The sequence below is a fragment of the Siniperca chuatsi genome, linkage group LG21 (assembly GCF_020085105.1).
Source record: "Siniperca chuatsi isolate FFG_IHB_CAS linkage group LG21, ASM2008510v1, whole genome shotgun sequence".
Taxonomy (NCBI): Eukaryota; Metazoa; Chordata; class Actinopteri; order Centrarchiformes; family Sinipercidae; genus Siniperca; species Siniperca chuatsi.
The window spans coordinates 24,487,867-24,632,045 of NC_058062.1; the positions used below are offsets into that span (position 1 = coordinate 24,487,867).

Sequence of the window (144,179 nt, forward strand, 5' to 3'; positions counted from 1 at the left end):
AGAGACGCGGAAAGACTCTCTCTCTCTCTCTCTCTCTCTCTCTCTCCACACACACACACACACACACACACACACACACACACTGAGCCGCGTGCTACCGCAGCCGCCTGTTCTGATGCGTTTCAGTGCCGATGGAAAAGAATCCCACCAGGAGAAAAACCGTTTTATCTGAGGTTTCTGTTGAAATAGAATGTGGTTGCTCCTATAGGCTAAATATTTCTAAAGCAAATTAGCAAATAATTAGATTTTACAATAAATTGAACATGGTTAACCACAAACATAAATACACCTGGTAAATGTGATTTACAGTGTAATACATGTGGTCACAAAATTGACATTTGACGGTAATCTTACAGTCTTAGTAGTTTTGATATGTTTAGTATAGGCTTATTTCTTTGACGTTACAAAAAAATCAGGTTTTCAGAGAAACTGGGGGTTCACAAATGAAAGCGTATGGATGAAATATAAATGTTACTGTGAATGATGTGAACGCACACAGCAAGCATGAACAATGGTTTCACAGCTTGTAGCCTACTTTTACGAATTTTATCATGGTACCTGAATGCAGCTCGAGCTAGTCCCGGCGCGCGCTAAAGCACAAGTGTACACCGGGCACGCGGCTGAGATTAACAGGTTTATTCCAGTTGAGAGGCAGCATCCCGTTCCACCCTGTTGTGTCACTGAAGAGTTCTGTGTGTGTGTGTGCGTGCGCGTGCGCGTGTGGTGTTTCATAACTGGATCCGAGAACACAAATTAATAATGATTTGGAAGGACTGAAGAGAGGCAAAAGAAGAAAAAAGGCACTTGATGTAACACTTGATGTTTCCTCTTTTCCTCGAAGTCCTTGTTCCCATTTCTTTTTCCCCCCTTTTTCTGTCTTTTTCCCCTTCAAGCATGTGAGCATTTGTAGCCCAGCTCTACCACATTAAGTTGGAAGGTTGGGTCGGGTAAAGAGTTGGGCTACCTTTTGCCAAACTCACCCAGATGTTAGTCACCACCATTAATTAAAGGGAAATGTGAGCACAATGTAAGCCAACAGCATGCTATCACAGACACAATGAACAGCTACTAGAGTGCAGATGGGATAACTGTGAAATGTTTTTAACATCTGGCAGTGATGAAAATGATCCTTAACAGTTTTTCATTTTATTTCTATGAACACAAGGTTGATTATTCCTCAACACCAAAGAAAGCACTCAAGTCTATGTATCTATTAAATCAAATGTGATCAACCTATGACTCACATTTGGCTGTTGGACACTCTTTTGGAGAAGAAAGAAGCTGTAACAGTCGGTCTCTTTATTCACTGTGGCAACAGGAGAAGTATTAGTATATAATATTAAGTTATTTAAATTGTTGCAACCTCTCAGCCATGCTTTCACATAGTATTGTGCTGTGGCTAAATACTGGAGGGAGCATGAAAACATCATGACATGGTTTAGATGGCTCTCAGTTTAACTATTTATGTTCTTACATGAATGGAATTTGACCAAAAACGTGCAAGAATGTCATTGTAAAACTGCCTTCCTCTTTCAGAAAAAACACACTGAATCTTTGTTTAAATATAGTTTAACTTAGCACATTTTAAAGAATGTTGATGAATGTCATGACTCAGTTAGCCAGTATTTAGCGCTGTATAATTTATAAATGACTCACCTGTCTCTCAGCTGTTACTGATCCTTTGACTGTTCAGTGCTCAGTCGTGCCCTGATCTGGAATACGTTTCAGTTGGATGCAGTGGTGTATTTAAGGGGTGGCCACACAAGGTCCAGCCCTGAAATCTGATTGGACCACCCAGGTGCCACCTCAAAACTTGAATTTCCAAATAGGTAACTGTATTTGGTGGTTAAATCTGAGCACTTTGCCATTTAAATTTAATATGTAACAATGTTTAATGTATTACCATTCAACACTGCTGATGTTAGAACAAAATTTCTAACAAAAACATTTGTCATATCCAGGCGGCTGTTTCATGTGTGGGTCATTGTGGAGAGGTGTTCCACATCCTTTTGTTATGTATTCTTGATAAGGACAGGATGTCAACATGCAGTCGTTGTTGCTGAAACAGTAAACATGTTTAAAAGAATCTCTCCTGGTCTGCATATGTGGCTTCACCTTTCCTTTGCAAGTTTTGTTTCAGTTCATACGCTTTTGTTCCCGTCAGCTATTTATTTTTCATGCTAGAAGCTGGACTATCACAAAAAAACATGTTCTTTTCCCCTAACTGAAGGCCAAACCGACAGAAGATCTAAGACTTTGTGGGATTGGTTTCCTCACACAGTCTTCTCTGTCAGCTTGTGCTTCTGAGATTCCAGTAAAATCAAACTGTTTTGTCTTTCAAATGAGATTTCATTGTATTAGAGGTTTGTCTCAGTGATCAAATTCCCTGGAGTGACATGCAAAAAAAAAAAAAGAAGAAAAAAAGCATTCTTGTACGCACGTATCTGGTTTCTTACACTTGCCCATTGCCTCAGAGACCTGGGTTCTTCTACCCTTTACGTTTAACTGTCAGAGATTGTTTTCTATTGTTTGTCTTCTGCTTCTCCTCTTCTTCTCTTTCCTCTGGGATCATTTGTCTTTGTCTTCCCTCAGCAGTGCGTTGTCCCACTGACTGTGAGGTTACAGCTGGTTATAGGTTTCTTAACTCCTGAGTTGCATAAGGTTTGGCAACTACAAGGCTGTACTGATAAAGGAAATACATAGTGAGAAGAGCTACAGCACAATAACCTGTAACTGCAGTATTTGTTGTACACACTGGTCTTTTCAGGGTTAATTACACAAGTGCCTCAGGATGTTGGTTCATGTAGTAGTTTGCATTTTAAATCAAAAAGCAGAAATGAGAACATGTAAGCCATAAAAGTGTTGGGCTGGTGCACTTTAGAGTGGTTGAAGTGCTGATAAAAGGATAAGAAGCCTTAATCTTAGAGCTCCATACTGCAAACAGCTTAACAGTCAAAAATAGGCCAACAATGGCACCAGGTTTAGCCTCTTTGTAACAATCCTATGTGTTATGGTTAAACACATGAATAACTTGATGTAGTCACCATAAGGTAATGAGACCATGTAGTCCAGAACCTGGATATGTCAGTTGAAAATACAAACTTACGTGGTGTCCTGGCGGCCTAGGCAGTGGTTCCCAACCTTTTTGGTCTAAGGTACCCCCACAACACTGTCAATTGAACTCACATCCCCCTTCATCGATTCCCACCTATCATGTACCAAATGTATAACACTATTGATTATATAAAAGTGGATATTGTTACAATATCTTTTTCATACAATTGAAGTGTCAATGTTAAAGGGATAGTTCGGGTTTTTTGAAGTGGGGCTGTACGAGGTAGGCTACTATCCATAGTCAGTGTATTACCTGACCCCAAATTGGAGAAGTAGAGAGTTGCCGGAGATCAGCTGTTTGGGTCAGACTTTTAGCGGTTTATGGAAGAGACAACGAATGAAAGAAAAGTTTGATTTCAGTCTCGCAGATCTCCCAACAGAACTTTCTGACCCAAACAGCTGATCTCCGCTAGCATTATATAGTGTGTGGCAAAGTTGCGCTCATGTAGGAATACGAAGTTCTACGGTGGGGAAAATGTAGTTCCAAAGGCAGTCAGGTAGACACAGTGTCACTGTCCAATGGCTGTCTGACGGCAAGGTAAAATGCTGAAAATATTGAAAATATCTCGTACACTTGAACTGATGTTGATTTCTTTTGGTGGGCCTTCTTTTAGGTGGCTAAAATAAGTTTTGCTGCTGATCCCATCCACAGCAGTATATTGCTTATCTTAAAAGCGTGCATCCAACCGCCATTTACTGCACAGATACACTGCATATGGATGAGTACCTCATACAGCCCCACTTCAAAGAACCCGAACTATCCCTTTAAGGTAGGTTTGGTCAACAATCATACTACAACCACTTGGAATTAAGCTGAATGGTCCAACATTTATTTACCTGTAGCTAACTATTTCAACCGTTGATCCAATACTTTAAGCTAACTATTTTAACTGTTTAGTCATTACTTCTAGCTATTTCAACCATTTATTCACTACTTTTAGCCAACTATTTTAACTGTTTAGTCATTACTTTTAGCTAACTATTTCAACCATTTATCCATACTTTTAACTATTTGAACTGTTTATCCAATACTTCTAGCTAATCATTTGAATCCTTTGTTCCTGTCAGCTGTTTACTGCAAACGTCAAATAAAAGCATAAAAAATGCCCCAAAAGATATTTTATAAATATTTACTCAGCAGCAGTGCTGCCACTGGCAGTTGGAAGATATACAGTAGAAAGGAGACTACAGTTTTATTCAATACTCTAATATATCTTCCAGGCCACCAGTGACAGCACTGAGCACACTGCTGCTAAGTAGAACTCCAGTCCGTGAGCGAAAAAGAAATCTGTACACGTTTTGTATGGACTTTTTTGTTACTTTACATCTGATGTTGTTTTTACTACCATAAATCCAAGTTGCTTACCATCCAGTTTTTAACATTCTTCCCGTAACATTGTAATATGACCTTTACATAATGGTGATAATGATCCACTTTTCCTATACACCCAGTAGCTGTTCTCTGCATTACTCCTGGAAGATTATAAACACCATTTAAGAGGTTTCCAAGATGGTCTACAGGCTAAACTCCTGGTAGGTTGGTACCAGGAGCCATCTTAGCAGCTTTGGTGCAGGAGAGCTATACTGCAACCACAAGGAAGTGCATTTATATAGCACCTTTCAAAAACAAAGTTACAAAGTGCTTTACAATAAAAACTAATAATGAAAGTCAAAAAGATACAAAAAAAACAGGATGAAATAATTTAAATAATTGCAACAAATACCATCAGTTAAGAAAAAGCCATAAGATAAAAGTGAGTGTTAAGAAGAGATTTAAAGGAGCATGCCGAGTTTCCATAGCTGAGGGGCCCGGACAGCAAAGGCCCTGCCGGACGATCTCAAGCAGGAATCAGGCTCATAGGGAGTCAGCAGATCATAGATACAGACAGGAGCCAGAGAATTCATGGCTTTGAAAATAAGCAGTAAAATCTTAAAGTCAGTTCCAAAACTCACAGGTGACCTGTGAAGGGCAGCAAGGATCAGTGTGATGTGGTCGCTTCTCTTAGTACGTGTTAAAAGCCTGGCAGCAGCGTTTTGAACAGGTTGCAGTCTTTGGATGTTTCGCCTGCTGATACCAGAATAAAGTGCTTGACATACTTGTAAGTGAAGGGACAGTCAATGAGAGAGAGATTTTGCGTGATTATTGTGAATGTTGTATATAAATAATACTTTGTTTGTGATGACAGTTTAGTTTAGTTTTAGCAGCTAGCAGCTAGGTGTTGTCCAGTGTGCTCCAGGTACTGTGGATTTTTGATGTGTTCCGTTCCTTTTTCTCTCCCCCTGACCCGCCGAACAGCACCTTCTCTGTGTTCCGGGACCTTATTTTCTGAACTTGTCTTAAATGGGCTTAAATGCTTGTAAATTGAAAACCAGCACCATTCTACAATTCCTACACTTCCTTGTGTGGGTACTGTTAAAGTTAGTTAGTCGATTTAAGACTTAGAAAGTCTCTGGTTATAGTTCCATGGTGTTATAATGCCAAGTCAGCTACTGTTGTGCCCACATTCATAGCAGTAGACTCCACAATGATTTCACATTACTAAGCAGTGTAAGGGAAAGGTTCCCGTTTGTCGGTGAAAATGACAAGGTATTGTCAAAATTGTGTTTGTACATTTGGGAAACCGCGGTGACAAACTGGAACATTGTTGAATATTACTGTTATTAATGTCCATATGGAAATATATATTGACAAATGGGGACATTTTGTCGATTTTCCTCCAAATCTGACATTTGGCATACCTTTGAATGGAGTGGTCAGCTGACCCATTTGGCCACCGCCATGTCAAAAATGTTCACACACTATCACAGTGACTTTTGACAACCGAGTTGAGGATCAGGTTGCGGTTGCAAAATGTAATTTGCCGTCAACGCAAAAGTATGAAATTCAAATATGTTCCATAAAACGGGCAGCTCTTTAAGTCTGACTCATTTCCGACTCCAAAGGATGCTCCCGAAAGAAGACAGCTAACCAAAGGGCCTACATAGTCAGCCCTGCACATGCTAAAAGAAGGTTCTGAGACAAGGTGCTTGGTGCAATTTCCAAGTCAATAGGGCCATTATTTATGAAAATATGGCCATATGAATATTACCATTTTGGAACATTCCTGACGTTCAAAAACAAATCTCACCTAACTTTCGCAGAGGGTGTAAAAACAGTCATGTCTCACCCCGTCCTCACTTGATTTTTCAAATATACTAGATATTTTTTCTAGATGCCTTGTTCTAGGCCCTGCCCACACTCTGTGTGCAAAATTTGGGGTCTCTGGGACGTTTCTATGACAAAATATGAATATTTGTAATATAAATCATAATAAAACATTAGGGAACTCTTAACCTTTGTGCAGGTCTTTAGGCACCTTAGCATCCACCCAGAACCATCAAATTGACGTCAGCACTAACTTTCATCTGGAAAAGGTTACAACTTTCCAGCTGAATGATAAAATATTAAATTTAAGTGGACTGACCCAAATGTCAAAATTGACACAAGGGACACCTGGCAACCTTTTGACCTTTGTGCAGGTCTTTAGGCACCTTAGCATGCACCCAGGACCACCAAATTCATGTCAGCTCTTCACTGCAACACCTACTTTCAGTGGGAAAAAGTTTCTAGCTCGAGTATAAAGGGTCAAGATCCAGTGGAATGCACTCAAAGAGGCCTTTTGAGGCCTAAGGTTCCCTTCGGTCCCTTCGGAACATTTTTGATGTGTCGGATGAACCATGGGGATGTTCCCATTTGTCAGAGTGACATTCTGAGGTATGCCAAATGTCAAAATATAAGGGTATATTCACAGAAAGGGGCAAGACACGATGAATCGTACAAATGGGGATAACGTACACACCCTCAAAAAAAATCTTCTCAAAGGCATTACTATGTGACAGTAGAAAAAGCTCAGGTGTAAATAATAATGAATGATGGCTGAATTCCATTTAGCTGCTTCAGTTTCAGGGTCCTGGTATCACACTGTCATGGCTTACGGGGACACTTGAATAGAACTGAGCCATTGTTAATGTTATTAGTAACACCTGTACTTTTCCCATTATGACAAGTCAAAATGTCTGCTGGGGAAAGGCCTTTGGTGTTGCACTCGGTTTATACACACAAAATGTGATGGAAGTAGATCTGTGAGAAATGGAAAAAGAGAGGTTGAGAGAGAAGTTCAAACCCTGCTTACTTTCTCACCTCTGCACACCTGGCCAGTCATGGTGTACAGAGAGTGACAGTCACATTATCTGTTATGCAAAGTTACAAAAAATTGTCAAAAGTAGCTCCCCTCTGATTCTGCTGTTGGAAAGGGGGTTTTAGAACCTGTTAGACAATCTGACAAGCACCTAGTTTGAAGCATATTGCGGCCTTCAGGTTGCCATGTTGGCTCAGTGACTATACTGGCCTACTAGCGCTAAGAGTAGTGTTCAAAAGTGACACTTTGACACGTAATAAAAGCAACAATAAAAGCACAGTGTCCTGTGCTGTAATAATTAATCACAGCTTAGAATGGTCATACATCAATCATCAAAATCTTATCTATAAGCTTATTTATCAAGTGAAATATGAAATACATAAAATAAAATAAAACAAGACAAAATCTTTGCTTTGCATAGGTTCATTCTTACTCCAATCTATGTGTTTATTTCTTTGTTTCTTTCACTTGTTTTGGTCTTGTGCAATTAGCAAAATACTTTTACAAATGATAATAGGCACACACAAACCGTACATACACACCTTCTGAAATGCATTCAGGATGCATACACAGAAACATTTCATACATGTCAATGCAGTAAATTACAATACACAATAAAAATTAAAATAATTAAATTTTTTTATCATGGATGTAAACTAAGATATTATTAATGAGAAAAATAAAAATATTGCTACAATAATGCAAATTATGTCAAGTAATAAAGCTATAAAAATTGTGGTTATATATTTCTGCTCCAGCATGCACCTCATACTTTCATAAAACACTCCTTAAAGATAAACTCCCTGATTTTTTGTGGCCAACAGCATCTACAAGTTCAGAAATTTCCTCTCACTTCACAGTCGATGTTTTGAAACTCAACAGTGAACTGGAAGGACGTTTAGAGGTACTACTGGTGCTGTGACAAAATCAGAAGTGTACCTTTAACACAATTATTATGTAACATGAGGACCAGATTATGGTTCTCTCTGAAATTACTACATGACCTCTACTTCTTGGTCAGTGTTTTTTTTCCCAAGTCAACTTGAATGTTAATGTTAATTCATGTTATTTTCTCTCTAACTGAAAAAATAACTTGGCACCCTGAAAGACTTTTTTTGCTGTTCATCTCACTTGCCAGCGCCTGTCTGTCTGTTTGTCCATCTGTCCTTCTACTCACTCATGAGCGCCTCGCCTGGCCACCTCCAGTCCCGTCGCGGCACCAATTAATCTACCAAAACACATGAACACACCCGTTAGTTTTATCCACAGGATTTGTCAAATGCAGCTCACGCCCCAGTCTCTGGTACACAGTTAAAGGCAAATTCCGGTACAAAAGCAAAGCAATCAAAACCTTTCAAGATATTTTTTGTAATATATGTTTACCTCTGCTGACATAGAATCATCCTACATATGTGAAGCAATAAGTAATAAATATTTTGTTATTATTGCAGATGCATAGGAAGCTAGTTTGGTTAGCCGGAAAGTTGCCCCAGAAGCAAAGCCCAGACGTATTTAGCTGTAATAGCTAATCAAGGAGCTCATTTCTGTGTTTACTTCAGTTGGACTCAGAGACAAGTTGTTAAAATGATTTGTGTAAAATTAAAGTACATTTGGAAAGCTTTAGGAGGCACATACTTTCCCTGATGCACATCTTTTTGCCGGATTCTTCATTTCCTGAATCTCTACAAAGAGGTGGCAAGTGTAAAGTTAGCATGGCCCTCGTAGACAGAATGGCCACAATTATGAGAGTAAGACCCAGGTTGAAAAATACCGGAATTTTCCTTTAATGCAAGGCAGGCATGTAATCTGGTAATGTCCACAGTACTCACTCTGCTCATATAGTAAGGTAGTTACATAGTGTGGAGCCATAGAACCTGAGTGGGATGTTTAAAATGGCTGATGAAGAGGAAATCACAAAAGGTCCTGCAGATGGCAAACAATCAAAGGCCACATCAGTGCTACATCACTGGAATTGCTACACAGTTTTTCAATTAAGCCCTTTTCAGACATGCAATATGTAACACTGCTGGCTTTAGGTGTCTGTTAAAGTGCTGGCATTTTGTCATTCAGACAGAGGGGACTTATACATTAATGTTCCTTATGGCTTTATTCAGATGTTATGGAAAGATCCACAATGCTCATGCAATATTTGCCATCTGGTGCACAAGAGGGAGCAGTGTCACTGTTGGAGAACAGATGTGACAGTCATATGAAGGTAGAAGAGTGTTCTGTTCTCTCACAGGCTGCATCAAAGGTGAATTTAAACTGATTTAGCTGTTGAAGCTTTATGACCATCGTGAGCTCGCTCTCTACTCAGTGAATCACTGTTTCATCATCATCTGAGTCAGTTAGCTTGCAATCTCAGTCTTTCTGTTTGCATGAATACTCTGCCATGCCTTTAAGTTACACCTGTTGTGGGAGCGCTAACTATAGCTGACAGTTAGCACTTCTGGATGCTCACAGGAGGAAACTCGTTCTCGTCGTCCAGACACACAGGTCCAGCAGCGAACTCGTGTTCTGGAATGACTTCGCCTTTCTTTGCTCCACCATCTTCAGAGTAGCCTAGGTAGAAAGAGGTGAAGGAGTCAGACAAATCATTAGAGCAGCCTGATCTATACTTTACACAGGCAGAACTCATGTTCTCCAAATAACTTGTGTGAACATTTAAGGAGTTCCCATCAGATCTGTTCAGTTTCAACAGCATTAAGGCTTAAGTATGCTCCAAACAAACACCGAAGGGCAAAAGTGTAAATGTGTACACGTTGAGATGGAAGTTCAAACCCTGTATACTTTCACACCTCCACACACCTGGAGAGTTGCTCCATAGAGTGGGCGTGATCGGATTGTCCATTTCAGTATGTTTTTAAGATATAGTCCAAACACACCTGAGGATAATTAGACCCGATACAACATGTGTCCGGTCTTGGTTTAGGAACCCATAGTGGACCCATAAAGACCTCTATTGACTGGTAAGAGTGCTAACTCTCACTGCTTCTGTCTTCAAAAATATGTTGTCCACCACATACATCGCAGTCCTCCTTAGATCAAGCTATCGCAGCCATAAGTTGAATAAAAAGCCCTTGCTTGTTAAACACTTCTGTTTAGATGGGGAAGCTATTTCAGTGATACAGTTTTTTAAGAAAACCCACATCTTGAATGAGCTGAACGTAAAGCGAAGTCAAACTCGTCCTGTTACACACAGATGGAGAAATGACTGCGACTACTAACCAGTGAGGGTTGCAGTGATGGGACCAGAGGCTGGTAAGGCAGCGGTCGCAGCGTAGGATGGACAAGCCTGTGCTGGCCCTGTGACCTCCGACCCTTCTGACACTGTTCCTTCACTCTGGTCATCATCAACACCAAAAAGCCTAAGACAGTAGGAGAAAGAAGGAAGCAAGAACACAGGAGTAAATTAACTTTACAGTTGACTTGTTTCTCTTGACTCATTTAGCACTGTGAACGATGAAGCAAAGTTTTGAGTTTTACAACCTTCCCTAATCCTCTGTCACATCACAGTATGCAGCTGCCACCCACAAATGTATGATGCAGAGGTAAAACAGTAAAACACAAGAAGTTGTGTTGGTTTCAATGGCTTCTAGAGGATCCGTAAGTTGTAGCTTTTGGATTCAGGGGCTTCAAAACCTACAGGCAAAATAGTAATGCAATCTGTATCTGGGTAATAATCATCATCATCATTTTTTCTATGTAGATCCTCGGAAAACACATTGAGGGAGAATGGTGCCGAGGTACAGACATACAATAAGAGCAGACAACTAAAATCAATCAAGGAAAGCTAGGAGGTAGCAGTGAAAGTGTGGTAGTTTTGGGGTTGTCACTTCCTGGTTTATTTTGTAGTATTCTCTTTCCCTTGTATGTCTTGTGTTTTTACTTCCTGTCTGTTTTCCCTCCAGTTTTGATTGTTGGTCCTCCCTTGATTGTTTGCACCTGTGTCTCGTTGTCTCACCTCCCCTAGGGTATTTAGTCTGGGTCTTTTCTTTGTTCAGTGTTGGATCATCATTGTACACCGTAAGTTTGTATTGGATTCTTTGTTCTCCCCTGGACCTTGTTTGGATTTTGTCTGCTCACCTCTGCCTGTTCTTGCCTGCATTCCACCCCAAAATATGCTTTTGGATCCACATACCTCCATACAACACCCCTTACGACAGAAGGTTGGATCATTCTGTCATAAGGGGTGCTGTATGGAGGTATGTGGACCCAAAAGCAGATGACGAGGAAGCGGTCTCGGGGTGAAGTAGCCGGATGACTACCGTGTTTATTGTGGGGTGGAATGCAGGCAAGAACAGGCAGAGGTGAGCAGACAGGTAATGAGCAGACAAAATCCAAACAAGGTCCACGGGAGAACAAAGAATCCAATACAAACTTACTGTAAACACGCTTGGCAGGAACAATACGATGTGTACAACAATGATCCAACACTGAACAAAGAAAAGACCCAGACTAACTACCCTAGGGGAGGTGAGACAACGAGACACAGGTGCAAACAATCAAGGGAGGACCAACAATCAAAACTGGAGGGAAAACACAGACAGGAAGTAAAAACACAAGACATACAAGGGAAGAAGAATACCACCAAAATAAACCAGGAAGAGACAACCCCAAAACTACCACAGTAAGGGGCTAAAAACAAGGTAAAATGAACAATGTTAGAAGGTAAAGGTGCATGAATTGACAACCAGACAAATAACAAAACAATAACAATTAAAGATTAAAAGCAGTAAGAATTACAATTCAATAAAATTAGCAATTAAACCTTGGAATTGTGTATGGTATGAATGAGGTCATCTTAAAGTGTCTTTAAAGCACATTCCATCTCCTCGTTGACAGCACAGGAATGCCAGTTTTTTGGTAAAGTAGACAATGGTGTGTCCCATAACTATCTGCATCTAGAGGTTTGGGAGTGGAACCATAAATAACATCCCCGTAGTCTAATGCAGAGAGGAAAACTGCTTCAACAATTTGTTTTCTTGTAAATAAAGGCAAACAAGATTGATTTCTATAAAGAAAGCCAAGTTTCAATCTCCGCTTAGATAACAGCATGTCAATATGGACTTTAAAAGTAAGTTTTTCATCAATCCAAATGCCTAGATATTTATAGTATTGCACTCTTTGTATTATGGTGTTATCAGCAGAACGGATTTCAACACTATCATAATCAGTTTTTCTTGCATTGGAAAACATCCATTTTGTCTTTGCACAGTTTAGGAGCAGTTTCAAATTATGGAGGTGTTTTTGAAGGAGGTTAAAGGTCCAGTGTGTAACATTTAGGAGCAGCTATTGACAGAAATGGAATATAATATTCATAAGTATGTTTTCATTAATGTATAATCACCTGAAAATAAGAATTGTTGTGTTTTCGTTACCTTAGAATAAGCCGTTTTTATCTACTGAGGGAGCGGGTTCCCTTCCACAGAGGCCGCCATGTTGCACCGCCATGTTTCTACAGTAGCCCAGAACGGACAAACCAAACACCGGATCTAGACAGGGCCTTTTGTGTTTTCCACCATAGTTTCTCCTACACGCTTGGAAGGGGAGGGTGAGGCGAGCGGTATTCAAATGGTTGCAAACTATGATTTCACTGCTAGATGCCACTAAATCCTCCACACTGGACCTTTAAATGATAGAAGCAGATTTAGAGTGGTAAAGTAGAATCTGCACATGAGTAAAGGACAGTGTCATAAGTGAAAAGATGGAAATTGCAACTGTACAAAGAAGAGGTGATGTTGTTTATATATAAATAAGATGAGGAACTCCCTTTGTAATGGGGAGAAAAACAAGAAAGTCGGTGTAAGCGCAGAGAGTGGTCAACTGTGTCAAAAGCTTTAGTTAAATCAACAAAATGAGCAACACAGTGTTTTTTGTTATCTAAAGCTGAGACTATATTGTTAATACCTAATGAAGCATAAATAGTGCTATGCTTAGGCCTGAAACCAGACTGAAATGGAGTTAGTATGGAATGCGTGTACTTAAGTATTTTTGCAAGACAAGATAGTTTTGAGATTGAATTGAATTAGATTAGATTTGAATTGCTACCACCTTTATGGAGAGGAAGAACATAGGCAGTCTTTCAAGATGTAGGAATGACGCCAGAGGTAATGCTGAGGTTGAAAATACGAGTTATATATTCAGAAACAAGCTGTGCTGAGAATTTCAGAGCTAATGGTTCCAGTTTGTCATCACCTGTTGCTTTTCATGCATCAATATTCAATATATACTTTGCATTCACACATGGTATCAATAACTGAACTTATCTAAATCTTGCCGACACTGTTATGTGATCTCAACATGTCAACAAACATGCCGTGTCCCTGGCTGCTGTGTGGGCTTTACTTTTTCCTTTGCTGAAGAAGAGGTCATTTGTAGCTTTTTGCCAGGTTTGATTGAGATAGCAGAAAGAGGTGGAGTTAGGTGACCAGGCTATTTTTCTTCAAAATGTGGCCAAACTGTCATTTACAACTGGTTGAGATTCCATCACGAGAGATGTTGGCCAGACCAGCTCCTGATGTGGTCTGGTCAATCTGATTGCATTCCTATTGCAGTGCATTCTGCATACATTTACAGTAGGGCTCATACTGCAATTATTTTAACAGATATTACGATTACGATATGATTCATGATTAGTGGGAATGATCATTTTTGCATCAATATAACTCCACACATTCATTGCAGTGGACTCCACAATGATTTCACATCATCATTTCACAAGTGGTGTATTGATATACTCTTATCAAATGTGGAGTCTCCCCAACCTCCTCTTACATTTATTTACATCATAAATACTCTGTTTGTTTGCTTTACTTATTATCAGATTATATGTCGTTTTCTAGCTGCAGACAATATGTTTGTGGGTGATTGTCAGTGCAAAGAGGGAGAGAGGAGGATGGAGAGAAAGAGGAGAGAGAGAGCGAGCGAGTGCAGGAAGAACCAGGTGAGCAAGTGGACAGTTATATGTCACATTCTCATTAGGGTCTGAGCCCCCCCTTCAGGTTTGATCCTAGAATCGCCCCTGCTGTATCACCTTCTGTAGTATTATGGATTCATTTAAAGCGGAGTCAATGTACTTGGAGGAATGTGCTGGAAATAAAACAACTTTCAGCCAAAAGAAAAAAGCTGCATGGCTCCTCAGCCTTAATGTAGAAACGGATGTCAGACCTTTTCTATAACTTTGCTTTTTTTTGGAGGTTTACACATTACCACTTCCCTTTGATTTTAAATTCATATGCCTATTGTTATATGTTTCCTTAAAGGACATTAAAAACAAAACCATTTTTTCCTCTTTTGTTATTCAGCTGTTAAATATAACATGCAAGGTTGGTAACACTTCATTATATCTATATCTATAGATAGATATTGGACGTCACCTTGAGCATAACTTAGGCTCTTTATCAGTCTTGTGGAGCAGAGAGAGAGCAACATGAATATCTCTATGAAAGCTCCCTCCCTGAAGTATTCTTCAAACCTAACACGGCAGCAGCGGATGGCCGACCACCATTGAGTCTGGTTCTGCCCAAGGTTTCTGCCTGTTAAAGGAAGTTTTTCCTTGCCACTGTGGCCAAGTGCTTGCTCATGGTGGGATCTGTTGGGTCTCTGTAAATAATATTATAAAGAGTACGGTCTAGACCTGCTCTATAGGAAAAGTGCAATGAGATAACTTCTGTCATGAATTGGCGCAATATAAATAAAACTGAATTGAATTGAATTGAATTCAGTAGTTAGAGAATCATAACACAACATAACATCATAACATCGCAGACAGAGAGTTTTGGAAGATTTAAACCTTCAAAGAAATGATCCAGCTTATTCCTTGTAAAGTTTACTTCGGTAAAGTATACAACTTTGGGTAAAACTGTTAAAATTCATGATTTATTAATAATGGATAGTGTTACAAATCTCCATTTGCAATCTTGATTGAAGATATGTCTGCCAATCGATCATTATTTCTTATTTTACTGGCAAGTAAAAAACTAGGCCTACTTCCATCCAAGTAATCTGACTGTCTAACTATGAACTAAAAATTCTGCTCTTTGAGTGAGTAGAGCTTTGACTTTGTAAATTTATCTTGAATAAGACCATGTGTGTTAAAACGTTGATTTATGATAAAAAGATTAAATCAGAGTGCAGGGCTTTCTCCCCCCTCTGTCTTGTTAACCCTAATGCTTAACATCCACCCCACCCCTGTGAAATCAGTTGTAGCCTCACCTGTGTTTGTGGGCCAGCATGCACTCGCCTCCATCCAGTGGATCCACATTGTAGATGAACAGCTGGCCGTCAGCTGTGGCCACCAGCAGCCGCAGGAGTTTCTGGATCCTGAAACACCAGATTGAATATCCATTTCAGTTGTTTTGGAACTTATGTCCAACCCAACAATGAGAGGAACAAGGGTGTGATTAATTTATACTTAATCACCCTAAAATTAGTTTGTAGTCAACCCCATTAGTGTGAGTCTTTTGTGGATTGAGGACTGGTCAAAATCACTTCTCTGTCAAGGTCTAAAAACACTAGTTCTGTCAAGGATACACTTACAAGAACACACACAAACACAGAATGACTGTAATTTAAAGGTGATTCCTAAAGACCACAGAGACGCTCACATGGCCAGGGTGCAGACGTTCCTCTGGCCAGACGTGAGGAGGTGAACGGTGGCGAAGGCCCGGTCCTGGCTCATCATGCCGGATACCTGAGCAGGGAAGTAGCTGCTGGCTGCTGAGAACATCTTCCCCATGTAGGCTGTCCAGGTGGCAGCCTCGTCCCCTCCACTACGGACAGGGTAACAAGCTTCCTTTAGAACAGGTTCATCCTCACTTTGCTTCCTGCTTTCTTAAAGTGCAGACGCTTTGCTGCTTGTTCACTGCTTTGCTTACATTGTTTGATGATATCCTTGTTTTTTCTACTAAAAGTTATGGACAGTGGATCCTGGATACTTATATATCACTGGGACTTTCATTTATGAAAGACACAGAATGCTACCACCATCATTTTGATCACTTTTATTACTTCTCCAGTACTGCACGAGCGTGGCCAAAAAAACATCACAAGCCTTTTACTGTCTCACTGTACTGTACTACACTGACTGGAAACCTGGGACTCGCTGAAGCTAGTTAGCAGCAAGATGCCCCCCTTCTCCACAGACGACTTCCACAAACTTCTTCAGAAAATTACAGTGCTTGAAACTAAGATACTGTACACCGATTAGAAGTGAATGTGAAGGTCAATGGACCGTGTGGGAATGATACCACTTTACCATGGACTCAAAACACTGGGCAAGAGAATGCTAACACACAGCTAACTAACACCAACAAGACTACCAAGAAACAGGAGGGCTGTCTGTCTGGCAATAAATCTGCTCCTCAAACACTGATTGTGGGTGATTTTGCTGTAAAAAATGCAAGAAGCATGTGCAGTAAGAACACCAAAACACTGTGCTTTCCCAAGGATATGGTCTCTGACTTGACAGAAAGAATCCTGCATATCGTGACTGCACACCCAAATGTGGAAAATATCATACTGCACATAGAGACCGATGATGTTGTGAAACGACAGTCTGAAGTGCTTTAACGGGACTTTATTGATCTGTTGAACACAGTCAGCTCTCTGAATGCTGAGGTGTTTATCAGTGGCCCTCTACCAGTCAGAAGAGGAGCTGAGAGATTCAGCAGATTGTTGGCACTGAACACATGGCTCTCAGCTGCATGCACCGTCCATTCAGTGCACTTTATTGACAATTTCAACTTTTTCTGGGACCGCAGACATCTTTTTAAGGCAGATGGACTTTGCCTTAACAAGTCAGCAGTAAAATTGTTCACCTCTAACCTATTTTGCTTCCTGCATCACCAATCTGTTCCCTCTGCCAAGGACAAGAGACACGAGGAATCAAAACAACAAGACATAACACAACATGCCAGAAACCTTGAAGGGGAGCCATCTCAGCCCCCGCCTGAAGAGAGGGACATCAGAGCCAAGAGAGAGTCTCCACCCAACATGCCAACTACCACCTGTGAGGATTCACTTTCTTCACCCCCTGAACCCCATCCAGTTCCACCACTACTCTAGTCACCCTCTCCACAGTACAACGCATATGGTGTACTGTATTCTGGCAAGCAGAAAGCACCATGGAGAAGCACCCCAGCTGTCACAAGTCAGAAAAGAGAATGCAGGAAAGCTGAGTGCCCCAACCCTAGCCACTTTCAATTCTAAATGAAAAACTCTGTTCTCCTGTGCCTTCGATTAATTGGTTTCTCTCCTGCACTTTTATTTCCTTTGTTGCATTTGGAGCAACTTACAACTTATTATTGCACTGTAACTGTATTTTATTTCATTTTACGTATTTTATTTCATTTTAAAATTTCATTTTATTCTATCTTAATTGACTTTATTCTGGTTTTTATTGCCTTTTGTTTGAATGTCATTTAAATGGTTTTCTTTGTGTTTGTACAGCACTTTATAAATAAAGCTGCCTTGCCTACAATTACTTTGGTGAGTACAATGTTATCAAAACTGATACAACCAGTGGCCAGAGCTCCAAAAAATAAAAGCCAGGTTGTAATAAATTCTAGTTTTCCATGTTTGTTGCCACATGGTTAAATTAGCTTACAGTGTGTGTGTGTGTGTGTGTGTGTGTGTACCTTGGTCCCAGTTGCTCCAGTTTAAAGATATGCACCGTTTCTGTATTGCTGGATGCACAGAGGAACTGGCCATCAGGGCTGAAGGATAAGGAGCTTATATTGACGTACCTGCAGACAGGCAGACAGGCAAACACACACACACACACACACACACACACACAGAAAAGTGCAAACTCTTGAGGAATAATCATTTCATTTAGTGGAACATTTTCAAGGTTCAAGTGGATAATAAACTTTGACCATTAGTAGGCTATTAGCTGAAACCTCTGACCTCATCAGTCTACTCAGCTCTTGAGGATCTCAGCAAACCAGATAATGTGCCATTTAATAACTACAAATCAGTCATCAGCGTGTAATAAAGTCTCCAGGCACAAGTCCAATGTGCCTGCAATGCAGCACGGCAAGAATAACTCCATATGTATTTGGAATCATGATCTAGGCTATTTAGTGAGGTTTAGCTGTGCTCATACATTGGACAGTGTATTTCCGTTATAGAGTGCAGATCTTATATGATGTGTTTGAACTCTGACCTCTTCATACCCCGGCGGAACTCAAACAGACGCAGGCCCTCAGGAATGGAGAACACTCGGATGACGGTGCCCTGTAAAGCCAGACAGCCAGTGAGGTGCTAGCTTTACAATGGTTTACAAGAGCTACATATCTTCCAGCAGATGCTTCCTTTTCATGAAAAAATAGGGATTTCTGAGATTTCTGTTAGGAGCTTGGTGGTGTATAGCAACTGTTCTTCCCTTGTGACGATCTTCAGTGTCCTCGAGGCTACATTGCTCTTGTGTCCAACAATAGAAAAGCTTTGAAAGAAACAAACAATGTACTGATGATTTTGCTATCACTAACAGCTGCCATAAAAGTAGTTTGGCTAAAGATGTAAAGTCTGCTGTCAGGATTGCACTAGAGGAAAGGTCAGGAGGTCATTTTAATCAAAATAATAAATTCTGTTTGGGGCCAGAATGTGCTCAGTAACTGTCATGGTAACCTGCCCAACATTCACAGCTTGGCTTAAAGATGGAGCTTGTGAAAAGCGAAAGAGTGTTCAAAACGCCAGGGTTTGTTCCCTCTGGAACACATTTCATGGTAATCTGCCCATTAGATTTTCCTAGTACAAGTGAATATTAAGGCCAAAATCACCAGAAATTATATTTGAATTCATCCTTATATCCAATATCCAGAGCAAATTTAAGCCTTAGCTTTTGAACTCCCTTGCTGGTCAAAGAAAAATTATGGCCTGACAGTGGGTAAAGGGAAAGGTCAAGAAGGCATCACACTAACAAGCATTCATTCTCTGGGGACCAGGAACATCCATAAAAGGACCAAAGTGTTGGACGGACAGACTGCCAGCCTAGGACTAACTCTTGTCTCATCTTTGGAGCTAAATGTATAGTGAGCCTATCTCAGAGTGTCTGAGACTTGAAAGGCCTTTCTTACCCTCTCTGAGGCACTGGCAAGTTTGGTGGACGAGGCATTGAAGGTGAGAGCTGCCAGAGGACTGTCATGAGCCGCGATCATTGTCACTGTGTTCTGAAATGACCAAGAGGATGATACAGGAGACAGAAAGAAACAGTGTTATTCGACATTGATTTAATGTTCATGTCAATAAGACTAGCTGCATTTCCATCTAGTTGCAATATGTTTATTGCTATAAAGAGGCATCGAATTAAATAAAATCCATAAATTCAAAATTTTTCAACATTGCAATGATTTACACTCTCTTAAAAGGAACTGTTTGTTGATGAAGAATTATGTGATATAATAGTTGTGGAAACCATTTGTCAAATAAATAATATTACAGTCTTGGCCTGATTAGCAAGTCCATTGTTTAAAGGATCTGTTTAATGGCATCATTTGTAAATTTGCTTTACAAACTGATCCTTGGGCATGGTGTCCTCTTTATATGTTGCTGGTCACAAGGTTGAGCCAAATGTTTTTTTTGTTGAGGCTGTAACAGGTGTTACGGCATATTTTTCTCCTTTTTAACAAATCCCATGTGCAGAGCCAAACCAACAATGAACTGATCCAACTAATAAGTATTGTGTGTGTATCACAGCCTAATGGATCTTCTTCCTCTGAGCCACAGAGCTCCATTGTTGTCCAGAATCTATTAAAACACATCAGCGAGCCACACTGTTGCACTGGGTGACATGTTCCTTCATCACCATGAACACACACACTGTAGTTTATTCTGGTTCAGTCCCACGTACACCATCCTGCTGCCCCAAAGACTCACTAGAGCACCAAATGTGGATTCATCCACTGCTGAAAATAGTCCCCCAGCACTAACACATCTGACCACTGTTGGTTTTGGTCTTTGCAATATTATCAGACAATATTAGTTTCTTAACACGGAAATGTCGCCCACCATTGAGTCTGGTTCTGTCCAAGGTTTCTGCCTCATAAAAGGAAGTTTTTTCTTGCCACTGTCGTCAAATGCTTGCTCATGGTGGGATTTGTTGGGTAAATAATATTATAAAGAGTACGGTCTAGACCTGCTCTGTAGGAAAAGTGCAATGAGATAACTTCTGTTATGAATTGATGCTATATAAATAAAATTGAATTGAATAGATACCGGCTCCTGCTCATCTCCCCTCTAACTCAGCTGCTGTCTGCCCTCAGACTCCTCTGAGTCCACTGCTCCCCCCTCCTCCATCTTCCTGGGAGAGTCCTACTCCCCCCTCAACTGGCTCTCGGGCTAACGGCCCTCTCCAGACTGACGACTCCCCCCCTCCCCTGCCTGTAACCTCTGCTGTGTGCCTGACTACTGACCGGGTGAGAGGACAGCTGATGAAACTCCACTAAAACAAGGCTGCAGGCCCTGATGGAGTTAGCCCCGGGGTGCTAAAAGCCTGTACCCCCCAGCTAGATGGAGTCCTTCACCATGTCTTCAACATGAGCCTGAGTCTTCAAAGGGTCCCTGTTCTGTGGAAGACATCTTGCCTTGTTCCTGTGCCGAAGACGCCACGTCCCAGTGGCTCCAAAACATACACACCGGTGGCACTGACCTCCCACAAAATGAAGACCCTGGAGAGACTGGTGCTGGAACAGCTGCAGCCCATGGTCAGACCCCTCCTGGACCCCCGTCAGTTCGCCTACCAGCCCCGGCCGGGAGTTGAGGACGCCATCATCTTCCTGCTGAACCGCATCCACATTCACCTGGACAAGCCGGCAAGCACGGTGAGGATCATGTTTTTTGACTTCTCCAGTGCTTTCAACACCATCTGGCCTGCCCTGCTGGGTGAGAAGCTGTCAGTGATGCAGGTGGATGCCCTCCTCGTGTCCTGGATTGTTGACTACCTGACCTGGCAGACCACAGCATGTGTGTCTGCAGCACTGTGTGTTGGACAGCGTGTTCAGCCACACTGGGGCCCCCCTCCTTCAACATCTGATGGACAATGCTGAAGATGTTTTATGAGTCTGTGGTGGCCAGTGCTATCCTGTATGCTGTTGCATGCTGGGGCAGCAGGTTGAGGGTAGCGGACGCTAACAGACTCAACAAACTGATCCGTAAGGCCAGTGACATTGTGGGGGTGGAGCTGGACTCTCTGGCGGTGGTGTCAGAGAGGAGGATGCTCTACATGCCATCTTGGACAGCGTCTCCCACCCGCTCCATGACGAGCTGGTCAAACAAAGGAGTACCTTCAGCGGAAGACTCCCCTCAAAAAGCACCACAGAGCGCCACAGGAAGTCATTCCTGCCTGTGGCCATCAAACTCTTTAACTCCTCCCTCTAGGTGTCAGTCTATATGACCAAGTAACTAAACTGGACGTTGAAACTGAGAGTTTAATATTCCCTGTTTATTGATATTTATTCATACTTATATTACTGCTGTGCAATATCCACTGTCTCATAATCTGCTTAATAAGCTACACTTAACTTGACAGTACTCATTATTGCACTATTACTTATTACTTATATTATTACATTGTATTATACCGTACATACTCATCAACTGGTAAATCCACTTTTGTACTTTACACTTATTTTAGCTTTATAATTTATATCCACTTAATTTATCTTAGCTGTATTATAGTGTATTATATTTTGATTTGCACATCTCTTATTTCTTACTAGAAATAATTGACTTGTTGCGGACTTATTTTATTATTATTTCTATTTCTATTCTATTAGTACTTCTATTCCTGTGTGCATTGATGTGATAGTAAGCAGCTGTAATGAAAGAGTTTCCCCTCGGGGATCAATAAAGTATTTCTGATTCTGATTCTGATATATCAGTATTGGTGTATGAAGTGGGTATGGGTATAAGAAAGTTGCAGTACATAAATGCAAAAGGTCGACCAGTAAAGTTTAACTCAACTTGGCATTGGCCTCAAAAATCCAGTATCTGTCAGGCTCTAATTTTCAAGGTCCAGTGTGTAGGATTTAGTGGTATCTAGCGGTGAAATCATAGTTTGCAACCAATGTCCATTCTGGGCTAGTGTAGAAACATGGCGGTGCAACATGGCGGCCTCCATGGAAGGGAACCCGCTCCCTCTGTAGATAAAAACGGCTTATTTTAAGGCTAACAAAAACACAAAGATTCTTATTTTCAGGTGATTATACACTAATGAAAACATACTTATAAATATTATATTCCATTTCTGCCAATAGCTCCTCCTAAATGTTACACAGTGGACCTTTAATTGCAATTTTGCTCTTACAGTAAGTTGTATCAGTATACATATCTGTATCCTATCTTAGCAGTTAAAAACTGAGTCAGACAAAGAGAAGAAAGAGCCGTTTCGGCCCTGTTGGCCCAATCCCCGTTGCTCTGCTGTATGAAGCAACACAGAGTGGAGGGAGATGTTTTCTGTCCTGCTGAGTTCACATGAACAGCCAGCATGTGGCAGAGATCAGCGGACGTGTTTCCAGGTAAGAAGAAACCTGAGGCAGTCTGAGTTAGATCAGTTAGTTAGATCAACCAATCTGGCAATGGAGGAACAATAAAAGCTGGTTGCTGTGAGCAAACATGACATACTGGAACAAAGTGAGAAACTTTAAACGTGTGTACAAAGAGATAAGCACAACTGATTACTTAAAAATAAAGTTCTCTCACTCCAGAGTTAAGTAGGCTTTCCAAACCTGGAAAGATGACCTTTTCTTGGCATCACATGTGCTAACTTACAGTATCACAACTACTTCCCGACAACATTTGTCAGATCTTGTATGCTATGTGGGTCCAAAGTCCCTTCCTACCTGTGTCACATCACTAGCTCAGAGATACCCTCCCTGGTGTGTGTTCAATAGTGCCCCCAAATCCCAAATGTCCCTCCCAGTTCACTGACACAGTATACTGTATATTTTAGGACACCCTGAAACCTCAGCATCAGATCTCGGACATCATACAAAATGGCACCATTCCCAAGTCCAAAAGGCTTCAGGTCACAGGAAAAATATCTTGAAGTCTAAGATGTTGTGCGAACAGACACCAGGGAAGGTGTCATCAGAGCGAACAGTGTCAGACAAACAAGTATCAGAACACTGAGAGGAGAAGATGACCTAACATAAAACGGCTTCAGAGAAAATGCTATCAGAGAAAACAGTATCACTACCGTCCCCCGAGTCAACTTGCGTTCTGACAGTAACTGCAGTTTCGGGTGTGAGACCTGAGATTTGTGCAGACAAGTGTTGAAAGAGTTTTGACTCACTGTATTTTATATTTAAAGGATGGGTCTAGTTTATTACAACTTGAGTCTTATTTTTAAGGTTTTTCCCCACAAATTACATTTTTCAATAACAGCATACTTGATAAATAAGAAAGTGAGGTGGTCACTAATTATCGCAAATATGCTTTTGTCTAGATTAGAAACTATATTTAAAATGATATGTAACTATATGTAAAACTAAAATATATGTAAAACTAAATATAAAATTAAACTGTATGTAAACTACATGTAAAACTACATAAAAAGACAGTGATGGATTTTTTTTCTTGTTTTAAAAAGATATGTTAGCATTGTGTAATACCAAGAATGTTTCTTGATATAACAAGATAAAGTCATATGTTATGTTATAACCAGAACAGTTTTTTGTTAAAACAGTGTAGGGGAAGCTGAACAGAGTCTTTGGTAATGGTGGTTTCAATATGTGTGTTTTATTTCAAAAATTAAGTTTTAAATTACAATTCTGGCTGATGCTGAGGCATGTTTTTATGTTTTAGACTCTATATGAAAAGTCTACAGACACAGAATGAAATAAGATAAACAATGTAACTGCAATAAAATCAGCTGACTCCATTTTAAATCACTGAGGATGACAGATTGTAGCATAATATTCGAGGTGTTCTGTGATGACATGTTGCTTACCAAATTGTTGGCATCATACACTATGATCTCCCCCATGGTGGTACTGCCGGGATACGCCAGGTAGGAGGTGGAATGGTTGATAGAGAGAGCACAGAGACCTGTGAGGGGAGAGAAAGGAGAAAGAATAATTGTCAACTTCAACCCGAATAGTGGTTCATGGCAAATGTGGGTACTGACTGCCCGGGAATTCAACCATCAGTTTGTGGGCAGAGGATTAAGACTTTTAAACCACTCCAATAGTCCAAACAAGCAAAAAATGAATACAGATATTTTTTACAGATCGTGGCTTAGGGGTTTATCTCTGTATGATTACCAAGCTCCAAGGGAAAGGACTGACGCCGAGGTCGAAGATATTCCACTCTCGTGAACATCATCAACCACTGATGACATACTACTTTAGTATTATGTCATGCTTTAATATTGGTATGCTACTGCTGTTCAACTGACGGATACCACATATGTCACTGCTGAATGCCACCTGTGAACACAACACTGGCATGTTAACTTGTTAGCAAACAGTTGCCTGTTTACACATCCAGCCTATACGGAACAATATTAACATTCGTTTGGAGTGGTGTTTGTGTCCGCCTGGAGAATGTAAGTCAATATTCACTCCCTTTTAACTCTGTTTTGGACTCCTGAGGGACTGTGTTCACCAACCATTTGGTGCTGAGCAGGTAGTGTACAGTGTGTGGGTTTATCAGAGCTTAACATTAAAGTTGCGGGACGGAAAACCAAAACACGAGTTAAAGGAGGCTATTAAGCTGAGAGGAACTGCAGAGTTGGATGATAATTCTCTGTGGGTTCATCACTACGAGTGACCCCTTTCACATAGAAGTAGTCATATGATCCATTGTTAACATAAAAATATTGGTTATAGCTGCTTTAAAACCAGCTATAGTAACAGCAGTAATATGCCATGCACGTAGCATTCCGTCACAACAGCAGTGGCAAATGCCAGTATGAATCTATATATGCCGGTGGAGAGTGGTATGTGCCAGTCGAATAAGAGTGAGACTGTTTTTATGTGCCATATGCCAGTCAAAGCCAATCGATGAAAGAAACTTTGAAAGACAGTAAAACAAGGGTGGCACACCATTGGTATGCCAGAGGACAGTGGAGCAAGAGTGACATGGCTTTTATAAATGGCACACAGCAGCGGCATACCATAATCAGTAGCGTCATATGCCAGTAAGAATCACCATCATATATGCCGGTGGGAATTGGTATGACAGTAGAACATGAGTGACATAACATTTTGTACAGCAGCAGCATACCAAACAACTCAGAATCAAACTGGAACTAAAACAAGAGCGGAATATCATACGCTACTTTTCCATCTTGGCGCTGACAAACTAATCGTCAAGTTGAATAACAACTATTGAATCAGTGACTTAACTGAGCAAGAGAGGGAGGGAACAGGCAGGTGAAACAAAATTCAACTTATTCAGAAGATGTTTAGGATAAATATTAATTTAAAGGATAATTCCGGTTCAGTTTTATTCTTGTAGTTTTAATTTCTCTTAGTTATGATAACATTGGTTATGTTATATGGTATGAACACTTACCTTTTTACATGACCCGACGACATGCCTTCACCTGGGGGTTTGTTCACAACCCGTCCGATCATCTGACTACTTGTTTCTTGTCCCGTCAAACTTATTTTACGATGTTGCTGTGTTCCCAGATCTCAGCAATTAACTTGGTGAGTACAGTGTTATTATTACCAATAGGAAATATGGCCAAATCTATGGCAATAAGACCGAAGTTTTAACTGGAATTATGCTTTAAAAAGTTGTTTCAGTCGACCCAGCTATCACAGCACCACAGAAAGTGTGTTTGTGTGTGTAAACCACATCTGCCGTCTCTTGGTATTTATGTCTTACCTGCGGGGTTGGACGGAGTGTTTAGCAGAGTCTTGAGCAGCTTCATGTCTTTGATGTTGTGGATATAAATGGACTCTTCAAGACACACCACGAGCCTCTGCAAGACACAGTGGACATCAGGTCATTACACTCCACTGTAATGCAGTCAGTGTTGGCTTCTATGGCTCACATCAGTGAAATCCCACTCATTATAGGAATATACAGTATGTCACAACAACATCTCAACTGTTCACAATCAATTCCACAAAGGGAACTCAAAGCTGCAGTTTCACACATAGCTCACAGTGACATGAAACACTATTTCACTGTGATGCACATGAGCAAATGTACATGGTGTCATTCAAAGACATTCTCGTAGATGTTTCTTTAATACTTGTACGGATCGGGGTATAACATGAACATGTCTTTTTCTTTTCTGTTTTTGAACCTGCCTCACCACAGGAAGTTAGATCCTAACTTCAACCAGAAGTTAGATCAACCAATCAGCTTGTTTGACTTGTTGGCTGTACAACACGTTGCTGATATTTGAACCTCTATGAACCTCTACTGATCCCCTTGTTTCTCACTCTCTCTGTGCATTGTGTATGCATTAGTTAGAAGTTTGTTAGTTCCTCCAGGTACTTTTCTCCCCTATTTTCATTGTAACTTTACTATGTACTAATGCTTTTTATTGCTTGTCAGTTTTAAGATGTTTTGGGACTACAGATGCAAATTGGCTGCTGAGCTAACCCCGGAATATTTATATTGATGTTGTTCAATGTCAGTGTTGATTAATGTGCAATGTCCCCTATAAGTAAAGACATAAACAAACAAATTATTGGTTTGTGCTAACTTGATTAAAATGCACATGTGACCACAATATATATATTGTGGTCACATGGTGCATTTTAATCAAGTTTAGTTTTTGAATCTAGTTTTAAGGTGGGTAATGTTTTAGTATATATACTAAAACATTACCCACCTTAAAACTAGTTTTAGTATATATACTAAAACATTACCCACCTTAAAACTAGATTTTAACTAAACTTTAACCCTCTACAATCTGGGGCCACAGAATTAGGTAATAATGCAGATTTTGTTTAAGGCCCTAATCATTTCAGTTTTTAATGTGCAATGTCACAATGACAATGATAACATGCTGATGTTTAGCAGTTAATGTTTACCATATTTGTTTAGCATGCTAACATTTGCTGATTAGCACTAAGTGCAGCTGAGAATGATGGGAATGTCATTCGTTTTGCAAGTATTTGTTCATAAACCAAAGTGTTGGACAAATCAATATTTTGGCCGAGGGTAATAAATGAAAAGTAAGGGGACCACTGAAGTTATTACAATTCAGTCTGAGGGGACATGAATGTGTGTAACACATTTTATTGCAAAACCATCCAATGTTTACTGAGATATTTCATACAGGAACAACATGGTGGACCGACTGACATTGCCATCCCTACAGCCATGTCACTAGCGTGGCAAGATGTCCATAGTGACTGACTCTGATATTTGGTTCTGGCATCCCAGTGTTACCAGTGCCAGGGGAACTATGAGCATCTACCCTCAGCATTAAAGGCTCAATTCAACCAAATTAACCCAACAAAATGAAGTTGATCTAGATCATGGTTGAGAAGCAGGTCAGATTCTTCTCCGGCTGGTGCAGTACTGAACTCTCTGGCTTGAACTCCAGCACATGAAGTTTATGTATATTAAGCGACAAGGAACAATCATTAGAGGCTGCATGCTGTTTATATTCATGGGAAGTTTTTGTTTGGTGATCGACTAAAGCAATCAACTTTGTATGTTGAACAATGGAACAATATTTGGAACATCGTCTCTTTTGCTGTATTGAACCCTGAATGGAAACATCTGCTTCTGATGTAAACAACGGTGCCCATTGACATGTTCCCAGGGGGGTGGTGGTGGTGGTGTAACAAAGTGAATCAAACTAAACTTTTTCTATGTTGGAAATTAAGGGGTCTAGTGATTTGCTATGTATTTGTGAGTCAGCTTGTGTCAGGGTGTGCCATGAGTAAGCAGAGACAGCAGGTCAGAAGGGCTCTGGTTTATTTCAGTTGTCTCAGTGTGACTCAAGAGGGTCAAGTCCCCAGGGACAAACAGACTGACGGACATCAGCTGTCCAAGAGACAAGGAATGCAACATGCAGATGTGTCTCTGGAAGAGTTCTCAGGTCTGAGAAAATAACCCCTGATGAGGTCATTAAGAGTTATTTCAGCTTTAGGCTTGGGGACTACACATTTCTTATGGTAATCCTGCCCTACAAACTGGGGGGAAGATATGGACATTTACCAGGGCGTTCGCTAGCTTTATGGGAATTGTAGGATCCAGTGCAAGTTAGGATAGGGACATTGACTTAGGAACTGTTAATCTGTAATGGCATTTTTTCTAAATCAGGTCCTACCCCAATTACCATAGTTCCCAAACAATTAAGATAGGATCTGCAAATTAGGAAGTTCCTGTAATACGGCCCTGGTTCATAAATCTTATCTAATTAGTTGCTGCAAGATAGTCACTGATGTTGATAATGAATTGAATTTGAATGTGCTCAGCATGTAAGGTTCGAATGAACTGTTCACTAAACCCTTCCCCAAAACAGCAATTGATGTGGATGGGGCTGTATTATACTCGGCAAAGAGTTTGCAGGTTCGTGTCTTTTGATTAAGCCTTTCCAAAATTATTGTGGAAGATTAAACAGTATGTTTATCTGTTCTAATGTGAGCTCCAAACGTTATCCGCCGGCTATCTAGCTTACTACCTACAGGAGTAATTCCTAACACAGTTACTTCCAATGCCAGGGGCATTTCATAAACTAACTACATTTTGTGGGGTTACAGCTTACATTAAACAAAAAAGCCCAATTAATGATTGCACATCCACTGTGTAGTAGCATGGAAGCCAGTCTTGGATGCTACTATATCAGAGTTTAGGGTAACAGGTCCCCGCCCACTAGTAATATCCAGGGCAGATGTGTGCAGATCCTTCAAAAGGATTATTCCACCCAAGGCACCTGGACCTGATGGCATCCCTGGCTGAGCTTTCAAGGTGTGTGCAAATCAATGTTTTAGGAAGTTCACCATTGGCCCTGTCCCCCCAAAAAGACCAAAGCCCTCTGCCTGAATGACTACCACCCAGTAGCACTCACCTCCGCTAGGGCAATGGTGCCGTCCACACGGCCCTCTCCCACCTGGAGCAGAGGAACACATATGTGAGAATGCTGTTCATTGACTATAGTTCAGCATTCAATACCATTGTGCCCTGCAAGCTTGTCATCAAGCTCAGAGTCCTGGGACTGTGATTGGATTCTGAACTTCCTGACGGGCAGACCCCAGGTTGTGCGGATAGGCAGCACCACATCCTCCACCCTGACTCTCAACACCGGTGCCCCTCAGGGCTGCATGCTCAGCCCTCTCCTGTATTCCCTGTTCACGCAGCAACTACGTGGCCACCCACAGCTCCAACACCATCATTAAGTTTACTGGCAATACGGCAGTCATCAAAACAAAGGAGCTGATTGTGGACTACAAGACAGACAGGGAGAAGGACATGCCCCCATCACCATCAATGGGACTACAATGGAGATTGCCAACAGCTTCAGGTTCCTAAGGGTCAGCGAGGACCTGACCTGGACTCACCATACGACACTATCACAAAGACTGTGAGACAATGGCTCTTCTTCTGCAGGCTGAGGAGGCTCGACATAAACTCCAGGACTCTACAACTTCTACAAGTGCACAATTGAGAGTATCCTGACTGGCTGCATCACCACCTGGTATGACAGTTGCACCGCCCTCAATCGTAAGGCTCTACAGAGGGTGATGAAAACTGCACAGCTCATCACCAGGACGGAGCTGCCATCCATGGAGGACCTCTACACCCAGCAATGTAGGGAGAAGGCCAACAGGATCATTAACCCCAACCAAACCAGCCACAAACTGTGGCCTGCACCACCAGGCTCAGGGACATCTTCATCCCGCAGGCCATCAGACTGTTGAATTCTTGAGCTCCCAAGCTGAAATGCATTAAACTGATCATATCGAATGACCTTAATTTTGGTAAAAGGAAGGAGCAGGTTTACACTCACTTCCAGCTATCAGAATAAAATCAGCGTATTATTAAATAATAATTAGTGTTTAACTCACTAAATTCATTTTAAAACGGGGCACCACTGCTTTTTAATTAATTAATACATTAATTAATAATCAGTTTAGTCTGGATCTGAAGTTGCTACAGAGTTTTGTCTTGGGACAGTGACCGGAAAATTTCATACACACAAACACACAATAACCAATGTTTTATAAATGTGTAACTACTAACTACCCACACAGGACAATAACTACTAGACTACACAAACTATACTACTAGACACACAAATTAATGGATAAATGTAATCATGAATGAATGAAAACGGCGATGAATAAGTAATAAGTGAACGAATGACCATTTGACACAGAGGATGCAGTGAATGATTGTTTTGGTTAACGGTATTAACTTGTGTAAACACAGGAAACCACTGTGTGGACAACTTTAATAGTTACCAATTAAATAAAATATAGCACCATTCAGCAACTGAGTAGTTTTGGAATGTCAAGGGGAGATTATTATTAGGAATTATTAATCACCTGAAGTAATTTAGCTATCATACCTATGTTGATGAAAGATCCTAATTTTTATCTACGTTTACTAAGTGTTCATATTAAGCTAGAGCATTAAACCTGTTGTAGTTTGTCAAGCCAGGAACGAGGAAAGGCAGACTTGTACCCAAATGCAGACACACAGGCTGAGTAGGTGCAGTTTTCATCATTTAATTAATAAAAAAGGCAGTGATTGACAAAACCAGGGAAGCAGTCCACGAAGGCAAACAAGTCCAAAGGAGCAAACAAATAATCAGAGTCCAGAAAATTCAGGTGAAGTCCAAGCAAAACCGAGAAATAATCCAAAAACATGGGAAAGAGAGGCTTGCAAAAGAGCTGCTTGACAAAGAGACAAAGATGATCTGACACAGCAATCAAAGACAGGAAGCAAAACTACAAGACACATGAGGAAGGGAGAATATTTCAAAATAAAACAGGAAGCATCGATAGAAAACATGAAACTGAGGAAATCCCAAACTAAGAGGCAGAGCAGGACATTACAGTACCCCCCCACAAATCGAGCTGTGTGGGTGGAGGGGGTACACGGGAGGGATTCAAGGGCCAAGGGAAAGACCTCAGGTGGACGGCCTGGGGGCAGGACAGGAGCGGAGCTGGGGACCTCAGGCAGACAGCCCAAGGGCTGGACAGGTATGGGGCAGAAAACCTCAGGTGGACGGCCCAAGGGCAGGGCAGAAGAGCAGAGCAGGTCAGGGGGGCGACCAGGAGGCAGTGCTGAAGGGCTGAGCAGGTCCAGGTGATTACCAGACGTGGGGAGCAACTCAGGAGATTGGCAACGAAGGCGAAACCCCTCCAGGGGTAGGACAGGATGCCGGCGGCGAAGACAGAAGCTTTCTCATAAACTGGGAACAGCTGCATCTCCACAGGAACAGGAGTCTGCAGCAGCTCAGGAACAGCGGATTGGATTGCTGCAGCTCAACAGAATGTTCGGGAGGCCGCTGTGGCTCAGGGGGATCAGGTGACTGCTGCAGCTCAGAAAGTCCAGAAGATTCAGGAAGCTGCAGCAGCTCAGGGGGATTCAGGAGTGGGGGTGTCAGTCAGTAGCTCAGCAGGTTCTGGTGACTGCCACAGCTCAGCAGGAACAGGAGACAGCTGCAGCTCAGGAAGTTCAGGAAGTTGCGGCCCAAGCAGGACAGGAGATGGCTGTGGCGGCCCAACCAGAACAGGACTTGGCTGCGGCGCAGGAACTAGTGACCGCCAGGCTGCTGACCGGAGATCAGGAGCAGGAGTCGGCTGGACCACAGATTGGGGACCAGGCACGACTGATGATGGCTCAGAGGCACTGGACAGCAGAGTCTTAGTGATGCTAGACAGCTGAGTCTCTGGAGCGCTGGGCAGTGGGGTCTCCATGACGCAGGGCAGTTGTGAGGACGAGCAACTGGGCAGCGGTGAGGACGAGCAACTGGGCAGCGGTGAGGACGAGCAGCTGCGCAACGGAGAGGCACGACATCGGCGGGAGCATGCTTCCACGTGGAAGGCTTCCCAGAAGGTGGCTACAGGCCCGGAACAGGCTGAGGCGCAGGCAGAAAATGATCAGGCTGGTGGCTAGCAGGCAGGGGTGCAGGCTGGAGACTTGGAGACTGGAGGCTGGCAGACTGAGGTGCAGATCGGAGGCTAGCATGCTAGAGGTAAGGCTGGAGGCTAGCAGGCCAGGGTGCAGGCTGGTTAGCAGGCCAGAATGAAGATTGGACACTAGCAGGCTGATTGCTGGCAGTTTCAGAGGACAATTTCCCCAGAGCCAAAGCACAGACTGCCTCTCTATGATAATCCCAGACCGCTTTCCTCCACATATCCCCAATGCACTCCAGGTCACAAATTAACTCAAAAAGTTCCTATGACATGGTGTCTGCTGGGTTCATTATGGTCAGATCGTACTCTTGTAGTTTGTCAAGCCGGGGAACCAGGAAAGGCAGACTTGTACCCAAATGCAGACACACAGGCTGAGTAGGTGCAGTAAGCACAAGCAATAACAAAAGGCTTACACTGATTTCAGGCAGGCAGTGATCGACGAAACCAGGGAAGCAGTCCACGAAGGCAAACAAGTCCAAAGGAGCAAACAAATCAGAATCAGAAATACTTTATAATAAATAAATAATCAGAGTCCAGAAAATTCAGGCGAAGTCCAAGCAAAACCGAGAAATAATCCAAAAACACGGGAAACAAAGGCCGGGACGCTTGACAAGGAGACAAAGACGATATGACAAAGGAAGAACACAGACTAAATACACTCAGGTAGGAGAGACAACAAGACACAGGTGAAACCAATAGGGGCAAGCAATCAAAGACAGGAAGCAAAACTACAAGACACATGAGGGAGGGAGAATATAAAACAGGAAACATTGATAGAAAACATGAAACTGAGGAAAACCCAAACTAAGAGGCAGAACAGGACATGACACAAACCCCGCTGTCACAGAAAAGCATCTGTTGTTTCACCTGAGTTTGGCTGAGCAGGGCAATCGTTGAAGGCAAGAGGAAAGGAGAAGCACTGCCATTTCATTGGGCACTCAGTGGCGATCGGTTCTGGATGAAACTCCCCTGAGTTCCATGTTTCAGGCCACGCTGTCGGTCACACGAGCCTGAGTCGGATCCCTTCCTCCATAAGCAGGCTGATGAAGTTCGGTCGTGATGGCAATGCGGTGTGAGCGTCTGCCAGCTGTTGGCTGAGTTTAAAGTTTGTTATGGTCTTTGTTAGGACTCTGGTGCTGCAACTGAATGTAGCAACTTATTTAATCTGGCATCAGCAATTTAAGTTTGCTAATAGAGTTTCTTTCTTTAAGAGTAAAGTCTTTGAGTCTCTTTCGTTCAGTCTCTCCAGCTCTCTCTATTTCTCCTTCTCTGCACCACGTGACCAATGCATAAGGCATCTTCTTTTCTAACCTTGTCGTGTTGGATCTCAAAGATGGCCCAGCATCCTTTTAGCAGGCTTCTTTCTTGGATATGTGCATTTTTCCAATTTTGCCTTTGTTCCCTCTGCGGGTCAGTTGAGGTCTGTTGGGTCTCAGGATTCAGTCCAGCGTTGAGGTCCACTGTCTTGAAGAGCATCAGAGTGAGCCAAGACAAGAAGTTTACTCTTCGTCTTAAAGTCTAAGGGTTGGTCGTTGTTTCTCACTTCAAAATGGGATAATTTACCTCAGAATCAGTGCAGCAATTAGCAAGCTAGCTAGCTAACAACATCACTAATCAGAGACAGATCATCATAATCACGCTCAAAGAACATTATTCCACGTCAACTTTTTCGATGGGAAAACAGCCGTCAAACTGTTTACATTCTGAAGATTCGCGTGAGCACTTGTGTGATGCGACTAACTGTCGATCCTGAGAATGCTTCAGAGCGCGTCAGAGCCTGGGGGCGTGGTTATGGCAGAGGTTTGTTGGGAAAAGTAAAGACGTAGGTTTAGAAGAGAGATGGGCAAACAGCTCAGTGTGTTAATTACTTCCTAAATGTGATGAATTATATAGATACTCATATTAACTATACTAATACTAATATTACTACTAATACTAATATTCGAGGGTTGGGTGTGAAATGGGTAGCTCACCTGTCTGTTGAGCTTGACAGCCAGTATGTTGTTCGGGTAGCTGTAGTTGCAGATCTCTGTCCCTTTCTTAAAGTGGTAGATGTTCATGCGCTGCGGTATGGTGGTGCTCACCACAACTACCAGACTGCTGGAAAACAGACGCTCCACGATGTAGATATCTGGAGCCTCTGCTAGGGGAGAACAGGGAACAGACCGCTTTTATGTTGACTTCTCCAAAGTATCACTTACATCCAAGAGGCAGAAATTAACTACCACAAACCATCCATCAAAACAAATACAGCCATTCTAACATCTTGAACCTGACTTTCTCTTTGATTTCAGCTCAGAAGATTTTACACTGTGTGACACTATACTTATTATATTGGTATCTTTAGAGACTTTGAGAACTCTCATCCATGCATGCAGGCTTTTCATCTGGCTAGTAAGAAAAGGTAATGGAATTTGTATAACGGGCTTTTGCGGAGGCAGGCAGCCTCTGCTGAAACAGACCACTTCCACTGTTATAAAAAAAATAATACACTTACAGTGGTGTGAAAAAGTGTTTGCCCCCTTTCTGATTTCTTATTTTTTTGCATGTTTGTCACACTTAAATGTTCCAAATCATCAAACTAATTTAAATATTAGTCAAAGATAACACAAGTAAACACAAAATGCAGTTTTTAAATGAAGGTTGTTATTATTAAGGGAAAACAAAATCCAAACCTACATGGCCCTGTGTGAAATAGTGATTGCCCCCTAAACCTAATAACTGGTTGGGCCACCCTTAGCAGCAACAACTGTAATCAAGCATTTGCGATAACTTGCAATGAGTCTTCTACATCGCTGTGGGGGAATTTTGGCCCACTCATCTTTGCAGAATCGTATGTCCTATGGCTTAAATAGTTACATGATCTGAACATAGGCTGTATAAAAGAAGTGGATGTAGCAGGTAGTTTTGAAGCCTTGAGTTAGGCACTTTAGCCGTCACCATCTTGGGTTTTTTGGAACCAGAATTCAATTCAATATTGCGCCAATTCACAACAGAAGTTATCTCATTGTGCTTTTCCTATAGAGCAGGTCTAGACCGTACTCTTTATAATATTAATTACAGAGACCCAACAAATCCCACCATGAGCAAGCATTTGGCGACAGTGGCAAGAAAAAACGTTGGGGTTAGGGAGGCAGTCTAGGCCTATAGCAGCATAACTAAGGGATGGTTCAGGACTCACCCAAGCCAGCCCTAATTATAAGCTTTATCAAAGAGGAAAGTTTTTAGCCTACTCTTAAATGTGGAGATGGTGTCTGCCTCCCAAACCCAAACTGGGACCTGATTCCACAGAAGAGGAGCTTGATAACTGAAGGCTCTGGCTCCCATTCTACTTTTGGAGACTCTGGGAACCACAAGTAACCCTGCATCCTGGGAGCGCAGTGTTCTAGTCAGGTAATATGGTATTATGAGATCTTTAAGATATGATGGTGCCTGACCATTAAGAGCTTTGTAGGTGAGTGAAGGATTTTAAATTCTATTCTAAATTTTACAGGATGCCAGTGTAGAGAAGCTAATATTGGAGAAATATGATCAATTCAATTAAATTTTATTTATATAGCGCCAATTCATAACAGAAGTTATCTCATTGCACTTTTCCTATAGAGCAGGTCTAGACCGTACTCTTTATAATATTATTTACAGAGACCCAACAAATCCCACCATGAGCAAGCATTTGGCGACAGTGGCAAGAAAAAACTTCCTTTAAGAGGCAGAAACCTTGGACAGAACCAGACTCAATGGTGGGCGGCCATCCGCCACTGCCGTGTTAGGTTTGAAGTGACCATATTTCGATGAGAAGGTGGAGCTGGGGAGGGATACGCATTGCTATGCCTCTATTCTGATATACAGGTCGCTGTGGTAGAAACCTCTCAATCACAAGGTAGCCACGCCCAAACCATACCCTTCATTGTCTATTTTACTCTACATGGGACGACCATTTACAAAATGAACCTCATGCTTTATTGAAGACTTGAAACTAGCGATTGAGACCATAAACTCATTAGGAAAATGTTTACTAAGGTAATAAATCAAGGGTCATTTTGTCAGAGTTCTATAGAATCTGACTTTTCTTTGCAACCAGTGGAGTGGCCATTAGAAAGTGTTACTGGCAGCGTATTTTTGCTGCTCTAGCTCATCCCAGTTAATTTAGTTAGATTCTTCAATACAGCGGCTAATTATCGGCAGCTCCCAAAACCAGGGAGGCTGGGTGACTGCCTGAAGGAAGCATAGCCCTAAGCATAAGCCATTCCCCACCAACCTGTTCACATTTCTAACAAGTTCTCCCCACTCAGCGACACACCTGCTGAGAAACCAACTCTGATTATTGGCAGCTCCATTTTGAGAAACATGAAGTTAGCGACACCAGCGACCATAGTCAAATGTATTCCTGAGGCCAGAGCACGTTAAATCTGATGAAATTAATTAAACTGTTGGCTAAGGATGAGTGTAAATACAGTACGATTGTTCACGTCGGCGGTAACGACTCACGATTACACCAATCGGAGTAATGTGTACATATGCAAAGATAATGTTGGATTCCATAGTTTGCTGAATCAGTCACACTAATAATTCCTGGGGTCCTAGCACCAGTCACATTGGTTCCCCGTGCATCTGTTCCATTGTTTATGAGGAGCCAGGACCCTCTAACAACCGTGCAAATTCGCTCACTACAGACAGTTCCATCTACAATCTGGATGTCTAGCTAGGCAACCTAAGTGTGTCTCCTTCAAAAATCTAATTTATCCTCTTGTGTCTATTGAGCCCACTCATCCGCCCTTTTCTACAGCTAAGGAGCATGTTACACTTGATACATCTCATGACTTTAAAATACGCCAAGGGCTTGGACTGTTACATTTAAACATCAGAAGCCTGCTCCCAAAACTGGATTACATTCACGTTTTAATTCATGAAACCTCCCCAGACGCCCTCATTTTGACTTAAACATGGCTTAGATGTGATCGAAGAAGTAAGGGAGGCGGGGTTGTGAGTTATGTAAAAGACTGCTTCACTGTTGAGGAAATCACCTCATGTTCTGTGCTCAAGAAATGTGACTAATATTATGTTGGACTGCTGTCTTGGTAAGGACATGCAGGTGACCATTGCTGGCATGTATCGCTCCCCCCCTCAGCTCATTTGGATGCTTTGGAGGACACTGCAAAGCTATGGTCACTGTATGCCTTCTCTGAGTTGTTAATAATGGGGGATCCTAACCTGGACTGGCCCTCTGACAACTCTAACAATTAAAAGATCAGTGCCTGGAACTTAATCTTTTTCAGCTCATAGACAAACCAAACTTCAAAACTCCTCTAAACTCCACATTAATTGATATCAAACTAACAGACCACACAAATACCCTGCCTCTGGAGTCTTTGCCCTTGACCTTAGTGATCACTATCCGGTCGCCTTTGTCAGAGATACTAGAATTCCAAAATCTCAAATCTCAAATGATCACCACACGAAATTACAAGCATTTTAATCTTCAGGATTTTTTTTAACAATTTCTCAATCTCTGACATTGATAAAATGTTCTCTTTTACTGATCCTGCCGTGACACTGGTAAACTTTACAGAATCTTTTAATGTCATTGCTGACAGACATGCTCCTTATAAAAAACACAGAATTAAAAACAGATTCAGTCCTTGGTTCTCCCCACATCTCTCTAATGCCATCCATAACAGAGACAAAGTCTGGGCCATGGCTAGATCCAGTGGCACCCCTGAGGACTGGTTAACCTTTAGGCGACAAAGAAACATCTGCACCAGCATGATTAGGAAGGCTAGATCTCTGCCTATGATAGTACCTCTAACTTTTGGAACACCATAGCATCTCTTAAGAACTCTGCCATTACAAGTCAAACAACTATCTGATCATATTACTGATAGATCTTCTATGTCTGAAGCTTTTAATCCCCATTTCCTCTCCTCTGGTCTTTTATATGTCTGCTGATTCATCTGTAGACAATTACCATATCCGTCCAGCAGAGGGAGTCCCCAGCGCCTCAGCTTCTTCTGAGTGTAAATTTTCTTTTAGTCTGGTCAGCAGTGCAGATGTTTACAAAACTCTGGTTAGGTTAAAAGCTTGCAAAAACACTGGTGCAGATAATCTTGACCCATATGTCCGTCATCTAAGTGCCCCCTTAATCTGTCCACATTTAGCACATATTTTTAATAGACATTTTTAACAGGCATGATTCATGGAAGCTTCATGGAAACACACACACACACACACACACAACTTCGGAAGCAATTTGGGGTTCAGGACACTGAACACTGACATGTGGGCTGGGGGAAGCCGGGATCGAACCACCAACTTTCCAGATGGGGCATCTGTCCACAAAGTATGACTACTTTAGCACTTGTAGTTGTTGAGATTTCAGCTTTCAAATATTACTCCCATAGACTTCCCACTATAAATTTGAATACTTTAAGAAATTATATAAAATCACTGAAACATGTTAGAATAAAGAAACATAAAAGCATAAATCTCATGAAGAAGATGTGCATTTAGACATTGAAACTGTGACGGCCCTGCCTCTTTTGGCTGCTGGACTGGCTGCTTGTCTTTGTCTATGTTTTCTGTTGCAGATGCCCAGTAAGTGTGGTTGGGTCGTCATTTATTGGGAACACCTGGGCCCAGTGTTCCCAGTACTATTCGAGCGCACCCCATTTGTTCCATGATGGAGAGAGAAAGGGGAAACTCTGCTCCCTACACTCCGCATCTTTGACTTTGTTTTTCCTTTTGCTATACAGAAGGAGATAGACCCCAAAAAACAGCAAAATAATATATAATAAAGTATAAAGAGCAAAGATAACAATAGTGTGAATACTGAATCAGCAAAGTTGAATGTCCTGACAACTATTGGATGGATTATGAAGATGATGAGACCCCATTAGAGAACCCCACCACCTTGTCAATCTCTGCTCCTCCCACCCCCGCAAGTGCCACCAACCATCTGAAGGAGAGTATGGCCCTGCTGGAGCTGGACTTTGGACCCAAGCCAGGCTGTCTGACCACCCAGACAACACTCTACAGCAGCTTTAAGAGGAGCTCCAGCAGCTAAAGAGAGACAACCAGGCCTTGGCATCTGACCTCAGAGGCAGTCTAGAGGCACTCAAACAGGAGAACAGTGTGCTCCGTGCTCAGTGAAGGAGGATGCTGAGAAGAGAGAAAGGAGCTTCACCAGGCAAGTCCAACACCTGACAGACCAACGCTCATCAGTCCCCACAATGACACGTACTGAGACACAGACTCTTCCTGCCAGTGTCCCAAACCCCTGCCTTGTCACCTGCTGACAAATCCACACAGCCAGCTGCCAACACCCAGCTCTGCCCATCCCAGCTTCCTTCCACTCAGCCTGAAGAGGAAGCCCCACAAGTGGTCATGCTGGCTGACTCTAACGGGAAATCCCTCTCCCTGCTACCTCTGAGCTGGGAGACATCAGGGAGACGCTGCACACCCTGTGCACCCGGCTTCTGTTCAGCTAAGACATGTACTCAGAACACCTTCTCACTTGAGAAACAGAACGATAGCAAAAAGACAGTGGAAACAAATTCATCATGGCTTTAAACTCACCTGATCTGATGAATGACATATCAGTATATAACCAAAATCAACATGTCCCTACCAGAGATGGTGTAAGAAAGGCTATTCATGATATCAATATATTTCATGAGGAAGATATTAAAGCTAACCTTATAAAACAAAAAATGGAAGCCTATTAAAAAGCAAAACGCTGACAAATGGTTTGATCAAGAATGTAAGACCATCAGAAAAGACCTGAGAAAAATAGCAAATGAAAAACATCGCCAACCAAAAGAAAAACTCATTAGTTAATTAATGTTAGAGTTAAAACATTAGAAGAAACAATAAAAAATCAAATGCTGAAATGCAGCACCCCAGAGATGCAGGGTGCAGCGTCGAAGCTGTTCAATATCGTCCTACAGTCAGGATGGTTTCCCGACATCTGGTGCAAAGGGCTCGTTTCCCCCGTTCATCAGAGTGGGGACCAATCAGACCCTGGTAACTACCGAGGCGTCTGTGTCAGCAGTTGACTAGGTAAACTATTCTGTAGTATTCTAAATAAAAGAATTCTAGATTTCCTTGAAGAGCACTCCATCTTGAGTTAAAATCTAATTGGCTTCCTCCCAAAACACTGCACCACTGACCATGTGTACACCCTTCACACTTTAATTTAACTTTAACATGGACACCAAACAAAAAATGGTAAGATATTTGCTTGTTTTGTTGACTTCAAGAAAGCTTTCGACTCTGTTTGGCATGAAGGGCTCTATTACAGACTTCTACATTGTGGTATAGGGGGCAAAATGTATGATCTGGTTAAATTTATGTATTTGGAAAATAGATGTGCTGTAAAAAGTGGAGACAAACAAACTGTATTGCTTGTGTGAATGAGTTACTTTCTTTGAATGGGGTGAATGTGCGCTTTGAGTAGTTGGAAGACAGGCACTGTAAAGGACGCTGGACATAGTAGAAAAGTACTGTCAGAACTGGGCCCTGGCAGTAAATATGAAGAAAACTACTGTCATGATTTTTCAAAAACGCCCCAGAAGTCAGGAGAACAAATACCAGTTTACCATAAATAATCATATCATTGAACACAGTATGCGTTACACCTACCTGGGTATAACCATAACAGCATCGGGGAGTTTCAACATGGCAGTGAACGCACTAAAAAAGCTCGAAGAGCTCTAAATGCAATTAAGACAACATTTTATAATTCCAATTAAAATGTGGCTTAAATATTTGATAATGTCATCCAGCCCATTGCATTATATGGCAGTGAAGTCTGGGGTCCACTCGGTCATCATAGCTTTACCTGTTGGGACAAACATCCAACAGAATCTTTACATGCAGAATTCTGCAGATACATTTTACACAGAAAAACACCAACAGACGCATGTAGAGCAGAATTCAAAAGAGAGCGCTCACATGTTTTAATCACCTTAAATCCAGCCCTCTAGACCCCCTCCATTCCAAAGTTATAAATCAGTTGGAGCTGAGACTCACTGCCCCCCCTCAGACACTCTGACCAGTCTCACAACAGCACTGCTTTCCAAACACCAATCAGAGGAAACCAATTTAAAAAGCAATGTAAAGAAACCTGTCTGGAACATTGGAAAGAAGAAACTAAAAGCCAAAGTAGATCAGAAAGTTATCTGGGCCTAAAGAGAGACGATGAACTGGCAGAATGTCTCTCTGCTGTCAGAGGAAGCAGAGACAGATCCTGACCAAGTACAGCCTCAGTGTCCACAGACTGGCAATCGGAAAAGGAAGACAGAAAACCCTGGCAACCGAAAGAAAACCGAACATGTTCGACAGGTGAGCTGAGACAGAGCTGCACTTCCTCCTGCAATGTACAACATTCAGTGAAGTAAGGAACGTTCAACACTGCAATCTCAGAATTCACAGAGCTCAAAATTAAAAATACATATATTTATTAATATATAGGAGAAGGAGACAGGGCAGACCCTGCTGCCCAATATGTATCAACATGCCACAACATGAGGGGCAGTGAATGACCCCCCCCACACACACACACACAACAAAAATGTTGCAGTGTGTAGTTTTCACTTTTTGTATTTGTATTTTAACTGCAAGTCTACAATCTATTATTATTATTATTATTATTATTATTATTATTATTATTATGCTATCTTACTTATCTGTATATATTTTAATATCACAATTCTTCTTTTTATGCATGTTTTTATTTTACACATGCTTTGACAATGTTAACATCTGTCTCTCATGCCAAGAAAGCCCAACTGAATTGAATTGTCATGAAATTTGGTTCCAACATTCGTGTTCCCCTCAGGATGAAATGTAATAACTCTGGTGATCGTCTGACTTTTCATCTAGCGCCACCATCAGGTCACAATTTCAATTTGTCCAATACTTTGGTTTGTGACCAAATACCTGCAAAACTGACAGCCTCAGCTGCACTTTGTGTTCAGTGCTAATTAGCAAATGTTAGCATGCTAACACGCTAAATTAAGATGGAGAACATGGTAAATACACATGGTCATTGTGATCATGCTAATGTTAGCATTTAGCTTAGGCTGTGCCTAGGTGCAGCCTCACAGAGCTGCTAGCATGGCTGCAGATGGGTGGTTTGAACACTGTTTGATCAAAGAACACAAAGACGTGTTGTCTCTTCGTGCTGGTCTGGTTCATCTCCCTGACTCATTACCTCGGCCGAGGAGGTTATGTTTTTGGTGCCGCTTGTTTGTTTGTTTGTGTGTCAGAAGGATTAAGGAAAAACTACTGGCCCGATTTTCATGAAACTTGGTGGAAGGGTGTAGCATGGGCCAAGGAAGAACCCATTAGATTTTGGAGCGGCTCTGAATCACGGGGTGGATACACAACCACGATCTAGGCACAACCATATTTTGACACACTGTAATTCTAATGATTTTGGAAATATATTCAGACATACAGTACATAGTGGTTGCGCATGCAGATTTGCATTTCTTAGACTGGACTACTGGCCTTGGCGGAGGTCTGTGCTCTCCGAGGGCCCTTCTAGTTATAAATACATTAAGAGGTGCGACATGAAGTCACATGGACTGACAGGTAACTCATTCAGTGGACAGGTTTGGAGATGTCATCCTGCATCATCAGTGCTACATGGACCCACGGGAGAAGTAAAACTTCTGTGGCTGACAGCAGGTCATGCAGCATTTTAATGCTTCTTATGTATTTAATTCTGTTTTCTGGTGTCACGAAGAACTCAAGAAGAAGTACTGCTTATGAGACTGCAAGCTGGACCTCATCTGTCATGAATAATGACAGACAGGGGGAAACAGGACAAAAAAGGCGTGCAATATGATGAAGGGTAGTTCATGTTTGGCTGCTACATTTCACTCACTTTTAATGAGAAACAGCTAAAACAATGATTCTGTAGATGGCTTCTATAGAAAACCTATGAGATTCAAACACTTGTTTGACTTTCCTTTGACTCATCACACCATGGGTATATTTTGATGTCAAAGAAAAAGGGTCCGAGTGGTGTTTAGTATTATTATTGAAATAATTGATTTCCCATGTATTACAAGGTAACTACTGTTGCACAGTAAAAGACTGAAGGGGAATAAACAGCTGAAAGGTTAACTGGTAGCAAGAGAAATACTTGATGGAAACAGATTAACCTTAATAGAAACTCAACCAGAGTATGAACCGTAGACAGATTATGCACTGTGGGTAAATGTAACCAGTGTTTGGCCGTCTTTCACAAACTCAGTGTTCCTTTTAGGGAAACGTGAGGACGTGACGCGGCCTGACGTGAGGTCTTCCACAGCAGACGGGTCAGTCTGGGACAGATGAGCTAATACAACCGCGAATGCAGAAGGTTTTCATCCTGTTTGTCACATAATGAATAAAACTCAATGATCCACCAGGGACACATGGATGATTCTGGTGTTCGTGTTGCCATCATTCAATGGCTAAACTGACAAATGGGCCAGATTACAGGATGAGCTCAGTGAACTGTCAGTGTAACAGCACCGGCTTTGAATGGACGGTGTTATATGATCAGCCAGTTTGCCAGAGAAATCGAAAGCATGTGTTAAATAACTTTTACACTGAAATCTAGAAATATTTAGCTGATATTTAGTGCAGAGTCAGAGCTCCATACTGACCACTCTCATGGATGCAGTCCAGTTTTTCCACCATGGTCAAAGAAAACAGCTTGTAGCCAGTCTTTGTTCCCAAAGCCAGTGACCTGCAATACACACACAAACACATACATATATTTACCATCAGTATAACAGGAAAGCATCCATAAGCTCCAATTTTGCTCAGTATTTCAATTACAGCCATTCTTAACAGGAAATGAATGAATCTATGTCTAATTCTGTTGCACTCCAACTGGAAATCCAGGGAACATTTGACGTTATATGATGTAAACCACATCTCATCACACTGTCTGCCCTGGTCCTTCCTTTAGGGAGCCCCCTAGTGGTGAAATCTGTCATGTATAAGAAGTGTGCTCTTCTGGGAATTAAACAACCCTCACAACAAATAAAAGTGGTTTGACAAAAAAGATCAACTTGGTCCACTTACTGTTTGTCGGGAGCTTTTAACCTAACAGTCTTCCTCAGCGCATGGAGTTTGCGCAGTTGTCACGGAGAAGCAGTTGCTATCCCGTGACCTAAGTATGGAATTTCGGTCATGTGATAGCAAGTAACAGATAACTCTGTCTGCTGAGGAAGACCGTGGGATGCGGATGAAAGCTACAAGTGCAGTTAGTAGGTAGACCTTAGGTTAAAGGGGCACTGCACCAGTTTTATACATGAAGTTCAGTTTACTCATCTCAAGGAGTACCACAGAGCCTGAGAAGGTTTACAGTATAATGTCTTCTGCGGCTCTGGGGGAGCTTTGTTGAGTCTGAGAAAATAACCCTGATGATGTCATCAGGGTTATCTTCAGGTTGGGACTTGAAATGTAAAATTTGCCACAGAAAGCCTGCATTACAATGGTGGTGTAAGGTTGAAAAGAAGTGTGGCATTTTGGAGGCAGGGAGTATTTAATGCAAGACACTATATAGAGTTGCATGATGGGAAATGTAGGATCCAGTGATTTGGACCTTGACCCATACTAGGGCCTGAACGTCAGGAACAGATTTTGACCATTCTTGTTGACCTTTCTCTTGTGACTCTCCTAACTTTAAAGGAGTACACCTTTAAGCTTTTTATTGTGAAACTACTGTTTCCAAGGCCAAACATTTACTTTCACGCTCCAATAAAAGTGTTTTTGAGCAGATGAAGACACAGACCCCTGAAAAAGTGCTATAACAGGACAGAGAGTAGAACAGTTAGTAAAACATCAGAAATGAACATGTTCCCAACCATTCTGCTGTTTCCTTTTCCTGCCAAGGGCCCCTCATTGTCTTTATTTTTGGGTCTGATGTTTCGTCATGTGTCCCTAATTAATAGAATTAAAATGCCTCAGGTCGGTCTTTCCTTGACTACAACCTGCCCACAGTGCAGTTTTGTAAATGAACAGTATGAAATGTAAAACTGGAAGAATTTGAAGCTGAACTGCATTACCTAATATCAGACAGATGAACCGTACTGTGAAACACCTTCGAACTGAAAAAGCATAGCCCTGAAGGGACGAGAGCTGTACTGCCTGAAAAGAAGGGGGCTAAATGGCATTGCATTGGGAAGGTGAGAGATATCACACGTTTAGTTTGATAGTTTAATAGTACAAAGTCTTTTTACCCTTTTAAAGTTTAAATGAAGTATGTAGCTGAAAGTATGCTGAAGTAGTAGAACTTCCCATTCACTTCTATGGTTTTTTTTTTTAAAAAGCATAAAAAAGGTAGAAAAAAGTTCAATAGAAGCAAAAATGTCCTTACAGAGCAAACCATTTTGGCATTTTAATGGTTTCTATAGCTGAAAGTATGCAGAAGTTGTAGATCGAAAAACTTCTGGTAGAAGAATTATTAAGTGTCCTTTTGGGGCTTTTATTTTGAAAATACAGTCTACTGTGGGGCACCACGGTAAGATCCTGTAACCGCCTGGGGGAATTTATTTTGAAAATCTGGCATACTACAGGGCCCCCCTATGAGCTCTGGTTACCGTCTGTGGGCTTTTATTCGTATATATACTATATATTATTGAAAATCCAGCCCACTCCAGGCTGGAGAGGGTGTTAGTACGTGTATGTGTGTGTGTGTGTGTGTGTGTGTCAGTGTGTGAATTCATTAACAGTAAAAACTAACTGTTAAAAAGACCAATCAGAAACAGAGGCACAAACTGCTGCAGGAAATCAGCCAAATGACCACTCACAGAGAGGGACCACTGAAAAAAGACCAAAACTCAAAACCATGAGTCGGATGACTGACAGCTTTCCCCTGTGCCCGTCAGAAGACTTTGCTGAACATGCAGATATGTAGTCAGAATAATAAAGATGTGAAGGAGCTGCAGCATTCACACTAATGATGAGTGCTTAAGATGGGTCCTGCTTTATTACGTTTTTGAGGCTCTGTTTTAAAAAGCGTAACTGTGTCAAATTGGCAAAGCCGGCCATGCTGGAAGCAAGCATCTGACACCTGCTGGAGGGGATGAACAACCACTGCCCTCGCTTCATATAAACTGGAACTAAATTTCACTTTGTTTGTCAGCCATATGTTATCTGGGCATGCTGGGATTTCCCCCTCAGTTCAAGAGAAGCCACAGGCAAACATTTTAAGTTGAACTGAGCGTGCACAGGTCTCCTGCAGGGCAGCTAAAGTTGCCATCTACAATACAGAATGTGACTACACTTATCTGAAGGTAAACCTCTTATCCTTGATAATACTTGAAATTTCATTCATATATGTCTGCTAACAGCAGCCAGCACATTCAGTTCGGATTCTGGTCATTTACTTTTTCTTTTGACTTCCTACATTTCCCACAATTCGCTCCGGCAAACCCAGAGAGGGGACGTAAAATATTGGTCTTCAATTGGTTTCTGACATCTGACGTGACAGGACATGATGTGATGCGACATGAGATGATGCACGTGGCACACGGGACAGGATATGGTGGTGGCATGACACCTGGGCTGACGTGGCCCAAATCACCTGGCCACATGGTGTGGCATAATGTGGCCTGATGTAACACGAAGGGACGTGGCATGATGATGCAAAACGTGTGGTAACATAACGCTACATGATATGCTCTCCTAGTATATGTGGGAACCAGAAAAATGCATCAGTACAGCAACACTGAGCTAGAAATGTAAGAACTATCACCACTGGATGATTCCTCTGTTGATCTATGATTTAAAAACATGGACACATTAAAATGTCATTCAGAAAAGGATCTTCAGTTGGTGCTGAACATGTGAGAAAAAACAGAATTCCATCCTCAAAGTGAGATATTCATTAATACTCACACGCTGTCATAGCCCTCAGGACCACTCGTTAAGCTAACCAACTTCCTGCCTGGAATATAGCCCCCCCCCCATGAGATCTGTACATTCCTGTCCTGTCTTAGCAGCAGGAACCCTGCAGAACTGCAGAGAAGACTCAGCCCCTTCTCACTGCCCCTGCAGAACGAAGTGACTGTCTGACGGGTACAGCTTTCTCTCCGATCTCTTCCCTGTTTTGTAAAATAAAGCGTTGATTGCACTTTGAGGAGAGGAACGAGTAAGGAGTCTGCATCCTTCTGCTGTCTGGAAGCTGTCGCTGCCTCATGGGCTGGAGATGAATGTGTTAGGTACATACCCAGACAGGCCGAGTCCGTCAGAGTACATCACAAGCGCTTCCTCTCACGGCTCTCCGCTCTAATCTTTGGATTACTCAGCACTTTAACCAAATGAGCAATGCATCAGAGGCAGACCTGTGTGTGACCTCCTGCTGAAGGTGCAACGCTGCATGCAGCAACTTTCTCTACTTGTATGTTTATGATATTGTTTAAGGGGCTTGTGGCTCGAATGGCACTAGTTTGAATCGAAAACCGATATTTGGCAGATGTTGCTCACAGTGTAGAACTCAGAGTGTAGAACTCAGAGTGCAGAACTCAGAGTGCAGAACTCAGAGTGCAGAACTCACAGTGTAGAACTCAGAGTGTAGAACTCAGTGTAGAACTCAGAGTGCAGAACTCAGAGTGTAGAACTCAGTGTAGAACTCAGAGTGCAGAACTCAGAGTGTAGAACTCACAGTGCAGAACTCAGAGTGTAGAACTCAGTGCAGAACTCACAGTGTAGAACTCACAGTGTAGAACTCAGTGTAGAACACACAGTGTAGAACTCACAGTGTAGAACTCAGAGTGTAGAACTCACAGTGTAGAACTCACAGTGTAGAACTCAGAGTGTAGAACTCACAGTGTAGAACTCAGTGTAGAACTCACAGTGTAGAACTCACAGTGTAGAACTCACAGTGTAGAACTCAGAGTGTAGAACTCACAGTGTAGAACTCACAGTGTAGAACTCAGAGTGTAGAACACACAGTGTAGAACTCAGAGTGTAGAACTCACAGTGTAGAACACACAGTGTAGAACTCAGTGTAGAACTCAGAGTGTAGAACTCAGTGTAGAACACACAGTGTAGAACTCAGAGTGTAGAACTCACAGTGTAGAACTCAGTGTAGAACTCAGAGTGTAGAACTGCAGCAGTATGCTACAGTGGGCAGCTCCCAGGGGTCTGTGATCAGAGGGCTACTGCAGCAACCCTGACCTAATTCCATTAGGTGTGACATGGACTTGTGTCCAGCAGAGGCTGAAACATCCTGGCTGCCATTACTGTGACAACACCAGGGACCCTTTCTAAAGCTTTGGGATGTTTTCCAGAGCCACACAGGACATTACACAGCTGTGGCAGTCAGCTGACTGATGGTCCAGCTGGTGACTGAATGTGTGGTGGGGTGTCTCTGGGAACGAGCTGACTCACTTAGTTTGGCCACAACTGAATTTTCTGTGACTAAGTGCATAGGTGTCTAATTTCAGGGAGAAAGCAGGCAGCTCGTTATCTGCCCGCGTGCTTACGTGGAGTCTTGGTTGAAGGAGGCGCAGCCAAACCGGAGCCCCGGTCCGTCCGATCCGCCAGGCCCGCCGGCACCCTCTCCGGTCTCCATCCCGATTCCCAGCGACCTCCTTCCCTCCCTCCGCCCTGGTTTGGAGGCCTGGGATCGGCTGCACCTCTTCACTCGATGTCGGCCGAAGACCTTGGCCCGGGTGGTGAGCGCGCGGGTTTCTCTGCTGGAGACGGATCACAGTTCCGTTTCAGTGGATTCTTTTACAGGCCGGTTCTCCAACCCTGGCAGAAAACAAGGGGGACAGCAGCAAAACAAGAACAGCTGACCGCGCTGCGTCACGTGTCCGCCTCCTACGATTGGCAGGCAGCGAGACCACGGGGTCGCTGGCTTCTATTGTGATAGGTCAGCCGTGCAGCAGCGTGTTTTTATTGGCTGCTAGGGCGGAGTGGGCGGTGTCCGTGCCCGTCCATTCATGCAGCCCTGACTCTCAGACTGCAGCGGAGGACACGAGACACCAAACGTGGAAATACAGTCAAACATGATTATTTTTGCAGTTAAAATTCGTACCAAAGCCTCAAGGCACGAGCCATAACTTGTGTTATGGCTCAATAAATGTCATCTCACATGGCTGAACCGCAGGTTATTAGTCGTTGTGCACCATCATAGGCCGTAAGGGAGCTGTAGGAGCAGAGTGAAGTGCTCATTTTCTGCTTTGATGAAATTCAGTTGTATATGTCTAATATATCAGAAGATCCTACATTTAGAAAATGCCTTTCTTCATGTTTTTCATATGCGCATATTGGCTTATACTCACGGCAATGTAAATATGTTTATCTGTCAAGGGATTAAACATAGGCTACTTAAGACGTGTGGTCCCTCATTCGTCCAGGAGTGTTCTATCGTAGAAAAGGTTTCAGTCGTAGTCATCTGGACACTGTTTTCAGAATCTACACTCAGAGGAAAGGAGTGTACAGGAAATCAACACATACGGATCAATACCTGCTCTTTGACTCACACCATCCACTACAGCACAAGCTGGGTGTAATCCGGACATTACAACACAGAGCCCAAGAAGTGCCCACCGGTTCAGAGGGTAAGAAGAAAGAGGAGAGGCATGTCCAGAATGCACTCTCAGCCTGTGGTTATCCTACTTGGGCGATCAACAAAGTTAAAAGAGCCAAAAAACAGGACAAAAGTGGAACTGAACCGAGAAGGAACGGTGTCTCCATCCCTTATGTATCTGGACTGTCTGAAAAACTACAAAGGATCTTTAGACAGCACGATGTTCCTGTTTTCTTTAAACCAGGCAACACTTTGAGACAGAAACTCGTTCACCCTAAGGACAGGTTACCCACACAGAAACAGAGCGATGTAGTTTACTCCATTCAGTGCAGTGAGGAAAACTGCAAAGAACGGTACATAGGTGAGACCAAACAGCCACTACACAAAAGACTTCATCAGCACAGACGACACGCTGACTCAGGATTGCAGAGTGCCATGCATTTGCATTTAAAAGCTACAAACCGCACATTTGAAGACAGTGAGGTGAAGAGTCTAAGTAGAGAGAAGAGCTGGTTTGAAAGAGGAGTCAAAGAAGCCATTTTGTGAAAAAAGAAAACCCCTCTTTGAACAGAAATGGTGGTCTGAGATTCAACCTGCCAACGATCTACCACAGTGTATTAACACCGTGGTCAAGCCAGTCACATGCTAATCAGGTACTGAACAGTGATGAGGGAGGTGCAGCCAGAGAACAACAGGCCTGATTACTGATTACTGGGCCATCATGGAAACTATTAGGTCAGTTTCAGGTGAAACTAGCTATTAACAGATACTCAGGAAGACTCCTTCCTGAGTATCTGCTTACATAACACAGAGTAGCTTAAATTTCCAGTTCCCGTTCCATTTTTTCACAATTGAGAATGACTTCCGGATGGGAGCCGAAACGTCTTGATTCTGAAAACAGCGTCCAGATGACTACGGCCGAAACCTTTTCTATGATAGGCTACTTAAACATTTTCACAATAAATATTCATACTATGACCACTTTGACTCAATCTATATGATTCATAATCCGGTGCGAAGAAATCAAGGGGCCCCAAGCGCTGCTGTCTTAGCCCTGGGCAGGAATCCACAGACCCCCCCCAAGAATCCAGAGGAGGGCAGCAGCCAGAAGAGTGAACAGAGGCGACAGCGTCATCGGGGTTATTTCCACCTTTTTTCTTTGGAAATCTCCTCCAGAGCCACAGAAGACATTATACAACAGGTGTCACAGGCTGCGTACTCCCCATGGAGGCAGTAGAGTAGTAACACAAAAAGAAAGTAATAACTTAGAAATACATCAAACATATGCAGTCGGAAAGTGAGTAAAAATTAGAAACATGTCAATACACTGAATACACAACATTCAAATGTTGAAGAACAAATATCCTCTTTATTTATTTTTATTTTTTTGGGACAAATATCACAAAGCGCATCAGTAGTTCAGTTATACACCCCAACAGAGTGGTTGATAGGATGCGTTGGTTGGCTCACCCTCTGGCAAGCTGCAGTGTCTCAGTGCTGCACAATAAGAGGACACACATGTTAGAGTGGATCCTGCAGCGTCCGAGGTGCTGCTTTGAAGGCAGACAGCAGTAGATTATGTAATAGGTTTGGACTGCAGCTGACAGCTGATACTGGGTGCAGACATTCAATACTTTAATCAGCGCTTCCTTCAGAATGTCATCAGCATGAAAAAGTCTCTTTAAAACTATCTTGGGTCTCTTGAATGACATTATTCATAAAACAGATTTCACAACCATCACTCAAAAATCATTTTGCTCTGTGAGTGTGACCAATTGCATTTTGTATATGTACATTTTGACTGAACTACTTTTCCAGTGATTATGTGATTAAGTCACAGTGCACCTTAATCGCCACGTTTCCTCCAAGTTCACTGCTGTGGGGATTTGGAAATCAGATTCTTCTGTGTTCAACTGTAATAACGTATGATGACTGAAGTGGCGTCATAGAGTTAAGTCACGATATTTGGTCAAATTTTCCATTATATTTCCAAATGACTAATATCCATTAAAGGAATTAAATAGCTGTATTTTATGTGATTATTTGCAGAATATCCACCTTCAATACAGAAATTAACCTCCAATTAAAATACTGTAAAGGGTCCATGTTTAAGATGATTGCATTAAAATACAATAGAGTAATAATCCTTACAGTGAAGTTACTAAATCCCAGCTTCTGTTTTGTATTGAAGACAGAGATTGACACATGTACCTTAAAATCCCAGATCACCATGGCTCCATCCAGACCCACACTGCTGAACTTCTCCACTTTGGATTTCTCCCCAGATACAACACACAGCTGGCTGCAGGACACAACACATGCACCCAGGCTTACAAAAGCTGAACTGTAAAGGTCTTATATTGTCCTCAATAATAATAATAATAATAAAGCTCCAAGCAGCCATAGCTGGTCCATTGCACAACTGTTGATTATTGAGTAACAGCTGTGAAAGAAAAAACAAGATAGCTCGGAACACTTGCTGTAGTGTGGCTATAGAGACATGAACAGATGTTCACATGTTGCCACAGAGACAAAGAATTCAAATATGGCCACACATACAAGCAGAAATATGCTGATAGATGTCCTCCTATGAGAGAACTGAGGCACACAGACATTGGTTTTAACAGTGATTTCTAGAGACAATCAGAGCTCACCCAGAGTTTCACACTTGTACAGTTTAACATGCAGAACAACAAGAGACCACATACTTACCTGGGATAAGAACATGCCGATTCATGTCTGTTAAGTGCACAAACCTAAGAGTCCTTGACTTTTTGGAGGATCAGTGAGTCAGACTCTATACATGCTACAGGTAACAGTCAGAGAGCACATACCTCCAGCAAGGCCACACAGGCCTATAAAGCTGTAGTTTAAATAACAGAAACTCTTTATAAAAATACTTAATTTGCATGTGGGTCCCGACCTGCACCAAAATACACAACACAATCATGCTGACTGGCTGCTGACTTTTGGAGACTTCCCACATCAGCCTGGGTTAAGGATGAACTGTGCAAAGTTTCACGTCAGGCAAACTCATGACCATTCAGTCATAGCCATTAGAATGAATGTCACGCAACAAAGGTCCACCCGGACACGAACCAGGAGCTTTGTGGTCCGTGGTTGGTGCCTTAACCTCTAGGCCACCAGGGTGCCTCAACTTTTCCACCAAATTTTATCTGAAATCTGTCAACACATATTTGAAATATCCTGCTAAACATAGCTGTTTCCCTTTAAAGTAGCATCATAACCTCTACTAAGGAGGTCCTAATGTTCCTTTAAAGGGAAACCGCAGTGGCCCTTACGTGATGCTGTTCTGGTGAAGGGTGCCCGGCTCGCTGCTCTCCTCCTCAGTGGCCCTCTTGTCCAGGTTACGGAAGTGTTGCATGGCTGACATGCTGCCCTTGGAGGTCTGCTTGGCGATGTCCAGCTTCTTCACAAACGCCAGAGTGCCTGGACCCTTATAGGTGAACTGGTAGGGGCAGCAATCATGACCCTAACAGAAAAGAGATTGAGAATATAAGTACAAAGAAGCTTAATTATCACCATATCTGTGCCCTTAAAGCTGCATTTCACAGTTTGACAACCCCAAATAAAAGCAAGAGTTACATTTTGAGGACTTCATTACCCTTAAATTCTGTGTCTTGACCAAGAGGAAGACCGATTAGAATTGGGATAGTTGTTGGCAGTCATTACAGTAGAGTCCCTATCACAAACTTCAGTCCTATAGTCGATTACAAAAAAATGGACTTACTAAAATTCTACCTTTTTCTTAATTTCTGTAAGAATTCAAAATATCGGAACATAAAAACTAAAGGAGACAAAAGTGGGAATTAAGTCAAGACGGACCAATGAAGCACATGAGCATACAGCAGGCCACCATCGGACTCAGAATCAGTATCCTTTATTGATCCCCGAGGGGAAACTCTTTTGTTACAGCAGCTCACTGTCACGTCAGTGCACACAGGAATAGAAGTACTAAGCAAAAAATATAATACACTATAATGCAGGTCAGAAAATAAATTAAGTACCAAGTGGGTATGAGTATAAAATAAAATAAGTGTGAAGTACAAAGTGGGTTTACCGGTTGATGATCATAATACGGTATAAAAGTATAGGTAAACTTCCCTTTTGGTAGATTTTCTTCCAAAAAAACTTTATCTTTATTGTAATAAGGGGAAACAATTAGATAAAATTAAGTAAATATTAGTCAGTCATGACTGTTGTTGCTGATGAATGTGGATATTCAGTTTTAAAAATGTTTGTTGGAGAGAGCGAGGTTCATGTAGTCAAGCTGTTACTGGATGGCTTTAAAAGATTTCCTATCAAGTCATTCTTGTGTTCTTGGACAAGTGTTTCTAAAAGGAGACCTCCAAGTCACTAAATATTTTTCTTTCAGTGTTTAAATAGCAGCCAAGATACTCTACTACTAGTTATTATCAAAGGAAAAGAGGAGGTAGGGAAGCTAATAAGGAAGCATTTTAATGTTACAAGACACAGAACACACCCATAGCCTGTGCTTTGAGGCTAGTGTTGAGATATTTGTTCTTCAGTGGAAGAAATGTCTTTATTTACATTGTAGTATTACTACTTTTACTTAAAGGTCCAGTGTGTAGGATTTAGTGGCATCTAGCAGTTTGCAAGTGGAAGCAAGCTGAAAACACAACATTTACAAATTATCACCTTATAAAGTTGATATGGCTAACGCTTTAGCAAGCAGTTGCCTATTTACACATCTGGCAGCCACAGAGCAAAATTAGTATATCTGGCTCTTCAGCTGCTAGATGCTCCGCTATGTTCAGCAGCTGCTCTCTGACGGAGTCTGGCTGCTGTCTGCCGCTGAGCAGCTCGAGTTCAGCGGCTTCATCAGAGCTTTTTACTGGAAACAGCTGGCTGCTGCTGGAAACAAAGTTCAATCCAATTTTATTTATATAGCACCAATTCATAACAGATGTTATCTCACTGCACTTTTCCTATAGAGCAGGTCTAGACCAGACTCTTTATAATATTATTGCTCATGGTGGGATTTGTGAGCCAAAGTTTGCGACCCAAAACCAAAACAATGCTAAAAGATGCTACAAAGCTCTATAGAGTTGAGGGGAACTGCAGAGTTGGTGATATTTCTCTTCAGCGTTCATCATTATGAGGGACTCCGTTCACATTGTACGTAGTAATTTGATCCATTGTTAATATAAAAATATTAATTATTGCAGCTTTAAATTACTTGAATAAGTACAGCAGTTGATCATCTCTTCCTCTTAAGAACCTTAAGAACTCATGCTTGGAGTTGCTAGACACACACACACACACACACACACACATACACACACACACATACACACACACACACACACACACAGCAGGTGGTAGTTACCGCAGCAACAATCTCAGTGGGGCTGACATAGAGCACACTCAGCAGTGGCAGATGGTCGGTGATCAGCTGGGTTACCCTGAATGGACAGAGGTCAGAAAGGTGGTGGTGATATAATGTCCAAAGACACCTGTGAATAAGTTGATTTATGTTGGAAATTGAAACTTCTGGCAGATATCTAGTCACTGATCCCTTTGTGACAGACACTTTCTCAAAATTAAGTAGGCACTTAATCTCCATTTTAGCTGAACATTAATACTGATCATACTGATCAGTGACGGAATAAGTGGCTTTGCAGCAGTACTCACTCCTTCCCCTGGGCTGCATCAACCACAGTGATGCTGCTGTTGTGGGCCACCCAGGCCAGCTGGCCTCCGCTGTGGGAGAAGGAGACGCTGTGCACCCAGCCTCCACAGTCTTTATGCTCCAGCAGCACCTCCCCAAAAGGCATTTTGGCCCCCCAGGCAGTTGGTCCGGGCTTGTCCTCGATGTCCTTGATGTAGGCTGAGAAAACCCTGAGAATCACAGCATGGAGATCTGTTATAGTTTGTCAGCTTTGGGACCCAACCTTGTGTTGCTTGATGTGCAGTTGGGCACAAAACCTTTAAAGTGGCAATATTATGCTTTTGGGGGTTTTCCCTTTGCTTTAGTGTGTTATATAGCTTTTTTGTGTGGGAGTTACTGTCTCCCACAGAAATCACTGCTCCTGACCTGGCTGAAACGCCTCTGTATTATAAAGATATAATACAGATATGCAGTATAAATATGATTAAGGCTGCACTAATCAAAATCAATTATAACAACTCCAAATGAATGTTTATGTTTCTCTGTGTCTGCTTGATGTGTAAATAGGCAACTGTTTGCTAACAAGTTCGCCATTACAACTTTATAAGGTGACAATCCGTCAGTGTCGTGTTTCCAGCTTGTTCCGCTGCCCCCAAGTGGGTAAAAAAACAGCAGTTAATGCAGCTTTAAATTAAGACATCTTTTAAAAGGTAGTCAAGAATAGTAAAAATAATTTCTTACGTTGATAATAATGCAAGTAATTGTTAGGGCTGTACCCGACTCAGAATTGGGTTAGACGAATCGGATTTGACTCAATACGAATATTTGAGTATTCGTTTCTTTTTTCCATATAGACTATCAAGCAACGCTTTATTGAACTGGTAAATTTTTGAACGGGATTTGGTACGACGTTCAGGGTGACAGCGATGTTCAGATAATATAGTAAACAAGCCAAGTTAGCCCTCCGAGCTAATGTGTGCTAGCCACGCTAACTGAAATGTGCAACAACATTTTTTGCCAACACTAGATATCAAACAAACGCCAGAGACCATATCGTATTAAGTTGCTGTGAGCTGTGAATTCACCACTTCTAAGCAGAAGGAACATGTCACCCAGTGCAGCAGTGCGGCTCACGGATGTGTTTTAAAGGTTTCGGGACAACAGTGGAGCTCTGTGGCTCAGAGGAAGAACACCTGTTAGTAGATACATTCACTGCGGGTTTGAGTCTGCACAGGAGAACTGTTGACAGAAAAATATAGAATATTGCTAAACTTAGGGCTCCTAAATCCCAGAAGTCCTCCTCCACACTAATAAAGAAAGGGCTTACTGCAAAAACTCAGCTCTGGACTAACTTTATTAAACTTCTTGGTGTATTATTCAGACATTTTCTACAAGTGGAGGAGTGAAAGGCACATTGACATATGCTGGAAATTCAAATGTGAACTGTTTTAGTTGCTTATTGGCAGTGTGGTCACCTTGCTATCTGTTTGTAGAACTAAGACTCCAGTCTGCTTCCCCTCCTTTACATCACAGTTTTGGTAGTTGTCTCACCTGCAGTGGAGGTCTGCAGACCCAGCTGCCAGTAGGATGTTGTTGGGATGCCAGTCCAGACTCAGGACTGTGGAGCAAATGGGCTTCTTGATGTGTTTACTCAGCCACCTGAAAGGGAGGGAGAATGATAAAAACCTGCATTTGAATGTGCTTAGCAAATATCACGGCAATCTGTATATCAGGTAAGAGGTTCAATTCAATTCAATTGTTATTTATACAGCGCCAATTCATAACAGAAGTTATCTCATTGCACTTTTCCTACAGAGCAGGTCCAGACCGTACTCTTTATAATATTAATTACAGAGAACCAACAAATCCCACCATTAGCAAGCATTTGGCGACAGTGGCAAGGAAAAACTTCCTTTAAGAGGCAGAAACCTCGAGCAGAACCTGACTCAGTGGTGGGCGAGAGAGAGAGAGAGAGAGAGAGAGAGAGAGAGAGAGAGAGAGAGAGGTCAGAGACATATTGTGTCTAGCCTGTCTAGCGTTGTTTGTCTAATCTGTTTGTCTGTTGACTTATTGACCACCCTTAGGCACTATTGAGGACAATAATCTTGGCCTTCAAAACCAGTCTTATGTACAAAACTTGAATATTTCTGATTTGATTACGTATTGCTTACCAGTCGTTCTCCTTCTCAAAGTAGCAGACAGAGATGAGGCGTGCTCCGCTGCCCAGGGCGAACTTGTTCTCCAGTGGTGACCACTTCACACAGGTGGCTGCACGGTTGATGCGCACCAGGACCAGGGTGGGCTTCCACACGCCATCCTTCAGAGTCCACACATAGGCGTTGCGGTCAGAGGCACACGTTACAATGCGGTTGGACTCTGGGGCCCAGTCAATGCCTGTGGACATAATTATGAATCTCGATTCAAGTGTCAAAGGATCAGTGAACAATAAAATGCTTCCTACGAGGACATATATTCCACCTCTGCTTTCAAATCATATATTTTACTTGAGATGTCAAAAACTCACCAGTTCCATTAATTCCATTAAGACGTCACCAAAACAGAAGTGTGTGTACTAAATTGTGGGTATTATTAATACAACCATGTGGCCATACAATTAAATGAACTCAAATGTATCATTGCTAAGTGCTTTGAGGTGGGACAGTCTTTTATCAAGATTCCCCAAACTCTGAGGTGTTTTAACAGCATAACCAAATCTAAGTACCAGAACCCTTCCAAGTTGTGCTTTGAACCTTTTCAACTTTCCCCCCATGAAACATGAGTGCAGCATTATTTGATCTGACTAACTGACCTAAAAAATAGGAAAGGTGTGATACCAAAAATGCTCTCCTCTGCATACAGTACATGGCCAGATTAACCTGTGTGTGGGCCCAAGGAAAACAATTTGCTGTTGGACCCGAGTTCAACACTCTGGTCATGTGATGACAACTGAGAGATGTGACTGAGAGGTCCGGAAAAACCTACCAGGTGGACCTTGAGTTAAATGAACTTTCGCTCTCAACATTTCAATTAATTAAATTACAAAGAAACAGTAGACACACAGTGAATTTCAAGGCCAGGTCGGCCGGTCAAGGCCCCAGGGCAGTGGGCCCATTGTCTATATATATATCTATATGTTTTCACTCAAATTAAGTTTCACGTTTTTCAGTCGGATGTTGTCAAATCTCACATCCCACCTCTCCTTCAGTCGGGGTTGGCTGATATAAGTTACTGTACCTGTGATTCGTCCACTGTGCTCGGTCAGCTCATGGATCTTGGCCCATTCTTTGCCTTTCTTCTCATAGATGTTCACCACATTGTTGTTAGGACTCACTGCAATCTCTGTAGAGGAATATGTGTGCACAAAAGTTAGGCACTGTAACCACTTTATAATAATCTTCATCTAAGGAGTATGAATGTGCTCAGGAAATGTCATGGCTATCAATCTCTTCCGAGTGGAAAATTTGTCCTGATAATGCCACTAGAAGAAAGTTCAGGGATCATGGCAATGTCGGTGAGTTGGTTGGTTGGTCCACTTCAGACTGAAATATCTCAACAGCATATTATATGCAAAATATTGCAAAATGCTTTAATTTTCACACTGGAGTTTCATAAAAATGATATATTAATATTTACTGGCAAACAGCAGCAGTGATACTGGGGTCATTCCTGCTAGAAATGTAGTAAGGCCTGATGTAAAGTGTGTAAAACAAGTCCATGACAATGCACTGCAGTGTTCAACAGCGCTGTAATGTCAAGTACAAAAAGAGCAGGACACAACTTGCAACTGAAGTGCAGTCAGATGTATGAAGCAATGCTCTTCGAGTCCATTTCCTGTATTGATAATCAGATTCCCTGCGGTTCTCCAGGCAACATTCATGCAATTAGAGGAGGGAGAAAATGAATCTGCATTCTGCATTGCAAGTGTGGTTCCACCCTGTATTGAACCCATAAATTATGGAGAAAGAATACAGATATGTGATGTCCATGCATTTATATCTGCACATAGGTGTACATAAGTATGAGTTACTCTGTATGGAAATGCAGCCAGCTTGGTATGTCTGCTGTTTCACCTACGGGTCCTGTCTTTGTTCCAGGTGTGGCAGGAGAGCGGCTCCAGGCCAAAACTGTAGAGCGACATGTCTGAACAGAGGCAGGAGAGGCTGCTGGAATGTAGCTGCTGTCACGGCTGGTCTGCAGATGTTCTGTACAGGTCCCAGGTGAGATCAGGGCGGAGATAGGGAGAATGATAGGAACATGATTTTTAAAGACAATCACAGCTAATTAGTTGTATTTGGGTTGAGATATAAGTGGTATTAGAACTTCATTCTTTAGTTAATCATAAAATCCTTTATTAAGTCATCCTAACACCGGATCGGTGTGACTTACTGTGATGGATACTTGAAATTTTGTCTTACAATGGTGGGTAAATCCATTTTATGGGCAGACTTACAGTTTGTGTGCATGAGATTACTGTCGGCAACAACTTTCCCTTTGACTCATTGTTAGCTACGTGAGTAATGACTGCGAGATAAGAGTACACCTTTATCAGGTGTGGTGCACACTGTGCAAACATGCTTTAACTTCTTGGTCAGTATTTTCCTCTGCCTTCTAACAATTACCTGATCCTGACTGGAAGAAGCAAACTTTGGATTTTGAATACAGAGATGTCACTTTGTTACAGTTTTACATTATCATCACAAGGCAGAGAAGTTAGTTTCTAACAGTTTGAAAGGTTTGGAGCCTAAGAAGATAGTACCTCGTACTGGTACATAGAGGAGCAATCCAAGCATTACTTTTGGTGTCCTATTTGTTTTCTCCTGCCTTACCAAACAGACAAAAGCAGAGGTAATAAGTGACGAGAAGCAACATCAGTAATCATTTTCTTAGTAGCTGTATGGACCAGACAGAAAGTATAAACCAGTATTACCTGCGATCGAAAATCAGGTAAACTGATTAGATGTGATAAAAACGACGAGAGCCCAGGTCATTACTTACCTTTGATGTTTATATGTGGTCAGGTTGAATTTGTGGTGGTGGTGGTGAGAGGTGCAGGGCTGTATCCGTGGACTCTGGGCAGTCGACACGAATGAAGCTGTGCAGTCTGACTGGGTGAAGGAAGTGACTGTGGTATGAAGGGAAGGGAGTGAAAGAAAGGTGGGTGTGTCTGCTAATAGCTGTTGAGCAAGCATCTCGTCTGGAGCAAGTTTGTTGTGATAAACCACATTCTGTAGTTGGCTATCACCATAAAGCCAGCAGCCACCAATATATACACACCAATGCATACAAAATCAACCCCTTTTAGATGTGTATATATATATATCTGTGTAACTAAGTAACTTATTCTACTTTCAGTGATTTATCTACTGAATTTTGGTGATAAAGCTTAAAGAGTGGATTAGGGCTGCAACAAACAATTATCGATTCATCTGCCAGTTATTTTCTCAGTTAACTGATAAATAGTTTTCTCTATAAAATATCACAAAACAGTGAGAAATGCCTAATATAATCTTCCAGAGCCTAAGATGATGTATTCAAATAGCTTTTTTGGTCAAAGATATTCAATTTCTAATGATATAAAACTGAGAGAAGCTGAAAATCCTCACACTTGAGAGGCTGGAACCAGTGAATGCTTGGTATTTCTGGTTAAAAAAGGATTTAAACGATCAATCAATTATCAAAATAGTTGATGATTCATTTTCTGTCGATAATCTAATCAATTAATCAATCAATTTCCTGACTGAATGTTGCAGCTTTAAAGTGGATAAAAGCTTAAACCAAAAAGCTGTGAACTTAAAGAACACCTTTTTCACCCAGGAGATGCAAGAGCTTGCACTCTCAGTATACTATGATCAAATTGGATGACATGTATATGAGAATATGTATTTGCAATTTGTTGTTAAATAATTACATTTTCTTGAAAACAGTTTCTCAGTCCTGTATACTATTTTTGAAGGGACACTTTTATTGTGAAAGAATCCAGGCGGAAGTGGTAGTTCTCTGCTTTCAAGAAGAAAAACGAACAAGGCACACGTCATTTCATATTTGGTGAGGATTTTCGTGTAGTTTCTAATGTGAATAGTTTGTTGTCACACATTTATGGATACATTTGTTCAAAGCTTGACACTTCTTTTTGTATCTAAGGGTGTATTTTCCCCATTGTTTTGATACGGGACTGAGGATGGCTAACAGTTAGCTCGCTAAGCTAATTTAAGTGGCTGGTATCCAAGATGGCTAGTCATGAGAAATCCTCAGGTGTAACGTTAATAACAGTAACTTTTCATTAGTATCGCATTGACTGATGTTTAATTTACAGCCAACAAGCTGGTAGAGTTAGCTACGTACCTTGTTAACTTTACTGTAACATTACGCAGAAACAAACCTAGCTACTCAAGTACTGTACTACATTTATTCTGTCATTTCTGTACATGCCAGGGGAAATACTGCACCTGTTACTACGACTGAAGTTACTAGCTACTTTACTGACGAATGTTTTGCATGAAAACAGCTGTAGAATAAGTTTTCAAATTCTTGTTCCAATACTACAGTGTTACCACAAAAATGCAAGTGAAAGTTCTGAATTCAGAATGTGAAGCTATTTAAGTAGTAGTACAGAAGTGTCTGCACAATGTACTTAAATATCAAAAATAAAAAAATGTTATATTTTTTGGATTGTCATTACTAATGCATTAATGTGAAGGATGCATTTTAGTGTTGCAGCGTAAGTACAGTACCTGAGTAAATGTAATTTACTGAAGAAAAATGTACTTTCCATTGAGCTTGAGTTTGTTGTTGGACCCTCTTTGACCTACTCTCAAAACAGCTTTGTGTATGCTCCCTGTTCCCATCAAGTACAGTGCATATAGAGAATTTGCAAACAGATTCACAATTAATCACATTATGTGCAACCCACTGACACACATGGGACCTGGAGCTTTTGGAAACCCTGGAGGTCTGGGGCCCCAGGGCAGTTGCCTGCTTTGCTCGATTGATAATCAAGCCTTGTGTGTAGGCAGTGTTAAGTCTTCGTTGAGATATGTCTTATTTTTAGATTGGCATATTTTGCAGTGGAAAGTTGTTTGTGGTCAGACTGTAAATAGCCGAAATAACACCAAACCACTGGTGTACGGTAATGCTTAATCATCCCAGTCTTTTGTAGAGGAGGGCAGTCTTCCTTCCGTCCCTCCTCTACTCTTTAGTGTGTATTTGTTTACGCAGGAAGGAGTGGGAGCCCTTTCCATATGAACACACAATTGATTAACTTTATTCCTTCAATTTGAGTGGTGTTTTGGGGTGCCATTGGTCTAACGCTTACAAAATGGTAAAATGGTCCTAGTCACATTATTCAAGGCATGGATCATATTCGAGAAGCATTTACATACTTTCCATATTGACTGCAGTATGGCATGTTGCTCATATAAAGCGCTAAAGGGACTAATTCAGAGATAATTCAGAGAGGCTTAAAAATCCTGTTTTGTGACATTTATCTGTTAACCTGTTAACCAGCATGAAACCACTGAAACAAAGGTTGACATGACGTTCGCTTCCGATATTAATGGGAAAGGAAAGTGAGAAAGGGCTATTGCTTTTTCCTCTTCGTTCTTGGCATGCTATTTTTTTGTTGTTTAATTGGTAAACCTCCAAATCCATAAAATTTAACTATAGTTGCACATCAATACAGAATGGCAGGAGACAGCTTTCTGATTTGTCAGTGTGTTTCCCTCTCATCTCATTCCAGGTCACGAGACAAAGATGGCATCAAGCAGTTCGAGCAGCGAGGAGGAGCGGAGCCTCCGAGAGTGTGAGCAGTATGTCCAGAAGCACAACATCCAGCAGCTGCTCAAGGACAGCATCATCCAGCTGTGCACGGCCCGGCCTGACCAGCCCATGGCCTTCCTCAGGGACTACTTCGAAAGACTGGAAAAGGTGGGTGCTGACCTGTTGTATCAAGTGGCAACATCCGGGGCTGACAAATGAAGCCAACAGGAAGTGCTAAAAACTGCCACTTGAGGCTGGCTGCAAAAGCGAGTCCGTACCCATAGAGCCCCGTGTTAAAACGCCCGACTTTACAGCAGAATAGAGCTGCTTATCGCCACTGATTTCCCGAATCGATTCGATTCTGTTTCACAAGGTTTCGGTTTCGGTTAGGGACATTTCAGTAACAATACCAATTTTGCTTGGATATGAAAGAGATTCTCAGAGAACTAATGCTGTAAATTGTGCAAGGAACCCTCTAACCTGGTGCATTATTAAAAATATGAATGTTTACATTAAGAATGTACCCTTTAAATTACCCATAACAGAGCTGATATTTCCACTCAGACGCCCCAGTGTTTACCCCAACCATTATATTATAAATAAATATATAGATATTAAGAAAAAACATGACATTTAAGGTTGAAATAATGTCCCCTAATCATCAAGTACTGCATTTCAAAATGTTGTGCTGTTTTTCTGCGAAAAAAAAGGATTGTTTGACTGCAGGTGAGCCTGGGGAACCTGTATACCTGAATGGCATATTTTCACTCGACTCACAAAACCTCCGTGATACATGTAAGGTGGCATAATATGTTGCAGAATTGTAATGTTGTTCACGCTTTAAAACCACGTGGTCATGTATCAACATGTATACGCACTGTTTGTGAACTTCCTTCGCCTTACGTTCGGCGCATCTATATGTTGTTTTTTAGCTCAGAGAAAGAGTTCATCAAGCTAGCAGCACAACACATGAAAGCAGCTAAATCTGTAAAGTTTCCCCAAGTATTCCAGTATTGCAGCCTTGGAGCGCCTTCCGAGCCGCGAAGTCCAACTCGCTGCACTTCGCGGCCGGAGAAGCTAACGCTGGTGGCTGGGGTCCTGCTGCAGCTCGGGGGAAAGCAGCTACATCCCAGCCTCATATATTGAAAAATACGGGTGAACACCACTTTCTGACCTGGGTGGTTTTTTTTCTTCTCTTTTTAGCTACCTAGCTAATGTCAATCTGCTTGTCATAGAAACAAAACCCACGCGCAGCGTTTTTCTCTCTCACCACACAGGTGCTTCACTCCAGTGCCCTGCCAGAAACAAAATGCTGTAGCCCATGGACACAAAGATCGATCTCTGATTTTATGAATTGATATCGGATAATTCAAATGAACCCTTTTTAAACCCTACAGCAGAAGTAAACATGTTTACAGCCTGATACAAAAAACAGCTTTGGTCTCTATAGGTAATTTCCCCGTTCATGACAACAGTAGAAGAACTCACCCGTTTAAATTATATTAAGGCTTCAAGTTCTGCTTAATTAAGGGGGTGGCCGTTTTGAGTGACAGGTGGCTTGCCTCAGCAACCAGGCTTCATTCGGCCCGCCTCAGCTCTACCCACGCTCCACCTCTTTGCCCGTTTTTGGATTAGACAGGAGCCGGCGGAGTCAGGCACTGCCAAGATGGCGACGGCCAGAGCCACCACACTGAGCTCCACAGTGGCTCTTCAGAAACCTATGGGTGACGTCACAGAGACTACGTTCATGTTTTACAGTCAATGGTGCTGACACATATGACAGCAAAGGCTCTCTCTCTCTCTGCTATGTACATCCCTTTTACCTTACACAGACTCACTTGATTTACTGTTAATATAAAATATAACAAAATGTATTAATGCAGGCTTAAGGACCCATCATGAAATTCAGTTTCTGAGAATTCATGCTTTTTGTAGCAGTCTATTATTCTTTGAGTGTCTCAGGTGTGGTTTTGTGTATCTGTTGCCCAGCAGGAGGAGGCCCAGCAGATGGCTTTGCAGCAGAAGTGTAGTTCGCGGTCAGACTCCCGTGAGGACGAAGTTTCTCCACCCATGAACCCTGTGGTGAGGGGTCGGAGCCGGAGAGGAGCCATCAGTGCCGAGGTGTACACAGAGGAAGACGCTGCCTCCTATGTCAGAAAAGTCAGTGGTGATAACTTCAATGTTTTCATTCACACGCCTTCATAGTGTCCTTAAAGCTGCGCAAATCAATATTTTTTTATACCATCAACTGATAAAATGTGTGATGTGAAAGGGGTTGTTTGTAGTGATGAACCCACAGAGATATCTGACCAATTCTACAGTGACCCTTAGCTCTACTGAGTATTTCAGCCTATTTTAGCTCATTCTTTTGTTTTCTGGCTCGGAAACTGCTCTCATCAGCATTAGTTGCAGCAGCAGCAGTCAGCTGTTTTGAGTGAAAAAGCTCTGATGAAGCCTCTGAACTTGAGCTGCTCAGCAGCAGCCAGCAGACAGACGCAGTCAGAGAGCAGCTGCTGAACATAGCAGAGCATCTAGCAGCTAAAGAGCCAGATGTTTCCCTCAGTAGTCAGTGGAGACCAAAAAAAGAGCTATAAGACAGTGAATATTGGACTTACATTCATCAGGTGGACTCATTGCATGAGAAACATTGCAAAACTCATTGCTCAACCCATTGTGTCTCAAGCTGAGATGGAAATGCTAATTCACGCTTTTATCTCGTCCGTATGGAAGCCTATAGGGGATTATATTAAAATGATAATGTAAACTTGAAAATGTAATTCCACAATAGCATTATACGTTTCTACATATGTATGTGTTATTTGAGTAAAAATGAAAATGCAATAATCCAGTTTTCATTTTCATTTCCACATACTCATATGGGCGTTCAATGACAATATTAAAGTGAAAATGGAGTTGTTTGACATTTAATTTTCAAAGTTGTACCCTGCTGTACAGTGGACAATATTGAAATGCACTGAGCGAGTCACCGCCCGCAGTCTATTGCATTTACATTTACACAGTGTTTCCCACAGGTCGCCTGGAAGAAAATTTTGTTGTCAGTCTTGTAAAAGAATTTTTTATTTTATTTATTTTTTTTTAAGAATAAATTCAGAACAGGATTAGAACTGAGTTATATTTTAAATATAACTAAATATTGTTTCTAGAGCAGCAACAGTAAAGTTCACAACCACAAACCACTATATACACAATATCTCAGTGGAAACAAATCTAAAATTCCTGACATCAAAATACAGAATGATTTTTAGAAAGAATGAAGAACTCAGACATCAGTCAGTATCAGTCGTTCCACCTGTCCTCTGTCCTCCTCCCTCTGCTGCTGCTGTGATTCTGCAGGTACCGCTGGCAGAGGGGGGAGGAGCTGGTTTGTCTCAGCCAGCAGTAAGTTTACAAGAATTTACCAAATTTTAAGATTAGTGGCAAACTAAGATAAGGCAGACAGTGGCTAAGCAAGCATTAGAGTAAATGAAGAGAAGGAGCGGTGTAGCGAGAACAAAGCAGTGAATCAGAGAAATAAAACTATATTTTCCGATTGTTTCACGGCGGTTATGTTCTCAGAATCAGAAATCCTTTATTGATCCCCGAGGGGAAACTCTTTCGTTACAGCTGCTCACTGTCACGTCAGTGCACACAGGAAGAGAAGGAATAGAAGTACTAAGCAAATCAAAATATAATACGCTATAATACAGGTAAGATAAATTAAGTACAAAGTGGATATAGATATAAAAGCTAAAATAAGTTCAAGTACCAAAGCACAAATAAACAGGGCCACTGCCCGATTTAGTTTTACACATTTCGTCCTGTCCCTGTGTGTATGCAGCTCAGCCCGTACGGTAGTAGAGATCTGGCGATACCGTTTCCACAGCGGGAGCACAGTGTTTCCCCTGCTGTTGTCTTAACTGTTGCCCCCCCCCCCCAAAAAGAAAGAAACAAAATATTTTATTTATGTTATTTAGCTAATTTATGTGCACTTGTTTCATTTCAGCTCAGTGTGAGAGTCTGTACTGTGTTTTGCTGTTACATACAGTCACGCTAGCTTGTTTCCTCTCCTCTGCATGCTGAGTTGAAGACAACTCGTTACGTTACGTAACGCTGAAATTCAACAGTGGCGTTCTGTCGGGAGATGCAGTGACTTTAACCAAGTGGAGTAAGAAAAAGTATAAATAATATATAATTTGTTAAGCTATGAGCAGAGGAAAAGTCCGCTAGCCGCTATGCTAATTTATGCAGTGTAAAATGACATAGGCTTCAGCTAATAATGGTGACTAGCAAAAAACCTAGGGGAAACACTGCTTTGTCTCTCTGCTATATATTCGGGGCAGGCTATTCAGATCATGGCTGGATTCTCGAGTGATCAATTACTGTATCGTGATATATACCGTTAACGTGAAGCATCTAACATTACTCGGCCACGATTTGGCCCGACTCAGGAGAAGGTCCATCTCGGGTGCGGCTCGGCAGAGCTTGGTGCGTTGCGGCCAAAAGTGCCAATGGAAAAATCCTATAAGGTCCTCTGATCAGGGTCTGCTGGTTATTTCTCGATCTAGGATTAAAACAAAAGGGGACTGTGCTTTTGAGGTTGTGGCTCCTTAACTGGGCAGCTCTCTTGCTTTGGAATTAAGATCTGTTGACCTATAAAAAGCGACCTGTTTAGACTTGCCTTTTGTGTATTTTTTCTATCTATTTCTATTGTATGTATGTTGGTTCCCTTATTTCTTTTGTGAAGCACTTTGTGATGTCACTGCTCTTGAAAGGTGCTATATATAAATAAAGTTACTTACTTACGACTCCAAATGAATGCTAATGTTGTCTGCTGGATTTGTGAATAGGTAACCATTTGCTAAAATGTTCATATAATAACTTCATGAGGTGTTTCAGATGTTGTGTTTTAAGCTTGTTCTGCTGCCCCCAAGTGGCCAACAATTCAATTAATGCAGATTTAAATATACTGTATCCATTAATATTAATATACACATTAAGAAAAACGGGAAAACTAAAAGGTCCAGTGTGTGACATTTAGGAGGAGCTATTAGCAGAAATGGAATATAATATTCATAAGTATGTTTTCATTAGTGTATAATAATAATAATTATAATAATAACAATAACAAGAAGAAGAAGAATCATTGTGTTTTTGTTACCTTAGAATGAGCCCTTTCTATCTACTGAGGGAGCGGCTCCCCTTCCACGGAGGCCGCCATGTTGCACCGCCATGTTTCTACAGGAGCCCAGAACGGACAAACCCAACACTGGCTCCAGACAGGGCCTTTTGTGTTTTCCACACCGTAGTTTCTCCTACACGTTTAGAAGGGGGTTGATGCGAGCGGTATTTAAATGGTTGCAAACTGCAATTTCACCACTAGATGCCACTAAATCCTCCACACTGGACCTTTTTAAATGTGAGCACAGCAGTGACATAATGGTCGCTTCACCAGTAACCAGTAAGCTTCCTATCTAATGCAACACTGTTGTGTAATAGCAGGGTCATTAGAGGACACAAACCATCCTTTTGACTTGTGTGATCTTAGCAATATTGATTTAGATTAAAATATATTGCAGTCTAAATATTCGCTAAAATGTACCAGAAGAATCTAAACAAGCTTTTTTCACCCAAGGTCATCCCAAAAGACTACAAAACCATGGCTGCCCTGGCCAAAGCCATGGAGAAGAACGTGCTGTTTGCCCATTTGGACGACAACGAGAGGAGGTAATGGAACCAATCAATTTGGTAGTTTAACAATCCTTTTTAAAGCATTTCCAGGTAATCAGCTTATTTTCTGCCCCTCCAGCGACATTTTTGATGCAATGTTTTCTGTCAACTACATTGCTGGAGAAACAGTCATCCAACAAGGTGAGGTTTAACACCATTTTATATGGAGATCATTGTGTTTTTCTTCGGTTCATTCATTCATGGGACTCTTCATTGCTCCCGTTCCAGGTGATGAGGGAGACAACTTCTATGTTATTGACCAGGGAGATATGGATGTAAGATCTCTTTCCTATGTTTTTGTGCAGTTTTGAACTCCAGAAAACATCTGCCAGTGTTTATTAACAATTTGAAAAGTCGTCTTTCTCTTTACATCTTTAGCTAGATGTGCTTTAGTGGTTCAGTGAAGGAAACATTAAAGGAATGCTAATGAGACTAAAACCCCTAAAACCAACGAAGGGACAGTTCACCCCAAAATCAAAAATAAATATTTTTCCTCTTACCTGTAGTGCTATTTGTCCATCTAGATTGTTTTGGTGTGAGTTGCAGAGTTTAGGAGATATCGGCTGTAGAGATGTCTGCCTTCTCTTGAATATAACAGGACTATATGGCGCTCGGCTTCTGATGCTCAAAGCGCCAAAAAAATACATTTGAAAAACTCAACAGCAACGTCTCTTTCCAGAAATCATGACCTGGTTACTCAAGATAATCCCCAGCCCTCGTCGGGAGCAGTTTCATGTAGGAACTATTTTCTTTGTACTGAACTACACCCGCCAACCGTATCACCGCGCAGAAGGAAGCGTGCATCTACTCATGTTCGTGACAGGGCAGAATGTAAAGATTCATGGCGTCCTCTTCGACTGAGCTGTAACGTTAGCAAGCTCAGTGGTGCTAGGTGAGCTAGTAGTAACAATAATATTCTGACTAACAGTTCGATACTGCTACCTTCCTTTTGCGCTGTGATACAGTTGGTGGTGTAGTTCGGTACAAAGAAAATATTTCCTGCATGAACCTGCCCACAACAAGGTCTGTGTATGTATTTTTGATTTTGGGGTGAACTGTCCCTTTAACATGATTTTGGTCTTAAATGATTTGATATGTTATTTTTCAGTGTCATATAAGGTTGGGGACACATGACTGGGGAAAATAACAGAAAAGAATAAAAATTGAATCAAAGGGAACAAATACCGGGTGCTCACGGTTGTGAAGTAGTAAACTGCTCTTGAAGTCAAATTAGTCAACTAAACAAAAAGGGCAGCCTCTGGGCTTTCTTCAGGCACGCTCGCACCGAGCCAAGGATGTAGTTAAAATGCCTTTATTAGTTATCAAAGTCAAAATTCACTTTTTTTTATAAATAAAGGCATTTTAAATAGATCCTTGGCTCGGTGCGAGCGTGCCTGACGAAAGCCCAGAGGCTGCCCTTTTTCTCTAATAAAAACTGGATATTGCTCACTGGCATATTAATGTTTTTTTATCTTGTGTCCTTAAACAACACACTCTTGCTAATGTAGTATAGACCGCTATTGGACTTAGCCCCCCACCCAGACTAGTATTGTAGCTATAATGGATGGATGTAAAATGTGTGTCCCTGCCGTGTCATTAGAAACCTGGTCAATCACAGGTTTCGGCTCTCTGTCTCCTTCTAGGTTTATGTGAACAATGAATGGGTGACCAGCATTGGTGAGGGAGGCAGTTTTGGGGAGCTGGCTATGATCTATGGGACCCCTCGTGCAGCTACTGTCCGGGCCAAGTCCAATGTCAAGCTGTGGGGCATTGACAGAGACAGTTACAGGAGAATACTGATGGTAAAGCTCTGCAGTCTTGGAAAATGACAAAACTGACCAAAACGTTATGGGAAATAATGAGTTTTTGCGGAAATGTTTTTAATTGTAAAACAGAATTATGATCAAGTTGTTATAGGAACTGTCCCGATTATTTTTTTTACATTTTTTTTTAGGGGAGCACTTTGAGAAAGCGCAAGATGTATGAGGAGTTCCTCAGCAAGGTGTCCATTTTAGGTGAGAATATCAGTTGTTCTTCATATTGAGTGGACCATCTTGTTTTTAAACAAAAGCTGTCATTGACCTGATAAATCCAGATGAGTGCATGTGTTGACCTGAGTGTTGCTCCTGAACAGAGTCTCTGGATAAGTGGGAGCGTCTGACGGTGGCTGATGCCTTGGAGACGGTGCAGTTTGAGGATGGCCAGAAAATTGTAGTGCAGGGAGAGCCTGGCGATGAGTTCTTCATCATCCTGGAGGTACACACCACCCTCTGCAAGCACTAGTCAACCCACACTAGTTGGTATAGGACGCCTGGTTCAGCACGCAACATCTGGTGTGGTACCCCCTGTGAAACAAAAGATTGCTTTCAATTGCAGCGCTTTGAGTAGTCAGAAAGACTAGAAAGGCGCTATAGTCCATTTACCATTTACCAATTTAGCCCAATATTCTCTAATTAGGTCTACATCTTAGCAGCAGCGGAACATACATTATTAAGTTGCACCCAGTTAGATAAACCTGCTTGTGGGGTTAGTTCCTGGGCCAGTGTCATCGCTATGGAAAATGGTTTCATAACTATTTTAATGCATTACTTGCAAATTGTGGATCATTTGTCATAATCTAAAACATTTCAGCATTTGGAACATGGAAGAGGAAGTTCTGTGAGAGGATTCACCGTGGATCACCGCGGCTCAGATGCCCACTGAAAGAGTTTCAGTCTTTACAGTAACCTGTACTTCAGCAGACAAATGTTGCTGCTTTATTCATTACTTCTTGTTTCAGGGCTTTGGTTATGTGTCACTGAATAACATCTCGCTTTCTCGCTCTCTTACTCGAGCAATTCAACTTGACCATATTAAAAGAAATTCCCCTTTAGAATAGCTTATCAACACTGGAGCAGAACAAATGATAAAGTTATGTAGAGGGAGATGCAACTCAAAACCGATTGTGTGTGTTGCTACACCCCGAGTTGACAGTAAAGTGTGGAAAAAGACATTGTGGCTGACGTATTTACAAGCAGAGTGGACTGCTTCGTCAAGTTAAGCCATTCTAGAAATGGCATCGCTGCAGACAGGAGCTAAGGCTGGTTTGTGACAAAGGGTGCCTACTTTTTACCGTTTAAACAACTTTAATTGTATTATTTTGTGTGAAAAAAGTGCACATTTTAACCTACAACAACTGAAGGCTGCTTCTTTCTTCTGAGTCCTGCATTCTGCCATTAACATAATAACATCTACAGTGGACATTTTCTGGAGAAACTGGGATGTGTGATCAGTCCATCTGCATCTTGGATCTGGATTTTCTGAAAATTGCTGATGATTTCTTGGATGTGTAGTTCAAGATGTCTTTGTTGTGCTGTCAGGGGACAGCAGCGGTGCTTCAGAGGCGCTCAGAGGACGAGGAATTTGTGGAGGTCGGCAGACTCGGACCGTCAGATTACTTTGGTAAGTCTGACAAACATCATCTACATGTCATCTACAGTACAGGCACTTTTTCAGTGTGACCACATAGTTACCAACATTGTCTTGCTGGATAGGCTGCTAGAATTAGATGCGTGGTGTGGATTTAAAACAGCCAAAAATATCCCAAATATGTAAAATAACAATAACTTTGATATTTTATCAGCAGTCTGATGTGCCTTTGTGAACCTTGTATGATTGGTTGCCTTTCCTATGTCCCCCAGGTGAGATCGCCCTGCTGATGAACCGGCCCCGTGCTGCCACTGTTGTTGCATGTGGACCCCTCAAGTGTGTCAAACTGGACCGGCCAAGGTTCGAGCGAGTCCTGGGTCCCTGCTCTGACATCCTGAAGAGAAACATTGAGCAGTACAACAGCTTCGTTTCCCTCTCTGTCTAAGCTCGTCAGCACTCGGCACCCTTTCCTCTTCTGCAGGGCTTTAGTTTCCTACTTCTCTCTCTTCCACATGTTACCACACCCACATGACCCCCCTTAAGAGCACTTCAATACATCTGCTATTCCTCTTTTTTATTTTTTATTTATTTTATTTTTGTGTACTTGTTTTGTGTGAAGGGAAGAGTTTTGAGGTCAGACACAGTTCAGAGGGTTGCTTCATCACCTGCAGCTGTAATCCCAATACCAGATAGGTGTTTGCGTACACTTTGAACGTATAGCTGAACTAAATGTGGTGAATGCGTGTCTGACTGTGCGTTCACACTGTGATCACTGAGAGTTCAGAGGTCAGTTACATTATAAGTATTTAGAGCTTCACAACAAGCCATGTAAAGATAGTGCTAAGTCAAGTCTATGTATTTATAGGGCATTTTAAAACATGCTGATAAATAGGTCATTAAAATGGGAATATTTATATAAAATACACAGATGACATTCATTTAGACATAATATGAAGCATTATACTGTATAGTCACAATATAACTTGTGTAGATGAAATAGTTGAAGACAAATTAAGACAGGATATAAAACGTGAATTGAATTAGGGATGGTGTAAGTTAATTTGTTCCACAGTCTGATGGATCGATGAAAAATGACCAACCCAAAATATTGTCACATTATAAGTTTTGCAGTATTAGGTCAAAAATGTTGACAGTGTGAATGCACAGTCAGTGGCTTAGGAGAGGCTCCGGAGATCTTCAGTGTTCACAGGGATGCTGGGATGGATGGTTTCATGCTGACTGAGGAAGGCTATGTTTTTGAAGCAGTACGGCAAAAGTTTTGTGTTTGCTGCTGTTCGTTTGTATTTGTCGAGATGTTTTTAGCCATGCTAGCGCGGGTCTCGGGATGGCTGTGTCGGTCAGTTGGTCCGCTCCTTTGGTCTGGACTGAAATATCTCAGTCAACTATTAGATACATTTGCAATAAAATTTGGTCGTCCATGTCCCCTCAGGATGAATTGTAAGAACTTCATCTGACTTTTCATCTAGCGCCATCATCAGGTCAACATTTCAATTTGTCCAATACTTTGGTTTATGACCAAATAACTGCAAAATGAATGACATTCCCATAAGCCTCAGCTGTACTTAGTGCTAATTTGTAAATGTTAGCATGCTAATACACTAAACTACAATGGTAAACATCTGCTGAACATCAGCATGTTATCATTCTCATTGTAACTATGTTAGCATGCTGGTGTTAGCATTTAGCTGAAAGCACTGTTGTGCCCAAGTACAGCCTCACAGCTAGCGTGGCTGTAGACTCTTAAATCTTGTTTCTTTTTTTCTTTGTTTTTAAAAAAATATTTGTAGTCCTTGTAGACACTCCTTTCTTAAAGGGTTGCCTTGACATCGATATACTTACTTTTCCCAGATCTCGTCACAGTGTGACAGAAGTACCAGTACCAGCCATACACCTACTGTATGGAGGATGTTTTACCAGGAAGAGAAATGACTAAACAACTAAACAAACTATATGCACAATTCATTTCCAGTTAATCTCCATTTAAACTTTTCTGTTTAACATTTCAGATTTTCACTGAAAGTTTTTAGATAGTTTTTTCTAAATGATTTCATTTTTGTATTTCCTGTTTGTTTTTACAGTTAATTGAAAATAGAGTGGGAAAAAAAGAGAATAATTACATTTTCAGCAACATTTGCTCTTAGTTTTCTTTTTGCTCTTTAAATGTAATTACATTTGTGGGTGAAATTTTCCCTTATATTTAGTTGGCAGTGTTTGTTAAAGGATACAGCAAGTACCCAAAACACTTCACAATGTCTAGGTATCTCTTTAACTCTGCTGACATCGGCTCTGATGTTCTATTTACAGCTCTGCTACAGATCTATATATTAAGAGTAAATGAATATTTTTTGCACATTGTGATATACAAAACTATATAATCAAAGAGAAAATGTTTATATGCTGTTAAGTTCACTGTTTAGTGTACGTCTGATCCTGTCATTTAAAGGGTTAGGGTTATGCTAGGTCAATACTTACAACAACAAAAATGGTACCTCTCGGAAGATCAGACGTTCTGCAGTAAATATGGAAGACACGTGGCATCACAAACAAGCTGGTGCCAAATATGATGAGATTTTCCATATTTCAAAGTCTTAAGACGGTGTAGTCCCTCATTCGTCCAGGAGTGTTCTATCGTAGAAAAGGTTTCAGTTGTAGTCATCTGGACACTGTTTTCAGAATCAAGACGTTTCGGCTCCCATCCGGAAGTCATTCTCAACTGTGAAAATATGGAACGGGAACTTCTAGTTTTCTCTCTAGTTCCCGTCACATTTTTTCACAACTGAGAATGACTTCTGGATGGCAGCCGAAACGTCTTGTTTCTGAAAAAAAGAGTCCAGACGACTACGACTGAAACCTTTTCTACGATATTTCAAAGTCTTAATAAGGAAAGTGTTAGAGGTTTGCATTAGTCCAAAACAATGTGATTTTTTTCCCCCTTTCACTTAATCAGCAAATGAAAGGGACTTCCAAAGTGCTTATTGCTGCACACACACTATTGATGTAACTGACACATTCTCAAGAAAATGCAGTCTCCAGAGAGGACAGTAATTGGGTTTGTGATAAACATTTTTTAAAATCCCTTCCTGATAAACACACTGCTAAGGGGCCGCTCGGATGTTGCATCTAAAAACGCGTGGAAAACGTCAGCCGTGCCGCTTTCATCCTTTTATCCAAGGTGCCGTCAAACCACTGCACACTGCTAGAAGTTATCACGACGCAAAATGTGAAAAAACCTAACAGCGTATCATCGTGCTCACCAGTTATCCCAGGCTCTGAGCCGATATATCGCCAGGCTCTGAGCCGATATATCGCCAGGCTGTGAGCCGATATATCGCCAGGCGCTGTTCTTTCTGTTGCTGTCAGAATAGTAAGAACTTGACAGGGCGTACAGCACTGGGTGTCCCTGAACGAGTACAATCAGCTGCTCTTCCATCTTCTGTTTGGCTGACCTTTCAACCGAATGTTGTGACGTCCTTGGACGGAAAGGGTGAAGCAATGTCCATGACTTGGGGTGCGTTTGCTGCATTTGAAAAAACAGATTTTTCCATTTTGGTGCCGCTACGGCGGCGCTTTCGGTTTAGAGTGTGCTTGTCGCGCATGTTCATTAAAAATAAGGAATTTGTACACGCAAAAGACACAACATCTGAACAGCCCCGTAAGCTGTTAAAATGTAACTGCATTCACAAGCATGAATCAAGTCAAACACTGGGCTTTTGATAAACAACCAGTGTTGTACTGAAGATGCATTCCAGTGATTTAGTATTGCACTTTCATGAAGTTGGAGCACTTGCGAGAGACAGATGTAAAAAACCCCAAACAGTATTGTAATGATCAAAGCAGCAGAGGCCGAGATATCCCGGCTCTTAGTCACAAGTATGATAAGCTCCAAAAACACTGGATCCTACGTTTCCCATAATGCAACTCACTATCATATTTTGTTTGAGCCCCCTGTGTCTGGTTAACACCCACAGTTTTTAAAACTCAGTTTGCCTGCTTTGTAAGACAAACGTTTTGTTAAACATTTGTCGTCTCCAAGCCCAAGGTAACAGAGATAACCATGATGACATCACTATGACACTTCAAGGGTTCTTTTCCTCAGACTTGAGAGCCACAGACGACGACATACAACTGTTAGGCTCACCATGAACTCCTCATCATGAGTAAACTGATCTCAATGTGTAAAATTGGTGGAGTGCCTCTCTAATGAATTGTCAGTTTGTAATCAAGCCATCGTGTCCGTTATATCAGAGGTACAGTATGACAGTGATTCAGTTAACACTGGCCCGTTACAGCAAATAAGCAGTAGGGCTGTCAATACTAGATACAGTACCTGAGTTTCTGTACCAATACCAAAACATTTTCTTTTCTGATACCTTACTTTCATGAATATAAACACATTTTTGTACAAAATCCTAATCGAAAGGAGCCACAGTTGTCAAATGTTAAATGTTGTGTAAACAGAAGCAGCCGTAACAGAACTTTGCCTTAAATTGAATACAGTCTTAACACTTCTCTTCAGGCAGAAACCGTCTGATCAAAGAATAAGTAAAGAAGAGGACGAGGATTCGATGCAAACTTTGGGTACCTGACAGATTAAGATACCCAACGACATGACGTCTATTTTTGGGCTTGCAGTTTATAGTTTTGGACCCATCATCACACTCATTGTTAAATGTCTCTGATCTGTTCTGTTTTTCAAAGATGTCTTAATTCACTAGTGTTGCACCATCTGCCGTATGTACAGTATGGTGGCATTTTGACTTGGTACTGTTTTTTTTTTAAATCAGCTGTGTCTTATGACTTTACAGTATTTCTGACTCACTAGATGGTGAAAATCTAAATCAGCCAGAGCTGAGAAATTGAGTGTGAATATGTAGAGCTGTCTCCACTCAGAAACCTGGCTTGTTGTTTATTTGCAGCCTTAGTTATACAGCTCACTGTGCTAAAGCAGAAGCCTGCAGTGAGCCTCTCCACAGAACCATTCTTTTCTATAGTTTGTGTGCCTTTCCTCAGATTGATTGGAGTGATTGTGTGTAAAGGTTGGTGTCTTAGATTTGTGTTTAGGACGTCCTTACAGCAGTGCAAGCAATAAAGAGAGCAGTGTTTTCATTGTGTGTCTTTGCTTGTTGTTGCCTAACCTTGAGGCTCTGACCTGTAGAGTGAGGTTAGTTTTAATACCTTTTTATTAGTTTAGTTGTGCTCAAATGGTTCAAATCTTTCAATACATGGTGAAACTATGTACATTTACGTAAGTACTGTACTCAAGTACAGTTTTGAGGTACTTGACTTGAATATTTCCAAGTTCTGATACTTTCTACTTCATTTTGTCTACAATTCGGAAGAAAATGTACTTTGTATTTCCACATCAACTGTGTTTAAAGATGGAAATGCACTGATCTCAACTCCAATGCATTCACTTAACTTTGAATGATTTCTGGTTCTTTTCAACAAGTTCTCTTTACTTTTCAGACAGCTGTCACAAATAAAATATGGTCTTTGTTTCTCTTGATACAGAACGTTTGGCTCTATAATATAAAATAATTCAAAGCAGGTTGGTTCATTTCATTTTTTCAAAATGTTTTAGCAGTTAAACAGCAGAGCAATGAGACACATTACCAGCTGTGGGCCTGGCTCAGTTTAGAGACTGCTTTCCAGCAGGTTTCCAGCTGTCCCACACAGTGAGGACAAAGAGCGATAAAATAGCATAAGAACAAGACAAACAGAGAAACAATAAGTAACAATTTAGACAAAAACATTCTTCCTATATACAGTTATCCGGAAAGTATTGGCAGCGCTTCACTTTTTCCACATTTTGTTATGTTACAGCCTTATTCCAAAATGGATTAAATTCATTATTTTCCACAATTTTCTACAAACAAAACCCCATAATGACAACGTGAAAGAAGTTTGAAATCTTGGACGAGAGGCTCATGTTCGTGACAGGGCAGAATGTAAAGATTCATGGCGTCCTCTTCGACTGAGCTGTAACGTTAGCAAGCTCAGTGGTGCTAGGTGAGCTAGTAGTAACAATAATATTCTGACTAACAGTTCGATACTGCTACCTTCCTTTTGCGCTGTGATACAGTTGGTGGTGTAGTTCGGTACAAGGAAAATATTTCCTGCATGAACCTGCCCACAACAAGGTCTGTGTATGTATTTTTGATTTTGGGGTGAACTGTTCCTTTAACATGATTTTGGTCTTAAATGATTTGATATGTTATTTTTCAGTGTCATATAAGGTTGGGGACACATGACATGACATGGGAACAAATACCGGGTGCTCACGGTTGTGAAGTAGTAAACTACAGGTGAATGCAAAGTGCTCTTGAAGTCAAATTAGTCAACTAAACAAAAAGGGCAGCCTCTGGGCTTTCTTCAGGCACGCTCGCACCGAGCCAAGGATGTAGTTAAAATGGCTGGGCCAGTCGAGGACATTCACAGAGTCCCGTAGCCACTCCTTTGTTATCTAGGCAGTGTGCTTAGGGTCGTTGTCCTGTTGGAAGATGAACCTTCGCCCCAGTCTGAGGTCCAGAGCGCTCTAGAGCAGGTTTTCATCAAGGATGTGACATTGCTGCGTTCATCTTTCCCTCGATCCTGACCGGTCTCTCAGTTCCTGCCGCTGAAAAACATCTCCACCGCATGATGCTGCCACCACCATGCTTCACTGTAGGGATGGTGTTGGCCAGGTGATGACGGTGCCCGGTGTCCTCCAGACATGACGCTTGCCATTCAGGCCAAAGAGTTAAATCTTTGTTTCATCAGACCAGAGCATTGTGTTTCTCATGGTCTGAGAGTCCTTCAGATGCCTTTTGGCAAACTCCAGGCAGGCTGTCGTGCCTTTTACTGAGGAGTGGCCTCCGTCTGGCCCCTCCACCATACAGGCCTGATTGGTGGAGTGCTGCAGAGATGGTGGTTCTTCTGGAAGGTTCTCCCCTCCACAGAGAAACGCTGGAGCTCTGTCAGAGTGACCATCGGGTTCTTGGTCACCTCCCTGACTAAGGCCCTTCTCCCCCGATCGCTCAGTTTGGCCGGGCAGCCAGCTCTAGGAAGAGTCCTGGTGCTTCCAAACTTCTTCCATTTACGGATGATGAGGCCACTGTGCTCATTGGGACCTTCAATGCTGCAGAAATGTTTCTGTACCCTTCCCCAGATCTGTGCCTCGATACAAGCCTGTCTCAGAGGTCTACAGACAATTCCTTGTACTTGATGGCTTGGTTTGTGCTCTGACATCCACTGTTAACTGTGGGACCTTATATAGACCGGTGTGTGCCTTTCCAGATCATGTCCAATCAGCTGAATTTACCACAGGGGGACTCCAGTCAAGTTGTCGAAACATCTCAAGGATGATCAGTGGAAACAGGAAGCACCTGAGCTCAGTTTTGAGTGTCATGGCAAAGGCTGTGAATACTTATGCACATGTGATTTTTTATTTTTTAATAAATTTGCAAAGATTTCAAACAAACTTCTTTCACATTGTCATTATGAAGTATTGTTTGTAGAATTTTGAGGAAAATATCACTCCCTCCGGGAAATAAACGACGCCATGGTTCTGGATACTGATGGATTTATTGCCTTTCTCATTCTTTTCTCCGCTATCACGTTCACCGTCAATGAAATCCACCGTCAAACTACAGTATGACAATGTAAAACATAAACACATTCACATATATTGCAAAAACTCTATACAAATACACTTGGGAAACACAAACATACTTCACATACCTCGCTGGCTGCATATAACCAAGAGGGAATGAGTTCTTGAAATACCCCGATTTCTTCTTTGCAACTTCTTTACAACTTAAATTCACATGCAGAGATATTAACTTCTCACCAAAGGTCCGTGATTTTCCTGTTGCATCTTTCAAAAATGTCCGTGTGTAACGCATATGTACTTTAGTTCCTACTTAACATAAGCACTCAATATGCATGAATTAATTTAAACAAACATAACAAAAAACATGTTAAAACGACAGAAATAATATGTATGGAAATTATAGAACATATTAATTGAAAGAAATATGTACGGCAGTTATAGAAAATAATGAATTTAATCCATTTTGGAATAAGGCTGTAACATAACAAAATGTGGAAAAAGCGAAGCGCTGTGAATACTTCCGGATGCACTGTAAGTGACAAACCTATTTTTAAACGCAAAAACTTTATAAAATACAACATTTGGCAGAAAACAGCAAGAAAGAAAAATAGAAATTTGAAATGTATACAGAGACAGTATACAGTTACATAGTGGTTCCTAAAAAATTTAAGCAAAGAGAGAAGGAAAAGCAGCTGTGATGTAGGGTTGTGGGAATGAAAGGTGGGAAAATCCATTTCTTTCTTTTTTTGGAGTGTGCTTTTGCAAATGGAAACACATTTAATACTAATACTGCATCAAAACAATGGAGAAAAACTAGTTTGCAGTAAAGATTTTACATACAAAACATGATCAGCTCATTAAATATGATTCATTATTACACTACCCAGTAGTATACAGCACTTGTTTTTGGTCCACATTGACCAACTATAAAATACTGTTACATGTTTATCCATCCTGAAAAGGGCCATTCTGCATAGTAGAGTATTTCTAATACATTTGAAGTATATTTTGCCAATAATACGTCTGTACTTGAACTTAGGTAACATTTTGAATGCAGGACTTCTACTTGTAGTGGAGTATTTTCAAATGATGGTGTTGCTATTATGTAAAGGATATGAGTACTCCTTCCACCACTGATGAAATGACCACCAACTAATTGACACACACCAAACCTAAAGCCAGGTACTAGTTAGTTTCTGTGTCCCTATGAGTATATACTACAGCGGTTAACCTGGCCATGGGCCACACTGACCAGTCTTGAAGTTCCCCTGGAGCCGGTTGCACCAGCTGTTCAAACTGCCGCTAGCCTAGTTCAAATGTAAGTGTGCACTAGGTGGAGGCTGATGTATCACTAAATGAAAACATATATCTGACCTGAAACTTGATAAATGTTGTTTAATAATGGTGTAAATATTGAAGATGTTAAATCACATTTCACTAAAATAGCACAACATACCTCAAATGACTAAATGTTATGCTAGTAACATTTGACTAAACGAGTAGGCCTAAATAACATCAGTTAGGTTAGCATAATCATATATTACCCGCTAGTTATAAACTACATACTACTAACTCTGAAACACCTATTTCTCCATGTATGCAGACACAAATATATCAAATACATACATTTACAAAAGTCTTTTGAACCTCTAAAACAAATTTTTGGAAGTTATGCTAGCTAGTGATGCTGCAGGAACTTCCTGTTTATATACTCGATTGCTCTTGATTGGATAGCGCTATAGAGTTTCCTAGCAACCGATTTACACATTACTTAAGTCTTTACTAGCTAAGACATTTCTTTAGTTTCAATGGTGCACGTAATTATAAAGGAACCAGAGGTTGTAAATGTACGTCCAGTGGTGGAATAAGTATTCAGATCCTTTTACTTAGGTAAAAGTAGCAATGTGCACAATGAGCACTGTGAAAATACTCCAAAATAAAAATATGTAAGTATTTTCAGCAAAATTTATTTTAAGTATCAAAAGTAAATGTACCCATTCATTTTTTTATATTAATTTCTTTATTAATGAGTGCAGATTTGAGTCAGTTCAACATTTTACAGGAAAAATGTAATTCCGATACTCCCCCTCATTTGTTTATTACAGTTCCCCCACAGCCCCATCACCCCTTCACCCACCCTCACCAGAAGTGGAAAATTGCTTAAAGCTGTATGTGTCCCTTGCACATATTAACAAACTGTTGAAGGAGCAATAATGAAACAAAGAAACAAGCACAAAAAAAAGAATGATGAAAAAAGAAAGAGGGAGGAAAGAAAAGGAAGAAGAAGAAGATAGAAGTTTAGTCTGGCGGTAAGACCTTCAGTGAGTTGAAGTATGTTATAAAGGATCGCCATTTCCTGTCAGTTCATACCTGATCTTTTCCAGTTTTTAATATTAATCCTAAATATTTTAGACAGTCCCAAAATAGCCCTGCCAAAAACGGTATAACTTTGGGCATGAACAGAACATGACTTAAGTTGCATGAAGATGTACGACATCTGTCACACCTGTCCTCTACTTCTGGAAATATTTTAGATAACCGGGCTTTAGAGAACTTTAGAGAACCCTGTGCAGGACTTTGAACTGTATGAGTCCAAGTCGGGCACAGAGAGAGTTTTGAGAGCCTCTTTCCACCCTTCCTCTGTGAATTTTCTGCCCAGCACCTGCTCCCATGTCGCCCTTGTTTTGGTAATGGAACACTCATCAAGTGATAAGAGCTTACTGTAGACGTCTGTTTATGATTAAGCTCAAGAAGATCTTCCCAGGGTTGTTTAGGGGGCATAGAGGGGTAGTTTGGAAAGAGGGAAACTGCACAATGTCGGACCTGAATGGGAATACGTGGGATGTTGGCAGCCCATATTCAGTGGAAAACTGCAAAACTGCGGAAGTCCTCTTCTTTGAATAGATCTTGAAAACACCTTATGGCTTTGTTGTGCCATTGCAGAAAAATAGCATCTGTAAGTGATGTGGGGCATAAATGGTTCTTCATTAGAGGTGTACTAGAGGAAGCTGACAAGAATTTGAAGTGGCCCCTGAATTTATACCAGATCCAAAAGGTGGATCTCACTACCGGATTATCTGTAAAGCCAGAGGGGTTGAGGGTTAGAAAGGAACTAAGTAGAGCTTTATGAGAGGATGAATTGCAAGACTGTGCCTCTAGTCTACACCATGGAGTATCTGAAGATCTAAGCCAATAAGTTATTTTCTGAATGTGTGCTGACCAATATTGCAATTTAAGATTAGGTAGCGCGAGACCCCCATTAAAATTACATTTTTGTAGTAGTGATTTACGAATCCTGGGAGATTGTTTGTTCCATAAAAAGGTTGATATAACCTCATCAATAGTTTAGAATTTTTTGGGTAAGAACAGCGAGAGAAAGTAAAAAAGGAATTTGGGTAGGATGTTCAGTTTCACAGCGTTAATCCTTCCGATCCGTGACAATGGCAGGCTCTAACCTGTGTAATCAAAGGGGAAAAGTTGGCGGAAAAAAGAGAGGACAAGGTTTGTGTTATATTGATCTCTAGGTATCTGAACCAAGTGGAGTTAATTTTGAAGGGAATATCGGGCTGCTGAAGTCGTAGTGCAAGGTTGTTGATTAGATTTTTCAATCATTTTTTCAAAATTCTGTTTAGTTTGGCCACAAGTTTTTTTGTTATATACAGTTTGGTTATATACGTCTGCAGGTCCTGAAGCAACTCTGACTATGTTGTGTGACGCCATCACCATGCAACGCTCAAACGTAACTGCTTGTTGGAACAACTCTTATCACCTATTTTATACTTTTTAGTCCTACATTTTTTATGTTGTTAACTTTGAATGGTTGAATTTGTTAATCAACCTTGATTTTCCCAGTTTTGGATTTAAGTATTTTGGATCTTGTGTTTGGTCACCGTGGACTTTTCCCACTTCACTTTTTGGACTGCTTGACAGCAACCTTGTTACAAACACACCAGTATATATTTTAATACCAAAGCCTCCTGTCATGGGGTTACCCCATGCCTTCTAATAAGTAGGTTGCACACAGCTCTTACACACAGCCAAGGGACATACAGTTCTATTTTTAATTCCATATTGCCAGCTGGATTGTTGCTCCTTGCTACTACACCATCGTTGTACTATTTCCCCAGTGTTCAGGTATCAGTGCCAAACTTTAACTTTAGCATTAGCAATCGTGTTAGCATGTAAGGCAAGGCAAGTTTATTTATATAGCATTCATTCAGACACAAGGCAATTCAAAGTGCTTTACAGGGGCATAGAAATACATTAAAAATAGGAATACATTCAAAATGAGAAAGAAGAAAACAGAAAACACACACAAATTGTATTTAAAAGACAAGAAAAACAAAAGGTGAAAACAAGCAAATGGGATAGTTAAGGATTAACTCAACTTCAGCTCTGACCCAGCACAGACTTTTTAAGATGACTCTTCTCAATGTAAGATCCCTCTCTAACAAAACGTTTATTTTAAATGATTTAATCTCTTCTACTGATTTAGATTTTATGTTCTTAACTGAATCCTGGTTACGTCCTGGTGATCACAGTCAGCTGGCTGAATTGTGCCCTCCTGATTATGACTGCTTTAGTCGCCCTAGGGATTGTGGTCATGGTGGTGGCCTTGTTACTGTCTATAGGAAGCATTAAAAGTGTAACCTCATAGCTTGCAATGACTTTTCCTCCTTTGAAGTGCTCATGTTTAAACTTGGTGGCCCCCTGCCAGTCATATTTGCTATTATTTATCGCCCCCCTAAACCAGCTGGCTCCTTCTTGTTGGAACTCCCTGAGTTTTTATCCAGTCTTGTGTTAAATTATGATAGAATTCTTCTTTGTGGTGATTTTAATATTCATGTTGATGACTCCTCTAATGCCCTTGCTGCTGATTTTTTTAAATATCACTAACTCTTTTAACTTTCAACAACATGTGTCTGGCCAAACTCATTCCCGTGGCCACACCTTAGCCCTAGTGTTTAGTCTGGGCCTGAAAACCCCATCTATGGAAATCAGGGACATGTTTGTATCCGATCACCTCGGCATTGTTTTTAACTGTGAATTACAGGCTGCTAGTACTGTCTTATCCCACTCTAAGTACACACGCGTCCTTGAGCACAGTGCCTTAAAATTCTGTACACTGTTCAATTCTCCGGGCAGTGTGTTTCCTGATTCCTCCAACACCAACGATTTGGTTGATTCTTTTAACTACCTGTGTTCTTCAACCTTAGATCTCATAGCTCCTCTGAAAAATACACTAAACTCAAAGACTAGAAAACAGCCATGGTTAAATTACAGTATTTGAAGCTGTAAAAAGAAATGCAGAAGAGCAGAACGCAGATGGAAGAAATAAGGTCTCCAGATCCACTTTGTGTTCATGAAAGAGTTATTACTCCTTTATAATAGGATGGTGAAGGATGCAAGAACATGCCATTTCTCTGCACTTATTTCTGCCCATCAGCACAACCCCAGATTCCTATTTAAGACTGTGGATCAGTTAGTTAACCCAGCCTCTCCTTGTGCCCCTGCTGAGTGTGATGCTGATTGTGAAAAGTTTCTTTTGCACTTTGCTGGAAAGGTGGAGTTAATAAGATCTGGTATAACCCCAACCCTGCCTTTTTAGATGTGGATCACCCGCTCAGGGATTCTTTGAGCAATTTTTCTGCTGTTATGCTGCCTGAACTAACAGACATCATGTCTGTTATGAGAGTGTCCTCCAGCCCTCTGGACAAAATCCAAACTAGGTTCTTATTGAAAGTTATGGATTGTATTGTGCCCCTTTTACAAATTATTTTTAACAGCTATCTGTCCAATAGGAAATTCTGTGTCAGCATTAATAACTTCATGTCATCCTTCTCCCATATCAAGTATGGTGTGCCTCAAGGGTCAGTTCTGGGACCAGTAGTGTTCTCCTTATACATGCTTCCCTTGGGTGATGTCATCCTTGGGTGAGTTCTCTGCAGGACTGCCTGTCTGACATAAAAAACTGGATGTTGATACCAGAAATACTGCCATCTACTGGTAACCTGTCACAACACATCAAGCCTGTTGCAAGAAATCTTGGTGTCCTGTTTGATAGCAATTTATGTTTTGAGCAACATATCACTAAGCTTGTCCAATCATGTTTCTATCACCTCAGAAATATTGCAAAAATCCGATCTATTTTAAATCTTAGTGATGCAGAAACTGTTGTACATGCTTTTATCTCCTCACGCCTCGATTATTTTTACACTTGTCTTAATCAAAAAACTTTGACACGACTGCAGACTGTACAGAACTCAGCTGCTCGGCTGTAAGCCAGGACCAAGAGGTACGATCACATCACACCTGTTTCAGCCTCTTTACATTGGCTCCCTGTTGGTTTTAGGATTGATTTTAAGATCTTATTGATTACTTTTAAGGCTCTACATGGCCTGGCTCCAGACTTTATTTTAGACCTTGTAATCCCTTATGAACCTTCACGTAGTCTGAGATCTTCGGGCAGGGGTCTCCTGTCTGTTCCTGAGTCCAGGATGAAAACTAAGGGGGACAGAGCTTTTGCCATCAGGGCCCCGAGGCTCTGGAACAACTTGCCTGAAGACATCAGGCTGTCTGAGTCAGAGTCTTCGTTTAAGTCTCGTCTCAAAACACATTTTTATCTGAAAGCAGATCCTGATCTTACCTGAACTGGCTGTTTATTTTATGGCTTTTGTGTATTTTATTTATCTTATATTTCATCATTCACTGTGGTATTTTATTTCTCTCTTTGTGAAACACTTTGTACTTTGTTTTGATAAGTGCTCTATAAATAAAGTTTTATTATTTATTATTATTACTGCTGTTTTAATTCTGCTGGTGTCAGCAGAGATGTTCATTTTAAAGAAAACACAGTAATGATCAGAAGGGCAGCATCAGTCACCACAACCTCAGAAATGTGTATGCCTTTTGAAATAATTAGATCTAAAATATGTGTTGAAACTCTTACATACTGGGAAAGTCCAAAGTTGTCCCGGATGTTCAAAAATTCTTTAGCACTGCCATTGAACACGACAGCGGATACTTCTGACGACTCGCTGACGTGCTGCAGTAAGCGTATTGTCTCATTTCCGGTCACCGGGGTTTGTGTGTTATTAGTAGCGTATATTTGCTGCTCTAGCTCATCACAGTTAATTTTGTTTAATTCCTTATTACAGTGACTAACTATCTGCTATACATTTAAACGTACACTATTTCTGATCAAGCACTCTAACTCTCACCTCGACAGCCAGCGGTGGAATGAAGACATGCGGCTGAACGTGTCATCACTGGTCAGGTTTGGCAGGGGCCCAGAGAAAACTACGGAGTCCGACATTGTCTTTGCATATGTACACACCGACTTAACATTAACTTTAGTGACCTTCGATTGCTGTAATTGGGAGTCGTTACCGCCGACGTGAATAACAATCTTACTGTATTTACATTTATCCTTAGCCAGCAGTTTGAAATAGGATTCAACGTCGCCCGCTCTGGCCCCAGGAATACATTTGATTATGGTCGCTGGTGTCGCTAACTTCATGTTTCTCAAAATGGAGCTGCCAATAATCAGAGTTGGTTTCTCAGCGGGTGTGTCGCTGAGAGGGGAGAACCTGTTAGAAACGTGAACAGGTTGGTGGTGAACCGTGGGCTTCTGCTTAGGGCTATGCTTCCTTTGGACAGCCACCCAGCCTCCCTGGTTTCCCGGCTGCTCGGGAGCTGCTGGGGGACAGCTAACAGGAGTTCCCATGGTGTGGAACCGTGTTTCCAACTCACTAAGCCTTGCCTCCAATGCTACAAATAAGCTACATATATTATCAGAATCAAAAATACTTTATTGAGCCCCGAGGGGAAACTCTTTCGTTACAGCTGCTCACTGTCACGTCAGTGCACACAGGAAGAGAAGTACTAAGCAAAAAATATAATACACTATAATACAGGTCAGAAAATAAATTAAGTACCAAGTGGATATAAGTATAAAATTAAGTGTAAGTGTAAAGTACAAAGTGGATTTACCGGTTGTTGATAAGTATGTACGGTATAATAATACAATGTAATAATACAAGTAGTAAGTAATAGTGTATGAACTGTCAAGTTAAGTGCAGCTTATTAAGATGATTATGAGACGGGGGATATTGCACAGCAGTAATAGAAGTATGAATATCAATAAATAGGGAATTTCAAACTGAAAAGAGTATATTGCACAGCAGTATTAAACAGAGAATATTGCACAATTATTTCAAGTATTGCAGTGATGTTAATGATCAATGTCCAGTTAAGTGACTTTGGGTCATACAGACTGACACTTAGAGGGAGGAGTTAAAGAGTGTGTTGGCCACAGGCAGGAATGACTTCCTGTGGTGCATTTTGGGGGGATGAGTCTTCGCTGAAGGGACTCCTTTGTTTGACCAGCGCGTCATTACATGTACCATTTTCACAAAAGGAGGCAGAGGAATAGCTAAACATTTGACACACCGAGCAGGAGAGAGCAGGAGAGAGAGAGGGAGAGAGAAGCCATCGCTAGCTGCTAAGCTAAAGAACGGTAACTAGCAAAACTGAATAGTGTGTAAACTGTGGGATTAGCGAGAAAGTCGTCAAAAGAAGGAGAGAGCTATGAGTGCTTGAGCAGAACTAGTGTACGTTTAAATGTATAGCAGATAGTTAGTCACTATAATAAAGAATCAAAGAAAATTAACTGTAATGAGCTAGAGCAGCAAAAATACTACTAGTAACACACAAACACCAGTGACCGGAAATGAGAATATGCTAACCGCAAATGAGGGCCATTTGGGGTTAACATGAAAATTAAATTTTCTAACAAAATGAAAATTAAAACTGCATTTTCAAAGACTTAACCTGCTATACATTGGAAAATATTCAAATGCAACAAGCAAAACAGCGCCCCCAGTCTTTGCATTTAGATGTCACCACACTCTTTTGGGGTCAACATGAAAATGAAAATGCAAACTGTCAGTGCTCTCATCAAGGCGGGTCTTCAGTTAGGACGTCACTTGCTTGATCTGCTGCTTTGCTCACGTGCGTAGTCCGCTTGTGGCAGAAAGGCGAGAAGGCGGCCGGGCCTCACTGAGTCCTGGATTACTGTACAAAAACACAACTTTATGACTGTATTCACTGATTTTGGTGAAACTAGCGATATGGGGCAATGAATTTACTGTTTATGAAACCACAAATGAGACAAGAATTCGTGTTGAAAAACGATAGACGCCACAGCGTTTCTGGGTGCCGAGCCTCAGAGATTACTGTACAAAAACACACAACATTTATAACTTTATTCACTGATTTTGGTGAAACTGGATGATGATACTTTATTGTCAGATCGAGTCTGAAATGTTTCTTGCATGGAAAATGCACGCCATATATTACCCCCTTGCAAAGATTCTTGTAACTCAACAAGTACATCCTTATTCTCCAGCCACATCAGTCAGGTTTTAGACCACGATATAGTACAATTACTGCAACTACAGTTGTACTAAATTATATTGTACATTCACTGGACAAGAAACAGCACTGTGCTGCACTGTTTGTTTATCATGGTAAGGCTTTTGATACTGTTAACCACTGCATTATACTTTATAAAACTACACTGTCTTGGCTTGAATGTTTTTGCTCAGAACTGGTTTCATGCATGTTTGTCTGATAGAACACAGGTGATCTGTACTGAATGTCTATAAAGAAGTGGCTACCACAAGGTGTCTGTGCTGGGTCCTTTACTTTTTACGCTCTATATAAACAATATTATCACTCCAACCCAGACTTATTTTATTACAATTTTATGTGGATGACACAGTCGTATGCATCTGGCTCCACTTCAACTTAAGCTGTATCAAGATTACAATCTGCATTTAACATTCTTCAGACATCTCTGCATAATCTCAAACTTGTACTGAATGCTGAGAAGGTTTTTATTCCCGAGAACCCATAATTCCAGTTTGCATCTTCCTGCCATCTATACACTTAAAGGTATAATATGCAGGATTTTCCTACAAAACAATATACAGACACAAAATAATCCCTCTCAGTCATCACGTATGACCCACTAGAAGTGTGTGACGGTGTCTGTATCTGCAGATATGCTGCCCTCTGCCTGTATTTTCTTAGTTTCTTCTTAGTTTGCTGTGTTCGGGATGTTTCTGGGTGTCAACCTTTGGTCAGTGGTGTGTAGCTCCAGCTACGGACAGTGCACAGGCTGTGAAGTTGGGACCATGAAGTCAGGACTCGTAACATAGCGAGAAGCTGGCTCCTTCCCGCAGTGTTTTGCGGAGGTGTGGGCGATTTTATTTGTGCCTCAGAACATAACTGCCGTGAAACAATCTGATTACTTACTTAACTGCAGCTAGGGTTGTGGTGAACAAATCTGAAGCCGGTGCAGGGTTAAGAGACCTTATTCTTAAAACAGTTTAGAATTTGTAGAAATCACACCTGTTCCCTAATCTGTTAACTGGTGGTTGTTTGTTGAGCTGTCAGTGAAAACTCTCTTCTCTATCTCTTAGTGATGTCTCTGGTTATCTCTTTCTCTCGGTACTCAGGTCTCTGGTTAAAAGAGATCTTAATCTCAATGAGACTATCTGCTTAAATAAAGGTTATATACTTATGTCCCCAATGTTTTGAATTGTTTCTGGAATGGTCCATGATAAAGACCCCCCCCCAACATATGGAAATCATTTGTCAGCGGTGTGGAGAGTATTGATGTAACACAGGCACAGATATAACAAGTTCTCCCCTATTGCATTATGTTTTAGTGACCAAAGAAACCAGAGCACAACACATACATGTGAGCATCACCAGTTAATCTAACTCTAGTTAAACTATAACATGTAACATATTTCAGTTTGTGGTGGTCACATGACTCAGTTAAAACAATCAAAAATGATTTTAAATGAAAAGTCCAGGATTTTTATTGATTTATTGATTTCTATTAATTATTTATGCATTATTATTATTATTGCTAATTTCAAGTGTCCATTTCACCTAACTTTCATATTTTTGAACTGTGGGAGGAAACTGGAGCACCTGGAGTAAACCCACACACCCATGTGGAGACATGCAAACTCCACGGAAAGGTCCAGCCTGAACCAGAACTTGCCTGTGAGGCACCAATGCTAGCCACTGAGCCTCCATGGTGTCCTAAAAAAGGGAAATAAGAGGAAAATAAAAAGAGATTGAAATTAAAGGACAGAAGAAAAGAGTGAAAGGAAGGAGAATGTTGGAGAGTAAGGTAAAATGGACAGTTCTTGTATGGTGCCTTTCTAGTCTTCCGACCACACAAAGCGCAAAGTGACAGGGCAGGAATTAAGGAGATCGGGCTGGTCCAGATCATTTGTTTTTGGACCGCTGCTTGAGGCGGGAGATTGATGGTTTTACACAGGCCCACTGGAGTTCAAGGTGGCAGATGCAGAGGAGAGGCAGGTCTGTCACAGGTCAGTCATCCTGATCGCTTCATATTTGAGCTCCAGTTCCTGCGGCTTAATAGTCTGAGGTTTTTATTCTTGGAATATCTAGCTAATGGCTCCCTGGTATCTGCTGAGAAGTAATTGGACCCCTCTATGCTAAAAGTGCTACCACACCCTTCTCTGGTTGCATCCTTTGCAGCTAAGGTGTCTTTAACTGCATTGTAAATGGGTGGGAGGCAGGTTTGCCCCATGGCGACCTTACTGGTCTTTTTATAGCTGAGCTGCACCTTCTGGTGTTCCTGACACCGTTCGCTCCCTAGGTTCTCTGCAGCAATGTGGAGTTCCTGCCAAACATACTGATGGAGTTGCTTCTCCCTCACAGCAGTTTGTTCTGCATTTTTCACTGCAATATCATGTTTCTCTCTTTTCAGCAGGCGGGCATGTTTTTCAGCTGCCAGGGAGACATTGAAGTTATGATTTTGTCTTCTCTGGCCTTCTGAGTCTTCCATTTTTCTTTTGCTAGGAACAACCTGTCAGCCTCGTTCTGAGCCTGAAGCCAGTCCATGTTTCTCTGATGCTCTGCCTTTTCCTTCTGCTGTTTCTCCTGTATCTTATTCTGTCTGTGGGCAGAAATAGACTGAAACATTGCAGTGCTTTTCTCCTTCTTTTCTTTCTGCTGCTTTGCCAGTTCAGCCTCTCTTTAGTTTGTGTTTCACTCCCTCCGAGCCAGTTCGTCCTTCTTCCACGTGTCAAGCGTTCCAGCCTTTTGTTCTCCCAGTGTTTTTGAATTTTTCCTTTGTTTCCCTGAACCTTGCTTGTTTTCTGGATTCTTGCCTGCTACCCGTTGGATTTGTTTGCCTGTTTGGACTGCTTTGCCTGGATTTGACCTTTCCCTGCCTCACCATCCCGTAAGCTATTGTACCTTTTTGAGTAGTGCATATGTGCCAACGTGCATGCTGCCTGTTGCCGTAGCTCTGTCTCGTCGTCTTACTTTTTCCAACTTTTAGCTTTCCTTTTTCTTCCAAACTTGAGTAACTTGTGTGTAAGTATAATTTAAACTACGGTTTTTGCGAAAATGAGCGTAGAGTGTTTTAGTACTTTTTTTTGCCATGGAACTTCTTCTCCTGCTACTTGGTCAGGGCACTGCTGCAGAACAGCTGTTTGGCTGCATTGTTTACACCAGGGAACAGCTGATCGCGCTGAAGCCGAGCGGCATGGCGCCCAGGACAACCCATGTCCCCACTGAGATCTGAAGGAGGACACACCGAAGATGCAGAGGTGGAATGAAGCGTCGAAGAAACAAAAGAAACTTAAGAACAAGAGAGTCATGTCTGCCTTCTCTCGTAATGGGCAACGTGAGATCACTGGCAAATATAATGGACGAGCTAACGGCGTTAGCCCGGAGTCAGACGGAGTTCTGTGAGTGTAGTTTGATGTGCATCTCAGAGACATGGCTACACCAGGATATCCCGGACCATAATGTTTCCATCGACAGCTTTCAGACTGTTCGGGCCGACAGGGATCACACTGGGAACGGTAAGCGGGAAGGTGGCGGGCTTGCTGTTCTGGTTAACAACAGATGGTGTAACCCTGGTCACGTTACTATCAAGTAGAGTATCTGTAGCCCGGACATTGAACTGTTAGCTGTGGGACTCCGGCCATATTATCTGCCACGTGAATTCTCACATGCCATTGTTGTGGCTGTTTACATCCCCCCCTTTGCTAACCTGGCATGGGCGTGCAACGCCATTCACACCGCCATAGCACAACTCCAGACTCAACACCCGAGTGCACTAAAATAGTGCACTAAAATAAAATTTACCGCCGCATCCTCACCACCTCTGCAGCCCTACCATGCGCCACATATGGTGCCACATCTCACCCAGCCTCTTCCTGCTCTATTCCTACCCATACAATGCCAATCTCCTTCCTTGCCCCATGCTGCACCAAATGCCAACTTCTCTCCCTCCTAGGTCACCTCAACTTCACCTACGCATCATTCTCCAAGGGTGAGCCTTTATCTCTCACTTACGCTATAAAAAACGCTTTCCATCTTCAGAGAATAAACTAACCGTTCCATCTCCCTGGACAAGCCATGCCGAACTCTTGTGCTTGGTTCAACCTTCTCGCAAATGGAACAGCATCACCTTCTTCTACAACGTACAACTGACTAACCCAGTATATACTGTATTTCTAACCTAGGCCCCACTGTAACTTCCCTTTTAATTTACAACAATTTCGACATGATTTTGCTTGTTATTAAAGTTAAACTTGAGGCAAAAGTTTGGACAGATTTACTTTGCTGCTGTGAAAAAATCCACTGATTTCAATGATTCTTTTTAAAGGAACTGAATTCAGTGTTTCAAATGACCATCTGACCAGGCCCTTAGACTCACTGAGTCTTTGTGACATATAATAAAGTTGCACAGCACACACACAATTACATTTTTTTGACCATCTGGCCAGCACAATGACATAAACTAGTTGCTTGTTGCAAGTAAAAATCCCTCTAAATGACCACCAAAGCATCTATCTTTAGCTGATTTTCTTTACAACTGCAATCAAGCGTTTGCGATAACTTGCAGTGAGTCTTTTACAGCACTGTGGAGGAATTTTGGCCCACTCATCTTTGCAGAATTGTTGTAATTCAGCCACATTGGAGGGTTTTCGAGCATGAACTGTCTTTTTAAGGTCATGCCTCAGCATCTCAATAGGATTCAGGTCAGGACTTTGACTAGGCAACTCCAAAGTCTTCATTTTGTTCTTCTTCTTCATCTGTAAGCCTCACTAGAATGCTGTATGAAATTCACATCTGAATCCATATAAGGTTCGGCTGTTATGCAACAGATGTTGAATAAACATTTGCAAACAGTTTGCTCATTGCAAGACTCATTGCAAGTTATCGCAAACACTTGATTGCAGGTGTTGCTGCTAAGGGTGGCCCAACCAGTTATTAGGTTTAGGGGGCAATCACTATTTCACACAGGGCCATGTAGGTTTGGATTTTGTTTCCCTTAATAATAACAACCTTCATTTAAAAACTGCATTTTGTGTTTACTTGCGTTATCTTTGACTAATATTTAAATTTGTTTGATGATCTGAAACATTTAAGTGTAACAAACATGCAAAAAAATAAGAAATCAGGAAGGGGGCAAACACTTTTGCACACCACTGTATATACACATACATATATGTGGTGCACAGACAGTCACCCCATCCTCAACGTCACCAAGACAAAGGAGCTCATCTTCGACACCAGCAATAAACTCACCACCCCTAATTGCCCCACTCCCAAGTACCTCGGCATCATCCTGGACAATAAACTGAGCTTTGTTCACCTCATCACAGACATCCATAAACGCTGTCAACAAAGACTCTCTGCCATCCGCAAACTTAGGGCTCTCTCAGTCAAACCCTACCTCCTGCTTCTTCTATATCGAAGTATTATTGTAGAACCCATCCTCCTGTACTGCACTACCTGCTATTTCACCATGCTCACCCTCAGCAATAGAAACAAGCTCCCGAAAATCACTAACATATCTTGTCAAACAACTGGTCTCCTCACTTCCAACCTGCCAGCGCTCATTGACATTGCCACGACTCGCAAAGCACTGACTATAGACTTTGCCACCCTCTCAACCCATGCTTCACCCTTCTCCCCTCTGGCCACAGATACAGACAACCAGTCTGCAAAAAAGAAATGCCCTTTGTGAGGAGTATTGTGCCCTCAGCTATACATGCTTTAAATAGCCTGGGCACACTGTAATAAACTTGTGTTGTTGTAATGTTTCTTGTTTATTTATACCTTGTTTTGAATGTTACTGTTACACTATTCAGACAAAGCTGGACCCAAATGCAGACTCAGAGAGGGAGTTTGTTGGAAGTGAACACAGTTTTATTTTAGTTAATGAAGAGGGAGTGGACTCCAGGAAGCCAGCAGTGAGTATGACGGCATGGACGGTGACAAGGGTTCTGTGAGCTGACTGAGGTAGCCAGCGTGGGGTGAGCTGAGGAGGGGTAGATGAAGACACAAGACAGTGGATTTCAGGGGTTTGTCTAGCTGAGGCTGAGAGTGTGGCAGGTGGGACAGAGAGCGAGACAAGCAGGCAGGAAACTTCCAGAGGCAAGGTGAACCTGAACACAGGAAGACAACAAGTTACTCTTTGGTCAAAGCACATGAAACAAAGCAAGAGACTTACTAAAAGATAGCAAAAACAAGAAATTGACTGTAACAAAAGAAACGTAAATATCCAAGAGGCACTGTCAATGCTTCAGGACATGAGTGAGGGAGAATCTGATGGGGGGAGAGATATCGATGGCGATTGACCCATCATTTTCACCTGATGAATCGTCTTCATCTGAGGAGGAGTACGAGCCTCCACCCCATCAAAAAAAAGGCCTAGGCTTGTGGTGACAGGTAGGCTCCCACAACTCACTTAAAAATGCGTGACTCTACCTATGGCATAAACCAAACATCACAATCTAATGTAGCCTATAATTACTCCTAATAGAGCGACCACCCACCTTGACCATATCGCCACCATGGGACACCTCTGCTGTTGACAGTGCACCGTGAAAGTCTATGGAGTGTGTGTGATTGTGAGTAGTGTGTGAGTGAGAGAGGGAGAGTGCGTGCATGCATTTCTGCTGAAGCTCCAGTTCCGTTCATTTGTTGACAGTAGCGTAAACAAAATAACCCTTTATTATTAAAAATCTTTTTTTCAATTTTAGCTAATGTTCTTCTTCTACATTGATTAAATTATTTGAATATGCTCATGATTTAATTTGGGGCCTATATCCCATTTTAATTGGTTTTACAGTTTATTATTGAATTTAAGAATGTATTTGATTTCTTCTGTCTGCAATTAAAGAAAGCACAATTGTAAAATTAATAAACATCATAAACTGAATTTTAAAAAGTTTTTTGTCAAGTCTTACTTATTATTCAAAATGAATAACTTCTATAAATGACCTGTTTGCGAATAGAGGGTAAAAATGACCCTGTGGCGGTTCTAGGAGGTATTGGAATGTTGGCAGTTCTAGTGTTAAAAGGGTCAGTGCTAGGTTGGTAAACTGGTCAGTTGTTTAGAGTCAATTAGAGTCACCCTTGAGTCCTGGCAGAACCTGTTTCGTGACCCAGAGGTCATGTGAACAGCAAAATCAGGAAAGGTTCATTCATTTCTCAATGAAAAAGGTCACCATATTCGCTACAGCAAAATTACTAAAATCCAGCCTCGGAAAATAACTCAATATATTGTGCAGTTCATTCAATTTGTCTTGACAGAAATGGAAATTTACACCTGGATATCATAAGTAACCAACTGTTACAATGTCGTAAATCAGTAAATCTTAGGATTTTAAGTTTTTTGACTAATTGTACTGAATTCCCACAAGGTGGCAGTATTAGCCAGGTAAATGAGGGAAAGGGACAGGGATTAGGCAGAACGACTCAGCAAGCACTGGGGTCCTTTACCACTGCTCATGCATAGCCTAGTTAGTTATTCCACTCAGCACTGCCAAGGAATGAAAATTGTATGTGTGTACAATAAATCAATTGTTGTTTTTCCAAAATTCTAACTTTGACCTCTTCTCTTGTATAGTACTGAATTATGTAAGAGCCTGACTACTAAAGCTCTTAAGATACAAATTCATGTTGTAATTTGTTCCCCAACAAAGCCAGATGAAACTGTTGAGCCACTGATCAGCAGCCTTATAAACCCCCCGCTGTTATGTCAGGATCTTTAGTGATCTCCTGCAGTAAAACTCATTACCAATTTGCTTAGTTAAGGTGAAATCTGATCGTAATTAAGTTAGCTGGCAATCGTTTTTCCCATGATCACATGATCTTCAATACAAGATGACATTATCGGTTTTATCCAGTTACATAAGTCTGCCCATTAGACCTCAGGCACACTACTCTGTGTGTGCGTGTCAGCATGTCTGTCTCCGGTCATTCATCTCCCCTGTCCATAATGCACAGAGTTTCAGTAGTGTTCATTGGCCCATGGCTTGTCTTTTTCTCTTTATGCCTCTATGTCTCTCTTTCCACATCTCCCTGTTCTTTCATCTCTTTTTTCTCCTCCATCACTTTGCATTTATTTCTGTCCCGCCATCCCTCATTACCATCATTGGATAGATGAACGGGTTGGATGGGGGGATGGATGAAGACGTGTAAATTAAACTGATAAAGGAATTGAAAGAGGCGGCTGACCTGGTTCCTGACAACGATAAAAGAAATGAACAGTTTCTGCTTTTCTGTGCTCTATTAATCTTCAGCATCCATATCTTTCTATCATTCTCTCTCACATTTACCTCCACATCGTTTCCTCTCTTCATTATCTCTGTCAGTGAGTTTATTCAAACATGAAAAGAAATTAGTGTCCTGGCTCACAGACACGCACACAGGTCTGCCATTCATTCAAATGGCCTCAATGGAATTACATAAGCAAAGTGCCATGAGGTCTGTCTATTTCTACAACTATCTCTTTATTTGATTCTCTCTCTCATTGTTTTCTCTCTCTCTGTTTCTTCCATCCTACAGCTTTCTGTCTGTTGGTCGCCGTTCGGTTTGGTATTTCAGACTGAAATATGTCAAAAACTATTAGATGGATTGCCATGACATTTCATCTAGCGCCACCAGCAGGTCAAATTTTTCTCTTATCCTGTGAAATACCGCAACATCTACTCGATAGATTGGCACAAACTTTCACACAGACAGTCTAAGGATAGAGGGTGTTGTATGCTGCACAGATTGTAAAGCCCCTTGAGGCATATTTGTGATTTGTGATATTGGGCTATGTAAATAAAATTGACCGACTTGACATTCATGGTTCCCAGACAATGAATTCTACTGACTTTGGTAATCACATTTCTGTACAGAATTTCTGTTGCCAGTACAAGTTTATGCAGGGCAACTTGATTGACCAGTCACTGATTTGTCCGGGCCAATGGCGGACTGGTCCGCTTATGAAAGACGGTTGCTCTTCTTTAAGAATCGAGTGGACGTGGGATCCCAATATATTATCAATGTGTCATGTCAAAGGTAAATTAAAGTTACGAACTACTGTTAATCTGCTCATTATACTGTTTAGATCCAAAACGTGACTGTTATTGAGGGTGTCATCTCATATTGCATTCTAACGTTGGCCTTATTATAAGACACTTTGCTAAGGTAACTTACTTGTGGGTAGCTAGCCATGTAGCCATCTGAGTTGAGCTCAACAGCTACGGTACTCACGTTAATATAAAAATCTGAAAATACTTATATGATCAAACAGTAGTCCTTTCTCCCTGTTGTTGCTGTGTGGCGCTCAGCTGTTAGATCAACACTACACTAATGCTAACGCTAGTTAACGTCAACTTTTACTGTAGCCGTGTCTAATGTTGAGCGCTGTGAGTTTTAATATCATCCCTACAATGTGCTGTACTGTACTCTTTGATTGGATTAAAATGTAAATATTTACTTAATGTCTAGTGTAAGGATAATTGAAATGTCATTTTACAGTAAGTGTTGCAATAATGGGACCCTATAATTATTAAATGAGGGGGAAAAAAGGTTACCTAAAGTTAGCTATCCATATCCTAAGATTACCATAGCTAATGAAACACCACTGCACAAAGTAACCTAAACCTATAGCTAATGTATAGCTAATATGTTGCAAAATGAATTCATTACTCTATCACGAAAGATTCATCACTTGATATGACTGAGTCTGAGTCTCACTCCACTCGACCATGAAATATGCAAGTTGTCCAACAAACTGGCAACCACTGGAATGGAATGGAATGGGGTGTGTGTGTGTGTGTGTGTGTGTGTGTTTGTGTGTGTGTGTTATCAATGTTATCAATAGCACCTTTAAATCCCATCCGGAGTGACGTTCTTGTATTTTACAGCGTATCAATGAGTTTTGTAAACTTCTGCATTTTATCAGATTGACTTTTGAAAATGGAAGAAAAATGTTTCATCAACAATGGATTACTTTGATAATGAAGAAAATTTAAGTTCTGAACCATCTTTTTTCTATGATTTTCAATTAAATTCAATAGGGGAGAGGGAAGCACAATGCAAATACCACCTAGAATTTTAAAATAGTAATAATGTAATGGTAGTGGTAATATTAATAAATTAATGATAATAGAATGACAGTCATAGGAATAATGAAAACAATAATAATAATAGAATTTTAAAAATAGTAGAAATGTAATTGTAATGTTAATATTAATAAGTTAATAATAATAATAATAGGAATGACAGCTATAAGAATAATAATGACAACATTAGTAACAGAGCCAATAACAACAATTGTAGTAGCAGTTGTCAAGCAGGAACACAGGGGCAGCAGGTGGCCCACAACCACAGATCCAGTCTCTGCAGCTCTGGAGGTAGAAATACCTGCTGAAAGCAACAGGAGGAGAGAGACGAGAAAACTACGGGAGAGATGTCGAGTTAGTAACATGCATTAATGGGATAAAAATGCATGCGAATGGAGATGGAGAGGAAAGAGGTGCATCATGGGAAGTCTCCTAGCAGTCTAGGCCTAGACAGCAGCCTAGACTGCTAGGAGTCAGCATGACTAAGGGATGATTCAGGACTCACCCAAGCCAGCCCTAACTATAAGCTTTATCAAAGAGGAAAGTCTTAAGCCTTAAGCCTCTTAAATGTGGAGATGGTGTCTGCATCGCGAACCCAAACTGGGATCTGATTCCACAGGAGCTTGATAATTGAAGGCTCTGGCTCCCATTCTACTTTTGGGAGAGGGACACCACGGACTTCAGCTACCACACAGAGTCCTGCCACCTTCGGAAGTTTTCTGATGACTCTGCTGTGGTGGAATGTATCAGCGGTGGTGATGAGTCTAAGTACAGGGCTGTGGTGGGGAACTTTGTCTCATGGTGTGAGCAGAACCATCTGCAGCTCAATGCGACAAAGTCTAAGGAGCTGGTTTTGAATCTATGAAGGGCCAAGGCACCAGTGACCCCGGTTTCCATCCAGGGGGTCAGTGTGGACATTGTTGAGGAGTACAAGTACCTGGGAGTACACTTGGATAACAAACTGGACTGGACCAAGAACACTCAAGCTGTTTACAGGAAGGGCCAGAGCTGCCTCTATTTTATGAGGAGGCTGAGCTCCTTCAACATCTGCCGGACAATGCTGAAGATGTTTTATGAGTCTGTGGTGGCCAGTGCTATCCTGTATGCTGTTGCATGCTGGGGCAGCAGGTTGAGGGTAGCGGACGGTAACAGACTCAACAAACTGATCCGTAAGGCCAGTGACATTGTGGGGGCTGGAGCTGGACTCTCTGTCGGTGGTGTCAGAGAGGAGGATGCTGGCCAAACTACATGCTACACTACATCTTGGACAGTGTATCCCACCCACTCCATCATGTGCTGGTCAAACAAAGGAGTCCCTTCAGCGAAGACTCATCCCCCCAAAAAGCACCACATAGCGCCACAGGAAGTCATTCCTGCCTGTGGCCATCATACTCTGTAACTCCTCCCTCTAAGTGTTAGTCTATATGACCCTAAGTCATTAAACTGGACATTGATCATTACATCTCTACAATACTTGACATAATTGTGCAATATTCTGTGTAATACTTCTGTGCAATATTTTAGTTTAAAATTCCCTATTTATTGAAATTGATATTACTCATACCTCTATTACTGCTGTGCAATATCCACCGTCTCATTATAACCTTAATAAGCTACACTTAACTTGACAGTTCATGCACTATTACCTTATAGCATATTATTATCATCAACCGGTAAACCCACTTGGTACTTTACACTTATTTTATTTTATACTTATACCCACTTGGTACTTAATTTATTTTCTGACCTGTATTGTAGTGTATTATATTTTTTGCTAGTACTTCTATTCCTGTGCACTGACGTGATAGTGAGCTGCTGTAGCAAGATAGTTTCCCCTCGGGGATCAATAAAGTATTTCTGAAACTGACATTGATCTGATAGATAGGATTTAAACCAGCTTAGTGTGGTTCCTTTAATGCCAATTGAATGTTCCAGTCTCTGTAATAGGCTGTGATGGTCAATGGTGTCAAACGCAGCACTAAGATCTAACAAGACAAGTACAGAGACAAGTCCATTATCTGATGCAATTAAAAGGTCATTTCTAATTTTCACCAGTGTTGTCTCTGTGTTATGATGCACTCTAAACTCAAATAAACTATTGTTATTTAGAAAGTCACACAACTGATTGGTGACTGCTTTCTCAAGGATCTTAGAGAGAAAGAGGCGGTTAGATATAGGTCTATAGTTGGCTAAAAACCCCTGGATCAAGGGTGGGCTTTTTAAGAAGAAGTTTAATTACAGCTTCTTTAAAGGACTGTGGTACATAGCCTGTTAATAAAGACAGATTGATCATATCCAGTAAAGAAATGCTAACTAAGGGTAAAATGTCTTTAAGCAGCCGAGTTGGAATTTTTAAGAAGGTCAATAGGAGCAAAGCAGTCAAAATATAAGGTTTCCGTGTTTGAAGATAAATTGGTACCAGTTGAGGGCAGGACGTGATGAATTTTTTCTCTAATAGTTAAAATGTTATTATTAAAGAACCTCATGAAGTTGTTACTACTGAGGGCTATAGATGGGCTATACATACTATCTGGAGCCCGGATCCCTCTAGTGCCACTTTTAACATTTCTGTGGTAATTTCGGATAGGTCCTAAGTGCGAAACAGACACAGCCGACACAGCAATAATAATAACTTAATAAAGATCCGGGCCAGAACCCTACCTCCACTCTCAACCTCAAATCTGAAGCAGCACAGATGTTTTAAGATGGCTCTTCTCAATGTAAGATCCCTCTTTAACAAAACATTTATTTTAAATGATTTTATCTCTTCTACTGATTTAGATTTTATGATTTTAACTGAATCCTGGTTACGTCCTGGTGATCACAGTCAGCTGGCTGAATTGTGCCCTCCTAAATTTTGACTGCTTTAGTCGCCCTAGGGTCTGTGGTCGAGGTGGGGGCCTTGTTACTGTCTATAGGAAGCATTTTAAGTGTAACCTCATAGCTTGCAATGATTTTTCCTCCTTTGAAGTGCTCATGTTTAAACTTGGCGGTCCCCTCCTGGTCATATTTGCTATTATTTATTGCCCCCCTAAACCAGCTGGCTCCTTCTTGTTGGAACTCCCTGAGTTTTTATCCAGTCTTGTGTTAAATTATTATAGAATTCTTCTTTGTGGTGATTTTAATATTCATGTTGATGACTCCTCTAATGCCCTTGCTGCTGATTTTTTAAATATCACTAACTCTTTTAACTTTCAACAACATGTGTCTGGCCAAACTCATTCCCGTGGCCACACCTTAGACCTAGTCTTTAGTCTGGGCCTGAAAACCCCATCTATGGAAATCAGGGACATGTTTGTATCTGATCACCTATGTTATTGTTTTTAACTGTGAATTAGAGGCTGCTAGTACTGTCTTATCCCACTCTAAGTACACACGCGTCCTTAATGAGCATAGTGCCTTAAAATTCTGTACACTGTTCAATTCTCCTGGCAGTGTGTTTCCTGATTCCTCCAACACCAATGATTTGGTTGATTATTTTAACTATCTGTATTCTTCAACCTTAGATCTCATAGCTCCTCTGAAAAATAGACCAAACTCAAAGACTAGAAAACAGCCATGGTTAAATGACAGTATTCGAAGCTGTAAAAAGAAATGCAGAAGAGCAGAACGCAGATGGAAGAAATCAGGTCTCCAGATCCACTTTGTGGCTATGAAAGAGTTATTACGCCTTTATAATAGGATGGTGAAGGATGCAAGAACATGTCATTTCTCTGCACTTATTTCTGCCCATCAGCACAACCCCAGATTCCTATTTAAGACTGTGGATCAATTAGTTAACCCTGCCTCTCCTTGTGCCCCTGCTGAGTGTGATGCTGATTGTAAAAAGTTTCTTTTGCACTTTGCTGGAAAGGTGGAGTTAATAAGATCTGATATCATCCCCAATCCTACCTTTTTAGATGTGGATCACCCGCTCAGGGATTCTTTAAGCAATTTTTGAGGGAGTCCTCCAGCCCTCTGGACAAAATCCCAACTAGGTTCTTATTGGAAGTTATGGATTGTATTGTGCCCCTTTTACAAATTATTTTTAACAGCTCGTTGTCTACTGGCTGCGTCCCTGATTTCTTTAAAACAGCTTGTGTCCAGCCAGTCCTAAAAAAACCTGGGCTTGATCCCACCCTCCTGGATAACTATCGCCCAATCTCCAAATTGCCTTTTATTTTGAAGATTCTCGAAAAACTTGTATCTAAGCAGCTTCTTGCTGCTGTGGAAAACAATAATACCTTTGAAAAGTTCCAATCTGGCTTTTGTCAACACCACAGCACTGAGACAGCCCTCCTCAAAGTCACCAATGACCTTTTAATGAATGTTTAATGAATTCTTGTGCTGTTGGACTGAAGTGCTGCCTTTGATACAACTGATCATGGCATTCTTTTAGATAGACTGAGGCACTGGGTGGGCATATCTGGCACTGCACTAGACTGGTTCTCATCTTATCTGTTCAATAAGAAATTCTGTGTCAGCATTAATAACTTCATGTCATCCTTCATATCAAGTACGGTGTGCCTCAATGTTCAATTCTGGGACCAATACTGTTCTCCTTGTACATGCTTCCTTTGGGTGATGTAATCCGCAGACATGGTATTTCTTTTCATTGTTATGCTGATGACACACAGTTGTACCTCCCTGTCAAGCCCACTGACCTTAGTACGCTGAGTTCTCTGCGGGACTGCCTGTCTGACATAAAAAATTTGATGTCGATAAATTTTCTTCAGCTCAACTCAAATAAAACTGAAATCCTTGTTATTGGGCCCCAACACATCACTAAACAAATACTGCCATCTACTAGTAACCTGTCACAACATATCAAGCTTGTTGCAAGAAATCTTGGTGTCCTGTTTGATAGCAATTTATGTTTTGAGCAACATATCACTAAGCTTGTCCAATCACGTTTTTATCACCTCAGAAACATTGCAAAAATACGATCTATTTTAAATCTTAGTGATGCAGAAACTGTTGTACATGCTTTTATCTCCTCACGCCTTGATTATTGTAACAGCCTGTTCACTTGTCTTAATCAAAAAACTTTGACACGACTGCAGACTGTACAGAACTCAGCTGCCAGGCTGTTAACCAGGACCAAGAAGTACGACCACATAACACCTGTTTTAGCCTCTTTACATTAGCTCCTGTTGGTTTTAGGATTGATTTTAAGATCTTGTTGATTACTTTTAAGGCTCTTCATGGCCTGGCTCCAGACTTTATTTTAGACCCTAAAATACCCTGGTATTTTAATCCCTTATGAACCTTCACGTAGTTTGAGATCTTCGGGCAGGGGTCTCCTGTCTGTTCCTGAGTCCAGGATGGAAACTAAGGGGCTTTTTTAGCAACAGAGCTTTTGCTATCAGGGCACCGAGGCTCTGGAACAACTTGCCTGAAGAAATTAGGTTGTCTGAGTCAGTGTCTTCGTTTAAGTCTCGTCTCAAAACACATTTTTATCTGAAAGCAGATCCTGATTTTACCTGAACTGGATGTTTATTTTACTGTTTATTTCATTGCTTTTGTGTATTTTATGCATTTTATTTCTTTATATCACGTCATTAACTGTGGTATTTTATTTCTCTTGTTGTGAAGCACTTTGTACTTTGTTTTGATAAGTGCTCTATAAATAAAGTTTTATTATTTATTATTATTACATGGCTCAATAGAGCTGTGACTCTCTGTCAGCCTGGCTACAAGTGCTGAAAAGAAAGCTAGGGTTGTTTTTATTTTCCTCTATTAATGATGAGTAGTAAGATGCTCTGGCATTACGGAGGACTTTCTTATATGTTTTAAAACTATCTTGCCAAACTAAATGAGATTCTTCCAGGTTGTTGGAGTGCCATTTCCTTTCAAGTTTTCTTCTGATTTCTAAGCAGATTTATGGATTCATGGTTTATTCACAATGGACATTGGAGATAATGATACGCTCAGGAAGTGTAAGTCTCACTGAATGATAGATATGTTATATGCTTCAGGTACAATTTGTGACTCAAATTCATCTCACGCAGTATCTTTGCCACCCCTTCAACTCTCCCGATCCCTCCAGCAGGCCCGAATGGGGATTTAGTCTTGTTTTCACTTATCCTTTCTATCTATGTTTTCCTCTTAGCTGGTAAGCTTCCATTCATTTTTAAAGTAAACCTCCCTAATAATTAAACATGTCGTCATAATGAATCATTCTACAGTTTCTACTGCAGTGTAAATCAACATACAATGCTGACACATTGAAAACACTTCTAAAATTTCCATGAAAAACTGTAGATCAATTTAAACTTGTCTCTCCGCTAATAACTCCCTCAGGATCGTTTATTCCTACCAGTCCTCCCCCGGTGTCTGTTTCCACAACGACTGCACAAGTAATTCTCTTTTTATAGAGTCTGGCCAAAGTGTTTATGGATCATTGTAACGGCAAATAAAATTGTGCACTGCTACGCACAGATAACATGGTGACAGTAGGATCTTCCACATGTTCAACAGCAATAAGTTTCCTCTGAGGAAAACTCTCCACAGGATTACCAAACTGTCAGTGTGTGTGTGTGTGTGGGGGGGGAGGGGGCTTGTTTAAAGGGGATGAAAGTAGCAAATGTGATTGTCCATGATTGTGAGGTCATGCAAAACATATTGCGAGGGAATGTGAAAGCAGTTAAGAAATTCCCACCTAAACCAGTTAGTTTCACTGCAGCATCTCCTGGAAAGCAGTGAAAATTACAGTCATGCTAGCCAACAGTGTGAGAGAATCTGATTGTGGTTTTTCACCTTAAGAGCTCAGAGTGCTGACAGACTCTATGCCAACAAGTGGGAGAAACAGACCTCAGCTCAGATATACACACATGCCATATTCTGATGGAACCTCACACACACATAGTACCATCAGATGTGAGGAATCGCTTCAGGGCTGCAGCTCATGTAGAGCACCAATACGAAGCCCACGCAGAAACCCACTCTCTGACACACTTCCCTCCTCTTCAACCCACTTATCAGTCAGTCTAGGTGTGAAGTACCCATCGATCATCAAATGTGGGTGGAGGTCACAGAAAAACACAGTACAAGTGGCTTCTTGAAATCTAAATTTGTCTTAAAAGTGAAACTCCAAGGCATACTGCACTGAACGCTGACCAATTTCAAAGTTGTGGTAAACTCTTTTCAAGGCCTTCGTGTCCAAAACCAGACTGGCTTATTTTCAGGGCTGGGTGGACATTTGTTGCAGGCAAAGAAACAAAGTGACAACAGTAAGCACTCTTGCTCTTCTGGCATACTCTTCAATACATGAAAAGCCACATTGTTGGGTTATTTTTTGTGACTTCTTTCAAGAGTGCGCTCAAGTGGTTCAAGTGGTTCTTTTGCTCCTAGGAGACACTGCACTCCACTAGGCCAGCAAAGCCATCAACATCAAATACAGCACAAATGGTCTGAGGTGAAGTCACATGCAGTTGAATTAGAGCTAAAACTATGGCCATGTGTAGACTGACATTAATGCTGCGTGAAAAAAAAAAGCCTGCTCATTTGTTTCAATGAGACCACAAGTTAATTTTTATTTAAATAGCCCAATATCACAAATTTGGCTCAAGGGGCAATCTGTACAGCATACAACACCCTCTATCCTTAAGACCTTGATTAAGATGAGGAAAAACACCCTGTAATAGGGAAAAACTGGAAGAAAGTTCAGGAAGCGCAACAGAGGAGGGATCCCTCTCCCAGGACAGACAGACAGGAAATAGATGTTGTGTGTACAGAATAGACCAACATAGTAAAATTACAGTATGGACAATCATGATGACAAAATTATAAATAGATTGTAAGATTGTAGAATGAATTGAGCAATTGATTGGCGGTCACACTCAGCAGTGCTCAACACTGTAGTCCCTCAGGGCTGTGTGCTCAGCCCCCTCCTGTTCACGCTGTACACCCATGACTGCAACTGCGGACATGGAGAGATCTCTGTTGTGAAGTTTGCAGATGACACCACCATCATCGGCCAGATTACAAACAATGATGAGACTTCATATTGGGAGGAAATCAACAATCTTGCAGGGTGGTGCACAGAGAACAACCTACTGCTCAACGTCAGCTAAACCAAGGAGCTGATTGTTGATTTTAGGAAAAAGGAGACAAAGACACACACCCCTGTCTACATCAGTGGAGCTGAGGTGGAGCATGTGAACAGTTTTAGGTTCCTGGGAATCAGCATCACAGAGAACCTGTAATTGGTCATCACACATCTCCAACCTGGTCTAGAAAGTTCAGAAACGCTGTATTTCTTAAAGAAACTTAAGAAGGCAACATTCCCGTGCCAAATTCTTGTTAACATTTACAGAGGAGCAATAGAAAGCATCCTGACTAGAAACATCACAAACTGGCATGGAATGTGCACGGCCCAGGACTGGAGGGCTCTGCAGCGGGTCATTAAAACCACTCAGAAGATCATTGGTACCAACCTAACGAGCATCAGTGATATCGGTGAAGTGAGGTGTCTGCGCAGAGCCCAAAGGATACTAAAGGACAGTACCCACCCCAGTCACAGCCTGTTTACCCTGCTGCCATCTGGCAAGAGATACAGAAGTATCCGCTGCAGCTTCTTCCCTCAGGCTGTGAGACTCCTCAACTCCTTCATCCTCCGCACACCACCATACATAAATGACATGGAACTTTCTGTTATGCTGATTTTTCACATTACCATACCACTACCTTGTATAATGTACATATTGTTTTTATTTTTATTCTATGCTAATTTAAAATATTTTTATATACACACTGTGTGTGTAGCGTGAAGGGGACTACAACTTTAATTTCATTGTGCAGCCCTGTGTTGTAGAATGAAAAATACATTCAGTGAAACTTAACTTCAGGGGTCGCCAAACAGATGTGAGCCACACAACCTCCTCTCCACCATGGAAGCTGGAAGAGGACAGACTACACAGACACACAAGAGGCAAAACTCAAACACACCAGCACACACTGAGTGGAGGACAAAGAGGACAAACTAGGGAGAGAGAGAGAAAAGAAAAGCGTCTCCTATATCAGTTGGTGCTGGTGCTTGGAAAGAAGAAACTAAAAGCCAAAGTAGATTAGAATGTTATCTGGCCCTAAAAAGGTAGTTGTTAGGGTCCAGTTTATCCCCACTCTTATGTATAGGGGAAATAAGCCCCCAACCCCAGATATCAGGAAAGCAACCTGACTGAAGAACCAGATTGAACAACTGAAGCAGGGCCTGTCTCAGCTCAGGGCTGAGGTGTTTCAGCATATCTAATATAAAGTATTTCTGATTCTGATCACTCCTGATGCCAACAGGTCCACATGCTTTACCAGATTTTAGTTTTTTTTATGCTGTTTTCTAATTCTGAGATTGTTAGGTGAAATTTGCTCATGTAGTTTTTCAAAATGATCTTTCCAAATGTTATCATTTTGTAGGGCCAGGTTGTCTTTTTTGTTGTTTAAGCTGTTCCATCTCTTGCAGAACTGATTTTGATCAATGGACTCCTCAATTTCTCTTAGTTTCTTATCATGATGTTGTTTTTCTTATATTTGATTATCTGTTTGTATTCTTTCAGTGTTTCAACATAATTTTGTTTCAGGTCTGTGTTTTGTGGCTGACAGTGTTTTTAGGTTGGTCTGCTCTCTTCATTTTTTCCTCACATTTTTGCAGTCCTTGTCATACCACTCTTCCTTTTTCAGTCTCTGTTTAGATGCAGAGCTATATTTATTACGTTCTTTACGGACTGATTTATGATAAATATTATTTATTTTTGTAACAACCATGTTTAATTGGTTTGGTTGAAACTGTAGAGAGAGGAATGTATTAATTAGATCAGTGATTTCAGGTGAAGTGATTACATTTTGTCCACAATGTGGTCTTGATTGTGTCGGCTAGTGGTGTAGAGAGGACTATGCAAAGATGTGGCTGTTAACAGCAGGATCCACTATGTCAGGCTCACATCCTGTTCTGGCATTTAAATCTCCCACCAACACGACATTACCCTGGGCCTGGTAATGTCAGACTTCTTTGTGGAGATTTTCAAAAAAGTTTTCATCGTAATATGGCGAGTCAAGGGGGGGAGTGTAGGCTGCACATATGTACAGATCATTATCACATTTAGCAATATTTTTGTTTAATTTAAACCAATTTGATTCAATTTTATTTATATAGCACCAATTCATAACAGAAGTTATCTCATTGCACTTTTCCTATAGAGCAGGTCTATACCGTGTTCTTTATAATATTATTTACAGAGGCCCAACAAATCCCACCATGAGCAAGCACTTGGAGACAGTGGCAAGAAAAAACTTCCTTTAAGAGGCAGAAACCTTGGACAGAACCAGACTCAATGGTGGGCGGCCATCCGCCGCTGCTGTGTTAGGTTTTGAGAGAGAAAGAGAGAGAGAGAGAGGTTTGGAGAGAGAGAGAGATTTAGAAAGAGAGATTTAGAAAGAGAGATGGAGAGGTTTAGAAAGAGAGGTTAAGAGATTTGGGACCTGATTCCACAGGAGAGGAGCTTGATAAATGAAGGCTCTGGCTCTCATTCTACTTTTGGAGACTCTAGGAACCACAAGTAACTCTGCAACCTGGGAGCGCAGTGTTCTAGTCGGGTAATAAGGTATTATGAGATCTGTAAGATATGATGGTGCCTGACCATTAAGAGCTTTGTAGGTGAGGAGAAGGATTTTTAATTCTATTCTGGATTTTATAGGGAGCCAGTGCTGAGAAGCTAATATTGGAGAAATATGATCTCTTTTCCTAGATCTTGTCAGTAGACGTGCCGCAGCATTCTGGTTCAACTGGAGAGTCTTAAGGGACTTATTCGGGCAGCCTGATAATAAGGAATAGCAATAGTCCAACCTAGTTAAATTAGGGAGCATGCATTATGATCAGATAATTCAAAAGAAAAGAGCATGTCTCTATGTCCCTCCAAACACAGACACCAACTTGTGCTTCTCCATGTGTTTAGCACGTTACAAAAACCCAGACATGTCTGAAAATGAATTTCAAGAACAGGCGCGAAAAATCCAAGCAGATGCAGGATTTGGCTTGACCCACAAAGTCTCGTTAGCAGATGTGTCAAAATTTTAAAGATATATGTGCATTAAGATTCTTGTTTTTCATCACAATCATGGTACTAAAAAATTGGATCTGTTCCAGACCCGAGAGCAACCCCAGGAAGACACAGCATGGCTTTATCTGTACGAGGACCATTATTACATGATACAAAACAAAACAGGATTTTTTGGAAGTGACTATGTGTGTAAATCCTGTTACAAGGGTTGTAAAAGCCCGGCTTACCACAAATGCAATATACTGTATGTCTGTCTGAAGAGTGTCATAAGCGAAAGGATTTGAAAAACATAAGGTGCCACATTGTCGGCACATTTGCAGATCGGTGTCTTGTTTTAACAGGCACAAAAACGTGACAGAAACCAAACACCGCAAAAGAGCTAGTCTGTGTGATAAAACAAAATATTGTGATGATTGTGGTCTGTATGCAATCAGCTACAACAAAAATGCAGTGGGGCATAAATGTCCAAAAGTTAAATGTGGTCATTGCGGGGATCTGTTAAAATCAGACATACAACATCAGTGTTTCATTCAACCAGAAAAACCGTCACCTCCCCTAGACTAAATATATCTTTTATGACTTTGAAACGCGAAAACATAACAACAAACACAAAGCTGTTTTTGTCTGTGCAATTTATTTTGAAAACCAAATTTGGTGTGCCTCTGGTGAAAGTTGCATCAATCTTTGTGAAAAAATGTAGCTAGCCAAAGTACAAAAACTACACGTTCATGGCACACAATGGGTCAGGATTTGATAATTACATCATGTTGGAATACGTCGCCGACCAGGGGATCACTGGTAGAGACTAATTATGAGTGGTAGCAAAGTCACGAAGATGTATACAAACAAAGGTGGCTCGATTATTTCAGTTTCCTTCCAATGGGTTTATCGAGAGCTCCTGACACTTTAGGTTTCGAAGATGCCAAAAAAGGTTATTTCCTACACCTATTCAACACAGCCGATAAGGTTAACTATGTATCCAGATCCTGACAAAGATGGGGCAACTTTCATGCAGTGGTACAATACAGTACATCATGGGGATTTCCATGCTAGCTTCATGCCTATGGGATCAATGATGTTGTTGTGTTGCGTAAAGCATCCATTATGTACCATGAAGCTTTTATCGAGTGCGCCAAATTGGATCCTTTTGATTACACCACACTTGTGGGCGACTGTGGCTTAGTGGTAGAGCGGGTTGTCCACCAATCGGAAGTTCAGCGGTTTGATCCCAGCTTCGCCCAGCCCACATGTCGAAGTGTCCTTGGGTTAAGACACTGAACCTTAAATTGCTGGATGAGTGAATGATTCATTTCTTTCAGCTGGGGTGATTCTTTGCAGACGGATATGCTGAGATCACTGGGGTGAAATATGTCTGTGAGTTTCTGGGATGTTTCTATCACAGTTGTTCAATTTGCTATCAAGCACATGACACCTGTCCTCTGACGGGCCGTCCCTTCGGAGAGTTGCAGATGCGCTTTGAGGAGAAATTACATGAGTTAGAAGCCGTGCACAAGGTAAAACTCATCATCATGTGTGAGCATACGTGGAGGATGTTGAAGAAATCTCATCAGGGGTTAAAGGAGTTTCTCAAACAATATAATGCTCCACAGCCGTTGTCACCCCGCGATGCTTTGTACGGAGGGCGTACCTCTGCTATAAAGTTGAGACACACCGCTGCGTCGAACGAGACAATCTCTTATGTAGATATGACATCTCTCTATCCTTACTGTAACACCAACATCCCCTATCATCTTGGACACCCTGAAATAATCTATAAAGATTTCCAAGAACCTCAAAGCTACTTTGGGCTAATCAGGGCAAGGGTCTACCCGCTGAGAGAGTTGTACTTTCCAGTCCTGCCCCATAGAACGACGAGGGGTAAGCTTGTGTTTACCCTTTGTCGAGCATGCGCTGAACTCAATTTGCAGGAGGGTCCGTGTCGGCATAGCGATGATGACAGGGCGTTGACTGGTGTCTGGGTCACTCCAGAATTTAAGGCTTTGGAGATGGGCTATTGGATAGCTGAAATAACTGAGGTATGGCACTTTGATAGACGGAGCGATTCTATATTTGTCTACTATATCCACACTTTTCTGTAAGGTAAACAGGAAGCTTCGGGTTACCCGTCCGATGGTGTAGATCAGGAAAGCAGAGAAAAGTACATCAGTGTATCATGCAAACCAAGGGATTTTGCTGGAGGCTGATAAAGTCAGACCAAACCCTGCTAAAAGGCAAGTGTCTAAATTATGTCTGAACTCCTTTTGAGGTAAGTTCGCGCAGAGATGCATCCAAACACAAACCAAACTAGTCACAGACCCAGAAGAATTCTTTAACCTCATGTTTTCTGAAAAATATAAAGTCAAGTACTTCTCCTTCGTCAATGACAAAGTGGCTTTGGTTCAGTGGTCTTACGGAGACCGTTGTATTCCGCTACCGAACAAGGTAGATAATGTTTTTATAGCCGCTTTCACCACAGCCTACGGGCGTCTGACTTTGTACAGGTATTTGGAAGAGCTGCAAGACAGAGTCCTTTACTGCGATACAGACAGCCTCATCTATGTCACAAAAGATGGAGAGACGCTGTTCAAGCTGGGTAATTACCTGGGAGATTTGACGGACGAGTTAGGGGGAGATAGCATCAAAGAATTTGTGGCTGCGGGTCCAAAAAGTTATGCTTACCAAACTCAAAACAACAAGGTTGTGCGCTTAAAAGGCATTATGCAGACGCACCAGTGCTGTGAAATTGTCAACTTTGATAGCGTCAAAGACCTGGTTCAGGATTATGTGCAAAACTCTGACGAGAGGGGGATCATTGAAATCCCTCAACGCAGTATTGTGCGAGATAAGAAAGGCTTCTATCTAAAAAACATATCATTCCAAAAAAAGTTCAGAGTTGTATATGATAAGAGACGGCTGCTGAGTTTAGGACATACATTGCCTTTTGGTTATTGAGGAGAAAATGTTTTCAACCGAAGAAATTGACTTTGACCCCAGACTGAAAATGCCTTTTTCTTGTCTGGTCACAGGACCGAGTGGCTGTGGCAAGACTTATTTTGTAAAGTCTGTTTTGGAAAACTGTAATCATGTGATGGATATACTACCTGATAACATTGTATGGATTTTTACATCATTTCAACCGTTGTATGCTGAACTGCAAAAGAAGAATAAAAAGATTAAATTTGTTGAGGGCCTGCCTCCTTCTATTGATGATGAAAAACACTTTCCCTCTGACCAAAATCATTTGATTATTTTGGACGATGTCATTTTTCAGGCCTCTGACCATCCCGATGTAGTCAAAATTTTTACACAATACAGACATCACAAGAACATGTCCGTTATGATGCTGACTCAAAATCTTTTCCATCAAGCTAAACACAGCCGCACCATCAGTTTAAACAGTAATCTGGTACTGTTTAAAAACCCTCGAGACAGATTACAGATGAATATACTGGCTCAACAAATGTTTGGAGAGCTGCTGGGAGGGCTTATTAGAAGATAAATCATGTGTCAAAAGATGTCAGTCTGTAGCTTCTGCTCCTGGCGCCGGGGAAACGATGAGACGTACGGCAGAAAATGATTTGGATGTAAAAATGAGGGATGTGTTAAATGAAAAGGGTTTGAACGCTCATGATAAAATTAAAAAAACAACGCTCTGCTGCAAAGATACCTAACATTACTCAAACAAGATGAGAAAGATGACCGTCGTATCACTTTGACTCTAACCCAAGAATCAGGGGAACAAGAAAATCAGCGAGAAGACAAACAAGTAACATTGGATGAAACTGCTAGCGAGGGGCTGCAAAACCTACCTATTCGCTACCGTAACAATGCAGAGTACATTATGAAGAAATTAACCAAGAGCGGGTAGGCTCCCTCTGGAGAGTTTGGCCATGAAGGAGAGATTGTGAAAGGCTCACACCTGCTAGACCTGTTTAAAAATCTCTCCGTCACGCAAAAAAAATCCAGAGAACCCAAGGGATGGATGGGGTTTCCTAATACTTTACGGGAGCTCAACATCCCTTCATCCTTGATGAGTAACCCCCGTGCTCACGAGCAATATCATAAACTTCAAAAGGGAGGACCGCGTTGGGATGACGACGATGAGGGGTCACACCCTTAGCACCGCGTTGGGACAATGAGATGGAAAGATCACCTCCGCCGTTAAGATCAGGAAAACAAAAGAAACATATACCTTTATGCCCTAGTTGGCTTTATTTGAATAAAAAATGAATCAAACGAATTTAACCATCTCCAGATCCATCTTTATTTATAAGTTGTAACAATCTTTAAACATTTGTAAAGAACAGACGGCGTGGTGAAAAGATCCGGCTCTTTGCAACCTCATACAACTATGATATTTTTTCACAAATTTTGATACCATAGCATCATTTTTCATCACATCATCTTGATACAAAGACAGCACATTTTCAAAAGATAGACCGCATGCTCTGTGGCATAAATAATAAACACAATGCTGACCGCACACCGTAGACAGAACTTGTTGAAGCTGACAGTTGTGGTATAAAATAGATTCACAACGGTTTTCTAAAAATTGCTTTTAGGATAATGTGAAAAATCCGAGAGAATCGTTCATTTTGTGCAGTGTGACGCTTTGTCTTATACCTTGAGAATGATACATTCTTAAACAAGAAAATAATGTTCTCTTAAGCAGAATACTCCATGCAAACCTCATTTAACCATAGTAAAAGTTTCACACAGTAACAGTAGGCTACAGTACATTGAGAAAAGAGGGTTGAAATATGGTGAGATTTCAAACTGTGCAGACTGTGCACATATCACAGATTATTAAACAGTTAATTAATGACTACCGTAAGAGCCACTACAGATTAAAAAGAGGCATGAGAGACATGGATCAATAGAGGAAGGGGGCCCACAGAGCTTATGTATAGGGCCCAGAATTTTGTGCTACACCCCCGCCTCTAATTATCGCAGTTGTCCCAGCTGTGATGTTTCAGACCCAGGGAGGAGCAGGAAGAGAAAGTGCAAGTGATCAGTACAAACAGGCGCTCACAATAAAAATAAAACATTGTCCCGCTGTAACCCTTACAGCTCACCACAGCCACACGTGTACCTGTATTAATTAATTACAAATGTGAAGCTCTTGGCAACACTTTGGCCAGACCCTTTAAAAAGACAATGACACGCGCAGCCGCTAACTTGGTTATCCCTGTTCTTCGTACGTGGATAACAGAGTTATCCAGATTACAATGTTGACGATTTGACACAAGTCTGGATATTTTGGTTCTTCAAAGCTCATTTCAAATAGCCCACATAATATGCCAGAATATGGCATTTGATGTGAAATTAAAATTTGTCATTTGAACACTGAAACTTATTAAATGATTTACTGCAGAACTCACTTTATTTAGAATTGTTAATGGAATTAAAGCTGCTTATTAAAGAAATTTTTATGAAGTGTCATTTTTATGGCAAACTGATAATTATCAGTGAAAAGTCTCTGCACGTCCATCAGGAACCTCAGTGATCATCACCAACATCACTTGTTGTCTGACCACATTCACCGGTAATATCACATGTTTAACAGAGATCAAAGTGTGGAAACACTGTGCTGCAAAATGTAAAACAAAATGAAGGAACACATAAAATGAGACTTATGAAGGAATCTATTGCCCCAGTGCATGCTGGGAGGGTTCCCAATACACCTACCTCATGTAACTGCAACCAGATGATCGACACAAACAAGCATACGAATGCTGATCACAGTTTCAACTTTACTCATTTTGCTTTACTTCAAAATAAGAGCACACTGTTACTCAAGATAACTTCATCCAGGATTAACAAATCAATCCCCAAACTGTTTTCAAAGAACCAAATTAGCTGGATGAGAATAAACAGGATTATTTTAGCCTGATGACAGCATATTAGCCTGAATTAGTTAAGCCACATTTGAAGAACAGGGCCAGGGCCAAGGAGCCACCAGGGGAGGACTGGAAGGGACAACCCTGAGGGACTTATTAGCGGAGAGAGAAGTTTCTATGGGACTGTGTGACTTTAGAGTAGAAACTGTGGAATAATTAAAATGACAAGTTTGATGTGCACATTAGCACGGAGGTTCTTATGGTTCATTTCCAACAGTCTGGTGCTTGTTGAGGAAATAACCTCAGTGCACCCCAGGAAAAGTAGTGTCACGCCAGTTCGCTGGTGTGACACTACGCTCCACGCCGTGTGCCAACACCAAAGTGGAGCCCTTAACTTTAACTGTGTTTGGTGCTTATTTTATTTGTTCTTATACACTACACTGGCGTGTAAAATATTACTGGTCACTGCACATACAAAGATAAAGGTTTATACAACTGGTCTACTATATCATCGCATTAAACAAGCATTAAACTGCTTTACTAATGTATACAAAAAATATTTTGTCACATATTTTGGGTTCTCGTGAAAAACCCTGCGATTTGGGAATGTATGTATGTATAATAATTTTAATGATTGTAGTGAAGCACACTTTAAGAGCTGCAGGAGTTGGATTGAAGTGTCTCTGAGCAGGATGCTGAGTCTGATCTGTTGCAGTGCAAAGACATTTTTTCAGTGGGCAACAATAAAGCATTACATTATTATCTTGCCAAAGATTACTTAATTCCATTCCACAAACACCATGAATCCCATCACTAAAACCCACAATGCAAGAAATCCATTGTAGGCACATTGCCCTGCTCAATCCCCAAGATGCCCTGTCCTGATATAATGAGCCTGAGCCCAAAGCAAAGACTGAATTTATAGTTTAGGAACCCTTGGGCCATGACCGCATAAACATTGTTGAGAATAAGCCCCACTGACATGTACAGCTGAGAAGCAGACACCCTTTTATGTGCCCTCTTTAAAACTCACAGAGCAGGATAGTGTCTGTTGGTTAGAAAGTTGTTCAAACAAGTTGTCAGTTTTGATACTAGAACATGGAAATGTGGTGGGCCGGGGCATGTAAGCTCTGTAAAACTCTGTTTCTGCTGTCTACTTTTCTCTTTTTAGAGCACGCCATGTGAAATTATTTCTCTATCTATCTTACTCACTGACTCGACACGTAACGCTTATCAGAATGCACAGATTTGATTGGCTGAGTAGCATCATGAGAGATGATTTACAATGCATGCAAGTGGTCTGTGAGGTTCCTGCTAAACCAGTGCCGTGAAGGCTAGAAAAGCTGTGGCAGTTAAAATAGAAACGCTCCGTCAAAATGTAATAATTTTCCACAATTCATCGATATACTATACAGCAGACAGGGGGAAAGAGAAAGTGCAGCAGCAACATGACAGAGGCCAGGCAGAACAGAGTTTGGAGCAAAAGTTACCTTGAATGCTTTTTTTGTTTTTGCTTTGCTGTTGTTGTTATTTGCTTTGCTCTTGTTATTTTTCAAATAAAAAAATCTTAGTTTTATTTTATTTGACAATATAATGTAATAATTATACATTATTTCAGAGTTTAGTGAATGCCCCTAAAAATCAGTTCAAGGAGCAAAAAATAGGCTACCTTCTGAAAGAAAAGGCATAAGGAAGCCCTCCTCACCCTCAATGAGCTCTTGAAACAGATTCTCTTTTTTTTTCCTTTAACACACAGACACTGGTTAATCCTTTATGAGAAACACAGTAAATGCCAATGAGAGCAGATTTATTGATTTTCTATTTGCCTACATACTCCACTGCAATTCAATTGAGTGTTTAGAAATGTTCTTTTTGAGGGTAATTAAACTCGCCGCTTTAGCGCTGCACTCATCTAAATGGAATTCTTAATCAACTCTGGGCTACATTAATTAGCATTAATCACTTTGCTTACTTACACTTTAGTGTGTTATCATGTATGTATGTCTGCTTTTGTTTAGTGACCCTAGGTCACTAAATTGGACATTGATCATTACATCTCTGCCATACTTGAATAATTGTGCAATATTCTGTGTATTACTCCCGTGGGTAACAAAGGACATCAAGGACATTCTGAATGCCAAGAGGAGGGCCTTTACGGATGGTGATAGGGAGGAGGTGAGGGCAATCCAGGCTGACCTGAAGGTGAAAATCAGGGAAGCCAAGGAGAAGTACAGGAGGAAGCTGGAGAGGAAACTCCAGCAGAACAATATGAGGGAGGTCTGGAGCGGCATGAAGACCATCACTGGCTTCAGACCGACTGGCAGCAGAGGAGTTGAAGGCAAATTGGACAGGGCCAACGAACTGAATCTGTTCTTTAACAGATTCGACACACCGGCTCCTGCTCAGCTGCTGTCGGCCCTCAAGCTCCTCTGAGTACTCTGCTCCCCCTCCCCATCAGGCTAACGGCCCTCTCCAGACCGACGACCCCCCACCTGTAACTTCTGCTGTGTGCCTGACTGCTGACCAGGTGAGAGGACAGCTGATGAGGCTCCACTCAAACAAGGCTGCAGGCCCCGATGGCGTTAGTCCCGGGGTGCTAAAAGCCTGTGCCCCCCAGCTTTGTGGAGTCCTTCAGCATGTCTTCAACCTGAGCCTGAGTCTTCAAAGGGTCCCCATTCTGTGGAAGACATCTTGCCTCGTTCCTGTGCCGAAGACGCCACGCCCCAGTGGCTCCAAGGACTACAGACCGGTGCCACTGACCTCCCACATAATGAAGACCCTGGAGAGACTAGTGCTGGAACAGCTGCGGCCCATGGTCAGACCCCTCCTGGATCCCCTTCAGTTCGCCTACCAGCCCCGGCTGGGAGTTGAGGACGCCATCATCTACCTGCTTAACCGCATCCACACCCACCTGGACAGGCCGGCAAGCACGGTGAGGATCATGTTTTTTGACTTCTCCAGTGCTTTCAACACCATCCAGCCTGCCCTGCTGGGGGAGAAGCTGGCAGCGATGCAGGTGGATGCCCCCCTTGTGTCCTGGATTGTGGACTACCTGACTGGCAGACCACAGCACGTGCGCCTGCAGCACTGTGTGTCAGACAGCGTGGTCAGCAACACTGGGGCCCCTCAGGGAACTGTCCTCTCTCCCTTCCTCTTCACCATCTACACCACAGACTTCAGCTACCACACAGAGTCCTGCCACCTTCAGAAGTTTTCTGATGACTCTGCTGTGGTGGCATGTATCAGCGGTGGTGAGGAGTCTGAGTACAGGGCTGTGGTGGGGAACTTTGTTTCATGGTGCGAGCAGAACCATCTGCAGCTCAATGCGACAAAGTCAAAGGAGCTGGTTGTGGATCTACGGAGGGCCAAGGCACCAGTGACCCCGGTTTCCATCCAGGGGGTCAGTGTGGACATTGTGGAGGACTACAAGTACCTGGGAGTACACTTAGACAACAAACTGGACTGGACCAAGAACACTCAGGCTGTTTATAGGAAGGGCCAGAGCCGCCTCTATTTTCTGAGGAGGCTGAGCTCCTTCAACATCTGCCGGACGATGCTGAAGATGTTCTATGAGTCTGTGGTGGCCAGTGCCATCCAGTATGCTGGGGCAGCAGGCTGAGGGTAGCGGACGCCAACAGACTCAACAAACTGAGCCGCAAGGCCAGTGACATTGTGGGGGTGGAGCTGGACTCTCTGGCAGTGCCATCCAGTATGCTGGGGCAGCAGGCTGAGGGTAGCGGACGCCAACAGACTCAACAAACTGAGCCGCAAGGCCAGTGACATTGTGGGGGTGGAGCTGGACTCTCTGGCAGTGGTGTCAGAGAGGAGGATGCTGGCCAAACTACATGCCATCTTGGACAGTGTCTCCCACCCGCTCCATGACGTGCTGGTCAAGCAAAGGAGCACCTTCAGCGGAAGACTCATCCCACCAAAAAGCACCACAGAGCGCCACAGGAAGTCATTCCTGCCTGTGGCCATCAAACTATTTAACTCCTCCCTCTAAGGGTTAGTCTGTTTGACCCTAGGTCACTAAACTGGACATTGAGCATTACATCTCCGCCATAATTAATAATAAGTGTGCAATATTCTGTGTAATACTTCCGTGCAATATTAGTTTTCCCCTTGTTAGTTTTTATCTTATTTATTGCTACTGAAACTATATACCTCAATTACTCTTCGACAGTACATGCACCTCCGCTTATTAATATTATTTATTACATAAGGAGTTACATTGTATTCTAGACTGTACTTTCATCACCAACCAGTAAACCCACTTGGTACTTGACACTTAGTTTATCTTATACTTATACCGACAGGATACTTTATTAATTTATTTCTGACCTGTTTTATAGTGTTTATTTTTTTCTAGTACTTTCTCCGGTGTGCACTGACGTAAAGACGAGCTACTGTAACAAAGAGTTTCCCTACGGGGATCAATAAAGTATTTCTGATTCTGATTCTGAATATTTAGTTTTCCTATGTTAGTTTTTCCTATTTATGGATATTGATATTATATACCTCCATTACTGCTGTGCAATATCTTAATAATCTCAATAAGCTACACTAAACTCGACAGTACATGCACCACTACTTATTACTTATATTATTACATTGTATTATTATACTGTATTATCATCATCAACCGGTAAACCCACTTGGTACTCCACACTTACTTTATCTTATACTTATACCCACCTGGTACTTCATTTATTTTCTGACCTGTTTTATAGTGTATCATCTTGTTTGCTAGTACTTTCTCCTGTGTGCGCTGACGTAAAGGCGAGCTGCTGTAACAAAGAGTTTCCCTTCGGGGATCAATAAAGTATTTCTGATTCTGATTCTGATTTACAGTCTGTGTGTCAAGTGCAGAGAGAAAGTTAGGTCCTGAAAGTGAGGGGGGTGGGAGCATAATATAATCATGTTATTATTAATTTATAAAGAAGATGTTATTATCGGGCTGTTTGAAAAGATCATTATTCCTCCTTCCTTTATCCCCTACCCTTCCATCTCTCCTCTAAGCATAGTACTTTATTACACAAGGAGTATGTTTTTTTTTCATCTGCTCAGGTCACCTTTGGTATCAGGTAACATACCAGAGATATCACACTTCCTAATCTCTGCAGGAGGGCTTGATCCTCGGTAGTACCAGAGTACACTAATAAGAAACCTATTTGCATAAATGTTTTTGCCTCTAGGATTAGATCTACCATTAGATCTCTTATTTCTCTTGAGTCTTAATGATGTGTTGTTATCTGAGCGCGAACATGAAAGAGTAGATTAGAGTTGCTCAACACACCTGCAGGAAGAGGACTGCATATGAACCACTCCATCTCTCAGAAGTCTTTTATGTCTGTAATGATCATGCTCGGTTGAAAGAAGAACGTTTTGCAGCAAATTATTGAGTTTTTTGCATCGCAACATGTCTCTCAGACATGGACAGTAGTCTGAAAGACAGGAAAAGCTTCTCACTTATATTTCCCTTACACAAGATCGCCTTAGAATGGGTTTCAAACCACACAAACTTCTAGCCACAAGATCTCATCTCCAAACCTTAGGCCATTAGGTACAAGAAACCATACAAAGTCATACATGTACAGTACCTGCAAACTAAGATGGTGTAGTCCCTCATTCGTCCAGGAGTGTTCCATCGTAGAAAAGGTTTCAGTCATAGTCATCTGGACACTGTTTTCAGAATCAAGACGTTTCGGCTCCCATCCGGAAGTCATTCTCAATTGTGGAAATGGTCTGAGAACTCAGAAATTTAAGCTAATCTGTGTTGCTTAAGCCCTGCCCTCAGGAAGGAGTCTTCCTGAGTTCCACAGTTAATTTTGTTTGATTCTTCATTTTAGTGACTAACTATCTGTTATACATTTAAATGTACACTAGTTCTGCTCATGAACTCATAGCTCTCTCCTTCTTCTAATGACTTTCGCCCTAATCCCATAGTTTACACACTATTAATCTTTGCTAGCTACCGTTCTTTAGCTTCGCAGCTAGCAATGGCTTCTCTCTCTCTCCCTCTCACTCTCTTGCTCTCTCTTGCTTGGTGTGTCAAATATTTAGCAATTCCTCTGCCTGATAATGGTACATGTAATAAATGTAGTTTATTTGTAGCACTGGAGGTTAGGCTTAGTGAATTGGAAACGCGGTTGCGCACCATGGGAAATCAATCATTAGCTGCTGTAGTTAGTCAGCCCCCAGTGGCCGGTGCAGACCGACCAGAGGTAGCTCCTGTTAGCCGTCTCCCAGGGAGGCTGGGTGACTATCCAAAGGAAGCATAGCCCTAAGCAGAGGCCCACGGTTCACCACCAACCTGTTCATGTTTCTAACAAGTTCTCCCCACTCAGCGACACACCCGCTGAGAAACCAACTCTGATTATTGGCAGCTCCATTTTGAGAAACATGAAGTTAGCGACACCAGCGAACATAGTCAAATGTATTTCGAAACAGCTGTAGAGCCTGATGTGTGTTTTGGCTGCTTTGCTCCTGTCGATCTTCTTCCGCTGACTTTGACGATTAATTCATCTAAGCCATCAACCTGTGTTTTAGACCCCATTCCAGCTAGGCTGCTTAAAGACGTTTTACCCTTAGTTGGTACCTCTTTATTGGATATGATCAATCTGTCTTTATTAACAGGCTATGTACCACAATCCTTTAAAGTAGCTGTAATTAAACCGCTTCTTAAAAAGCCCACTCTTGATCCAGGGGTTTTAGCCAACTATAGACCTATATCTAACCTTCCCTTTCTCTCTAAGATCCTTGAGAAAGCAGTCACCAATCAGTTGTGTGACCTTCTAAATAACAATAGTTTATTTGAGGATTTTCAGTCAGGATTTAGAGTGCATCATAGTACAGAGACAGCACTGGTGAAAATTACAAATGACCTTTTAATTGCATCAGACAATGGATTTGTCTCTGTACTTGTCTTGTTAGATCTTAGTGCTGCATTTGACACCATTGACCATCACATCCTATTACAGAGACTAGAACATGTAATTGGCATTAAAGGAGCCGCACTAAGCTGCTTTAAATCCTATCTATCAGATCGATCTCAGTTTGTACATGTTAACAGTGAGTCCTCCTTGCACGCCAAAGTTAGTCACGGAGTTCCACAAGGTTCTTTGCTTGGACCGATTCTGTTCACCTTATATATACTTCCTCTAGGCAATATTATTAGGAAACACTCAAACTTTCATTGCTATGCAGATGATACCCAATTATATGTATCGATCAAGCCAGATGAAACTAACCAGTTAGTTAAACTTCAAGCATGCCTTAAGGACATAAAAATCTGGATGACCTGCAACTTTATCTAAAGATATAGTTACTCTAGATGGCATTGTCCTGACCTCCAGCAGCACCGTAAGGAACCTCAGAGTTATCTTTGATCAGGATTTATCCTTTAACTCCCACATGAAACAGACTTCAAGGACTGCCTTTTTTCACCTACGTAACATTGCAAAAATCAGGCACATCCTGACTCAAAATGATGCAGAAAAATTAGTGAATGCGTTTCTTACTTCTAGGCTGGACTATTGCAATTCCTTATTATCCGGCTGTCTGAATAAGTCCCTTAAGACTCTTCAGTTGATCCAGAATGCTGCGGCATGTGTACTGACAAGATCTAGGAAAAGAGATCATATTTCTCCAATATTAGCTTCTCTGCACTGGCTTCCTGTAAAATCCAGAATAGAATTTAAAATCCTTCTCCTCACCTACAAAGCTCTTAATGGTCAGGCACCATCGTATCTTAAAGATCTCATAATACTTTATTACCCCACTAGAACACTGCGCTCCCAGGATGCAGGGTTACTTGTGGTTCATAGAGTCTCCAAAAGTAGAATGGGAGTCAGAGCCTTCACTTATCAAGCTCCTCTCTGTGGAATCAGATCCAAATTTGGGTTTTGGTGGCAGACACCATCTCCACATTTAAGAGTAGGCTAAAGACTTTCCTCTTTGATAAAGCTTATAGTTAGGGCTGGCTTGGGTGAGCCCTGAACCATCCCTTAGTTATGCTGCTATAGGCCTAGACTGCCAGGAGACTTCCCATGATGCACCTCTTTCCTCTCTCCTTCTCTCCCTCTCCATCTGTATGCATTTTTATCCCATTACTGCATGTTACTAACTCGACATCTTCTCTCTCCCGTAGTTTTGTGCTTTTTCGTTTCTCTCCTCTCTCTTTCTATCGCTTTCAGCAGGTATTTCTGCCTCCGGAGCTGCAGAGACTGGATCTGTGGTTGTGGGTCACCTGCTGCCCCCGTGTTCCTACTCGACAACTGCTACTACAGTTGTTGTTATTGGTTCTGTTACTAATATTGTCATTATTATTCTTATAGCTGTCATTCCTATTATTATTATTAACTTATTAATATTAACATTACAATTACATTTCTACTATTTTTAAAATTCTAAGTGGTATTTGCATTGTCCCTCCGTCTCACCCACCCCCACCTCCCCGAAAACCTCTCTCTCTACAAACCTCTCTCTCTCTCTCCCTCTCTCTTTCTCTCTCAAAACCTAACACGGCAGAGGTGGATGGCTGCCTACCATTGAGTCTGGTTCTGTCCAAGATTTCTGCTTCTTAAAGGAAGTTTTTCTTGCCACTGTCGCCCAGTACTTGCTCATTGTGGGATTTGTTGGATCTCTGTAAATAATAATAAAAAGAATATGGTCTAGACCTGCTCTATAGGAAAAGTGCAATGAGATAACTTCTGTTATTAATTGGCGCTATGTAAATAAAAGTGAACTGAATTTAACTGAACTGGAGTTATGCCCTGTGCCAGTCTGCTTCAAGACCTCCACCATCATTACCATCAACAAAAACCAAGGACCACTAAACTTAATGACTATAGACCCGTAGCCCTGACCTCTGTGGTAATTAAATTTTTGAGTGCCTTATGTTGTCCCACCTCAAATCCATCACAGACCCCCTCTAGTTCGTCTACAAACATGGCACCTAGACTCGTCAGGAACCTACGCCAGGATCCTGTTTGTGGATTTCAGCTCTGCCTTCAACACCATCATCCCAGCTCTGCTGCTGGACAAGCTCTCCCACTTGAGTGTGCCTGACTCCACATGCAGGTGGATCACAGAATTCCTGTCCGAAAGTAGGCAGCATATGAGGCTGGGGAAACATGACTCCTGGACCATCAGCACCGGTTGCCCTCAAGGCTGAGTTCTTTCTCCTCTGCTCTTCTTCCTGTACACCAACAACTGCACCTCCAGTCACCAGTCCGTCAAGCTCATGAAGCTTGCGGATGACACCACCCCTCATTGGGCTCATCCCTGATGGGGATGACTCTGCCTACAGGTGGGAGATTGATCACCTGGTGCAGTCAGAACAACTTGGAGCAGACAGTGGAGATGTGTCTGAAAATGTCTCAAGCGATTAATCAATTATCAAAACAGTTGCTGATAACTCCTATAAAGTGATTGTTGTATTTCTAGTAACAATGCAACACACCGCATTTGTATTTTCTTTTTCAAATAATATCAACACCATGTGCCACCATATCTATTTGGTTAAATTTAGGCTCATCTAGGGGGAGTTTAGGTTAGGTTACATTAGTTGAGATTAAAGAAGAAGTTATTTTGATTAAGGTTAGTTAGCTTGAACCAGTATTATTTTTTTTTAAGTGTAAAAAATACCCTGCTTAAATTCACACAGTCTGCATGCTTATGTACTTATAGTAATGAAAAAAGTTATGTTTTCACAGATATCAGTATGATTTTGTAAGACGATCATGGTCTGTTATTTCTTTAGACCATACAGCTCTGAAAAAGCAGCTTTCACACTGTTCTAAACTGAAACTCATGTATGTATGTATGTATGTATGTATTAGTGTATTGCTCTGAAATAGAAATAGTACCATTCTTAATAATTAACTTGTTGATACATTGTGATGGGTGCTCTGTGTGTGGCAAAATAAATCATTCTCTGGAGGGAAACATCATGGAATATTTTTAAAATATAGTCCATATCTTTAGTGCACATGCTTGAATAGCCAGTTTCCCTGCAATGGTCTTTATAGTGAAGCTGAGGATATTTTCAGTCAGAGGTTCCTGGATTACAGAGTGCTGTTTATGTGGCTACTGGACTACAAGGCTACCACCAAACCTCAGGGCAGCGGTCCAACTCCAAACTGCACGTACGCCTCTGAAAATGATGAGTTGAATCAGCATGAGGTTAGAGCTGGTTAGATTCTCCTCTACTTTAAATGTGAGTTAATTCTGCTGTTGTGTAAGAGTGTTTAGGCCCCTGGCAGGGACAGTGTGTATGTGTGGGACGGGGGGGTGTCAAAGAGAAAAGAAACCCTTTAACTATGTAGCCTATTAACCCATGGTAGAAGCACAAAAGTCAAGGAAAAAGGACCAAATCAACAAGTCGACAACATGGGGCAGACAAATTGCTCTGCTTCTGAAACTTTCCTGGTGGGCTATGCAGCCGCTTGGAGGTCGGAAGAAAACAGGCTCGCAGATGTGACGTTTTAGAGCTGTGCCCGGTGGAATCCCGGCATTACGCAAACGGAAATTGTGGTTTTAGGGGGTGTTCCATGTTGGAACTATTTCCTGTCAAACAATAGTCGTATGCAGCTTCCTGAAGTCTTGTTGTCACAGTTAGTATGCTTACATGAACTCAAGAAACCAAGGGCCTGTACCACAAAGCGGGTTCAACAAAGTCAGACTGTTTCTGCTGCCAAGGCAGAGAGGAAAGGGGACGAGAAAAAAAGTAGTTAATGTGTGTGTGTGAGGTCTAGCTGACCGAAATGTTGCATTCATAATCGTGGGAACTAATTAACAGTGTGTAGATTGTATTTATAATAAAAGACAACAGAGGGGATAGTTTTTATTATCAATAACCATCACAAAGGCTCCTCATTATTCTGAGCTGCAATGATGGAATAAATGTAAAAGCATCAACACTGTCAGGAATCCTGTCAGGAATTAAATAATCTTTACGCAATTAAAATGCAGCTGTATTTACTGTAGTGTCGCAAACTATCCCTCCATTTCTTAGAAGCTCTGTTTTGTGAGTGGACACATGGACACGTTGGAACAACAAATTGATTCTACTGACCTAAAAATATCTATTGCTCTTTCGTGGTACAGGCAGTGGCTTAACGAGACAGCACCAGGCCCCAACGCAAGATGGTCAAAGTGACATCACAATCAGACGAAACATAATGTAATGTCAGTAGCGAATGAATGCACTGCATAGTTGACTCCTAAATGAAACGATTACTAGGAAAACAGACTGCTGTGCTAGCAAGGCCAAGAAAGTGATATGCTAGCCTACTTGACAAAATCTGGTGACAGTGCACCTTGACAAATATGAAAACATTATTGGTGACAGTGCACAATGACCAGGCCCAGCGCCAAGATGAAGTGACTGAAGGGGCTATTAAAAATTGAGAGGGGGAATTTTTTTTCATAAAATAAAATTCATTGATTTAACCATGCAATAGCCTCAGAAAGGCTATATAACAACAACAACAACAACATAAGGCTGCTGTTTCAAAATCAAAGAATACATTTATTAATCAGAGCACTCACATAAGAACGTAGCACTAGCAGAGCACTAAATATTTTTTGAATTTATGAACGATTCTCTTTCAAAATCAGCTGGGGGGGCGCAGAGAAATAGCTGTTTGCGGCTTGCAGCTCTCTCTCTCTCTCTGTGACTGTCCCTTCACTTCCCTGTTGTTTCCCATCTGTCTGTGGATTGCTGCTTCAGTGGGGAGAAAATGAAATTAGGGCAAGGGTCTTTAGAGGAAAGTTCTATTTACAACCACGAAAAGCAAGCAGGCTAAGAAACCGAACAAAGTGATGTGTTCTGTCTGTCTGTCAATCTCCTCAGCTCCGTTTCAGTACTATGAACAGCAGTTGTTTTTGCTATTTTTCTATAGATATATAAAGCTTACATATACATAAACAGAGGAGGCAAAAAATACAACTGAGGGGGCTAAGCCCCCTTAAGACCTTTGTGGCACTGAGCCCGACAATAACACAGATGAAACTTATTGGTGACGGAGCACCTTGACAAATATGAAAAGGGTAGCCTGTTGGTGACGGCGCTCAATGACACAGATGAAAACTTTATCTGTGACGGCACACTCCACATTGACAATATTATTCATGCCTGTGCATAGGTCTGTGCACACAAAACACAAGTGTGTAGGTTGATTAAATGAATAATAAATAAGTTCTACTTACATCGTAAGCACACTTTCTGGGCTTTTCGCTGTGTGAAGTCATCTATTAAACCCTTTAGATCCAGCTGGCAGGCATGGGCATTCTCAATCGATAGCGTGTCCAGATAAATGGGTCTGTCCCATTGAGCTCCTCAGGTAAGCTTCAGTTTGTAAAATGATTGCTCGGCAGATGCTACAGTCACTGGAATCGTTAATAAAAGCAGTGAAACGGTACAGACTCCCCCATAGCTTGCAGCGATGCAGTTGTTGTCTATGATCAACATCTTGGTTAGTTCTTGGATTGTTTTCACATTTGAGATACTTTCTAAACACCCACGAAATGACAGGAGTTGTTTTGGAAATGCCAAGGTTATGTCATCTTTATAAATATGACGTAATTTCCGTGCTCAAAAAGTTCATCACTTGTTTCAGTGCACAGTATTTCAGACTGTGTCCATTGTTGTCCTCAAACCTGTGAATGTCAGCTGGGAGATCACTATGTCAAAACAGGCATTGAACACAGTCACACGAAAATAGGACACTGCTAAACATTCGTCTTGACAAAATTCATCAAAATGCCCTTTCACCTTCCTCTGCTGACTATCCTTAAGGGTTTTGTTTACCCCCCATTTCTCTGAGAGGGCCTGTGCAGTCTGTTTGGCATCCTCGAACCAGTCTTGGAAGGCTTGCAGGTCTGCGATGGTGCTGTGCAGCAGCCCAGGGGCGATTCTAGGATCAGACCTTTAGGGGTTAGAGTACTTATAATATAATAAGAGGTAGGAAGATTGGGGAGAATCCATATCAATTTATAACATTATTCTATTTGAATATTGGGTTGCTGTGGTCAATGCAGTCAGGTAACATCATTTTGACCTTACTCTCTCACCTGAACCTGGTTGTTTTGCTGAGAAATCATATCCATCTATGGAAAAACAGACTTTTCTTTAGGGTCATATGAAATTGAAAAAGGGTGTTAGCATAGCCAACATCTTTACTGCCTCGGTAAATTCATGCTGCAACAATAAAGTGCATCAGTTAACTCGTTAGCTGGCAACTGTTCAATGCAAGCAGACTAGCTCAGAGAGCTAACATTAGCCAATAATCCCTGAGCTAGCTAGCCAGCTAGCAACTATTCACACCATGGGACTATAACCAGAGACTTTCTAAGTCTTAAATGGACTTTGCTATAACTCTATGACCCACACAAACAATGTTAACTAACCTTAACAGTACCCACACAAGGAAGTGTAGGAATCACAAACAAAGTATTATTTATATACAGCATTCACAATAATCACTCAAAATCTCTCTCTCTCTCTTGTTGACTGTCCCTTCACTTCCTTGTTGTTTCTTGGATCTGGACAACCTGCTAGGAGGAATATATCAAAGTATAAAACGTGTCATTTCCTGTTGCCAGTAGATGGTGCTATGACTTTGACTGAATATTGGCTTGTAGATGTCTTCAGGGCAGGACTGTTATCAAAAAAGTGTTCGAGGCAGTTTAGGCAATGTAAACTGAAGTTACAGCATCTTCCTGTGTCATGGTGAAACATTGACATTCCACGCCACGGACATGCACTTCAATGAAAACTCACACTTTGCCCAACTTTTAATCGCCAAGGTCTTTAGATTGCACTGCGAATATTTGAAGTCGATCCGATTAATTCTGTAAGAGGAGTTTGTTAAAGTACAATTAAAAATGGCCTAAAAGTGCACATTCAATTCAAAATGGCTGACTTCCTGTTGAGTTTAGGGTATGACTCCAAGAGGCATTTTGTATGTCTTGGGGTGATACATGCACCTCCCAAATTTCGTACATGTATGTCATACGTTGGCCAAGGGGCTGCTTTTTAAAATTTTTGTAGGGGGCACTATGGAGCCATTTTGCCACGCCCATGCCCAAGACCCCTATAACACATAAAACTTCGCCACTCCTGACAAGTGTGCAAAGTTTTGTGAGTTTTTGAATACCTTTAGGCCGTCAAAAATGCGATTAATTTCTAAAAAAAAAAATAATTAAAGCTGCAAGCAGCGATGAATAGGCCCTCACACCTGACCGCACATTGGGGTGTGAGGCAGCCTCAGTGTCGTTGCCGGAAGTCGATCTATGCGGCTCAGATTTTCCACGTGTTTTGGACACTGCACAGAGGAGGTGAATGTCACTTGCTGTGTCTGCTATGTGGTGCAAGAGAAAACCCACTAATTATACAAAAATCTCGTATAAATCAAATGATGATTGTCACACAAGGCTTACTTCATGTTGTGCAATGAGTATAACTCCTAATTGGCATGTAGATGTCCTCAGGCCGGCACTCCTATCAAACGTGATTTTTGGGGCAGAGTGGACAATGTACACTCAAGTTACAACAACATCCTGTTTATGGTGAATAATGCATCACCACGGCAACAGTGTTTGGTGAAAACTCACAATCTTTGCTGTTGAGCATCATCACGTCTTAAAATTTGAGGTGGATCTGGTTAATCTGCTTGAAGTGATTTGTAAGAGTTTAGAGACAGTAACTTCCTGTTGCAAGTATGTGGCGGAATGATTATAACTCCTAATTGGCACTTAGATGTCCTCAGGGCGGGACTTTTATCAAACATGTTAAATTTGGGGCAGATTGGACAATGTATACTTAAGTTACAACAACTTCGTGTTTCACAACAAATAATGTGTCACCAGGACAACAGTGTTTAATGGAAACTCACAAATTTCATAATGAAGCATCATCAAGATCTTAAGACTTTGCTGACCAAATTGAGGTGAATCTGGTTAATATGCTAAGACTATAGGGAAAGTAACTTCCTGTTGCCAGTAGGTGGCACTATGACTGACTACTGCCATGTATTAAATTTATTTCAATTTAGTTCAATTTTATTTAAATAGCGCCAATTCATAACAGAAGTTATCTCATTGCACTTTTCCTATAGAGCAGGTCTAGACCGTACTCTTTATAAAATTGTTTACAGAGACCCAACAGACAGCCCACAACCACAGATCCAGTCTCTGCAGCTCCGGAGGCAGAAATACCTGCTGAAAGTGACAGAAGGAGAGAGGAGAGAAACGAAAAAGCACAAAACTACGTTAGAGAGAAGATGTCGAGTTAGTAACATGCAGTAATGGGATAAAAATGCATACAGATGGAGAGGGAGAGGAGGAGAGAGGAAAGAGGTGCATCATGGGAAGTCTCCTGGCAGTCTAGGCCTATAGCAGCATAACTACGGGATGGTTCAGGGCTCACCCAAGCCAGCCTTAAATATAAGCTTTATCAAAGAGGAAAGTCTTAAGCCTACTCTTAAATGTGGAGATGGTGTCTGCCTCCCGAAACCAAATTGGGATTTGATTCCACAGGAGAGGAGCTTGATAAGTGAAGGCTCTGGCTCCCATTCTACTTTTGGAGACTCTATGAACCACAAGTAACCCTGCATTCTGGGAGCGCAGTGTTCTAGTGGGGTAATATGGTATTATGAGCTCTTTAAGATAGGATGGTGCCTGACCATTAAGAGCTTTGTAGGTGAGGAGAAGGATTTTAAATTCTATTCTGGATTTTACAGGAAGCCAGTGCAGAGAAGCTAATATTGGAGAAATATGATCTCTAGTTCTTGTCAGTACATATGCCGCAGCATTCTGGACAAACTCGAGATTCTTAACGGACTTATTCGGGCAGCCTGATGATAAGGAATTGCAATAGTCCAACCTAGAAGTAACAAATGCATGGACTAGTTTTTCAGCATCATTTTGAGTCAGGATGTGCCTGATTTTTGCAATGTTGCATAGGTGAAAGAAGGTAGTCCTTGAAGTTTGTTTCATGTGGGAGTTAAAGGATAAATGCTGATCAAAGATAACTTCTTAACTCGAGGTTCCTTACGGTGGTGCTGGAGGTCAGGGAAATGCCATCTAGAACAACTATATCTTTCGATAATGTGTCTCGGAGGTGTTTGGGGCCAAGTACAATAACTTCAGTTTTGTCAGAGTTTAGCATCAGAAAATTGCAGGTGATCCAGATTTTTATGTCCTTAAGGCATGCTTGAAGTTTAACTAACTGGTTAGTTTTATCTGACTGGATCGATAGATATAACTGGGTATCATCTGCATAACAATGAAAGTTTATGGAGTGTTTCCTAATAATATTGCCTAGAGGAAGCATACATAAAGGTGAATAGAATGGGTCCAAGCACAGAACCTTGTGGAACTCCGTGACTAACTTTGGCGTGCAAGGAGGACTCACCATTAACATGTACAAACTGAGATTGATCTGATAGATAGGATTTAAACTAGTGTGATTCCTGTAATGCCAATTACATGTTCCAGTCTCTGTAATAGGATGTGATGGTCAATGGCTTCAAATGCAGCACTAAGATCTAACAAGACAAGTACAGATACAAGCCCATTGTCTGATGCAATTAAAAGGTAATTTGTAATTTTCACCAGTGCTGTCTCTGTGCTATAATGCACTCTAAATCCTGACTGTAAATCCTCAAATAAACTATTGTTATGTAGAAAGTCACACAACTGATTGGCAACTGCTTTCTCAAGGATCTTAGAGAGAAAGGGAAGGTTAGATATAGGTCTATAGTTGGCTGAAACCCCTGGATCAAGAGTTGGCTTTTTAAGAAGAGGTTTAATTACAGCTACTTTAAAAGACTGTGGTACATAGCCTGTAAAAAGACAGATTGATCATATCCATTAAAGAAGTGCTAACTAAGGGTAAAACATCTTTAAGCAGCCTAGTTGGAATGAGGTCTAAGAGACTGAGGCTTAGATGAATTAATCATTGAAGTTATTTGCAGAAGGTCGATGGGAGCAAAGCATTAAAAATATATATCAGGTTTTACAGTTGTTTCTAAGGTTCCTGTGTTTGAAGATAAATCAGTACCGGTTGAGGGCAGGATGTGATGAATTTTTTCTTTAATAGTTAAAATTTTATCATTAAAGAAGCTCATGAAGTCGTTACTACTGAGGGCTATAGGAATACATGGCCACCATCTTATGCTGTGAGTATGCTTGTTGAATGGTTGAATAGCTTCAGAACCCCAACAACTTTCCGACATCGGATCTGTAATTTTCTGACAACGATGACCCAACATTAACACCCACTTCACGCCGTGATTGGTCAACTGGGTTTGAACTTCTCTCTCTAACTCTCATTTTCATTCTTTACACAATTATTTCTGTCACTTTTCATGTGAACAACCAAGTGTAGTGTTATCTGTGGTAGTCTGCCACCTTTTCCTCTCCAGCCCTGTGTTCTCTGTTGTGTTCCCCTTCCTGGTGTGTCTTGTGGGTCCCCTACTTGTCTTTGGATATGTGTGTGTGTATGTGTGTATGTTTCCTGCCTGGCTCTAGGAACCTCCCACCTGTGGCTGATCACCAGCACACCTGTCTCCTATCTACTCATCAGTCTTCACAGCTTATATACCAGGCTTTTCCACTACTCCGACGCCAGATCGTCCCCGTACATTGTACGACAACTACGTCTAGGCTCTCGCTAAAGCTAAGTACTTTTTGCAAGTGTGTTTTTCCTTCGTGTTTTTGATCCTGTCTGTTTTTGCTCTGCCTAAGGCATTACCCGGTGCTGGTGATCGCCGCTCCTGTGGTTTCCTGGATTCCTGTCTGCCTGTCTGCCTGCTTCTCCAGCCAGCTTCACCTTGCCTGTCGTCATCTGTTTACACTGCTCATTCACCATTCGACTTTATTACGAATAAAGTGTGTTTTGGATTACAGAGACTTCTCGGTATTCTGCATTTTTTGGGGTTCTAAGATCGTGCATACGACAGAACGATCTGGCCAAACATGAACCCTGCAGACGCCAACCCGAAGCAACACCGTTCCAGCTAGCGCTGACCAACCAGGGCATTCTTCTTGTACAGCATGAGCAGCTAATCCGGGCACTAACAGACAGCAACCAGGCCATGGTCACCCAGATTACCCAGTTAACTCAACAGGTCTCCAGACTTTCTTCTCAACTCTCGGCTCGTGGCGTTAACACCACCGGCTACACCGCTCCTGCCTTGTCCTCTCCACCCCACCGGGACTCCCATGCTTGACCCCGAGCCCCTTCTCCGGAGAGGTTACCGGTTGTCGGGGCTTCTTGTTGCAATGTTCTTTGGTTTTCTGCCAGCGTCCGGTCACATTCTCCTCTGATCAGTCTAAGATCAACTACATCGTGGGACTGTTACGGGGAAGAGCGTTAGCTTGGGCCGAAGCTACACACGCCAGCCGGCCTCTCACCTCGATCTCTTTGGCTGACTTCCTGGAGACTATGACATCCGTTTTTGACCACTCCAATGCCTGTGGAACCGCTGGTGACCGTCTGCTTCGGACCAGCCAAGGGGCTCGTAGTGTGGCGGATTATTCTATCGAGTTTTGCACACTAGCCGCCGACTCCGTTGAACGAACCGGCACTGGTCAGTGCATTCAAGAGGGGTTTAAGTGAGCAACTCAAGGATGAGTTAGCTACCCGGGACGAACCCGCTGGGCTGGACGCATTAATTAACCTATGCATTAGGGTGGACAATCGCATTCGGGAGCGACGCAAGGAGCGTCACCATCAGGCTTCTGGACTCATGCCATGCCGTTTTCTCTCTTCCCCGAGCTCCAAACACGGAGATCCGACCTTGGCCGCGGAGATTCGCCCGCAGCCACCCGTCAATCCAGACCCGGAGCCAATGCAGCTGGGTCGGGCTCGACTCACACCGGAACAGAGGTTACGGAGACGCACAGCGGGGGAGTGCTACTATTGCGGCCAGCAGGGGCACTTCCTGGCTTCCTGTCCTGTGAGGCCAAAAGATTAGGCTCATCAGTTGCAGTGGGGGTTCTGGTGAGCCACAACAACCCTCGTCAGCCGGAGCTCTCTCGATTACAGGTTCCGGCAACACTTCATCTCCCATGCACTTCTCTTCCGCTGCTGGCTCTGGTCGATTCTGGAGCTGAGGACAACTTCCTGGACGTGGACCTAGCTCGACAGGCAGGCATCTCCACGGAGTTGTTGCAGTGTCCGCGGAAGGTGGAGGCTCTGGATGGTCGTTCCCTAGCCCAGGTAACCCATCGCACTCTCCCGGTTACTCTTGTCTTGTCCGGTAATCATCGCGAGGAGCTTCGCTTTCAACTTATCTCTGCGCCTCGGACACCTCTTGTTCTGGGTTATCCCTGGCTGCGGCAACACAATCCCCACATTAATTGGGAGACAGGAAGAATCCTGAGCTGGAGCTCTTACTGTCTCTCCACCTGCCTCCAGTCTGCCCGGTCTCCCTCTGAGGTCAAGACTTCCACCCCCTCTCCAGCTCCCCCCGACCTAACCAATATCCCGAGGGAATACCACGACCTACAAGAGGTGTTCAGTAAAGACCGGGCTCTGTCCCTTCCTCCACACCGTCCTTATGATTGCGCCATCGATCTCCTGCCTGGCGCCTCTCTTCCATCGAGTCGCCTCTACAATCTGTCTTGACCTGAACGGGAGGCCATGGAGACATACATTAGAGACTCTTTACAGACAGGCCTCATTCGAGCCTCCTCCTCACCGGTAGGGGCAGGGTTTTTCTTCGTGGCCAAGAAGGACAAGACACTACGCCCCTGCATTGACTACAGAGGTCTTAACCTCATCACCGTGAAGAACAAGTACCCCCTGCCTCTCATCAATTCAACATTCGAACCTCTCCACGGGTCCACCATCTTCTCTAAGCTGGATCTCCGCAATGCTTACCATCTGGTCCGCATAAGGGAGGGGGACGAATGGAAGACTGCCTTCAACACACCCCTGGGACATTTCGAATACCTTGTAATGCCGTTCGGACTCACCAACGCTCCGGCAGTATTCCAGGCTCTGGTGAATGACGTTCTCCGTGACTTCCTGAACCGCTTTGTTGTCGTATACCTCGACAACATCCTCATCTTCTCCCAAGACCCAGCCAGCCATGTCAACCATGTCCGTCTAGTATTACAACGGCTCTTGGAGAACCGTCTTTTCGTCAAGGCGGAGAAGTGCAAATTCCATACGGACTCCGTCAGTTTCTTGGGCTACATCTTGGAGAGTGGGCGGATGAGGACGGACCCGGCCAAGGTAAAGGCGGTATCAGAGTGGCCTACACCTACCAACCGTAAACAGCTGCAACGCTTCCTCGGGTTTGCGAATTTCTATCGGAGATTCATCCGTGACTACAGTCGGGTGGCGGCTCCCCTCACCAGACTCACCTCCTCGAAAGTGGCTTTTGCTTGGAGCGCAGAGGCTAACACAGCTTGGGCCAAGCTTAAGGCCCTGTTCACGGCCGCGCCCATCCTGATCCAACCGGATACTTCACGTCAATTCACGGTGGAGGTGGACGCTTCAGACGTGGGAGTCGGAGCCATACTCTCCCAGTACTCCGACGCCGACCAGAGACTCCACCCTTGTGCGTTTTTCTCACGCCGACTCACTCCCGCCGAACGTAATTATGATGTGGGCAACAGGGAGCTCTTGGCTGTCAAGATGGCTTTGGAGGAGTGGCGCCATTGGCTGGAGGGAGCTGAGCAGCCATTTATAGTCTGGACAGACCATAAGAACCTTGAGTATATTCAGTCGGCTAAAAGATTAAACTCTCGGCAAGCACGATGGGCGTTGTTTTTTGGGCGTTTTGAATTCACCCTCACCTACCGACCCGGATCTAAGAACATCAAGGCCGATGCCTTGTCTCGCCAAGATCTTCCCCTGGACCATGAGACCGGGTCAGATACGATCCTGCCCCCCACCTGTGTGGTAGCGGCACTCACGTGGGAGATCGAAGCCAAAGTGAGGGAGGCCCAGAGGGATCAGCCAGACCCAGGTAACGGTCCACCGAACCGCTTGTTTGTCCCCGACGCCATGCGATCTCAAGTACTACAATGGGTCCACAACTCCCGTTTCGCCTGTCATCCTGGCGTCACCCGTACTCTCTCTCTCCTTCGACGGCACTTTTGGTGGACCACCATGGAGGCCGACACCCGGGCATTCGTGGCCGCCTGTACTACATGTGCTCGTGGGAAGTCTTCACATCGACCACCAGCTGGTCTTCTGCTACCACTCCCAGTTCCCAGTCGTCCTTGGTCCCATATCGCCCTGGACTTCGTCACCGGACTGCCCCCATCGCAGGGGAACACCACCGTTCTAACCATTGTGGACTGATTTTCCAAGGCGGTACACTTCGTGGCCTTACCCAAGCTCCCTTCTGCGCTGGAGACGGCTGAGCTTCTGACTCATCAAGTGTTCCGACTCCATGGGATCCCTTTGGACATTGTTTCGGATCGAGGTCCCCAGTTTATTTCTCAGGTCTGGAGAGCTTTTGGCCAAGCTCTGGGGGCAACCATTAGTCTCTCCTCCGGCTTTCACCCACAATCGAACGGGCAGATGGAGAGAGCCAATCAGGACCTTGAAGCAGCTCTTCGTTGTGTGGTCGCCTCCAATCCCACCTCTTGGAGTTCCCAACTCCCCTGGGTAGAGTATGCGCACAACTCCCTAACGTGCGCAGCTTCCGGACTCTCCCCTTTTGAATCCTCGCTTGGGTATCAGCCACCCCTTTTTCCAGCCCAGGAGAGTGAGCTTGCGGTTCCATCCGTGCAACACCATCTCCGGCGTTGCCGAAGGGTTTGGAGAGAGACTCGGGCCGCCCTTCTTCGATCGACTGAGAGGAACCGCCAGATCGCAGATCGTCGCCGAATACCAGCACCCACTTACAGACCAGGTCAGAGTGTTTGGTTATCTTCAAAGAATATTCCATTAAGGACTGAGGCTAAGAAACTGTCTCCCCGCTACATTGGCCCTTTTGTTATTGAACGGATCATTAACCCTGCTGCTGTCAGACTCAAGCTACCCCGCTCCATGAGGGTCCATCCCACCTTTCACGTTTCTCAGCTCAAACCAGTCACCTCCAGCACTCTGTGCCCTCCTTCCGTCACCCCTCCACCCGCCCGGGTCATTGATAACCAGCCGGCCTTCTCCGTCAGACGTCTTATGGACGTCCGCCGCCGGGGGAGGGGGTTCCAATACCTTGTGGACTGGGAGGGATATGGTCCAGAGGAACGGTCCTGGGTTCCCCGTTCCCGCATCCTCGATCCTAGGATGGTGAAGGAATTTCACCGGGCCCACCCGGAGAAACCTGGTGGGTCGCCAGGAGGCTCCCGTTGAGGAGGGGGTACTGTGGTAGTCTGCCACCTTTTCCTCTCCAGCCCTGTGTTCTCTGTTGTGTTCCCCTTCCTGGTGTGTCTTGTGGGTCCCCTACTTGTCTTTGGATATGTGTGTGTGTATGTGTGTATGTTTCCTGCCTGGCTCTAGGAACCTCCCACCTGCGGCTGATCACCAGCACACCTGTCTCCTATCTACTCATCAGTCTTCACAGCTTATATACCAGGCTTTTCCACTACTCCGACGCCAGATCGTCCCCAGCATTGTACGACAACTACGCTCTAGGCTCTCGCTAAAGCTAAGTACTTTTTGCAAGTGTGTTTTTCCTTCGTGTTTTTGATCCTGTCTGTTTTTGCTCTGCCTAAGGCATTACCCGGTGCTGGTGATCGCCGCTCCTGTGGTTTCCTGGATTCCTGTCTGCCTGTCTGCCTGTCTGCCTGCTTCTCCAGCCAGCTTCACCTTGCCTGTCGTCATCTGTTTACACTGCTCATTCACCATTCGACTTTATTACGAATAAAGTGTGTTTTGGATTACAGAGACTTCTCGGTATTCTGCATTTTTTGGGGTTCTAAGATCGTGCATACGACATTATCCCCATATTTAATCGTGTCTCCCCCCTCTCTTTGATGAATGGCTTTTCATTCCGCCTTCCAGCGTGGCTATTCGAAACACACTTTTGATTTCCAATATCTTCAGACAACTCGTCATACGAATTAATTGTACACTGCATGGAATAGTGTTAAATTAAGAAATTAAACAAGATAAACCTACCATCACGCACGATTCATCTGCCTAGTGTTGCTGTGATGCTATCAATGGGTGAAATCCGTCACTAAAATACAAATCAAAACCTGCACTGTAGGTTTTAATAAAGGGACTCCCGTTAACCCCTTGTGTCAAGTATAAATCCAGTTTTTAATGGTACAGGATTACAGCTGCCATCCTTAAATAGTATCTTGCCAACCCAGCTACCACCCTAATCTACCTTCCTACCAAGATATCATTTTAATTATTAAATGTTATCATATTTTTAATTTAATCTGCCGTAATAACCACTAGTACTCTTTGCACCCCCTTTCACACCAGACAGTGACTGGTGACTCCTCCCTCTCCTTCTCTGTGTCAAACACTGTGTCTTTCACAGGAGCACAGAGCAGGACACTCATCAACAGGGCATCTGCTTCCATTGACAGTCAGTCACTAATCAAAATGATGACATGTCATAGTAACACAACACGCTTTCTGGCACGCAAGTTTTTCAAATGCACAGCAGTCACAAACAAAAGTGACTGTAAGAGCAGTGGTGCAAAGATTTGTTATTGTAAACATAGTTCAAAGAAATACTGATACATCTCAGCCCTTGACACAGTCTGAGACAACCAAAAGAAGTAGAATTAGACTGTACCGTGAAAACACTTTTCGTGGAGAAGGGAAGCTAGCTGTCCCACACCTGAATACCTCATAGCAGGAAAAAGAAGTAAGGGTGCCATCTAAGTTTAAGAGACACATCAACAAAAACACCCTCTCAGCCTGCAACAATAATGAATACTTAAATAAAATGAAAAACAGAATCAATGCGTTATGTCATTAGTGCGTATTTTTTGTAATTGAAAACCTAAAATGTAAACAAATTTTAACCAAAAAGAAATACATTTAACCAACCAGCATACTAAATTTTTATTCATTGTTTAACTTATTCATTTTAAGTTAAATATTGATTTGCAAATTTGCACAGCAACTTGACTGACTTTTTGAGTTTTGAGTGATCAAGAGTTTATATTATACATATATTATTATGTGCAAAAAGGGGTGTAATGGAAAAAATCACAATGAATAAGTGGCATGGCTTTAAAAAGTTTTGAAACCACTATTTCACTAGAGTGGTTCCCGACCATGGGATAGGACCCCAACCTCCACAGTGGGTCACAAGATGATGACTAGGGTAGGAAATACTAAAAATATTAAATTCTGCTACATACATTCATTTTTCTAAACGTTTCTCAAATATTTGCTTTTTTCAAGATATACATTAGACAGACAGACAGATGAGGTCTCTAATGTCTTAGTGTTGAGTGGACCCAGCTGAGCCTAAATGCTAAGCAGTATTGGACTCATTATGAATGACAGCAGAGACACGGGTTAAAGGGTACGAAGAAATATGCCACTTTGCTTCCTGCACACACATCCACACACACAGAAGTGTTATTCATAGGCTCAAGGTCACAGTCTGTGCTTTGTTGTTTTTCGGTGGCTCATTAATGCATGATGCCATTTGACTGCTCTTACACACACACAAACACACTTTTCACTTTCTCACACACAGAAGTCCTGCCCCTATCTTGCCTCACACCCAACAAAACCACCCTCAACCTCACTGCTGGTATGGCCTCTGACCTCTACCACACACGCACACCCACACTAACCGAGTGTCTGAGCCCCCCATCACTCTGCCCTTTCCTCTCAGAAGTCCCCTTTGATTTTCATTTCCATATGCTCGCCACCCCCTGTCCTGTCCTCTCTCCCAGTGTGCTGGATGCACTAACCCTTTATTAAGTTCTCATTGAAAACATGACTTTGTATGATTATGCTGTTTGAAGCCAGCAGACGGGAAGAGGAAGTCCCTTTAAATCCAGACAAGTCCGCAGATGATCTGCTTCATGTTACACTGCAGGTTTCTTTCTTACTGAACAGCGGTCCACAACACACAAACATGCACCACAACACTAACTAAAAGCAGCCACTGTTTGTCTGCAGTGTACGCAGCCTTCTGAACAAAGCTGCTTCCTTTAAAGGATAATTGCAGTCTATTACAACTTTGGCCTTCAGTTCTATCTTTAATAATAACATTGTTCTTATCAAGTAGATTGCTGCGATCTGGGACTGACTTACAGACTGACCCCTGGTTCAACTTTGATCTGGTGTATATGCAATAGTTATGCATTAAATTATTATTACCAGACATGTGACTCAAGTCATTTGAGTGTGCAGATGCATCACCAGAAGCTTTTCCCCAAGAAGGCAGGGATGGATGGCATTGAAAGCACTGGAGAAGTAAAAGAAAATGACTCTTACAGTGCTTCCCTGCTTCTCCAGGTGTGAGAGAGCCTTGTGTGTCATGAATATGATAGCATCCTCCACACCGATATGTGGCTGGTATGCAAACTGCAGTGGGTCCAGGAAAGCAGTTAGCAGGGTCCTCAGGTGCCACAGAACCAACCTCTCAAGGGTCTTCATCAGAATCAGAATCAGAAATACTTTATTGATCCCTGAAGGGAAACTCTTTGTTACAGTAGCTCGCCTTTACGTCAGTGCACACAGTACTAGCAAAAAATATAATACAATACTCTATAAAACACTATAAAAACAGGTCAGAAAATAAATGAAGTACCAGGTGGGTATAAGTATAAGATAAAATAAGTGTGAAGTACCAAGTGGGTTTACCGGTTGATGATGATAATACAGTATAACACAATGTAATAAAATAAGTAATAAGCAGTGGTGCATGTACTGTCGAGTTAAGTGTAGCTTATTGAGATTATTAAGATATTGCACAGCAGTAATGGAGGTATATAATATCAATGTCAATAAATAGGAAAAACAAACATGGGAAAACTAAATATTGCACGGGAGTAGTACACAGAATATTGCACAATCATTCAACATCATTCATTCATCATTCATAACATGTGACATAAGTGCCACAGGTCTGTAGCCAGTGAGAGTGCTGGGACAACCTTTCTTTGGCACTGGAATGATGCAAGAGGTCTTTCCTAGAGATTCAAGATTAGCTTTATTGTCCCATATTGTAGGAAATTTGGATTGGGCTTCCACCCATGCTGGAACCATAAAAAAACATTCCACATGCATAAAAGACAAGGATAAGACAGCTACAGGGAGCAAGAAACATATCTAAGAACATAATAATGAAATATAGCCTACAGTTAAAAAACACACACTGATAAATAGATAAAACCTATGATACAAATATCAATAAATAAGTAAAAATAAAGCTTTGTTGGTTTCCATATCAATTTCATCCTTATTTGAACTGCCACCATTTAAAATTTTTATTGAAGAAGGGATAAAAGTGTTTTAAAATCTATACAATCGACAACGTGGCACTCTAAACCTCCTCCCTGATGGCAGTAGCTGGTACTCAGTGTGTAGCACAAACAAAGTAGACTTGCTGTTGAGAGATTTTCATGTGGGTTTACAATATTTAAAAAAAATGAAAGCAGAAATTTCATGAAATGACATGTCTGTTGCAAATCAGGCCCTTATGACATCAGCCATATAATTTTAGAAAAAAATCATCTAATACTGATAAAAACTTGATTAACAATCCTGTAAACATGTTACAACACACCATTATTCCTGATTACAGTTACTTTATTTACAATGTACAGAGGTTTTCTCAGAATTGTTAAAACCTCTACATTGTAAATAAATTAACTGTAATCAGGGTAAGTAATGGTCAGATAATCATGAGGTAAGAGGGATTACTTAGCAACTACTCAGTATAATGTATCACTTGGGGGATGCACAGAAAGAGTAACCATTATGGCTAGGGACAAAGGACTGCCTTACAGGCAATTTGGGGGCAAAGGAAGTCAACGAATTTTGATTGGCATGCACACTTTTTTGGGAGTTTTGGGATTTTACCATATGCAAATAAAAACTATTTTGCCATAAGCAAAGTTAAACTTTACACTTGACTGGGAAGAGAAAGGTAATAAAATTACAAAATTTCAGATGCAGTGAGTCTTGTTGGCCCAGAACTCTCCCAGTTCTCTTCATCTTTATCTGAGGTGCTGTGATCAGGGTTTTGCTCCACGTTGTCCCCTAAGAGTCCTGCTCTGACACTTCCTTTTCCTCCTGCCTGATAGAAGGGCATCAGTGACCTGTTGTAGTGATGTGCAAGTCATGAGTGAAACTTTCGAAACAAATGACTTTTTTTGCTGACTCAGTAGTCACAAGTCCTCATTTCCACTAACTTGTTCATTGACTCACCTCTCCTACCTGCTACTAGCTAGTACAAACTGCAAAAACAAGATGAGGCCACATGTCACTCACACTTTTGTGCAACTCATATATTATTTGTGGAAATGTATAAAGTTAATTACTGTATTAACCTAGTATTAACCTAACCCAACCTGGAGCCCGCCACGTGCCCTGAGCTGAAGGTCTGACTCGGGCTGCACGAATCACTCACCCATCCGCAAGTTCCATGCCACAGTCAGTAACCATCCATGAATTTTAATTTGTCCCTTTTTAGTAGTTTACTTCTAGTCGATTCTGATTGATCAATCATGAAACCCAACATGCTGTAATTTCTGATTAGCAGACTGTGTTGCTATTGATGCCGCTCTGATCATAGATCTATGGGACTGACCTCCCATAGACACAATCATGGGAAAAGGAGTGGCTCTAAAATGGTGGATAATTTTC

General features: G+C 41.9%; 4 protein-coding genes and 2 long non-coding RNA genes across 12 annotated transcripts in view; 2 read left to right on the top strand and 4 right to left on the bottom strand.

Moving 5' to 3' along the window:
• slc16a6b (solute carrier family 16 member 6b) overlaps nt 1-1,731 on the bottom strand; it is a 14,061-nt gene extending 12,330 nt beyond the window's left edge. The window contains exon 1 of the mRNA XM_044182724.1: nt 1,657-1,731. The gene's annotated coding sequence lies outside the window, so the exon portion shown is untranslated. The remainder of the gene's footprint in view (nt 1-1,656) is intronic.
• Nucleotides 1,732-7,710: 5,979 nt separating this feature from the next.
• On the bottom strand, nt 7,711-49,881 carry wipi1 (WD repeat domain, phosphoinositide interacting 1). Of its 6 annotated transcripts, XR_006376346.1 has the most exons (15): nt 48,853-49,877; nt 44,020-44,102; nt 34,336-34,505; nt 26,133-26,229; nt 24,247-24,344; nt 19,376-19,468; nt 18,463-18,533; nt 17,933-18,040; nt 15,902-16,066; nt 15,510-15,617; nt 10,521-10,660; nt 9,754-9,854; nt 9,122-9,215; nt 8,928-8,974; nt 8,386-8,520 (listed from the first exon to the last, which is right to left on the bottom strand). XR_006376346.1 is itself a non-coding variant. In XM_044182726.1 (13 exons), the coding sequence occupies exons 1-13, from the start codon at nt 48,939-48,941 to the stop codon at nt 8,470-8,472; spliced, it is 1,371 nt and encodes a 456-aa protein (XP_044038661.1). In that variant the 5' UTR covers nt 48,942-49,875; the 3' UTR covers nt 7,711-8,469. The 6 variants fall into 6 exon arrangements, 4 of the variants coding, with proteins under 4 accessions (XP_044038661.1, XP_044038660.1, XP_044038663.1 ...); XR_006376347.1 differs by lacking the exon at nt 8,928-8,974 and having other exon boundaries at nt 8,385-8,520; XM_044182726.1 differs by lacking the exons at nt 8,928-8,974; nt 9,122-9,215 and having other exon boundaries at nt 7,711-8,520; nt 34,336-34,502; nt 48,853-49,875.
• Nucleotides 49,882-51,253: 1,372 nt separating this feature from the next.
• On the bottom strand, nt 51,254-60,716 carry zgc:86896 (uncharacterized protein LOC415190 homolog). The gene is made up of 10 exons (XM_044182729.1): nt 60,553-60,716; nt 59,632-59,759; nt 58,792-58,896; nt 57,729-57,951; nt 57,109-57,216; nt 55,581-55,787; nt 55,276-55,351; nt 53,207-53,397; nt 52,116-52,206; nt 51,254-51,401 (listed from the first exon to the last, which is right to left on the bottom strand). Exons 2-10 carry the CDS (start codon nt 59,693-59,695, stop codon nt 51,396-51,398), a joined length of 1,071 nt encoding a protein of 356 aa, XP_044038664.1. The 5' UTR covers nt 59,696-59,759; nt 60,553-60,716; the 3' UTR covers nt 51,254-51,395.
• A 735-nt stretch (nt 60,717-61,451) lies between these two features.
• prkar1aa (protein kinase, cAMP-dependent, regulatory, type I, alpha (tissue specific extinguisher 1) a) lies at nt 61,452-77,574 on the top strand. 2 transcript variants are annotated; one of them, XM_044182730.1, is made up of 11 exons: nt 61,452-61,602; nt 63,293-63,480; nt 65,302-65,472; nt 68,945-69,036; nt 69,119-69,180; nt 69,268-69,314; nt 70,683-70,841; nt 70,994-71,054; nt 71,174-71,295; nt 72,399-72,480; nt 72,720-77,574. In XM_044182730.1, the coding sequence occupies exons 2-11, from the start codon at nt 63,307-63,309 to the stop codon at nt 72,890-72,892; spliced, it is 1,143 nt and encodes a 380-aa protein (XP_044038665.1). In that variant the 5' UTR covers nt 61,452-61,602; nt 63,293-63,306; the 3' UTR covers nt 72,893-77,574. The 2 variants fall into 2 exon arrangements, with proteins under 2 accessions (XP_044038665.1, XP_044038666.1); XM_044182731.1 differs by having other exon boundaries at nt 65,305-65,472.
• A 2,438-nt stretch (nt 77,575-80,012) lies between these two features.
• On the bottom strand, nt 80,013-84,909 carry LOC122869567. Its single transcript, XR_006376348.1, has 2 exons — nt 80,188-84,909; nt 80,013-80,093 (listed from the first exon to the last, which is right to left on the bottom strand). It is a non-coding gene; the product is annotated as an uncharacterized LOC122869567 (long non-coding RNA).
• Nucleotides 84,910-133,812: 48,903 nt separating this feature from the next.
• Nucleotides 133,813-134,322, top strand: LOC122869568. The gene is made up of 2 exons (XR_006376349.1): nt 133,813-134,061; nt 134,162-134,322. It is a non-coding gene; the product is annotated as an uncharacterized LOC122869568 (long non-coding RNA).
• Nucleotides 134,323-144,179: the final 9,857 nt, after the last annotated feature.

Excerpts from the sequence above, each read along its gene's own strand:
- wipi1 (XM_044182725.1), bottom strand. The coding sequence starts at position 48,941 with ATGGAGACCGGAGAGGGTGCCGGCGGGCCTGGCGGATCGGACGGACCG. Across the intron at positions 44,103-48,852 it reads TCCTTCAACCAAGACTCCAC|GTCACTGGCTTTGGGAACAA; the intron begins GTAAGCACGCGG and ends TGTGTATTGCAG. Across the intron at positions 18,041-18,462 it reads TTCCGCCGGGGTATGAAGAG|GTACGTCAATATAAGCTCCT; the intron begins GTCAGAGTTCAA and ends GCCTGTCTGCAG.
- zgc:86896 (XM_044182729.1), bottom strand. The coding sequence starts at position 59,695 with ATGTCGCTCTACAGTTTTGGCCTGGAGCCGCTCTCCTGCCACACCTGG. Across the intron at positions 57,217-57,728 it reads TTTGAGAAGGAGAACGACTG|GTGGCTGAGTAAACACATCA; the intron begins GTAAGCAATACG and ends CCTCCCTTTCAG. Across the intron at positions 53,398-55,275 it reads CCACTGAGATTGTTGCTGCG|GGTCATGATTGCTGCCCCTA; the intron begins GTAACTACCACC and ends CTTTTCTGTTAG.
- prkar1aa (XM_044182730.1), top strand. The coding sequence starts at position 63,307 with ATGGCATCAAGCAGTTCGAGCAGCGAGGAGGAGCGGAGCCTCCGAGAG. Across the intron at positions 69,315-70,682 it reads TTGACCAGGGAGATATGGAT|GTTTATGTGAACAATGAATG; the intron begins GTAAGATCTCTT and ends GTCTCCTTCTAG. Across the intron at positions 71,055-71,173 it reads CAGCAAGGTGTCCATTTTAG|AGTCTCTGGATAAGTGGGAG; the intron begins GTGAGAATATCA and ends GCTCCTGAACAG.